This window comes from Dermacentor andersoni, chromosome 10, assembly GCF_023375885.2.
Source record: "Dermacentor andersoni chromosome 10, qqDerAnde1_hic_scaffold, whole genome shotgun sequence".
NCBI lineage: Eukaryota > Metazoa > Arthropoda > Arachnida > Ixodida > Ixodidae > Dermacentor > Dermacentor andersoni.
In genome coordinates this window covers 58,613,467-58,722,665 of record NC_092823.1, presented here as the reverse complement: position 1 = coordinate 58,722,665, position 109,199 = coordinate 58,613,467, and the positions used below count along the sequence as shown (strand labels likewise).

At 46.9% G+C, this 109,199-nt stretch overlaps 2 long non-coding RNA genes across 2 annotated transcripts; one reads left to right on the top strand and one right to left on the bottom strand.

The window, feature by feature from the left end:
• Positions 1-48,931: 48,931 nt before the first annotated feature.
• On the bottom strand, positions 48,932-67,665 carry LOC140213632 (uncharacterized). The gene is made up of 3 exons (XR_011890547.1): positions 66,364-67,665; positions 61,099-61,187; positions 48,932-49,068 (listed from the first exon to the last, which is right to left on the bottom strand). It is a non-coding gene; the product is annotated as an uncharacterized lncRNA (long non-coding RNA).
• A 303-nt stretch (positions 67,666-67,968) lies between these two features.
• LOC126543794 (uncharacterized) lies at positions 67,969-104,785 on the top strand. Its single transcript, XR_011890546.1, has 4 exons — positions 67,969-68,130; positions 75,868-75,967; positions 80,502-80,586; positions 104,641-104,785. It is a non-coding gene; the product is annotated as an uncharacterized lncRNA (long non-coding RNA).
• The last annotated feature ends 4,414 nt before the right edge of the window (positions 104,786-109,199 follow it).

The following is a 109,199-nucleotide window of genomic DNA, read 5'->3' as shown; positions in this document are numbered from 1 at the left end:
AATGTTTCTTTCTTTCAGACTCGGCTTCCCGACACTCCAGGAGGACGTGGAGGACGGTCAGCTTCTCGCCGGATCTACGACAGGTTGGAGGTCCACTTCCAGTAAGCAGAAAATTATGGGTGCCAAATGTGTGTCCTATTCTCAGGCGACAGAATTGGACATCTCTTCGCCGAGACTTTGTTGCTGAGGGCCAAAAACCTAACTGTGGCTTTGTAAGGTGCACTTTATTATTTGTTTGCACGTCCCACATGCACTGCCAGTTGTTTCGCAGTTTCTTTTGTAAGAAAGGCCTAAGATCTGTGACAGGCACATCAGCGGTAGGGTTAACAGCTTCCGATGTGATTGACGGGGCCATCTCGTCCGCCAGAACGTTACCTTCGATTCCCGTGTGGCAAGGTACCAAGCATATTATGATATTCTGGTTAGATGAGTACGTTTTACACAAGACCGAATAGAGTTCATGAAATACGGGATTTTTCTGTTTGCTGAGTGACATTAAGGCCTTCACGACGCTTAGAGAGTCTGTATAGATCACTGCTATTGGAAGTTTTGATTTTCTTATATGCTTCACAGCAGAGAGTAATGCGTAGGTCTCGGCCGTTAAGATACTTGTTTCTGGATGCAGTACATCGGATTCTGAGAACGATGGGCCGGTGGCTGCATAGGATACCCCAGCATTTGACTTCGAAGCGTCTCTGTAGAACTCTGCGCAGGAGTGCTTGTACTGAAGTTCTCGGAAATGCATTTGGATTTCAGCCTCTGGAGCATGCTTTGTAACTTTTATAAAGGATATATCACATTATATCCCCTGCCACTCCCAAGGAGGTAAGAGCTTGGTTAATTGCATTAAGTGATGCTCGAGGAGTGGGACATCCATTTCATCACTAAGCTCCTTCACACCCAGCGAGAAAGGCTGTCTTATAGAGGGGCGATTGCGGAAAAGTGTAGCAAACGCCATATCGGTAACGGTACCAAAACATGGATGTTCAAGATTAGAGCGCACTTTAAGGAAATATGTAAAGCTGGTTTATGATCTCTGCACGTAGGGTGACCACTTATTCGATTCGGCATATAAGCTTTCAATCGGGCTTGTTCTGAAAGCGCCCGTGGCTAAGTGGATACATAGGTGATGAACAGGGTCTAGCATCTTTAGCGCGCTCGGGGCGGCAGAGTTATATACCACGGCACCATTTTTTAATCGTGATCGGATCAGGCTCTTATAGAGATTCATTAGGCACTTCCTGTTCCTACCCCACGTAGTCTGGGATAGAAGTTTCATTAGGTTCATTGTTTTCAGGCATTTTACTTTAAGATGTTTAATGTGTGTGACGAAAGTGAGTCTATTGTCAAGTATAACACCTAGAAATGTGTGCTCTTTGTTTATAGGTATGTGTTGTCCATACGTTTCTAAGCAAGGATCCGGAACCAGGCCTCTCTTTTTTGTAAACAGAACACAGCAACTCTTATGAGGATTGATTTTAAATCCATTTTTCTGTGCCCTCCCTGACAACTTGTTCAAACGATGCTGTACCTGTCTTTCGCACACTGCGAGGTTACAGGATTTCAAACCCATTTGAATGTCGTCCACATAGACGGAATAAAAAATGGCCGGTGGTAAGGAAGCACAAGGTGTTGTCATCTTAACAATGAAGTGTGTGCAACTGAGCACGCCTTCCTGGGGTACACCAGTTTCTTGTCTAAAAGGACGTGACAGCACATTGCCGACTTTTACCCGGAAGGTGCGATTGGACAAGTAGCTTTTTATTACGTTTAGCATATTACCATGAATGCCCCTTTCTGACTAATCTCTCAAGATTCCGTAGCGCCATGCTGTATCGTACGCCTTCTCCATATCGAGGAATATAGATAAGAAAAATTGTTTGTGTACAAACGCGTCCCGAATATGTCCTTCAATACGTACAAGATGGTCGGTTTTGGAGCGCCCTTCTCGGAAGCCAAGGGATCAAGCATTTAGTTCTGTTCAAGGAAATGGATGAGTCGCCGATTCATCATTTTTTCAAATACCTTACAAATGCAACTTGTGATGATGATGATGTGTGGTGTTTTATGGCGCAAGGGCCAGGTTTGACCAAAGAGCGCCATGACAGGTGGTAATGTTGACGATGTATTGTGGATGACATGCACAATGAACTCATCATGGTAGATGTGATATGGCTGTAAAGGGGCCTAAAAAAAACTTACGCTGTAAGTGGAGTGGAATATATAGGTGATAAAATAATGGCGGTGACTAGGATGTGATGTGGGCTATGGCAATGGGCTTTCGTTAAAAGATGATGCAATAAAACATAACACTGACACCAGAGTTTCAAGAGAGCCCTTGAATGCAGGGCTGTTAGTCGTGTGCTTAAAAGTTGCCTGGCGAGATGATTTTCAGTGTGTCCGTTTCGGCTAAAAACACTAAGACTGTTTGCAGATTAAAAAGCGGTTCATCGCTAAGAAAAAATGCAGGGTGAAGGGGTAAATTCTCGCGATATGCAGCAGGGAAATACTTTTTCCTCTCTGTTTCTATTGCAGGGCACTGAATAAGAACATGGAGGACTGTGAGACTATTGCCGCACTTAACACAAGTTGGAGGATCGCCCCCAGTCAAGAGATGAGAGTGGGTACCGTACGTGTGGCCTATCCTTAATCGGCAATGAATTACTTCCTTGTACCTTGCTATTTTTCCATTTATCCAGTTCCCGAGTTTTGGTTTTATTATGTGAAGCTTATTCATTGCTTGTTTATCCCATTGGCCTTGCCAATGATTCCTCAATTTACTGCGTAGAAAAGGCTTTAGGTCTGTGGCAGGGATGGGGATGTTTGAATCTGCATCGCTAAAAGTTACTGACCGAGCGCTTTCGTCAGCAGCTTCATTCCCTTTTATACCTTTGTGGCCAGGTACCCAGCATATGACAATAACTTGATTGCACATATATAAGGAGCACAAAAGAGTGTACAGCTCCATAAAAACTGAGTTTTTATATTTTTTTGGTCTAAGTAGGGCTCTGACTACACTTAATGAATCTGTAAATACAATAGCCCTAGCAAGTTTTGTGAGCCTTATGTTTTGAACTGCCGAAAGTATAGCGTAGGCTTCAGCTGTAAATATACTTGTGTGTGGATTTAGTGCTCCGGATACTGAAAATGAAGGTCCCAGAGCTGCGTAGGAAACTCCTTTAGAGGACTTGGAAGCGTCTGTATAATATTCTGTACAGGAGTACTTCTCCTGAAGTTCACGAAAATGGAATTGTATATGTGCTTCTGGTGCCCTCTTAGATATTTCTACAAAAGAGACGTCGCATTCAATGGTCTGCCATTCCCATGGTGGGAGCAGGCGAATGGGTGCCATTAGAACATTGTCTGGGACTAGCACGCCTGTTTCTTCTGCCAGTGTTGTCAAACGAAGGCTCAAAGGAGGTCTAATAGCTGGGCGGTTATGAAATAATCTGGCTGTAGACACTTCATGAATTGATGAGTGAGATGGATGCTGAACATCTGATGTTACCTTGAGAGCATAGGAAAAATTTAAATATGTCCTTTGGAGATGTAATGACCATTCATTACACTCCACATACAGGCTTTCAACGGGACTTGTCCTAAAGGCGCCTGTAGCCAGGCGTATACCCATGTGGTGAATGGGATCTAGCATCTTTAAAGCACTAGGCGCAGCAGAGCTATATACTATTGCTCCATAGTCGAGGCGGGACCGTATAAGGCTTTTGTAGAGGCTCAAAAGGCATCTCCGGTCACTTCCCCAAGATGTGCGGGACAAGAGCTTTAGTAAATTCATTGTCTATTTAAGGTGAGGGACAAATGTTAGTTTAGAGTCTAAGATGATTCCTAAAAATTTATGTTCGTGGCTGACAGATAGCCGTTGTCCATTAAGATAGATAGCAGGGTCAGGTAATATACCTCTCTTTTTCGAAAATAGAAGGCATGTGCTTTTTTGGGGGTTTAACTTGAATCCATTCTCGTCAGCCCACTTAGATATTTTGTTTAGGCCAAGCTGTATATGTCGCTCACAGATAGAAATGTTGCATGATTTAAATCCTATCTGTACGTCATCCACATACACAGAATAAAACATTGTTCGCGGTATGACGCTATAGAGGGAATTCATTTTTACGATGAAGAGCGTGCAGCTCAGTACACCACCTTGTGGCACACCTGTTTCCTGCGTAAATTGACGAGATAGCACCTTACCAACTCTCACACGGAAAGTACGATTAGAGAGGTAGCTTTGAATCAGATTTAAGAGATTGCCTCGGACACCCATACAAGCCAGATCCCGAAGAATTCCAAAACGCCAGGTTGTGTCGTATGCCTTTTCCATATCTAAAAATACGGCTAATAAAAACTGCTTGCGCACGAAGGCATCTCGGATATTCGCTTCCATGCGGACAAGGTGATCTGTCGTACATCTACCCTCCCTAAAACCACACTGCAAGGGGTCTAGTATTTTGTTGCTTTCAAGATAATGAATTAGGCGTCTGTTTACCATTTTCTCAAAGAGTTTGCATATGCAGCTTGTCAGGGCTATAGGCCTGTAGCTGCAGACCGAAGTTGGATCCTTGCCCTCTTTGAGAATAGGAATAACGTTTGCTTGCTTCCAGGCAGATGGAATGTAACTGGCAGAGAATATGGAATTAAAGAGTGATAGTAGTGTTTTGTGTGTTTCGGCGTGTAGGTGTTCTATCATCTCATAAGCTATTCGATCGCCTCCAGGAGCTGATTTATTGCAAGAGTTCAGTGCAGCCTGAAATTCCACCATGTTAAATGGCCGGTTGTAAGGTTCGTTTTTATTTCCTTTCCGGTTCAGAGGCTGTCGTTCCGCTTGTCGCTGATATCTTAGAAATGTATCTGAGTAATGGGATGAACTCGAGATGTACTGGAAATGTGCCCCTAGCGAATCAGCTTGGTCCTCAATAGTGTCTCCTTGTGTGTTTACTAAAGGTAGAGGGTGAGTATCGCGGCCTTTTATTTTGTTGACCCTATTCCAGGCTTTCTGTTCGTCTGTATATGAGTTGATGCTACGGATGTATTTTTGCCAACTTTCCCGCTTGGCCCGGCGGCGTGTTCTTCTGCCTAGTGACTTTACTTTCTTGAAATTTATCAGATTCTCGGCAGTTGGAGATTCGCGAAGGAGACTCCACACCTTATTTTGATTTTTACGAGCTTCTTTGCACTCCGCATTCCACCAGGGAACACGTCGTTTGAAGGGCGATCTATTTGATTCAGGGATACATAGTGACGCCGCATCAACAATAAATGCTGTCAGATATGCCACTGCGTCATCAATAGAAAGTGTAGAGATGTCTTCCCAAGTCATTCGGGTGAGTTCTTTATAGCGTTTCCAGTCGGCTGACTCGACTTTCCAGTGGGGGACGCATGAAGAGCATTCATCACGTTTTGTTGATTTTATGACAATGGGAAAATGGTCGCTGCCGTATGGATTTTTGAGCACGTTCCACTCAAGATACGGTACGAGTGTACCAGATGCAATACTTAAATCGATCGATGAAAATGTTTTGTTTGCCACGCTATAGAATGTAGGCTCTTTCTTATTTAGTAAGCAGGCACCTGTAGTGAAGAGGAGGCTTTCTACTAAGCGTCCCCTGGCATCACAGCGACAGCCTCCCCAAAGAGTGTTGTGTGCATTGAAATCTCCGACGACAATATAAGGTTCGGGCAGTTCATTAAAAAAGCTTTGGAATTCTGTTTTTGAAAGATGGCAGTTCGGGGGGATGTATAGTGAGGAAATTGTTACTAGTTTATTAAAGAGTATCGCACGGACGGCAACTGCCTCTAGGGGTGTTTTAAGCTGTAATTGCCGGCAAGCAACACCCTTCTCTACAATTATTGCCACGCCGCCAGACGAGGCAACGGCGTCGTTGCGGTCTTTTCGGTATATGGCATACTGCCGGAGAAAGTTCGTGTGTTTCTTGGACACACAGCACCTTTGGATTATACTTATTTAAGAGTTCCTTAATGTCGTCTAGGTTGTGGAGTAAACCCCTGACATTCCATTGTATTATCTGTGTATCCATAATGTATGTGTTTTGTGCTGTGTGTCTAAGAATAACAGATTAGATTATCTCACGAGACCTTTCCAGGCCCCGAGAAACGAGATCTCTCTATCTTGCGGGCGCGCTCGAGGGAGCTGCGCCGCTCCTTGGGCGTCTGAGACGCCAGGTTTGAGCTCGTATCCATCACCTCTTCTGAGGCGGTGGATACTGCCCGCGGAGCGGGCACTTTCGCGGGAGTGGTGGGCCGATCTGCACCGTCAGTGGCCCTGGGTTCAACAGGCCCGGAGGCCTGCTGGCCCTCATTTGCGGGAGACGGAACAGCGCTGGCTGTTCCAGTCAGGGGGGCTGATGGCGTGACCGCCGTCACTCTCCGAGTGACTTGGGCGGCCGCCGAACGATGTGGCGCTGCCCCCCGGCGTGCCACATTGGTGTAAGAAGGACTGGTCTGATTGTTGGAATGGAAACGCTTGCGTGCCTCTGGGAAAGTCAGGTTTAGTTTCACCTTGAGTTCGATTATTTGTTTTTCTTTTTTCCACGAAGGGCAGGATCGCGAGTAAGCAGGGTGCTCTCCTTCACAGTTGGCACAGTGGGTTGCTGAACTGCAAACGTCAGAAGAGTGTTCGATGGAGCTACACTTGGCACAAGTAGCACGCCCTCTGCAGGTTTGGGACCCGTGCCCAAAACGTTGACACTTAAAACATCGACGTGGGTTTGGAATGTATGGCCTGACACGTAGCTTGCAGTAACCGGTCTCGATTGATTCAGGAAGAATGCTGGTTCCAAAAGTTATGATAATGTGCCTAGTTGGTATTTCTTTGTCATCTCGTCTTATTTTAATCCTTTGCACCTTGACAACGTTCTGTTCTTGCCATCCTTCTAGTAATTCACTTTCACTAAGTTCCAGAAGGTCATCTTCCGAGATGACCCCGCGCACTGTATTCATCGTCCTATGTGGGCCTACTGAGACGGGAATGTCCCCAAACGCTACAAGTTTTGAGAGTCTGTCGTACTGTGCCTTGTCGCGGACTTCGAGAAGAAGATCACCGCTTCCCATCTTTGTTACTTTATACCCTGGGCCTATTGCTTCAGTCAGGGATTTCGCTACAAGAAAAGGCGATATCATTCGGACTGTCTTAGTTTCGTGTTGGCTGTGAACGACGTGGTATTTGGGAAAGGACTCTTTTGGTTGCATAAAAAAGCTGAAAGGTTCATCGGTGCGCCCCCTCTTCAGGGAGCGATCAGGCAATAGGGGAAAAGCTTCAGCCATAAAAAATTGGAAAATTCGGCGGCGATGGTGGCCACCAACCACCGAGCCCAACAAGGGGACGCTACAAGGTCGGGAAAACACCTGCAGACGCCAGCCATGCATCGCCGCTATAACCTAATATACGATACCCAAGGTTGGATAACTACACCAGGTTAACCCTCGCCACCTGGAAGTCTGGAAGCAATAAGAAGCGAAGAGAAGACAGGAAAGATTGAAAGTGAGAGAGAAAGACGAAGATTGAAGAGAAGGACAGGAAAAGGTGACTGCCGATTTCCTCCAGGTGGGTCAGCCTGGAGGTGCCGTCTATGTGAAGCCGAGGCCGAAGAGGTGTGTTGCCTCCGCCGGGGGGCCTTAAAGGTCCAAACACCCGGCATCGGCTCAACCTCCAGGATCCCCTTTTCCCCAGACACGGCTAAGCCGCGCACGGCTACACGCGGGAGGGTCCGACCCTCGTGTGCTCGGGTACGTGGTGTCGCAACACACCAAACGCCTGCTGACGCAGACGCCCCTGCGGGGACAACTTGTGAGGACTATCGGGCGGTAACTTGCCTCTGAGGAAGGATCTTTCCGTTGTTTCAAAACAGGAACCACAATGGCTTCTTTCCATGCCGTTGCAAGGTACCCTGTGTCCAGATAGTGTTGAAAAGTGTAACTAGTGTAACTTGCGTGTCATTGTGAAGTTTTTGAGCATTTGATACATGATTCTATCAGATCCCGGTGCAGAGCTCTTGCATGCGCTCAAGGCAGCTCTCAACTCTGCAATACTAAAAGGACGGTTGAACGGTTCATTCTGCTGACATTTTCTTATGAGTGGCTTGCATTTTTCTAATTGTTGATATTTGAGAAAAGGTTGTGAATAATTGGTGGAACTTGACACGCTCTCAAAGTGCTCCCCAAGAATCTGGTTGACAGGTGCGGTTGTTGAAGAGCGGTCTCGCGGCAGCTTGGCTACCGTCGTTCTTTTCTTTCTTTCATCTGGTTGTCTGCGCGGCAGGCGAGGTTTATGACAGCTTGTGACATTTCCTCGCTTGCAGACGAAGCCCGCCGGGCGAGTCAGTCATCTCGTGGGTTGTAACGCCTCAGACGCGCAACGTGTGTCACTTCAGCCTTGGCCGAGCGTCGTCCACTGCTCGTGAGACGCAATGCGGTAGTTTACTTCGCTAAGGTGCTCCAGAATAACGTAAGGGCCGACGTAGTGGGCGAGAAACTTCTGGCACAAGCCACGCTTCCGCAACGGCGTCCAGAGCCACACACGGTCACAAGGATCAAAGTAAACGTGGCCGTGACGCCCGTGATAGTGTATCTTGGACCGGTCCTGCGATGCTAGGGTGCGTAGCCTAGCGAGGCGTCGTGCTTCTTCTGTTCGACATAGGATCTCGTCAATTGATTCGTTGTCATGAGCGAAGTAGGGAAATATGGTGTCGAGAGTGTAGCGCGGCTGACGAGCATACAGAAGGAAAAATGGTGAGTAACCAGTGGTCTCGTGTCTCGCGGTATTGAAGGCATAGGTAATGAAAGGCAAGCTACTGTCCTAATTCTTGTGTGCTGAACCGACGTACATGGACAGCATGTTGGCAAGCGTTCTGTTCGTGCGCTCGACCAGACCATTAGCTTGTGGATGGTAGGGCGTAGAATGGCGGAAGCTACATGAACACAGACGAAGGGTTTCTTCAACCACGTCCGCGATAAACTGTCGCCCACTATCGCTGTTTACTATGCGACGAGGTCCATGTCAGAGTATAACGCTAGCCAGCAAGAAGATAGAAACTTCTGTAGCTGTGGCCGATGGCAATGCGGCGGTCTCACAATAGCAGGTAAGGTGATCTACGCAAACGACAACCCAACGATTACCCTTGGAGGATCACGGGAAAGGGCCCAGAAGATCTATACCAACTTGCTCAAAGGGGATGCTAGAAGGGGGAACTGGTTGAAGCAGGCCATGTGGCGCTTCTGGCGGACGCTTGTAGCGCTGGCATTGAGAGCAGCTGGCGACGTACTGTTCGATATCTTTCCGCATCTTAGGCCAGTAAAAACGTTCTTGAGCCCGGTAGAGCGTACGTGTGGAACCAAGATGACCGGAAGTTGGGTCATCGTGCATGGCGTGTAATACTTGGTGGCGAAGGTTCTTGGGGACAACTAAAAGGTAGCGTGCACGGGTGGTCGAGTAGCTCTTCTTATACAGCACGCCTCCATCACGTAGGCGAAAGCGACTGCCTGCAGGTGACTCCTGTGCTGCCGCGAAGAGCGGTTGTAAGCTCTCGTCCTTGTGCTGCTCGGATATGACGGTACCCATATCCGGAAATACCGGGGACACAAAACCGATGTATTCATCAAAATTGTCCGCATCACATTCAGTTGTTTGAAGTGGCATCCGAGAGAGACAATCAGCGTCAGCATGCCACCGGCCACTTTTGTAGCATATAACGAAATCGTATTCCTGTAGACGGAGGGCCCAGCGTGCTAGTTGTCCTGAGGGATCCTGCAGATTCACAAGCCAGCATAGCGAATGATGATCTGTTATCACAGTGAAGGGGTGCCCATAGAGATACGAACGAAACCGTTGCACGGCGAAGATGACCGCCAGACACTCTTGTTTGGTGACTGTGTAGTTGCGCTCGGAGCGGCTGAAGGACCGGCTAGCGTAAGAGATCACGTGCTCACTGTCGCCAACACGCTGAACTAGCACAGCACCGATGCCTACGCCGCTGGCATCGGTATGAATCTCAGTTGGTGATGAAGGATCAAAGTGCCGAAGAATTGGCTGAGATGTCAATAGGAACTTGAGCTGGCGAAACAATGAGTCGCAATCTGCAGTCCACTCAAAGGGAACGCCTTTTTGAAGAAGGCGTGTAAGGAGATGAGCCATGTCAGCAAACCGGGGAATGAATCGGCGAAAATAGGAGCACAAGCACAAGAAACTTCTTAACTGCTTGACAGAGTTGGGTACTCTAAATGCTTCTACGGCCGCAGTCTTTTGTGTATCTGGTCGGATGCCTTCTTTAGCGACCAGATGGCCAAGCACAAGAGTTTGTCGTTTCCCAAAACGGCATTTTTTTAATTGAGCACAAGACCCGCTTTCTCCAAGCAGTTCAAGACCAAATCCAAGCGTTTGTTGTGCTCACTAAACGTTCGCCCGAAGATCACAACGTCGTCTAAGTAGCACATGCAAACTTCCCATTTTAAGCCGCGTAATATCGTGTCAATTAACCTTTCGAACGTTGCGGGCGCATTACACAACCCGAAAGGCATCACGTTAAATTCGAATAGTCCATCGGGTGTTACAAATGCTGTCTTTTCTCTGTCGTCCTTGTGTATAGGAATTTGCCAGTAACCTGACCGTAAATCGATTGAGGAAAAGTAAGATGCCGCAAAGAGACAGTCGATGGCATCGTCAATTCGTGGGAGGGGATATACATCTTTCTTAGTAACGGCGTTTAGGCGACGGTAATCAACACAGAACCACCACGTACCGTCTTTCTTCTTCACCAATATCACGGGGCTGCCCAAGGACTAGATGATTCTCGAATGACGCCTTTGCATAGCATTTCTTGGACCTGATCGCTGATTATCTTGCGTTCTGACGGGGATACACGATAGGCTTTCTGTCAGATTGGCTGGGCGGCTCGTGTGTTGATGCGGTGACGAGTTCTGCACGCAGGAATTGATGGCGGGCCATCGTGTTGCGCAAAGTCGAATACCGAGGTATGTTTCGTAAGCAGGGCCATCACAACTCGACGCTCGTGATCGCTGAGTGACTTATCAATCATGGAAAGTATCTTCGAGCTCTTGGGGCTCGAGACACTGGTTCCTCCTTCATCGGGGAGGTCTTTAAGTACTGCCACCGAGTCTTCCTGAAACGTCGCAATCTTTAGGCCTTGAGGTAGCACTGCTGCTTCAGTGGAACAGTTTAGCGCCCACAGCCCCGCGCATCCATTGGTCCCTGAGACCACGCAGTGCGGAACTAACACGTTTTTCTTGAGGAAGTTCCGATGTATAGGTTCCACTGCAGCATCGAGGAAGATAGGAGTCGGAGATGAACAGGCGACGGCAACACGCATCGCGGATAAGGTGGGCACAACTGTATCCTCAGACACGCACAACACACTCTCCGGGCAAGTTTCACATTCAAAGAGCACAGGTTAAACACTGGTGTCGACACTGAGTTCTCCCGTCCGGCAGTCAACATTCGCACCACACAATTGCAAAAAGTCAATCCCCAGAATCACGTCATGCGAGGAGCGAGGAAGAACAGTAAACTCCGCATTAAAAGCTTTCCCACCCACAGACACATCCACGTTACACACACCAATCGGGTATAATGCTTCACCACTGACTCCACGGAAACTTGTGCACTGGTCCCAACGAAACATAACCTTGCGTCCCAGAAGGCCTTTAAACCCCACACTCATGACCGAGACAGTTGCTCCCGTGTCGACTAAAGCCATTGTAGAGACCCCATCAATCAGTACATGAACCTTATTCTTTAGCATGAAAATAGTTGGAGGCAGTTGAGTCGGCAGCACACATTTTCCAGCGACCTCACCTCCATCGGCCGCACTGGCTAGTTTCCCGGCGGGGGCAACACGAAACGGCGCCGAGGCGTTGGTGACGTGAATCGCGGCGGAGGGGATGGTGATCGGGAGGCTCGGAAGGCTGGTGGTGGCGTCAGAGTGCGGTCGGAGGCAGGGGAGCGGTTGCGCTTCCGGGTTCTTTCTTCTCCAAAGTAGGTCTCCTAGGCGCTGCATCGGTACTCTCGAAAGTGGCTTCCTGAAGTGGAGTCTCCTGGCCACTGAGTGCGCAGTGTACGACCGCTAGACCGCATAGTCGGCGCTGACGATCCGTAGTTTGATGTTCGGCGTCGGCTACAGTACCTAGCTATATGGCCAGGCATGCCGCAGCAGTAACACACTGGCGAAGGGCGAACTTCAGAATGCGGATTGAAGTATTCTGCCGAAGACATCGGTTGAGGGCAACGAGGCTCTTCCCCTTGAAAGTCGTAGGTAGCGGTGAGTCTTCGTGGAAGAAAGTTCCGTGGGCGTGGATCAAAACGTTGAGGGGGCGAATCATTGCGTGGTGGCTCGGTCGTAATGTAATGCGGTTCGTCTCTCGAGCCGTTAAGATCCACGGCGTTCACCGAGTGGTTCCAAGTAGCCGAAGGGTGTTCCCAAAGAGTTAATTAGTTAGTTTGGGTTTAGTGGCACAAAGGCAACTAAGGCCATGCTGCGCCAGTCACAAGACAAAATAAAACGGAACGTTAGGGCAGGTAAACCTGCATTACATTATAGTTGGTGTATATAACCAGTTTGTTCTAAAAAGTCGAAGAGGTTAGGAAATGGCACTAGGGGGTCATCTGCCAGTAATAGGGTAGGGTGTAATGGAATGTCGAATTTATACAGGCTGTGTAAAAACCTCCGTCTCAGTGTATTGATGTGTGAACATATAATTAAGATGTGCATGACTGTAAGAGCTTCATTACATTTTTCGCAAGTTCGCGGGTTTTCTTTTCGGAGAAGGAAATTGTGCGTCAGATGTGTGTGTCCAATTCGAAGTCGACACAAGATCACCTCGTAGAATCGTTGCTGGTGACTGCATGATTTCCACTCGCCAATTACAGGTTTAATTAGATGAAGCTTGTTGCTTAAACAAGTGTCCCAATCGCGTTGCCATTTTGACGTCAAGGCCTTCCGAATCACATTGACACTGTCTTTATATGGAAGTGCGGTATTTTGAATGTTTTTGTACGCTGCCATTGATGCGCATCTATCCGCCGCTTCGTTACCCAATATTCCAACATGGCTTGGTACCCAGCAAAACTTAATTGATCTGCCATATTTGTTTGACGTTAATGCATTCAAAATATCGCCTAACAAGGGTTCACTTTGGGATTTCATGTGTAGAGCCTCCAGTACGCTTAATGAATCTCTGTATATGACAGTGTTTTCAAGTTTGTCAGCAATGATCTTCTGAATTACCGTCCATATCGCGTACACTTCGGCTGTGTAGACAGAGGCATGCTGAGGTAATGGAATGCTTGTTTCCCAATTTTCTGTTACGGCGCCTACACCCACGTGTTTTTCCGTTTTAGAGGCATCAGTATAAAATTCTATGTAGTTTATATATTTGTCTTGAAGAGAGCGGAATTCTTGTATAATGTGTTGATGTGGTGTGTCTCTTTTCTTTAGATGTGTTAGTGTCTAATCACATAACGCTATGAAATCACACGACGGGGGTAAACGTTCTGGCTTTCTGGCAACCTGGAGGACTTGCCGAGGGATGTCATAATCCCGACAGTATTCCTCGTATCGCAAGATAAGCGGCCTAATCATGTTTGGTTTATTTGTGTAATGTAAGCGTGAGCTGCACTTTGTGATGATGTTGTAGCATATGTGTTGTGGTGAGGATCGGATTCTGAGTATGTAGGAAAAAGTTAGTAGCGCTCTGCGATAATGTAAAGGAGGTTCATTACATTCAACATGTAAGCTCTGTATAGGTGATGTTCTGTAAGCACCGCATGCCAGACGTAGTCCTAGGTTATGGACTGGATCAAGTCGTCGGACGCAAGATAGTCTGGCTGAACCATATGTAATGCTACCATAGTCTAATATGCTACGCACCAAAGTGCGGTAGATGTGTACGAGGCATTTACGGTCAGAGCCCCACCGTTTCCGGGAGAGGATTTTTAGAATGTTAAGTGCATTGTTCGCTTTGATTTTAATACTATTGATGTGCGCGAGAAAGTTCAATTTTTATCAAACAGAACACCCAGAAACTTGTGTTCTTGTTTCTCGGGTGGTGCGGCATCCTGTAGTTTAAGGATGGGATCTGGTTGTAGGCCTCTTTGTTGTGTAAAGACAACACTAATCGTTTTTCCACTTGAGAAGCGAAAGCCGTTTTCAGATGCCCACTGCGTTAGTTTGTTTAGTGTAACTTGAATTTGTCGTTCGCAGGTTGCCGTGTTCGATGCACGACATGCAATTTGAAGATCATCCACATATAGTGAATGCATTATAGAAGATGGAATTACATTATTGAGCGAGTTCATTTTCACCACAAACAAGGTTGCGCTCAATACGCATCCCTGAGGTACTCCGTTTACCTGAATAAATACGCTGGACAGCACCGTTCCTAAACGCACCTGGAATATTCGATCGGACATGAAATCAGCTAGACATTTAAGCATTCTGCCGCGGATCCCTAAATACACTAAATCCCTTAAAATACCGAACCTCCATGTTGTGCCGTAAGCCTTTTCAAGATCAAAGAAAACTGTGAGACAATATTGCTTGTGTAGAAAGGCCGCACGTATCCCGTGTTCTAAGCGAACTAGATGATCTGTTGTAGAGCAGCCTTTCTTTTACCCACACTGATGATTATCGAGATGGTATTACTGATATTATCACTGATGATAACCTTTGACACTTGAAACACCGTCTTGGGTTCGGGATATATGGTCTGACGTTTACTTTTACATAGCCTGCATCCAGAGAGGTAGGCATTTCGCTTGTTCCAAATGTGTGTATGACTTGTTTTGTTGGGATCTCTTGGTCATTTCTGCGGATGACTATTCTTTGTACTTTTGTCACGTTTTGCTCCTGGAAACCCTCAAGGAGTTCCTCATCGCTCAGGCCAATGAAGTCTTCCTCTGATATCACACCCCGGCTTGTGTTCAGTGTTCTATGCGGTGAAATTGTCACTGTGGCATCGCCAATTGTGGTAAGTTCCGATAGCTTTTGCGCTTGGTCTTTATCACTTAGTTCTAGGAGTAGGTTTCCACTAGACATTTTGGAAGCTTTATATGTAGTTCATATTTTGTCCTTAAGACACTTGGCCACCAGAAAGGGAGATAGCTTTCTTACTGGTATGTTATTTTCACTGTCAATGACATAGTATTTCGGAAATGACGGGGCGTTGCTCCGAAAGGAGAACAGGAGCGGTGCTTCGGTGCGGCATCTTTTGAGACGCCGATCATAGACAGAAGTTTGCGCTGCCATAAGAAAATTTGTTTGTTCGGCAACAGCGCCGACCGCCCACCATGGAGCCCAACGAGGGGACGTGGCAGGGCTTGTATACAAGCCTGCCACAGCTCGGCACAGCTTCGAAATTTCTTCGATATAGATAGTGCAAGTCTCGCCGGGTACCTGAGCTCTCTGGGCTAATGTGAGTTCCGCACGTTTCCTCTTTGCGTCCGAGTCACCGAAACACTTTTTGATCTCCTCAACGAAGCATGCCCATGTAGTTAGCATGTCTGCGTGGTTGTCATACAATACCAACGCTGTACCGGCCAGGAAGAAAACAACGTTCCTAAGCTGACTGGCAGCGTTCTTGTTATTGCATTGGCTTACCCTTTCGTAATGGGTTAGCCACTCATCCACATCTTCCTCTGCCTTCGCCGAGAACGTGCGTAGCTCTCGGTAGTGCTGGATAGGGACTAGGCTCGCCGAGGCACTGCTGGTGAGGGTATTTTGCTCTGTGGCCACCATTGAGCGTGACGGCGAACGTCCGGCGATGCGACGGCTTCGGCGTAGCTCTTGTGCTGGTGGCTCCGTTGTAGGTCGTGCGAGTTACCCCGCACAGCTCCACCAAATGTTACACACGAGGTGTTTAATGCAGAACCAGATGAATCTGGGGTTAACAGGCGCGGTTGTGGAAGAGCGGTCTCGTGGAAGGCGTGGTTCATGACAGCTTGTGACAATATATAGATATATATATATATATATATATATATATATATATATATATACGCTGAAGGGCAAGAATAAGGTAACATGGACTAGAGGAAGACTAAGACTGGCCGTTGCCTGACCACCTTTAACACCAGTTGTATATAAACTTTATTTTACACTCGTGGGCCTGCATTCTTCCTGCAACAGGTTGGTGGAAGGTGCAGCGCACAATCACGGAACTTCGCAGCGGACGTCATTTACTTCCCGCCACAATGGCAAATCAAACCACACAAGCGACAATGCCTGGCAGCCCGTGCCAACGGTCATCCTCACTCATCCGCGGGACCAGGGTACATATTGTGGCATGGACAACGCCGACGTCGAGGACTGAATTACGATGTACCAGCGAGTGGCCGACAATAACAGGTGGGATCCAACAATGATGCTAGCAAACCTGATATTTTATCTGAGAGGAACTGCGAAGCAATGGTACGATACACACGAAGCTGACCTAACGAGCGGAGATGTCTGCAAAGAAAAAATGCAATGCCTGTTTGACAGACCTGTCGTTCGTCAACTGGTAGCAAAAAAAGAACTTGCGTGCCGCGCTCATACGTCCACAGAATCCTATGTCGTGAACATACAGGATGGGCTGGCTCTCTTTCGCAAGGCTGATAGGAACATGACCGAGGCAGACAAGATTGCTCACTTACAAAAAGGTATTGCAAACGATGCCTTCAATCTCCTTATGTGTAAGGATTGTGCCACTGCTGATACAATTAAAAAGGAGTGCCGGCGCTTCGTACAAGCGAAAGGCCGCCGCATCGCTCAAACTTTCGACAGATTGCCACATACCTCCGCGACATCTTTTTGCGAAGACCCGCCGTGGTTCGTTCAGCCGACAGGACCGGAAGATATCACGCGCATCGTTGGCCGTGAGCTTGATGTCATGGCTCCGGCTCCATTTCGTTTGGACTGTCGGGAAAGCGTGCGCACTATCTCCCTTATACAAGTGGTCGTTCGGGAGGAAATAGCAAGTTTGGGCATTCCATCTGACTGCTCGGTCCGCCATACAAACACCTATCAGATTTCCCCCGCTGGCTGGCGCACAGCGGATTATAAACCCATCTGTTTTAATTGTTCCGGTATCGGCAACATCGCCCGTCATTGTCGCAACCACTGGTCGTCGCCTCCTCGGTGGTCGTGTCCGAGTCACTACCACGAAGTGCATTACAATTGTATTTCTCGCCCTATACCGACCAGGAACATCAACACCGACTGTGCTGCACCAAGGTCCAGCCGCTCCCCGTCTCTGCATGGTCGTGGGTCCCGTTCGCTTGTCGTGCAGCGCTCTTCGTCCCCTTCTGCAACCGGTCGCTTCACTTCGGGAAATTAGGTGGTGCAGCTCCCGGAGTTGAAGCTGCAACTCCAACCCGGCCCAAAATGCTCTGTTGACCCTGCCTACAAGTGGAAACCTGCTGCACATTGAAGTTTACGGCATTTTTGTTACATTTCTCGTTGACAAAGGAGCGCAGCTTTCATTTATGAGCGCTGCTCTCCCCCAAAGGCTCAAAAAGGTTCTGACGCCCGCCATACCGTGCACTGCGCGAGTCGCCAATGGGAGTTTTTCACGTGTTCATGGAATGTGCACAGCACGGGTGACCCATTGGGGGCCAATATACCGTAGTTTCGTTTATCGTCCTTGAGTGCTACCCGCACGAATTAATTCTCGGCCTCGACTTCCTTTCGAAACACTCTGCCCAAATTGACTGCTTCGCAGGTGTTATACAGTTGGATATGCCGCTTCCTGCCGACGCAACATCTTTTGCTTCACACCGCATATGTTCTATTGAGTTTGCAAGGCTGTCTCAACAGGCGGCTACAAATGTCCTCCTGACGCCTTGTCCTCCCATACATGATGGCGAGTACGTCGTGTCGCCGCTTACTGACGTGGTTTTGTCGAGCAATATTGACCTGCCGAGCACCCCAATCCGGACCTGCGAAAACTGCGCTCGCCTGCCTATCCTCAATTTTGGATTTTCGTCGCATATGCTGCCACACGGTATCGCCATAGCGCAGATCACTCATTCGGAAGAAGTTGACATTTCTTCTTTGAATTCTAAATCCTTCCTCAGTACCAACGGACCTTTGTCACCCGCTCCCTCGAACTCGATGCCTGCGGACCATGTTTGTAAGATGATTGCCCCTAACGTTCCTTCCGAGCAAACAACAGCTCTTCGGCACCTCCTTTCATCTTATCGGGATATCTTTGATTTGGACGACCATCCACTGGGCCAGATATCTGTTGTCACGCATCGCATCTACGCCGGTGACGCCAGCCCCGTTCATAGGCGGCAATATCGTGTCTCCGCAACAGAAAGGGCCATAATAGAGAAAGAGGTAGACAGCATGATGGACAAGGACATCATTGAACCTTCGAGTAGCCCATGGGTATCACCGATTGTCTTAGTAACGAAAAAAGACAACTCGTGGCGCTTCTGCATTGACTACGGTCACCTCAACAGGATAAGAAAGAAGGATGTTTATCCCCTGCCTCGCATTGATGAGGCTCTTGACTGCCTTTACAGATGCCAATAATTTTCATCAATTGACCTCCGCTCCGGCTATTGGCAGATTAGCGTCGATGAGATAGACCGCGAAAAACCGCCTTCGTCACACCGGATGGTCTGTATGAATTTAAAGTCATGCCCTTTGGATTATGCAATGCGTGAGCTACATTCAAGCGCATGATGGACTCTCTCTTGCGCTGCTTGAAGTGGTCTACATGCCTCTGTTACCTCGACAATGTGGTTGTATTTTCGCCGAACTTTGAGAGCCACCTGCGGTGCCTCACAACCATACTCTCCGTGTTTCGCAGGGCTGGCCTTCAGCTAAACACCTCCAAGTGTCATTTCGGTCGCCGTGCAATTAACATGCTCGGCCATCTCATAAACGCCGCCGGAAGCCAACCTCATCCACAGAAAGTTCACGCCGTGTGAAATTTTCCTGTACCTTCTTCAACAAACGATGTCCGTAGTTTACTGGGCTTATGCTCCTATTTCCGGCAATTTGTGCAAAATTTTGCCAACATCGCTCACGCTTTCAGTAACCTTTTTAAGGAAGTTGTCACTTTCTCTTGGGGACTACTGCAGGAGAAAGCCTTCTCTACCCTGACTGAGCGGCTTACAACTTCCCCGATTCTGTCCCACTTTGACCCTTCTGCGCTCACTGAAATACAAACTGATGCGAGTGGTCATGTCATCGGCACTGTTCCCGCTCAGCGTCAACAAGGCATCGCTTACGCCAGCCGCGTTTCCACGCCCGAGCGAAAGTACTCTATTACTGAGAGCGAATGTCTCGTGCTCGTATGAGCGGTTGCGAAATTTCGACCGCACCTTTTCGGTCGGAGCTTCTGCGTCGTAACACATCATCACGCCCTCTGCTGGCTCTCCTCTTTGACGGACCCAAGTGGACGACTTGCACGCTGGGTATGGCGTCTGCAGGAATATACATATTCTATTATGTGTAAGTCAGGGCGCCTGCATAAAGACGCTGAATACCTCTCCCCCAATCCCGTAGATCAACCGGACAATACTGATGCACACTCGGACATCACTATTCTATCCCTCTTCCACTTGCCCCATACTGGCGACGAGCAACCCCTAGATCTTGTTCTTCGAACACTTAAGGATCGCCTAAGTTCCTCGCCCAATGACCCGTCCCTCCGGATGTTCACCTTGCGCGATGGAACTTTATACCGTCGTAGCGTTCGTCCTGATGGCCCGGAGCTCTTCCTAATCGTTACCAAGCACCTTCGACTGGCCCTGCTCCAGCAACTTCACGACGCGCCTACCGCAGGACATCTGAGCATCACTGGTACTTACGACCGCCTGTGACGCCGCTTCTTCTAGCCCGGCATTTATCGCGCTGTGTGCCGTTATGTACCTTTTCGCGACCTGTGTCAACGCCGGAAGCCACCTGTTATGCCTCCTGCTGGTTTGCTTCAATCAATTTATATCCCTACAGAGCCCTTCTTCCGTGTGGGCGCCGACCTCCTTGGCCCCTTTCCAATTTCAATTAAAGAAAACAAATGGATTGCTGTGGAAACAGATTATGCCACGATATGCGCCATCGCACGAGCGATGCCAACCAGCTGCGCTACAGATGTCGCCGACTTCTTACTATACGACGTCAGCCTGCACCACGGCACCCCTCGCCACTTACTCACGGATCGTGGCCGCTACTTTCTATCGAACGTCGTCGATGATCTGCTCCGCTCCTGTTCTAAAAAAACACCAGCTAGTTAACGCGTATCACCTTCAAACGAACGGCCTCACCGAGTGACTCAATCGCACACTAACTGAAATGTTGGCCATGTACGTTTGCGACGAGGCGTCACCTTACCATAGATCACTTTCGCATACGACTCGTCCCGCCAGGACACTGCCGGATTTTGACCATTTTACCTTTAGTATGGCAGTGACTTCACCTTGCCCTTCGACACGTTGCTACCTTCCGCAGTGCAATTACCCAGCACTGTTTACGCTCGCGATGCAACTGCCTTAGCCACCCAGGTCCAACTGGTCGCCCGTCATTGCCTCACAGTCTCGCAAGCTTCTCAAAAGCGACGCCATGACCTTCGGCACCGAGACCGCCATTTTTCACTTGGTTCCCTTGTCCTTCTCTGGGCGCCCTCACGTCGTGTAGGCTTGTCGAAAAAACTATTTTCCTGTTATTCTGGTCCGTACCAGATCTAACGTCAACAGTCCGACGTAACCTATAAAGTCGTTCCAGTCGGTCAGCCTTCAGTGTCTCCCAACGTCAGCAGCGATGTTGTTCACGTCGCCAGGTTCAAGCCCTATATCCCCCATTAGGTCAGACTCTATAACTTGCACCGGGTAGGCGTTAAGACCCGCGCGAGGGTGATGTTACGGCGAAGGGAAAGAAGAAGGTGACACGGATTAGAGGAAGACGAAGACTGGCCGTTGCTTTAACGCCTTTCACACCAGTTGTAAATATACGTTATCTTACACTCGTGGGCCTGCTTTTTTCCTGCAGCAATGTACATATACATATTGTTACGGGGATGTTAGGAGTATAGGCTGGATATATTTACAGTATGTATAAAAGCAAAGTCAATCTGGTCAAGATGGCTGACTGGCAAACACGCAGCAGCCGGCGTCTCGCGATCTTCTTCTTCCTCTCTCTCTTCTGTCATCCTTCCTTAACAGGACCCCCCGGTGGTGGAGCGCGGTCTCGGCGCACGGTAGCCGAGAACTACAAGCGAAGTGTGGCTTCAACCGCGAAACGTGCACGACGTCTGCAGGCGACGGACTTGAGGATGAATCAAATTGTAGCGGCGAAATCTCGTAATTGACGTCGCTAACTTGACGTAGGACTTCATAAAGTCCTGTGTAGCGAGAGACGAGCTTCTGGGAGAGGCCGACCCGAAGACATGGTGACCAAAGCAGCACTCAACCACCTGGGGCGAACTGAACATCGCGATGGTAACGGTGGTAACGCTCTTTTTGCAGATGCTGCGAGGCTAATAAGCGAGGTCGCGCGTCTTGAGTGAGCGCGATTGATGATTTTATGAGCGTACTCAACGGCAACGCGGGGCACAGAAGGTAGGATGGTGTCAAAGGGCACGGTGGGGTCGCGGCCATACAAAAGATAAAAGGGTGAATATGCTGACGTGTCATGTCGGGACGAGGTACACGCGAATGTTACGTAGGCGAGCGTGGCGTCCCACTCGCTGTGATCGTTGGAAACGTACATCAACAGCATCTCTGTGAGTGTTCAAGTTGAGACGTTCCGTAAGACCGTTCGTATGTGGGTGGTAGGTCGTGGACGGCTAGTGCTCAGCGGCGCAAGAGCGGAGGAGGTCGTGCACTACTCGAGAGAAGAACGAGCGGCCATGGTTTGTAAGTAACTGCGGAGGTGCATTGTGTTGGAGAATGACGTCGTGGAGTAGAAAATCGGCGACGTCTGTTGCACAACTAGTCGGCAACGCCTTTGCTATCGCGTAGCGTGTTGCGTAATCAGTAGCGACGGCGATCCTTTTATTCCCTCTAGTCGTCGTCGCAAAATGACCAAGCATCAAGGCCAACGCGAAATAATGGTTCAGAGGGAACTTTAATTGGATGGAGTCGGCCGACAGGCGGCAGGGGACGTTTCTTCCGGCGCTGACACAATTCGTAAGCTGCGACATAACGACGCACAGAGCGGTAGAGACCCGGACAGAAGAACCGGCGTCGTACGCGGTCGTATGTACGCAAAACTCCAAGGTGCCCCGCTGTCGGTACATCGTAAAGTTCGAGAACGACGGATGGCAGATGACGAGGAAGGACAAGAAGCAACTCAGGGCCGTCAGGGCTGATATTGCGGCGGTAGAGGATGCCGCCATGTAGCACGAACATGTGGCATGTGCCATCGGTGCTGCCAGATTGCATTCAAGCGATGATGAACTGTAAGGATGCGTTGAGTTGCTGTTCAGCGCGAATGTCGGCCGCGTCAGTCCCAGCCATCACGGAGGTCACCGGATCATGCCCAACAGGATCGGGAGGATCCACGGGGTGACGCGAGAGGCAGTCTGCGTCCTTGTGCAGGCGTCCAGACTTATAGTTTACAACAAATGACAATTCCTGGAGCCGCAACACCCAGCCACCAAGCCATCCTGTGGGGTCCTGAAGGGGAGAGAGCCAGCAGAGGGCGTGGTGGTCTGTAACGGCCGTACAAATATGGCCGGAAGTTGTCGACAGCCCAAACTAAAGCCAAGCACTCCCGCTCGGTGATGGAGTAATTTCTCTCACCAGGTGACAGCAGGCGGCTGGCGTAATCTATCACGCACCTGGTACCATTCTGCTGTTGGGCGACAACAGCGCCGATGCCGTCGCCCCTTGCGTCAGTGTGGACTTCGGTTGGTGCAGATGGATCAAAGTGGGCAAGTATGGGAGGGGTGGTCAGAAACCCGATGAAAGCAGCGAACGCGTGAGCTTGCTCAGGGCCCCATGAGAACGGTGTGTTTTTTTAGAAGATCTGTCAAAGTCCGAACAACGTCGGCAAAGTTTTTCACGAAACGACAAAAGTAAGAACCCAGGCCCACGAATCAGCGGACGTCAGAAGCAGAAGGTGGCACAGGGAAACTGCCTACGGCGGGAACTTTTTGCGGATCAGGTTGAGCACGGGATGCGGCAAAGAGGTGTCCCAACACGGTAATCTGACGGCGCCCGAACTGACACTTCGTGGAGGTCACTTGGAGGCCGGCTTTTCCGAAGACCGCAAGAATGGCAAGTCGGGTAAGGTTGCTGCCGAATGTGGGAGAAAAAACGAAAACGTCGTTATGGTAACAGGGACAGATGGCCAATTTGCACCGTCTGAGAAGAGAGTCAATCATACGTTCAAATGTCTAGGGAGCATTCCATAGGCAAAGAGCATGACTTTAAACTGATATAAGCCATCCGGCGTGATGAAGGCCGCCTTCTAGCGTTCCATTTCATCAACTGAAATCTGCCAGTAGCCGGATCGAAGATCCATCGACGGTAGTATTTAGCTCCGTGCAAGCAATCCAAGGCGTCATCGATGCGTGGTAGATGGTAGACGTCTTTTCGGGCGATCTTGTTTAAATGGCAATAATCGACGCAAGAACGCGTGGTACCATCTTTTTTTTTAACAAGGACGGCAGATGAAGCCCAAGGCCTGGCTGATGGTTCGATGACGCCTTTGCGGAGCCTTTTGTTCGCTTCTGATTGGATGACTCGATGTTCAGCATGCGATACACGGTATGACGCCGACGAATAGGATTCGTGTCTCCAGCGTTGACACGGTGGTGAACAACAGATGTTTGTCCTATAGGCTTGTCGCCGAAATCAATTTTGTCAAGGTACAATTTGAGAAGAAGACATATGTCTGTGGCCTGTGCAGAGGTTAGGTCAGGTGCAATCGTCTGCGCCAAGTCATCCGTTAGGGAACCAAAGCTGCGAGCTGCAATTGGTGCTAAGAAACCACTCTCGGCACTAAGACTTTCAATGTCAAATTCGAAAGCATTAGAAACGCTGGTAAGCAACAAGCCGGCAGGAAGCACTTGAGGGCACAGGCTGAAATTCAGAAACGGAAGACCGACGTTGTGATTAGTAATCGTCACCAGCGTATGCGGAACAGCAACGTTCCGGTTCAAAAGCACGTTGATCATAAGGCGAAGGACATATTCACCGTCGGGAAACTGTGGCTGTGCGGTGAAAGCGACGTAAGTGACTGCCTCAGATGACAGACGTGCATGTTGAAGCGAACACAAGTGCGGTGGAGCGGTGTCCGGAGTATCGGCGACTTGAGGTAGTTACAACTGAAGAACGCCGGTTGCGCAGTCGATGAGAGCAGAATGAGTGGATAAAAAGTCCAATCCAAGTATAACGGCGTGAGGGCAGTTGTCGATCACAGCAAACAGAACAGACGTATGGTGACCGGCTATACTTATGCGCGCAGTACACATTCCAAGTACAACCAGCATGCCGCCGTCAGCCACACGAAGCACTTGGACAGCTGCTGGAGTGAGGACTTTAATTAAAATCTACGTGCGCTAGCATTATTCACATATACGTGGGCTCCAGTGTCGGCGAGTGCTTGGACAGGTACGCCGTCTATTTTAACGTCAACTAAGCTTCTCCTTGTGGGCACAGACAGAGGATTTGCTGCAGTAGTCAGCAATGAACCACCACCTCGGTCGGCTGCATTGCCTAGTTTTCCGCAGGTGTGCGCCAAAAGCAACAGGGGGCGAAATGCGACGTGGCTGCGGCGAACGGGAAAATGGGCAACGTGTTTGCGGTGAACGAGACTGGTGTCCACGCGGCGATGGTGAGCGACTGTACCACGTGTTGCTAGCAGAGTTGTCGGCGCTGTTAGACTCGGCGGAGCGCGATACATTGTGGGCATTTCCATTAAAAGGGCTCAGGTTGGTCGGCGTGCGAGGTGTTGAGGGCCACGAGTTGCGACAGTATCTAGCAACATGAACAATGCGGCGACAGGTGAAACATATCGGCTGGTCGTTTGCGGTTCTCCACTCAGTCGGGTTGCGGTAACGCGGTGATAAGCGCTGGGGTGTAGCGAAAATAGTAGAATGGCGTTCGTTGGCTCTGGAATTGGTGACATACGCACAGAATGTAGGCCAAAGTTTTCAGGTTCCTGTCGAACAATGGCTTGCACGAGAGGAACTGATATTGGGGTAACATCAGGGCTACGGGAACAGAAAGCTGTGGGCGCCATCGCGTCCACTTTACGTCGGACGATGCGTACCACGTCCTCTGATGGCGATGCATACTGCTGTGCGGGCTGATCTGCACACGTCGACGTTGCGGCAGTATTGGAAAGTCTGGTGAATGAGTGCAGGACGCGTCGGCTTTTGGCCTGCTCGTATTGTCGCAACTCTTTGATGATATCATCAAGTGTAGAGCAGCTTTTGCACATGAGCAGATTAAAGGCGTCGTCAGCAATTCCCTTGAGCACATGCCCTACCTTCTAAGCTTCTGTCATGTCGTGCTCGGCTTTGCGACAAAGCGCCAGCACGTCCTGGATTTACGAAACATAGGACTCTGTGTGAGATTGGGCACGAGAGGCCAGTCCTTGCTTTGCGGCAATGTTAAAGCCGGCTTGTTTTCCAAACAACTCTGTCAATTTCTCTTTGCATTGGTCCCAGTTGGTCAGCTCCTCTTCATGATTTTCGTACCATACATTTGCCGTGCCTCTTATGTAGAACAACAGGTTAGCTAGCCTAAGCGTAGGGTCCCATCTGTTCGCGCATAGCCACCCACTCTTCAACGTCGGCGCCATCAGTCCCGCCGAAATTCCGGGATCCTTGGGTTGCACAGCCACATCCGAAGGCGACCGCGTCGTAGCGGGTGATGGTGGCGTTGGAGGCGGCGACGACGTTGATCTCAAGTGCTCACCGTCATTCATGGTGAGGACGGTGATGCGACGTCCACTGCGGAGCTCCGTTTCCAGTCGAGGTAGCCTGCACCTCCCAGCAATATGTTACGGGGATCTTGGGAGCAGAGAGTGGATATATTTACAGTATATATACAAGCAAAGTCAATATGGTCAAGGTGGCTGACCAGGAACGACACGCAGCAGCCAGTGTCCCGTGATCTTCTTCCTCTCTCCTGTCATCCTTCCGTAACAACACACACATATATATATATATATATATCAGCAACGCCAACGAACAATTTCTCGTCTTCAATTATTACCTACGGACAATTTCCTCTATGCTCACCTTGGTGTCATTGTTGTCTTCTAATGATAATACTACCGAAAAAATCTGGCTTCTCGGTTTCATTAGTCTCGTATATATATATATATATATATATATACAGTCTAGCCTGGTTATAACAAAGTCGGCGGGAATCGGAAATCACTTCCCTCTATCCGCTATCTCGTCATATGTGGACTATGAAAAAATGCAAACATGGGCATACCGATTTATTGCCGCTGAAAGAAGTGGTCCAGCGTCCCCTGAACACGTTTCGTGAGTGCGGACTTCAGGATTGCGGCTTCCATGCCATCCAACTGCGAACCAAAGATCTGGTCGAACTCCGGACTCCCGAGGTACATCCGTAGCGTGTCAACAGCTGCGATGGCCGCTGCGGAGGTGACCGGCTTAGGGGCACACTAGCATCGTCGCATTCGCTGTCGGAGGCGCTGTCCGCCAAGGTCTCTTCCATGACACTCCCCGCAACTTCTTCAGTCGTGAAGTCCTCGGTGTCAATAAGGTCTTCGTCGGAGAAAACGAACTCCATGTGGCTTAGACTTGCAGGCACAAGGTTCCAGTCGCTAGCGGAATCCCAAAGCTGCTCCAAGCAGGCCGTCGCGGCGGCAGCATCAGCGGTTGCAGCGACGTCAATCGCGGTAGCATCGTCCCCAGCAGGCGCCGCCTCCGCGCTGCTGCTTCGGGAGAAGCCGGCTTTCTCGAAGCAGTGGGCGATGGTCAGGTGCTTCACATCCCTCCAGGCTCCGCTTGCGAAGAAAATCGCCTTTACCAAAGGCGCCGTCATGCCGGCCACGTTGTCGGCAGTGTGAACATCAATCAGGAGGCGCTCCATCACTCGGCGCCGATAGTGGACCTTAAAGTTGGCAATAACCCCCTGGTCCATGGGCTGCAGCTTGGCGGTTTTCCCCTGCGAGGCGTGCTCTACCGCTCTACGCCGTGACGCAATTCAAGGACGGCGCAACACGAGACCGGCGTGCTATGCCATGCAGTGAAGCAACCTTTCACTCCGCGGGAGAGCAGGCGACGCCACGAAAGGACGCCGTCAGCCGAAGTTTGCTCTTATTTTCGCGGAAAAAATCGCCTCAAGGACGCAAAAATGTGTTGGTTGACAGATTATTTTTCGGTTGGTATTAAATCTCTTCGTTATATCCGCTGACGCGCTCTTATTTACTTCGTTAAAACCGGACCCAAAATGTAATGAAAATGCAAAAATGGGAATGGGAAATTCAAATCGCTCCGTTATAACCGCTATTTCGCTATAAGTGGCTTCGTTATAACCGGGCTTGACTGTATATATATATATATATATATATATATATATATATATATAAATACATATATGTATATAGAAAAGAAGGACGACGTGCAGTACGAGACCCATTTGTCCTATGGCTCCCTCAAGTAAACGCTTGCGACACACCCCGTAACAGTGGTGGAGGTGCGGGATATCTGATCATCCAATGACGGAATCGCTACCACGTGAAAGTCGTCGCAGTGCTAGACTGTAGGGACTTCCACGATCCTCAACAGCAGGCATGTCTCGAGAAACTGAAGTTCCGAGGCTGACGGGCTCTTCGCAACGTGTACAAGGAGCACCAAGCATTGCCAGCCCTGGCGATGAATGATGACGGGGATGAGTGGTTGAAGCAGTACCGACGGTTGAGCAAACATAACGGCGGCGACTCCGCCGCTCAGCTGCCGAATGTTGTGTTCTCGCTCACTAATACGGCTCTCATGGGGTACCACAATGACGAGAACACACCTACGACCTGGGATACGTTTGTCCAAGAACTGAAAAAAGTGTTTAGGGTCTCCGCAACGAGGAAAAGCGAACTGAACAGACCCTGTCCCAAAGGGCCCAACTGTGTGGCGAGGCTCTTACTATGTACATAGAAGGGGTTCTGAAGCTATGTAGACACGCGGATTTTAGTATGTCCGATGAAGATAAAGTAGGCATATACTTAAGGCCATAGCTGAAGATGTATACCAGTTCTTGATAGTCAAAGAAATCTGACAACTGTGGCCGACGTAATCCAACGTTTCCGTACGTTTGAAGAATAGAAGAAGCGTCGCTTGGCAACGCAATTTCGCCGCTTGGCTAATGTGGTGACAATGGCCTGTCTTTACATGAGCGCATCATCAGATCTGTCGTCGGTGATAGGACAGAAAGCCGCGGAAGTAAGAGCAATGGCCCACGAAACTTCGGGCATCTTTTGCGGACCGTGGGACAGGTAACTCTTTCACTGCGCGAATTTTCTTTGGGTCCGGTCGGATGCCAGTCGCATTGACGACATGTCCGAAAACACTAATCTCACGGTGGCCGAAGTTACATTTCTTGGAGTTGCGCTGTAGACCGGCCTTGGGAAAAACTGCAAGTACAGTTAAAAGGCGCTCAATGTGTGTGCTGAAAGAGGGCGAGAACACAATAACATCATCTAGGTAGCAGACACAAGTCGACCGCTTGAATCCTTGGAGTAATGAGTCCATCACACGCTCAAAGGTAGCCGGAGCGTCACATAGCCCAAAAGGCATAACTTTGAATTGGTAAACACCATCAGGCGTTATAAAGGCGGTCTGTTCACGATCTAGATAATCGACAGCGATTTGCCAATATTCGGACCGCAGGTCGATGGACGAAAGATACTGTGCCCCGTATAGGAAATCGAGGGTGTCATCGATACGAGGTAGCGGGTAGACGTCCTTCTTCGTTATGCGGTTGAGGTGGCGGTAATCGACGCAGAATCTCCATGAACCGTCCTTCTGTTGGACCAGCACGACAGGGGATGCCCAGGGACTTGACGAAGGCTCAATGATGCCTTTCGCTAGCATCTTGTCAACTTCCGTTTTGATGCCGTGACGCCACGAAGCTGACACTCGGTAGGGTCGCCGATGGATGGGTGGATTATCGCCTGTGTGTATACGATGTTTGACAAGTGACGTCTGGCCTAAGGGTCAGTTGTTCAGGTCGAATATATCCTTGTAGGAAAGCAAAAGCCTGCAGAGCTGCTCCGCTGGGACGGTCCTGGGTAGGTCGGTAGATCTCTGCAGGAGTGAGATCCGGAGCGATCATTTTCCTAATGTCCGTGTCAGTACATTTAGCTGACCGGAAAGGCTCACAGGCCGCGTCGACGGCGAAGGTCTCAACGCAACTAACTACGAAAGGAGTGATTATAGCCAAGGTGATATCTTTAGGCAGAATTTGCTTAGCGAGCCCGAAATTCACCACAGGGAGATACGTGCGATTATCTGTGACCCTCACTATTGTATGCGGAACGGTAATGTTGTGGGTGAGAACGATGGCAGTTATGGGAGCGGAGATGTAATCACCATCGGGTACTGGCGTAGAAGGCGACATTTCGATGTTTGTGAAGACCTGTGGTGGAACGTGAACAAAACCAGTAGGTCTTAGGCGAATTTCGTGTGGTGTCGGAGGAACGTTCAGCAGAGGCAGGTCAAGACGCACAGTACTTGAGCAACAATCAATGAGCGCTGAATGGGCGGAGAGGAAGTCTAGGCCTAGTATGAGGTTCTGGGGGCTTCTGCCAAGCACGGTGAAAAGGACGACACTATTGCGGCCGGAAATGCTCACACGTGCAGTACACATTCCGACCATAGTGACCGCGCTACCGTCGGCGATTCGTACGAACCGAGTATTGGAGAGCGTAACAATTTTCTTTAAATGGCGGCGTAGGAGGCTGGTCATAATCGATATGTGTGCTTCGGTATCCATGAGCGCTGTCTCATACACTGTGCTGTCTTCTTGACGTCCATAAACTTGGACGTCAAGAAGGTTATTTTTCATGAACAGCGTCAAAGTAGGATTTTGCGGCGAATGCGACATTGCAATACCACCTCGAGGTGCCGCATTGCCTAGTTTTCCTGCTGGGACGGTCCTGGGTAAGTCGGCGATGGCGAGCGGTGAAGCTGGTGCGGCCGTGGCTGACGACGTTGAGGCGAGGGCGAGCGAGCATAGCGGTGAGTCGACGTAGTGGCGTCGGAAGCGTCATAGAAGCGACGAGGTGAGGAACTTCGGGGCGAACTTGCATTCCGGAAGGTGGTTCGAGGAGGGGACGGCCAACGGCCTGGAAGTGATGAGAAACATGACCGATTCGGCCGCAGCGGAAACAGATCGGTCTGTCGTCAGGTGCACGCCAGTCCGATGGATTCCTGGTAGTATAGGGATAACGGACGCTATGAGGTGGACTGCGATAGGACCGAGGCATACGAGTAGGGCGGGTGTCAGGGCGACCCAAAGAGCAGGCGCTGAGAAGACCCATATTAGCGATTTCCTGGCGAACCACAGACTGGATCAGCGATATCGTCTCAGCAGTGTTGTTGCAAGATCCCTCTTGCAAGTCGTGGCACACCGCAGGGATCAGTCTTATCCCCCTTCCTCTTTAATTTAGCGATGATCCGATTACCGCAACAACTTAATCAGATTCCATATCTACACCATAGTCTGTATGCCGACTACATCACGCTGTGGGTGGTTAAAGGTAGCGATGGAGACATGGAAACCACGCTGCAACAAGCTGTAGACACGGTTTAAAAGTACGTTACCGACAAAGGCCTCACCTGGTCCCCGCAAAAATCAGAACTCTTCCTACTCAGAGCCCCTACAAACCGCAAATCCGACACTGCGCCACCCCCTGAAATCACTGTGCGAGCCGGAGGAGGCGCGATACCGGTGGTGACCACCATCCGTGTACTAGGCCTCTTCATGCAAGCTAACGGGCGAAACGGCAACAGAATTCATAAACTTGAAGCATGCGTTGAGCAGACGATGCGACTCATTTCAAGAATTGCCAACCGACACTCTGGCATGAAAGAAGCCAACCTCATAAGGTTGGTACAAGCCTTCGTTCTCAGCCGCATCACCTACATCACCCCGTACGTCTGCCTCAAAGCGGCTGAGAGAGAGAAAATAGTGGGAATTATCTGGAGGGCCTATAAACAGGCTCTTGGGCTACCTATAAGAACGGCCAACGTAAAATTGCTAGCTCTAGGCGTGCACAACACCCTAGATAAACTTATAGAAGCGCACCTTATATCTCAATACGAAAGGCTAGCTCAGAGTGCCGCCGGGCGAAACATCCTCCAGAATCTCGGCATCAACTACGAGTCGATGCAAAGCATTAAAGTAGACATTCCTCACAATCAGAGGCGCCATCTCAAAATTAATCCACTCCCTAAAACATGCACCCCGAATTCCACAAGGAAAGGAGGGCCGAGCGGTCCAAAACCCTACATCAGAAATTCCACGCCTTCAAAGACGCAGTCTATGTCGACGCAGCAGAATACATAGAACGCAACTGTATGTCCCTTGCAGTGGTGGACTCCTCACGTCAAATACGCGCTGGTGGTTCAATTCGCACCAGAAGCTCCGAAACAGCGGAAGAGGCGGCTATCGCTCTGGCAATAGCCTCCACACATTGTCATTACATTATTAGCGATTCCAGAGCAGCAGCACGCAATTTTGCCAAAGGTCGGTTCTCGGCTCCCGTAAAACACATAGTAGACCCCAACCAACACCCACGACCAATCCAGATCATTTGGGCACCAGCACACTCCTCCCTACCCGGCAACGATGCCGCCCACGCCGCCGCTCGAGGACTCGCCAACCGAGCACCTGGACGGCTCACGCTAGGATCCGAGAGGGACCGCATGGTCAGTTACCAGGAAATAACCCAGCACTACAGGTTAGCCAGGGCAGTGTACCCGCCAGCACGCAAATCGCTTAACAAGCGACAAGAAGTAGCTTGGAGACGACTTCAGACGAACACCTACCCAATCCCGTAGCCTATCACTACAACTACCCGGACCAATGCCCTAATACATGTAAGCATTGCAAGCAAAAAGCAGATCTATTCCATATTATGTGGTCGTGCTCAGCCGAAAATCACACAAATCATGAAATAAGTAATACTGAGCAGTGGGAGGCCGAGTTGCTCAGCTCCGACCCTGACCTGCAGGCCAAGGTCATCGCGAGAGCTGAAGATGCCGCCCGGGCCCAGGGGCTCGTGGCTGCCTAACAACAAGGTCATCCGTCAATACCTTGTTTTTCAATAAAGTCTTTACTCACCCACTCCAGCACATCCGAAGTAAGGTATATTACTATATATATATATATATATATATATATACATATATATATATATATATATATATATATATATATATATATATATATATATATATATAGATATATATGTACATATATATATATATATTGTTACGGGGAAAGAGGACAAAGTCGTCGACGGTAAAGACGACGAAGTGGCAACAGCCTCTCGGGGTTCTGTGCTGCTGTATATGTGCGCATCGTGTAAATACATCGTGTAAATAGTTTATACCCGTCACATTTTGGTGGAGGTGCGGGGTATGCGTCTTTGTCGCGGAGCTTCGCAGCGGGCGTCTCACCCAGCCTGGGACCATGCTTGCAGTGAAAGGCACCGCGTCTGCAGCTACAATGCCGACTACGCACATCCAGTACGTTGCTCTACCTCCGCCACAAGACCCCGGCAAGTTCACCGGCCTCGAAGGTGTTGACGTAGAAGAATGGTTGAAGATATATGAGCGCGTCAGCAAGGGGAACAGGTTGGATCCGCCCTTAATGCTGGCCAGTGCCGTGTTCTCCTCGACGGAACACCGCGTACGTGGTTTTACACACACGAAGAAGAGCTAACCAGCTTGGACTTGTTCAAAGAGAAGTTGTCGGACGTTTTTGGCAATCCGACCGGTTGACAACTAAACGCCAAGCGACAACTCGTCACGCGTGCCCGAACTGCTACCGAGTCCTATGTCTCCTACATTCAGGATGTCCTAGCCCTCTGTCTTACAATCGACACGTCTATGCCAGAGGTGGACAAGGTTGGAGACATTATTAAGGGCATCGCGGACGACGTATTCAACCTTTTGGTTTTTAGAAACTTATATCGACTGTCGACGCCATCGTGAAGGAATATCGCCATTTGGAGCAGGCTAAGAGTCGCCGTATATACAATAAGTTTACACGGCTTCCAAATACTGCAGCGGCCTCTTCCTGTACCGACCCCACCGACCAGTCTAACTCGCCACCAACAAGCGAAAACGTGACCCGCATCGTACGCCGCGAACTCGAAGCATCGTTTTCTGCCTTGCCTCAACAGACGTCTTGCAACAACACTGCTGAGACGATATCGCTGATCCAGTCTGTGGTCCGCCAGGAAATCGCTAATATGGGTCTTCTCAGCGCCTGCTCTTTGGGTCGCCCTGACACCCGCCCTACTCGTATGCCTCGGTCCTATCGCAGTCCACCTCATAGCGTCCGTTATCCCTATACTACCAGGAATCCATCGGACTGGCGTGCACCTGACGACAGACCGATCTGTTTCCGCTGCGGCCGAATCGGTCATGTTTCTCATCACTTCCAGGCCGTTGGCCGTCCCCTCCTCGAACCACCTTCCGGAATGCAAGTTCGCCCCGAAGTTCCTCACCTCGTCGCTTCTATGACGCTTCCGACGCCACTACGTCGACTCACCGCTATGCTCGCTCGCCCTCGCCTCAACGTCGTCAGCCACGGCCGCACCAGCTTCACCGCTCGCCATCGCCGACTTACCCAGGACCGTCCCAGCAGGAAAACTAGGCAATGCGGCACCTCGAGGTGGTATTGCAATGTCGCATTCGCCGCAAAATCCTACTTTGACGCTGTTCATGAAAAATAACCTTCTTGACGTCCAAGTTTATGGACGTCAAGAAGACAGCACAGTGTATGAGACAGCGCTCATGGATACCGAAGCACACATATCGATTATGACCAGCCTCCTACGCCGCCATTTAAAGAAAATTGTTACGCTCTCCAATACTCGGTTCGTACGAATCGCCGACGGTAGCGCGGTCACTATGGTCGGAATGTGTACTGCACGTGTGAGCATTTCCGGCCGCAATAGTGTCGTCCTTTTCACCGTGCTTGGCAGAAGCCCCCAGAACCTCATACTAGGCCTAGACTTCCTCTCCGCCCATTCAGCGCTCATTGATTGTTGCTCAAGTACTGTGCGTCTTGACCTGCCTCTGCTGAACGTTCCTCCGACACCACACGAAATTCGCCTAAGACCTACTGGTTTTGTTCACGTTCCACCACAGGTCTTCACAAACATCGAAATGTCGCCTTCTACGCCAGTACCCGATGGTGATTACATCTCCGCTCCCATAACTGCCATCGTTCTCACCCACAACATTACCGTTCCGCATACAATAGTGAGGGTCACAGATAATCGCACGTATCTCCCTGTGGTGAATTTCGGGCTCGCTAAGCAAATTCTGCCTAAAGATATCACCTTGGCTATAATCACTCCTTTCGTAGTTAGTTGCGTTGAGACCTTCGCCGTCGACGCGGCCTGTGAGCCTTTCCGGTCAGCTAAATGTACTGACACGGACATTAGGAAAATGATCGCTCCGGATCTCACTCCTGCAGAGATCTACCGACCTACCCAGGACCGTCCCAGCGGAGCAGCTCTGCAGGCTTTTGCTTTCCTACAAGGATATATTCGACCTGAACAACCGACCCTTAGGCCAGACGTCACTTGTCAAACATCGTATACACACAGGCGATAATCCATTAAATAATAAGCCATTAAAGGTTCCGAGTAATCGCTGGTGCCCCCGTGTATTCCAGGAAGATCTACACAATTTGCGTTGCGCATGCAATCAGATTACACAAGCTTCGGTGACAAAAGGCAGCAGAAAGAATCATTTGTAGCATTCGAGAAATTTCTGGTATATACGAGCGCGTCCCACGCTGAGCCATAGAGAAAGAAATTCCACAAAAGAGGACACTTGGCGAAAACTAGTAACAGGAAACACCTGATGCCTAGTGTCAACCTCATTCGTTAGTTGACGAGAGCAATAGAAAAAAAGAATGTGAAATAAACTTACAGACAATGTTTTATTTTTTATTATTTCCCTCTAAAACTAAAAAGGTTTTGCGTACAAATGAACTTGTACTGCGTGACTTATTCTTACTGTATCACCTAGCAACAAGCTAGCAGCACGGCAGACTCGCCATATGCATGCGTCAGTCGCCAGACACGCCACTGAAGAGGGCGAGGCCGGATGCGCATGTGAAGCTCGCCTGCTCAGCGACCGACCTTTTTTGGATGTAGGCCGTTTTTTGGGGCTCCCGGTGTTTTCTTGCGTTCCATCTGTATTTCGACGCGGCACCGCTGCAGTACCGGACTACAGCAAGGTGAGGAATTTTGTTTGACAGTCTGCGATGCACTTCAAGCACATTTAGGCTTACTGCACAGAACCGAACCTATATAGTGACGCAGTTATCGAAAAACAGCTCCGCCATCCAGGCCTAGTTAATATCAGTTAATTACTCGCACTGGGAGGTGTTTGCGACGCTATACATGAGACCCAGCATTAGTATGACTTATTTCGGTAGTTTTTAGGCCCTCTCGGCGCACCGGGCTTTTTGACAAAAAGCACCGCGGCCGTGTGACGCAGTTTCTAGTGTACGGAATCTCACCCGGACAAGTTTTGGCGATTTTTCTGACCCTGGAAATAATTGTAACTCATTTCGTTACTTTTTGTGATACTTTTCAAGTACAGTGGCCGCGCTCGGCGTAGTGGCGCAGTTAGTGAAAAGCAGCTCGGCTGTGTACCGCAGTTAGTTTCACGTGTGTTGAATCTTACTGGGACAAGCTTGTGACGCATTATCTGACCCCCAAAATTATTGTAATTAGTTTCGTTACTTCTTGGAATACTTTTGAGGCATGCTCGCCGCGCTTGGGGTTGTGCTGCTGTTAGCAAAAAAGAAGCCGGCCGTGGTGACAGTTAGTTTCGCGTGCACTAAATTTTAATGGGACAAGGTTGTGATGCTTTTTATGGCCCTGCAAGAACATATACCTTCTTTCGGTACTCACACTCGTCGAAAACACGACGAGCAATTGCCAAGACTGATAACATGGAAGCGTGTTGCTTGCGCGGCAGGACGTGTAATAGTTAACGCCGAGGAGCACAAGACCTTGACAATTCTGTCTTATGAGTGACTGAAAAAAGGCTTTGGACCCACGAATTTGTCTTGAGTGCGACTAGAAGGCATTCTGCGAGCGCGTAACATGGTCTGGCTGAGAGCCTGTGCTGTGGCCTCCTTTGTGTACTTGGCGTACCATCGCGTCGACTGAGGCCAAGTTGTTTTGGAAATGTGCCGTCACCCGTGTATTTGTGCTCTTAAAGTGCAGCAGATAATGCCCAGCAAGGGAGGGATGGTTGAAAATCAGATGTTTTCTTCATATTTTATGGCATTGTTTGGTAGGAGTCTACTCGCTACAAAATATATATAAAAGTGAATTTATCTGTACTGTCGCTCATTCACCACTTACGTACGTTTCGCTAATACACGCAACATTCCTGTTAGGTCAATATACCAAAATGATATATGCTTGTAATTTACTTTTTTCAGCTGATGGCATCCAATGGAGCTTCGTGCGGCAACGACTGCTGCTTACGTGCCACAAGATTGCATGAATGCAGAAGAAGTCCGGAACGAACATTTCTATAGAGCGAAATAAACATTTCCCTATTTCACAAGACGTCTTGCGTTTATTACAAAATTGCACGTGACACAGATTCGGTGGAGGCTTGTAAAGATTGTTCACAATCATTTTTACTAAATAATAAGACGGTTCCACGTCAAGGCTGCTCCTGGTTAAGCAGTACAAGCGAAAAAATAAATAAATAAATACCGCGCCCATCAGCGGAACCGGCGTGGCGTGTACCAGCTGACGTTCAAAACGTGCGCGCCCAAAACCGAAACCGGAAGGGGTTAATCCCTTCCGCTTGGGGGCTACAGTCAATTCAGCCGCTGGGCTTTATGGGAGTATCCGGTCTTGTTGAATCTCTTTCTCTATAGCTGAGGTATGACATTTGTTAGACGGTGAAAAGCGGCCACCCGAAATGGATAAACAAGTACACGTGTCAATAACGTAGTCGCTGCACTACCGTCAGAGAGCCTGCTATTATACATTTGATGTCATTTTGTAGTTGTCACACTTTCGTCATCGTACGTCATCACTCATTCCAGCTTCTCATCCGTGTGTTGTAAACCGTCATCGTCACTAAATCGTCATGATATCCTCATTTTAATGAAAAATGTCCTGTTGTAAGAGTCACTCCTTGTCGTCCTCATACCATCGTCACCATTTAGGACGCTCATTGCCATGCCGCCATACTCATGGGCGACGTTGGTAAGGAGTGCCATAGGAACACGGGGAAGAAACTGGATTATGCCACATATAGCCGAAGCAAGACAAGTCTCAGAATTCAAACTACCAGTGTTGAATAAACTCGACTTCAGAAATAGCATTATCATGGACCATCATCATGAGATGAGTTCTGGGTAGTCTGTTATAAGGATATTTGCGAGATCTATTAGAAATGAAGGCTACCACCGGCCTCTCTGTAGCCTAATCTCAGGTTCTTCTTACGTGGCGCCAAATTCACCTCTCGTTGATTGCATGCACTGCAAATTATAGGGCAGTCTACTGTGTGTTGAAACGCGATTGCTAGGATGATAGGCTTATACACTGCTGTTTGGATCGCACCAGCAGTGTCACTGTAGCGAGTGCCGGCGAAAAATGTGTGTTCCCTGTTGGCCACCATGCAAGAGTGAGAATGTACACTAACCAAGAGAACCTTTGTACGCAGTGAAAAAAAGTTAGCCGGCTCTTGTATGTGTAGGTGTCACAACGGCTATAAAATACCGCCTGGAAGCTGGCCGAAGGGGGAAAGGTATCGACTCCCTTAGAAGTCGTACAAGCCTGAATGCAGCTGTCGAGGGCGCGCAAAGTAAACAAACGCGTATTTTCTTTGTATACGTATATCTGTTCACTCCCTAACATGTTGATATAGGCCATTCCAGCATTCTGAAGAAAGCACTCAGCAAGACGACGAAGAGGACGATCGGAAGAGCTAGTTTATGGTTTTGCTTATTCTACCATCTTAACTGTGACTTCTCTGTACATATATATTGAGTATATAAATCTGCCTACTCTTTATCTACGTGACAATATTAACGAAAACGCGTGCTCCTTGCTTTCCTTCATTATTGTTAGTCAACAGGTAACACGTAGAAATTGTATTCTGGGGATGAAAAATTTACAGAAACTTCAAAGCAACATTTAAGCAAGGGTTTCTATCGGGTTCTTTAAACAATTTTTGAAAAAAGTTTCATATCCATTTGCAGAAATGGCGAAGTCTACGCGCATCAATGGTTGTCTGACCGACGGCGTGGCACTTGAGGCGTGTGAGTAAACACTCTTGTTCGAATTGAGGACTCTGGTCTGCCTTTCTCAATGGCTGCATCTCACAATCCTAGGGAGATGGGTTCTGCCGATTTGGTTTTACTTAAAGAAGTAACTAGGTAAATCGGTAACGTTGCGAATGTTCTACTTCTACAGGCCGTCGGACGTGAAGTTAGGGACAGCTACTTCATATATTTACAGTTCTTGGCGATTGAAATGCGTTACTTGGAGAGACGACGAACCTGCTGCTAGCCTGGCTGAGTAGCTCTGCCTACATTTATCGTTATTTTCGTTATTTTCTGGTAATATTACTGGTCAGAACGGTTCAAGACGTCTGTCGACTCGAAAAGGTACCTTCCGTATCAGAGACCGATGGGTGCTGCGCCACTCGCCGCCTCACAAGGTGCTAGAAAGAACCAAGCTGGCACTGATGAGCACCCCACCATGACCTCCCAAGGGCTGACACCGGGTCAGAAACGCCAGCTGGTTTGTACAAGCCAGCCTGACTGCAAGCGACAAGACACTGGGAAATCTGAAGACGAGTCAACTATCATCGAGGACGACAACGTGGCGAACCCTTCAGACCTGGATATGGACGAGGGTGGTTTCCGAATTGTGCGCCATCGTAAAGACAGGGCGGAGGGCATTCCAGTGTTAATCACTGCAGCATCCGAAAGACATGATTTAAGGCAAGTAAACCCTATTGTCCTGTATTCTGAGCTTGAAAGGATTCTCGGTGGAGCACCAGATAAGAGCCACTTCACAGCACAGGGAGCATTGCTCTTAGATGTAGAGACAGAAGGACAAGCCAACGTCCTTCTAGAGACCAAGAATATCGGCGGCATAGTCATATCTGCCCGTGTCCCACACAGTTATATGAAAAACACGTGCATTGTTGGAGGAGTCCCTAAATGGTACTCGGATGAAGAGCTGCTCACCTACCTGATACCTCAGGGAGTATTCCATGCAAGAAGAATCATCCGTCGGGTCCAAACCTCGTCATCTGAATGGGAGTCAAGGCGCACTAACTCGGTGGTTCTCACATTTGCTCCAAATTCTGAACGCCCGGAGAAGATCAACCTTGGTTTCACCAGACACGAGCTTGTAGACTACGTGAAGACACCACCACGCTGTTTTAAGTGTCAGCGCTTCGGACATATCGCTAAGTACTGTCGTGGGGAACAGAGGTGCAAGCGCTGTAGGGGACCTCATGACTTTAAAACGTGCGCAAGTAAACACAACTTTGTGTGTGCAAATTGCGGCGGTGACCATCCTGCTAGCTACGGTCGATGCCCTGCGCGGACAGCTGCTCAGCGAAGAAATAAGTTGTTTGTTCTGGGTCCAAAGAGTGCAAGCGCACCATCGAACACGAAGAAGACGTCCAGAGCGCCACAACTAACTGGTTTGGAAACAGAGTACGCATCTCATTTCCCGCGTCTCACACCGGTAAACGAAGTTATTGAGCCAACGCAAACGGTGTGCTGTGCAAGTGTGCCTAGGAAAACGAAAACTCAGTGTGGTGTCGGTGTATATAAGTCCGCGCAGGAAGGTCTCCATGGGGGCATATATAAAGGACCTTTGCATTCGTTGCCCCTCTCCTAGAATAATCTGTGAAGACTTTAACGCACATCATTCGCTTTGGGGAGATAAGATTGCAGATTCCCTAGGCAAGGAACTTATCGCAGCCGCGGATGCTGCTGACTTATGTATCGCGAACGATGGCAAACCGACTTTCCTCAGACCACCAGATTCATGGAGTGCCATAGACCTCGTGATCCATTCTACAGACCTTGTCGTATCGTCAACAACGGCCCCAGACAGGATGGGCAGTGACCACTTTCCGATCTTCACCAACATCACCGGATTTCACACTGCTGGGCGACAATTCTGTGCTGTGACACGCTGCGACACATACAGAGAAGCGTTGGATGAATCCCCTGGTGAGCTGATCGCAGATATGCTGCGGAGCCAAAGAGTGGCTGCCTGAATGTCGAAACTGCCAGATCATTTCCCTACTCCTGATTTGAAACTAAAGAACCTCTGCGCAGCGCGTAGGAGAGCGGAGCGAAAACTAATGAGAGAAACGGGAAATCCATCTGCGAAAACTGAATACAACAGGATAAACGCTGTCATCCGTCGTCAGACAAAAAGATTAAGACGAGTTAAATGGGCTGCTTTCTGTGAGAGCTTATCGGCGTTTACTCCCATAACAAGGATATGGGGAGTAATGAACAGCCTATCCGGAATGATTCGCCAACATAGGCCATTCGAAGCACTTGCTTTAAAGCAAGGAAAAGATTTGCAAACCCTTGTAGAAGATCTTGCAGACGTATACACATCTGGCAGATCAGCAGGAGTATAGAACCCTCTGTTGTCTGAAGCATTCCATACCATGGATACGCCGTTCACCTTTCGTGAGTTGGATTTGGCGCTTAGCAAATTAAGAAGACGCTGTGCTGTGGGTCCCGATTCGATCAGCAATCAAATGCTGACACATCTGCCATATGAACGAAAACGAGCCCTTCCGGACATATTTGATCACGTCTGGAGCACAGGGGAGATCCCAGAAGCGTGGAAGACAGCGTGGGTGGTGCCAGTGCTCAAATACGCAAAGGATCCTGCAAACCTCACCTCATATCGGCCAGTATCGCTAACATCATGGGTATCAAAGTTGATGGAAAGACTAATATGTACGACGTTAACATGGTATCTTGAGCAAAGAAATAGACTGCCATCATGTATGACCGGATTTCGTCCACGGTTGAGTGCCCAGGACAGTGTCTTGGATCTACTAAGCCATATCGAGCACCATCGCGCAGACGGCCTTTCCACACTCGCCATTTTTATGGACGTTACCAAGGCATACGACTGTGTGCTTCATACAGGCATCATCAACGGGCTCCGAGCCATGGGCGTCTCGGGAAATGCTCTTCGATTGTGGGCGTCTCGGGAAATGCTCTTCGAAATGCCATGAATTTCTCAGTGATCGATGTATCCAAGTTAAGCTCGGAAGTATAATGAGTGACAAGCGACGAATTTCCCTCGGCGCCCCACAAGGAAGCGTCCTATCTCCCTTGCTTTTTAACGTTGCCATGGCGAGCCGTCCAGATGCCCTGAAAACAGGTCGGACGGCAGTTAAAATGTCCATCTGCGCAGATGACATCTGCATTTGGATCTCGGGGTACCAACACAAACGTTTGGCCCGGATAGCCCAGGCCGCAATCTCCACTGTCGATCGCCACTTATCGACGCTTGGCCTATCTTTATCAGCAGAAAAATCTGCCTTCATGCTTTTCCCGGGAGTGAGACGCAATTCAACACGTCTGACGCTGAATATCAGAGAGCATTCAATTCTTCGTGCAACTCGTGTTCCATTCCTGGGCGTCACCATCGACAACAAGCTACTATGGCGTGATGCGGTCGAAAGTGTTGTAGCTGCATCAGTGCAACTATTCAATGCACTTCGTCGATTGGCAGGTGTACGTTGGAGAAACAATCCTATATCCGTGCTTAAACTGAACGCTGCACTGATAACAAGCCGCATTCTCTATCAGCTCCCTCTGATATCACCGTCATCGAGTCAATTCGAGCGCTTGGAGGCAGTGCACAGAAATTGACTTCGCTTGGTGATGGGAGTTCCAAAGGCGGCTTCAAACAAGAAAGTCACTAATGAGGCAGAGTCTCTTCCACTCCGCCTCTTGGCATCTCAGGCCTTGCTGACGCAGCTATTAAGACTGGGCGAGTCATGCGCAGGCACGGCGCTTCTCCGGCGGCTAAGAGCAAGAACTCGCTCACATTTCCATGCGGCGCTGAACACCGTCCGATTTTTAGGACTGAAATGGCCTAAAAGAAGTCGCCTTGACCCGCCATGGTTTTTTTCGGACGTTACCTGCAGCCTCAATGTACCCCACCTACCTACGAAACGCACCATTTCAACTGCGGAAGCAAAGTTTATTGTGCTGGACCACTTGAGCACTGTCTTTCAAAGCCATCTACAAGTGTACACAGACGGTTTGGTGTGCGCACAAACAGACAGCTGTGCAGCGGCATTCTCCATAGCATCCCTTCATGTGTCATGGTCTGGCCGACTGGATCGCGTAGTTTCCTCTACAACAGTAGAAAGTGCCGCAATCACCGCCGCTTTGCGGAAACTACGGGCCTTTTCTGCACGCGATGTCGTGGTGCTGACGGATTCGAAGTCAGCATTACATAGAATACATCGGGGCCTACCTATAGAGAATTTTACAAGGCAGTCTCTGGCACTGATTACCGATCTAACCAGCAAAAGATTTAACATAAGGTTTCAATGGATTCCATCACACGTAGGAATTGATGGAAACGAGTTTCCCAAAGACGTGTCTTCACAGACGTCTTCTGCACTCTACCATTCGTGGCGTGGAAGATAGGCTGATTTCATTGTACATGTCAGGTGTAATTTCGAGGAGAAAATTTATTTTGTCTTGATTTAGATCTTGATGTCCTAAAACCGTGTTTTGATTAAGATAAGGCTAATTACGAAGTAAAACATTTTTTCAAGCTGGCGGAGTCGCAGATGCAAGTTGGTGTTTAGGTGCAAAAGCCAAGCGTTTGTATGTGAAAACCTACTAATCTACACTATGATTGTACTACTATTGAGCATTGCCTTGGAGAATTTTATGCGTAATACAAAAGCTCATTCTTCAGTGGTGGTGGGAGGGCACTTCGAATAAATTAAGCACTTTTGAGAAAGACCCGATAAAAAAATAGACGGTGCCACTTTTTCATTGTGCTTCACTTTCTTCCAAGTCACGCAATCATGATCCAGGATGACTGGAATGATGGGCAAGCGAGGAAATCATTACATTGTTTATTTGCGCTGGTTTACTTTACTATAAATAAAGAAATAAATTTTATGTTTTTATCGTACAGTTGTGACACATATACAGCACTTTGCAGAGCGGAGGAAGGGTATAAAGCATTTTTCTTCATTGCGAGGTCGCTAGAAGCTGTAAAGAAATTTTGCTTCGTCAGTTTACATTTTAGTACCTATCCTGCTTACTGGAACCGCGAATGATAAAATTTTTGGTTTCGTGTTCATATAACTATTTTGAGTTGTTAAAATAATTTTGCAGATTTCGAGTAAGACATAACAAAACTTCTATTCCCAGTGAATGTCCAGCATTTAGGGTAGTGCGGTAGAGTATACGCTTTCGAGCGTGGTGTTCTTAGTGAAAACTAGCGCAAAGTCATGACTTTGTTTTGTTTCCTGTAAGCCGAGTTTCGTTTTACAAGAAGCCGTGATGCTGATGAGGGCATCGATGAGGCGAATTGACCTCAGTGATGGGTTGCAGCAGGTATATCAATCCTGCAGGTTGAAGGTAAGCGCCAGAGGGAAAAGCTTTCCCGTAGTGGTGCACTTTGATGCGTTTGTACCTCTTTCGAGGGGACTGTCCTCCTAGCCCGTCGGATACCTTTGCCTTTCCTGCGAGCCGTGGGAAAGGGTACACGCGTCAGGAAAGCGAAGGAGATCGGGAGGGTGCGTAGTGACAAGTGGCATGATACGATGCTAATGATGACTATTATTCTTATTATTATTATTATTATTATTATTATTTATTGGCCTTCGCATTGAAGCGGGATGATGACAAACAGTCACCTAGCCGTCTAATTTATTCAGTCAAGCTATGCACGACTTAAAGCGCAGCTCTGAATGGTAAGCGTCGGTGGTGTTGGCGGCGGCGTAAGCGAGCCAGCGAGCACAAGTGCGAAAGATGAAATATTGAACGCGGAGCGGCGGGTGAACGACGCGAACAGCGAACGACGGACACAAATGAGTGTGGTCCCTTGAGGGACGCGCACGCGGAAACCTCGTTTCATGCAGACCCGCCTAATCGCTCGCCTCGAACCATCGTCTGCTCGGGTTTGGTTTGTTTCGTTTGGTCTCGTTCGCACTTGTTGCGAATGTCCTGGTTTGCGATTGTTGTGTAATCTGATAGTATGAGCAAACCAAATCGTGTAGTACTTTCTGGTAGTCAAGTGGCGCCAGCAAATACACCGAAACGAGTCACGTATGAAAGCCTACGCGTTTGGCGCGAAGATCATACTTTCAACGACTGCGGGCTCTGCCACATGTATCTTTCAAATTCTTTGTCTCAATATACAAATTTCGCTATACGGAGTATCGTAATCGTCGGTGAGTTTTTTTTCTAGTATTTTTGTACGCATCTTTTCTTCGCGAAACCTATATCTACTTTTTACCTCTACTCATGACATTTCTACATGGCATGCCACCTGGAGTGATAATATGCAACTGCGATACAAAGTGTGCAAGTGTCGATGCTACGCGGCACATATCGCATATTGCTAGACAAGTGGCACGATGCGATGCTAATAAAGAAGGATTTTATTATTATTATTATTATTATTATTATTATTATTATTATTATCGTTAGGGTTTATTGACATCCCGTTTGAAACGGGGTGGTGAAAAGTGGTCACGTAGCCAGATTGATTTAATCAGGTATACCATACATGTTTTACATGGAAAGTGTGAACCAAATGTTTGTCGGCATTTTTTTATGTTCCCGTCCGGGGTCATAAATTAGGGCCGATCCCTGAGGTAGTGCAACACCGGGCCGAATCAAGCCGGAGGTTTAGCAGGCATCAACGACTCAGCAAAGTCAAGCGAAAAGTGCATATATTCTTTTGAGTCACGCTTACAACATAAAGAGCAGCATTAGTTTCAATAAAGAACAAACATTCGAACCACGTGTTCCAAGATTTGTGCACGATAAATCCATACGGCGTTCTATGCTGTTCCTCCATGCATTCGTCCGTGGAGAAATGGTTTCGATATCCGGCCTGTGTACTAGAGCTCCTGTGTTCGAATCCGGCCGTCGGAAATATTTATTATTCTTTCTTTATTTTTTACACAATGCTTTGTTGAAAATGAGAAGCTCACGAAAGTCACGAAGCCACTTTGAAGCCTTAAGGGATATATTTAGTGGAAATCCATGTACTACCCATAAATCCCATGCCCGCTAAGGTTCCTCGGTTACAGCTCCCGTAGACAGTCTCGTTGCAGCAATGTTATGGGTAGGCCACACACCCACCAGTCGTTATCATGGATGGATGTAGTGTTCAAGTTGCGAAACCGTACACTACAGACTGGTTCCTGTCGTTTTTCAGGGACAACTTTAGACCCGCACAATACAATTGCTCCAATCAACCAAGAACACGGCTCATATCCTGTTTGGATTTTTGGATTTGGTCTTTGCCATGAATGTAGCAAAAATTGTCGCAAAACCCATAACATTCTACCACAGTCAACACAAAGGGATTATCCCTACCATTACTCTAAACTGTTAAAAGATTTGATGCCCCCATCAGCAGGTGCAGTGGTTTTGTAAACAGCTCCGTTAACATCCACTTTCACAGGGCCGGAATGACAAGTCAACTTTTTTATTTGGTATAGCAATTTTAATACGTTTGCAGAATCTTCTTTTTTCTTTCTCACGACTTGTCCATCTACCTCGTACCGCTACCTATGATGATGATGATATGGCATCCCCCTTTTTATCGGATGTGCGCAACTTTTTCACCCTAACCTGTATATCAAAAAAGAAATGTACGCAAAGAAAACTGCAGGGCGAAGAAATTGGGGTGAAGAGAAATGACATGCGGCATGCTCTCGACGCGAATCACTGAGTGCCCTGTGAGTCAATGACACTGGGGACTGCACTCTCATCTCTTGCGCTTCCGCGGCTGGGTCAGCGACCACCACTGGCGCAGTCTCTGTTTGGTTAGGGCCGCTACCATGGACTTCACGATGTTGTCGTGGTTCACGAAGCCCAACGCTTCTGAAAGAGTGGTGCCGTGAATTTGTCTTGGCGACGCCCCAACGCAATGGCCTATGATATGTATCGCGCATTCTTGAGTCTCCCTACATGCTCTGGAGATGACACTTAGAACCGTTGGAGATGCGTCGAAGCGCTGCCGCTACAGGGGAGCTCGGAGTGTTCCCGCGCGCGCTTCAAAAACTAGGGCACTCTGTGTCGTTGTCGCAGACGTTCTCCGTACCTGTGGCGGCCTTATGGGAGCGGTAGAGTTCGAGGGTCGATTCGCGAACATAGCAGGGCATCATTGCTCAGTATCGACTTCACCTACGCGTTCTCGCGCCTCAGCTTCCGAGTTCTTAACGCCCGTAGCCGCACAGCAAGGGAGCCGAACCTGCTGCTCTGCGTGCGCACCCAAAAGGTACACAGTGTCTGGGTGCCCCTGAAGTATATGTGACAGCCCGCCCATCTCTGGTCTTCCATTCGGCGAAGCCGGCCGTCAAAGGCCACCATGGTGGTCGCTTACGGCGCCTGGAATTACGACCATCCCAGGTCGCCTTGTATTGCCTCAGCGACCACGCTTCTGTGGCAGCCGAGAGCCACGCGTCCCACTTCGCTCTGCCCGCGCTCCAGCCACGCTCGGGTAGCGGCACAAATGCACACCACCACGTTGGCAAAGGTTAGCACTGGGATGTGGACAGCCTTTTATAGTTCACGAACGAGTATTCAGGGCGTTTTTTCTGCACCAAATTCTTAAAATGAGAAAAAAATATCAATCACGGTCACGTTATCTTTACCATTCGAGTATACCGATTAGCAGCCTCTAGGTATAGAGCAATTTCTGCCATTACGTGCGTTTTATCGAAGTTCCGGTTATACACTTTCTAATTATCAACAATAGGTGGCTACAGCAAATGAGTGCTTTGGGGCGCGTGCTCGACACTACCTACCCAACGATCAAATTTGAATAGCGGAGTTTATGTGGGAGCTATGCGGGCAATTAATTCCCCTTGGCACGCTTCTTAAAACCCAAACTGGCTCGCAAAACAACATCTGCGTCGCCGATGCCGCCGCCAACCCACCTTTCATCTCGTCTCCGAGGTCACCGCCTGTCGGCCCCGCTAGCAGCTAGTGTTATCTGCTTGCTGTCTGCGGCGTCGGCCTAGCGCTTCATGCCGGCGAGCCACCAAATTTACTTTGTCATTGCGCTTGGCACTACGTTGGCTCTGTAGCGCCAAGCACTGCAGGCACGGCATCATATCAGTCTGTAGCGTGGACCATATGGCATTCTTTTTCTTTCTTCACTCGGTGACTTATGTTCCTATCTGTTTTAGTTTACACGTTTTTATTCACACAGCTCGCACGCGCCAGTTTGAGACAGCTTTTCTGGAGAAAGCGAATTTTGACTAAACCTTGTTGTCTTAAACATAATTTCGTCGGTGGAAGGGAACACGTGACGCCCAACGTAATGACGAAGCAAATTGAGCAGCCCGCCGGCATGAAGCGGCCACGTAGACAGCAAGGAGGTAACGCAAGCTGCTAGCGGAGCGGCGATGACCTCGGAGACGTGACGAAACGCGCGCGGGCGGCGACATCGACGAGGCAGACGCTCTTTTGCAGGCCACTTGCGGTTTCAAGGGGCCCTCCAAGGGGAACTAATTGTTCGGGTAGCTTCCGCATGAACTCCCCAATTCAAGATTTGATCGTTGGGATAGGTAGTGTCGAGGACGGGCCCCAACGTACTCATTCGCTGTAGCCACCTATTGTAGATAATTAGAAAGTTCATTAGCGTAACTTCGCTAATCACGCACGTAATTGCGAAAATTGCTCTATATCTAGAGGCTGCTAATTCGTACACTCCTATAGCAAACATAACGTTACCGTCATTTATATTTCCGTAATTTAAAGAAATTTGGTACAGCTAAAAGAAAGCACCCTGTATATCGGCTACAACCCCTACCCCCCCCCCCCCCCCCCCCTTTTCATCGCCGGCGCAGCACGGCACAGGCTCTCCTGTATGCTTCCCAAGTTTTCGGCGTGTGCCCCAAGCAGATCCCCTGATGGACGACAACGCCGAGGTAACGGTACTCAGTGGCCCATAGAATTGTGTCATTATCCAGTAAGAGCACCACGTTCACTTCTAGTCTGGCAGAGAACATTAAAACAGCGGATTTCGTTGGGTTTAAGGAGGTTGTCTTTGATGAAAGCCCTAGCTACACAGTTGCTGAAAATTACGACGGCACAAGCATATTGTTATTTGCGAATATCGAGTTTTTCACTAAATAACCGGGGTTAGCTATAGCACTAAAGTTTTTACAATGTAATGAAAATATATCACAGATATGAGCAGTTATGTAGAGTTTAGCAAGGGCAAACATGTCACAGCGAAGCTGTTTATGGCTAGGCATGCGGACATTCTTGTTCGACGTCAACAAAAACCATTCTTATCCGTAGTCGCTCATACTACATAAGCAAGCTAATCATGCAATGGCTCATCCCTATCGGAGAAGAAAGGCTCCATATATACACATATATATATATATATATATATATATATATATATATATATATATATATATATATATATATATACACAAACGAGCGTACATACCTGAGGTCTCGCCGACCAGCCACCCAGACAATAAATGTGTTCGGGCCTTTTTCACAAATTCCTCTTTGTGGGCGTCATCCACCTTCCAAAAGGGCAATCGCTGTTGCTTTTGTACTTTCTGTATTGCCACGTCTTTATTTTACTGTGAAATAAGGTTTCATGCTTCGTTATGATTTTGTTACGAGATAACTTGATATTTTATTTTTGAAGCGTATTTGGCACATTGTTGCTAATTATGTAGCCAGAAGAAAAAACAGACATTCTTTTGTAACTTTATTTTCAATTCTTAGAGGCTGATGCAATTTTGTGCTAGCGACCGGTGTTTTGTACAAATAATTTCCGCCACTAAGGCGCACAACAGCAAGGTTTTGTCACATGCCGGTGCCATAGCAATTCTGAAAATATTTAGGAAGAACACAGTACAATGTGCAATCGTTGGTGCTACACCTATATGCAGTTGCTGTATAAATTCTGTGGTTTCTAAGAAACTAAGTACGACCCACTGATCAAAATAAATCCATTGCAAAACCAAAAAAAAAAGGTTCCGCAACTTCATTGCGCAGTCTAAATTTGCAGTCAGAAATATAGGAGCTGTCTTCTTAACTAAAGTTTCCGTGAGCGTTTAGAGTTTTCTACTACAAAAAATATACCCGGCTTTTCAGACAGAACATTTGACCGCTAAATTTCGAAGTGAAAGAGCGAGCACATCGATGATATACTGTGCAGCTTAAGGTTTCATTAAAATAGCCCCCTGGTCCTACTGCCTCTTCCAGAATAACTATAAATGCAAATTTATTCTTTCGATTCAGTTGCCCTTATAACGTACGCATTACTGACAATTGAATGTTTTGAATTTATGGCGCAACATTAGTATTGTATTTTTACAATACATAGCTGTCAGTGTGCAAAGAAAAGCATGGTGCCTATGTTTCTAATATCGGCCTAAAACCACGTGTAAAATGAGGAGCAAAGGTTTAGAATATAGTTCCTCTATATTGGACTATTCGCCTAGCAGCTTTCGCAACCATCTGTCTTCCTGTTGAATCTCTGTATTACATGAACAAGGAAATTGACCATATTTGACACAAGCCTCAGTTTAGATGCTGCTGAAAGTTTTCACGTTAACGGAAAAAAGGCTAGGAAAAGTTCTACTACGTGAGCATAGATCCGCCAGTACCATCCACACATTTTCTGAGTTCTGAGCTTGTTCTGTGTAAACTAGGTCATATGTAAAAGTAAAGCTTTGGACAGTGCATCTAGTATCAGTTGTGAAGGTTTTTATTTTAAACTGCAAACAATAAAAGCCACTATGCTGTTTTGAAAAACGGAAAACGCTGTTTTCTTCGTACGTAATGACACGTACGGCCGTAACAAGTGCAGTGTAATCTTCATTCCGAACCAAGCAAACAAACACCACCTACAATGTGTCCTGTGCCTTCTGTCTCGCATTCGCTGCCAAAAACTCTTAGCATGTGATGCTGTGGTCAGCAGACACTGACTTCTGGAGCAATATAAAGTAATAAATACTATTTTGTCAGTGCTTTCCCTGTTGTTTAAGAATGACCGGGTTGTGTATTAAGAAAATTCGAAGTACAAAACACGTTATTCATTTCGCGACCGCTTTACGGTATTTAGTATTCTGAATTACCTATGATTTCATAGTTAGATAAGATAGCTTTCATTTCACTGCGAAAATGGCATCATAACTAACTGTTTCTTTGGTGCAATATTTATTTATATTTGTTTAAGTCCGAATGTGTGTGTATCGCCAGTGTTATCGCCTGACATGTTTCAGATTGATTGTTTCTCCAATTTAAACAAATTCAACTTCTCAAATAAGCTTGTAGATGATACCAAGAAATTGCTCAGCATGAGTATGTCTTAAACATTTGCAAGATTCGATGCTCTTGAATACATATCTAAGAATGCCTGGGGTGCATGCTGTCCTCTGATTTCATCAGCGAGTTTCCGGAAACCACCTACAAGGTTTCGTCTGATGAATGTACACTTGCTTGTATGGGAGAAACGGGGAATTTAAGCAGGTGAATTACATATCATAAGAATAACGCAAGCAAGGAGCAGGCATCAAAAATCTCTGTTGCTCGACCTGCTCATAGACCGTTAAGCACAACTGTTATAGGAATGACTGAAAATTCAGTCAGCGGAATAAGATCTCTCTTCTGAACTATACCAAAACTTCTTTATTAATTTAATGTAATACCACTACATTTGTCAGAAAAGTTCATAATTATTACCCTATCTTCGCAAAGTATACACAGACAATGGCCCATATTGAATCCTTCATAAGCTGTTTTTTCACTGCCTGTAGGAAAGAGGAGTCCGTACGAAGGCCCTACCACCTACTCATCGTCTGTTTCTTGGTAAATGGTAACTGAAGAGTTTCGCATTAAAACTGCATTGAGCTTGAAGCTGTTGATTTACTAACCTTTTATAATATTTCACCCACCTGGTTGGCTAAGTAGCTACAAAAACTGCAGGAGAGCGGTGGTGGCACCGAGTGGCCCCTGTGCCCCAAGGAACCTTTTCAAGTTTACTGCAGGAAGAGCTTCTTGTGGCATGGAGTGGATGAAGCTGTGCTGAGTTTAGAATACCCGGCTGGTTAAGGCTGGCCTATAATTTGCGGAAAAGGAATGAACCTCCAAAGTCAGTGGTATCCGCTTCTTTCTTGAGGGCCATGGTCATGCCTATGAAAGCTTATTTGTCTCCACAGACTCCATAAAAAACGATAATTTCCTACGCTAGGACGTTTTCATAAAAGAACCTATTTACTTTGTATTCGCCGATTTGGAACTTTTCCGGATGATTCCAACATCATTGTAGTCATTACTGAGCTGTGGCTATTCAGAATACGGCTTGCAACAAATAGCAGTCGCTAATATAGAAGCAAAGTGCCAGCTATATAGCTAAGAGTTTGTTGTAGCGTCTGTATCTGGCACTATTCCAAAGAGACACTTGTAGCGCTCTTCGAAGACCAGTAAGCTTATTTCCAGCAATCTTAGTTTTCGTGTGGAAATTGATGTGCGCTTCTCTGGAAAAGAACTAGCACAAGCATTTCTGCTTCGTTTATTCTTACATTACAATACTGCAGTTGTTCATAATAATGTCATATTAGTGTTATTGGTGCGACTTTTCTTATTTAGCTAAAAGCAGTTTCCAAATTTATTTGTGTTGCAGCCAGTGGGCGAATAAGAAAATCAAGGAAGAAGGCCAAGTTGTGTTCATTATTCAAATGCTAAGATTGATTAGGTTCGGTCACATACAACACCTAATAAACAACGCAAATTTGAAAATCTCAGCTAAGGTAAGCACTTTTTTGAAAATGCAGTAATAAGTCACGAGCTCATGTAGGTTACACCCTTCTTATGTCCAGTGCTCAGCAATTAAAATGCAATGCTTGGACAACAAGGCGGCCGGTGTTGCCTTGCGCCACCAGTGGGCGCTGGTGACACTGAGATGGTCCAGTGATATGTCACATGAAAGCGAGACACTTTTTGATGCATCGCAACCGCATTCGGCCTCCCCATCCATCATCTAGCCATCACCGGTGGCACAAAAAGCGCCGACCACAATGGTACCTGAGTATAATCGCTCAACACTGCATATGAAGCGAAGAATGTTGTTACCACAATGCTTGAACACCATGTGAACGCGACAATCAACAACTTTGAGCAGAATCTTAACACCACTAGGTGGTCAAAAGCGTGGCAGTTTGGGCGAGTTGGTATGTCATGACTGTTTTAGGCTTGTAGCGCTGCTCAGAAAAAACAAAACTTTTTTTGATCCCTTTTATTACCCCTACCTCCTTCCTTTCTTGCTGTTTCTTCTTTCTGAGCTGCACTGCAAGCCTAAAACAGTCACCACTAGGCGGATCATGCTTTAGGCATTCCCGATCTAAACTTCTCAAGAATTGTTGAGCTGTTTAATGCCTTGAGATCATTTTTAGTCTCAAATTCCTGCTCCCAGCATGCGAGCTAGCATCTACGATTTCTCTGAAGGCATAATCATTCTGAATAATGCATGAAAAACATCAATAGCACTCCTATGTGTTAAGCACTAGGCTCACTCTTGTAGCCATGAAATTAAAAGATGCAGATTTATTACATATTGAAACTGTTTTCCTGAGGTGCTGCATGCTTTCCGGGCTTTCTCCCCTTTTGCGACATCCGTCTACACAAAACAAATAGGTGTTGAGGTATAAAGTTTCAACATGCTTACAATGTGTGGATCATTCTCTAGCAACCAGCAAGTTTTTTGATCGCCTAGCTTCTTCATGCACATCTAAAAATGCTACAGTGCTTGCTTTGCCGCAGCAGAAGCCACTTCGCAATACAATGTGCTCAGAGCCCTTGCCCTTAGTTTTTATGCTTTGGAAACAGTTACGTTTTGTTCAGCTGGCGTCCGGAAAGAGGACACAAAATACTGTGTGCTGCACTCATCTCTACTCTATTTTACTGAATGCCACTTCATCGCTCGCCGAGCCAGGCGCACGAGAAGCCAGCAGAAATGTTGTGTCGTCCAGCGGGTTGTCCCGGAAGTGGGCCGTATGCTGTACTTACTAGTGCCAGCGGTCACACATTGCACATTGCAGCAAATTGTTAAAAGGTGTAGTTGGTATATTTTTACTACTGTTTACACAGGCTAGTTGCTGGAAATTTGGAACATTTCCCAACCATACTGGAAAGCTGGACTACAATTGCAATTTACTTCGCACACGGCTACAGCAGGCAAGTACGCTCAGTTACGCTCTAGCAGTATGCCAAGCAAAAGGTAATTGTCAAGTGTTTATGGTACATTTTTGCTTATTCTTAGCCATCAGAGTGCACAGTCAACCTTCTAAGTTTACACATCGTTGGCTTTTCAATACCCATGTGATTCGTTTCCTACTTGCACAGGGAGCAATCCCTGTAAAACAAAAGATGAGCTGCAAAAAGAAATGCCGTGATAATCTTCCACAATGGCAAACAACAAGAGCAATGGCAATAGCACACAGTTGAAGCTAGATAAACATTCAGTTTTCTCACAGCTTAAGTGTTCCGCCAGTAATAAAGAAGTATGCTGTGCGCTTCAGCATGACCAATGCAACCTATCAACTTTGGACTTGGCTATGGGGCTGCTTGGTAGAGTTCGGCAGTTCCACATTGGTTTTTTAGAATACGGAAATCTTTAGGGACGTGTAGCTTACTTTGCGAAAGCAATGCAACTTGGAGCACTGGTCATCTCTGCCATATTTACACGTAAATAATGTAACCAAAATTATAGGACGAGGGGTGGGCGGAATATGGGTCACTGAGAAAAAGAACAAAAACACGTATTCCGATTATAATGTGACGTGATGCCACAAAGAAGCAAAAAACGCACAGAAGTGGATGGCGCTTCCATAACAACAAGTTTATTGGACCGGCAGCACTTCAGTAGAGCCCGTGCTACAATAGAACAATGCAAAGCTGTGCTTGTTCTAGTGTTTGAACATAACTCCACAGACGGTAGCGATCATAGCATTGTTCCCCGGTGGTTAAGCTTTCCGCAGTTTAATATACCGGAAGAATATAAAGAAAAACATGATAGTCTTGTCGTGAACAGGAATACAAGGTGAAGTCTATTTCGAGGTGAGAAACTTTCGAAAAAATGTTTGCATTTTATTGGTGCAAATCGCTGGATACTCGAATTATGGTCCTAAGAATCTCTGGACCCCGGCAGACCGCCAATGAAAACGCATCTTGGCAACCTTTAACACCCAGACTGTGTCGATTGAGGCTGTCTTAGAAGGACTCTTTGAGGAACCATCAGGCATTGTTTGGGATATGATTGGCCGTAGTAAGATTAGAAGATATGTTGAGGCTTATACAGTGCTGCCTAAGGGCCATATCCTCTGCTGTTGAGGTATGCCGGATGAGAAGCAATACAGGGTAGGATTCGTAATGCATAAGCACATAGCGGGCAACATTCAAGAATTTTACAGCATTACCAAGAGGGTAGCTGAAGTCGTAATCTGATAAGAGGTAGAGATTAAAGTAGTACAAAGCTACGCTCCAAAATTCAGTCATGATGATGATGACGTAGATCAGCTTTTTTTGAAGATATCGAGTTAGCTATTAGAACAGTATGAACCCAGCATGTTGAAGTATTGGGCGACTTAAAACAAAAGCGACGAAACAGCAGGCTGGTGAAGAAGCAATTGGCCAACCTGGCGTCGATTCCAGGAACGCTAGAGGAGAATTTCTGGTAGTATTTGCGAAAATGTATAAGCTTCGAGTAATGAACACCTTTTTCAGGAAGCGTAGCAACAGAGAGTGGACCTGGCAAAGCCCTAATGCTGAAACAAGAAATGAACATCATTTCAACATTTCTGCCCATCCCAGGATAGTGCATGATGTAGAACTGTTAGTTCATTAAAAATTCCTTCTGGCATGCTTGATTTAAAAATTGTAACAGTGCTAACACATGCAACCACAAAGGAACAAGGACGAGACAGAAGCGCTTGTGTCTAGTCCTTGTTCCTTTGTGGTTGCATGTGTTAGTGCCGTTATATTTTCAAATCAAGAACTGTTAGGGAGGGCAAAGTGCAGTGATCAGAGCTTAGTCAGGGCTGGGATTCACCTCAATTTGAAGAGAGAAAAATTATGCGGGTGCCAAGCACTGTGGGAATCGATGTAAGCGAATCTTTCTGTGCTGGATTCCTTGATTGACGATAATTAGCGGTCATTTTGACGGCTAAAGCTTAATTTCTTCAACGTTTAGGCTAACACGAGAGCGGTGAGTTGATTTTAAAATTACTGTGCGTATATCAAAACTGTTTGTCTGCATAGTACACAGAACCCACAGGAAGAGGCGTTTGTTTGAGGCATTGTTCCGCGCCATATTTTGTAGCCTCGGACAAGGTTGAGCGTTGTCATTTCCTCACATGGTACATCTCATTGTGACGGAAGCATTAAACTTGAATGGGATTATGGGGCTGTACGTGCCAAAACAACACCAAGATTATGAGGCACGCTGCAGTGGCGGACTCCGGATTAATTTTGACACCGTGATGTTCTCCAACGTGTCCGACAAGCTAAGTGCACGTGCGTTTTCTATTTAGCACCCGTCGAAATGCGGCTGCCATATTTGGGATCAAATCCAAGGCCTCTAGCAATGACATAGCCGCATAGCTAACGCGACGGACACAGAAGTGTCGGTTCGACGGTCGACCGCTTCCGTAGTGTCTCTTGGACCCTGCAGTACGCGTTGCTTAATACGGCTTTGTTGCTGCACGCACTGCGTAAGTTACCCGCTTGATATATATGCATGGTGCTGATTTTTCAGAAATATCAGCAACGTACTGTGCCATACGTTGAACTTAAACTGACCCTGTTTCCCCCCAACCACTCTCTTATAGTACTGGAGTTTCCTTGCTTTCTCACGTCACCTCCCCTCTCCCTTATATGGGAACTGCCTCTTCTCCTCTCTCTCGTTCTTCTCATTTTCTTCTCCTCTAAACAGTTCTATCTGCGACCCCTGTGGCCTCGCACGTTAGTAGAAAGGGAAGGGCTGCAGTTTCTGCAGTGCTTCTGAGGGGAGTCACAGATAATTACAGCTGTCAAACGGCTAATGTGGCAACGGCCAGGGAGCTCGAAAAGGCATTGTGCACATTCGACGCAGTGGAGCGAAAATGATTTTCTCCCTTCGACTTTCCTCTGTTACTCGCTCGTGTCATTATATATTACTCGCTCCTGTATTAATAAAGGAAAAATGAGACATCCATTCAAATGTAGCTATGTGCTGTTAGGGTGGATGTCTTATTTTCTATTAATTAATAACTTCTCTCCACCTTGCGGGTTCCACAGAACTATCATGTCAAACTCTCAGCTGTATACATGCTCTGAACCCCCCCCCCCCCCCCCCCCCCCCCGACGCGGTGTGCGCGACAGCAGCCCACAGCAGCAGCAGCAGCAGTGGGGAAGTACAAGGAAGAGGCAAAGAAAGCTTCGCCTTAAAAGCAAATTTGGTCTAGAAGAAATCGGCAAACCTAGATGCAGTAACGGCAAAAGCAGAAAAAATGCGACTGGCTACTTGTAAGCCAATATGTAGCCTTAGAACAGAGGGATGAAGACAACATAGATGTAATGAACGAAACTACAAGTAGGCTGGCTTCAGAGGCAGCAATAGAAGTGGGAGGCAGGGCACCAAGGCAACCAGTAGGCAAGCTCTCTTATAAGGCAAGCGTAATAAAAAAACGACAAAGAATGACAGTGCCCAACTCAAGAGATAAGATAGAATTCGCAGAACTCTCAAAACTAATCAGCAAGGAGAAACTAAGGCATATTCGAAATTCCAACGTGATAAAAAATAAGGAAACCCCAAAAAACGAACACAGCATGAAATCAGTGAGAAGAAAACATGGCGTAGGACAAACGAAGATGTATGCACTGAAAGATAAGCAGGGTAATCTCATAAGGAATCTCGAAGATATACTAAAAGCAGCGGAAGATTTCTATACTGACCATTACACTTCCCAGAGGAGCCGTGATACTTCCATTCGAAGCACTAATGAGTATGTTGCAGATACTCCTTCTATAATTAGCGATGAGCTTAGAATGGCCTTGAAAGACATGAAATGGGGGAAAGCGGCAGGAGAAGATGCAATAAAAGTCGGTTCAAACAAAGATGGACGAGGCATAATTTTTGAAAAATTGGCGCCTCTTTTTACGAAATGTCTTTTACTTCAGGGGCCCCAGAGAACAGGAAGAGCGGAAACATTATATTAATCCACAAAAGGGGAAACGCTATAGATTCAAGAAAATAAAGGCCCATTAGCTTACTACCAGTATTAAATAAAATGTTCACCAATATATTTTCCAATGCAATAAGGGTAACGCTGGACTTTAGTCAACCAAGGGAACAGGCTGCCTTTAGGAAAGGATACTGTAGAATGGAGCGTATCCATGTCATTAATCAGTTAATTGAGAAATCAGCAGAGTGCAATCAGCCTCTCTATTAGGCTTTCATAGATTATGAAAAAGCATTTGATTCATTTGCGATACGAGCAATCACAGAGGCATTCTGTAATCAGGAGTAGAGGCCGCTTGCGTGAATATCTTAGAAAATATCTCCAGAGATTCCATGGCTACTTTAATTCTCCTAATGAAAAGTAGGAAGACACCTATAAAGAAAGGGGTCAGACAAGGAGACACAATTTCTCCACAGCTATTCAATGCGTCCTTGGAAGAAGTATTTAAGGTATTAAACTGGGAAGGATTAGGAGTAAGGATCAGCGGCAAATATCTCAGCAACTTTCTGTTTGCAGATGACAGTGTCCTGTTCAGCAACGCTGTAGACGAATTACAAGAAATGATTGAGGACCTGAACTGAAAGATAGTGAGTGGGGTTGAATATTATTATGCAAAATACAAAGATAATGATGAATAGCCGTGCAAGAAAAGAAGAGTTCAGGATCGCGAGTCTACCACTATAGTGTCTGAAGGAGCACGTTTACCTTGGTGTATCACTCACAGGAAACCCTGATCATGACAAGACAATTCATCGAAGAATAAAAACGAGTTAGAGCACATACGGCGCACATTGTCAGCTTCTGACTGGAAGCTTACCATTATCGTTGAGAAGGAAGGTGCACAATCTCTGCATTTTAAAGGCGCTGACGTATGAGGCAGAAATTTGGAGACTGGCACAGAAGCTTGAGAACAAGTTAGCGACCGCGGAAAGTGTGATTGAAGGAAGAATGCTTGGAATAGCATTAAGAGACAGAAAGAGAGTGGTTTAGATCAGAAAGGAAACTGGTATAGCCGATGTTCTAAGGGACGTTGAGAGATAGGTATGGATCTGGGCAGGCCATGTAATGCGCAGGTTAGATATTCGTTCGACCATTAGGGTTACAGAATGGGTACCAACAACAGGGAAGCGCAGTCCAAGATGGCAGAAGAATAGGTGGAGCGATGAAATGAAGAAATTCGTGTGCGCTTGCTGGAATTGTTTGGTGCAGGATAAGGGTGATTAGAGGTCTCAAGGAGACGAAAAGGAAGGTGTACAATTATTCCATTCAGTGAAGCAGCAGCCTATTTGATGTCCACCGCTGGCCTTCTTCCTGCAGTGGACATAAAATAGGTTGCTGCTGCACCTCATGATGATGAATCTCTAAGCTGCATGGAATGTTTCACATAAAACTTTTCATGTTGGCGTAGTGTTCAAGGTTTCTTACGCAAAGTGAAATGCATTAACCACAATTATTGTCATATTATGATAGTATGCAATAAGTGCAATATCTAATAACATGAAATGTTTACCCGTAAAGGGGTTGAGACACTAAATTTTGAGGCCACAAGAAGCCTGTTGCAGGCTGCTTCTGTATGCGAGGACTCCCACAACGAGGTATTGGATGCTGCAAACATTTGAAAATAATTTTAATTCAGCTCCAAAAAGTAATTAAATGCTCCTTCTTGTGATCGAAACCCATCGCTAGCGCGGCTGTTACGACGTGAGAATGGAGGAACGAAAATATTCATGTTATAGCACGCTAGCACAAAAACGTGACGTATCATGAGCAGCGCTTACATGCCGATTACGGAGCCTGCTGTACGGAGCGACCAAGCATAGCCTCCATTATGACTGAGCTGCAGACATATACAAATCGTTTCTCTGTGCTACAGGCCTCCAGAACGCTGTAACCGAGCCAACCGTGGACCCTGGCTAACCGAGGCACGCACAGCGCTGTAGCGGAGAGCAACTGACGTACCATCTGCGAGTTGCATAGTTCGGCCGCTTGAAGCGGTCTTTCGTTCGCTTGGCGTTTCTAAACGTGTGAAGGCCAGTCCACGTTACCGGCGCGGCAACTCGCCGCATGCCGTTTGCTGTTCGTGGCCGCCGTGTGACGGTGGTTTTGCTCGCGAACGGTGAGATTTCCTTGCCCTAGAGAAGATGGGACCGGGACCCATTTGTGCTGCAGCCATATGGGGAAGTGGCCAATCAGCGACCCAGGAGTGGTCTCTCTGGCGCCAACGGCAGCCTAACCTCCGCTGATCGTTCGGCGGCGCCAATATCGCCGCTAGGCCTCCTCTGGTTCACTTCAAAGCTAGAGCTGACGGCTCTTCGGAATAAATCACCTATGCTCACAAGCCGCAATGCTTTCTTAGCGTTGCTGTCGCTCTTCGCAATGATTATAATAATTGCGACATGCACGTCGAGTCACAAGTTGTTTACCTCCGCTGTATGCGCGAGCAGATGACGCAGCATTGTTTTATGCCACTATTTTTTGTCACCCACGTGGCCAAGCCGTGTTGTGTTTTCTCTGCTACTACTTCATAGCATCACCCGGAGCCGAGACACCGAAACCGAAATCACTTCGTATAATAAGTCTATTATTAAATTATTTATCGGGTATACATGAATCTCGTGGCGTGTATTCTGCTTCTTGAAGCAGTAAGCAACGCTTGAATCAAAGAACGCATGGACGGAAATTATGATGCCTCCAACTCTTTCATTTTACAACAGAAATTGAGATTCTCTACAGTGAGTGGTGTAAAAAAAGTGAGGGCACCACTTGATTGCAATGTTTGCGATGCAATGCTTATGTATACAAGCATGACCCATGCACTTGTGCCACACCGCCCAAATAAAATTGATTTGCCCAACCAACTCTGCCTCGATAAGACTGGCGCTTAACCTTAAGTTTATGCATTCACTCTCACAGAAACGCTTCATCTTTACATTTGAACTCCACTTTGAGTAGATGTCTGTTGTTGCCGCCCTCCTACGACGGTAAACCTTGCTTTAAAGAGAAATTATGGCAGTAGCACTTAACTCAAAAGCAATTCAGAACTTCGGTGTTGCAGAACATACCTAAACAAGCCCCATTTGATGTGTAACAGTTTGGATGGTTTTTTGCTCAACCTACCAAGAGCAAATTAAAATTATTTTTTCCTGTTTATCATTTTTGCCGTATAGACCACAATCTAACGACATCAGTATATTTACATGGATAATTTTATTTGGCTGGCATAATTAGACCTTCACATATCGACACAACTGACCTCCGTCAGATGTAATATAGAAAACGTGCTTGTCCAGAAGCACTCCCACGTCATTAATAGTGATCAGCTACTCAGCAAAGTAGATGGCCCTAATTCATGCAGTGAAAATCTTATAGAAAAAATCCACTCACATTGAGGGCAAGAATACTGCGACAGCTTCAGAGACGTGGGAGCATGGGAGGTAGTAGACCTCAGGTCCAGCAGGGCAACATCCTCTAGTCTTTCAGTAAAAGAAAATAATGAACTAGTAATGATATGTTACTTGGTTCCTTCTATGTATAACACACTCACTTGATTTTCATGCATGCCTGCTCTCCGCTTTTGCGATACAACCTAAATATTCATAACATGCCGTCTATGATAATTGCATTCATTTTTCAGGTGCTTACATTATTTGGCAATCGATGTAACATTCAGAGCTAGTTTACTGACACGAATGCATGGACAGCCAAGATATCAATCGAAATAAAGCATCTTGCTGCACCGCAAGCAGTTGCACCATGGAAAGACACAGCAGAGCTAACAAATTTTTGGTCACCAGAATAAAAACTGCATGCAAGTAAGATATTAAATATCGCACATGGTTACGTTGTTATCTATAACATTTAAATGATCAAATAGTGTATGCTCTCAAGCTAGTACAAGCGTCAATATTAGTTATGTGAGCAATCGAATTCACTTTTATTCTACGTTTTTCAACGCAGGTGAGCAAGAGGTTATAAGCGTCACATGGAAAATTTTGATCGTCATCTGAAATGATAGGTGAACCTTTTTTCCTATTGGCGAGCCATTTTTTGCCCTGAGACGGTTTACTGGCTTTTAAACAATATTTCTGTTCGTGATACCAGCTTACTACACATTTGAACAGCTATGCTATGCAAACCAAACAAATAAAATTACAAAGGGCTTAGGTCATGAGCAAGTTATGAGCGCTAGTCGACTTGAGGATAGGCTATCCCTTGAGTGTAGGCTATAGCGTATCCAAGCACAATCGTGCACCCGAATGCAGGGCAACTTCTTCATTGTCACAGCTTGCAGAGTTTTGTACGCGAAGTGAAACACAGTCAGCGCAAATATACCTGCGCTATGACGACACATGACGAGCACACAAGTGCACCCCACACAGCCGCAAATTTGAACATGCAGACGTTGATGCCTAGACTAAAGCAGCGTAAGCCTTCACGCTCTGTTGTTCGCTCAGAATGCATCAATCTCATTTCATCGGGGCTTTGCTCTACTGTTGAGTACAAATCAAGACCTGTCTACGGCAAACTAATAAATTTTGCGATAGAAAGCGATAAAATCCGGCTGACTGCACGTATACAGCTTTCACAATCACTCGTTATGTACTTGAAGATTGGAAGTGCAGCACGCGGTGCCAGCTTTACCACACTATATGAGAACCGAGAATAAAGCAAAATCACTTTCGTTTTCAAACTTTTGTCATAGTTGTAGGAATAGCAATATACTTGCTTCACAAATAAATTAACTATGAAAGAGGGCAAAGCTTTCTCTACCACAAGGACGTAAACTTCGCAGAAAAACCAAGGAGAAGAAAAGCAGGGAGGTCAACCAAGTGAGCGTCCGGTATGCTACGGGGGATAGCAAACCTCAGTGCTTGAATGCAGCGCATTGTAGTGAGTTAATAAGCTCTATTATTGTGCTAATTTCTGCTTGTTTGTGCATGCATTGAATGCGTACATAATCAGTTGTGTCACAACTTTTCCTCATGGGTAGATTTATTGCGTGAGCGTATCTAATGGAATAAATGGTGTTGAATGTTGGGTGATAAAGAAAGAAAGGTATGAAATCATTACGCCAACTGGGAACTGGGAGTTTTTGTCTTAACCTAATTGAAAATGAGCATTGCCCATCATGAATGTTATGCTGAGCATGATGTAAAATTGGCAAGGTATGGTGGAAAATATGGTGGGTTTGATGGATTTCATCGTGGGCATATTGAGTGGATGTTTTGCAGTGGTAGATAGCGGGATGTATTAGTAGGATTCATACTGAGTGAATTGTCTCATTGGTGGGTGCCCTGTGTAAATGGTGGGTGAATGCTGGGCGTCCTGGGAGGATGGTGGGTACATACTGGGTGACCTGTTGGAATGGTGGGTGTACGCACTGGGTGACATATAATTGGGGGTGAATGATGTGCGTGGTAGGTGGATGGTGGGCGTACTCGGTGGATCATGGGACACATAGTGGAAGCAAAATGAGCGAATATATGTGATAGTGAGAACATAACAGGTGTGTCAATGATAGTAACACGTGCAGTGATGATAGCAGGTACCTAAGGTGTACACGGTTGTTTGATTTGCTAAATGGTACCACTGCATCTAGTGCCATTTTTTACAGCATACACATGGCCTGTGCTATTATAAAGTTTATTCTAATATTTCAGCATATTATTTCATGATGCATGCGTAATTATTACCTTTGTACCCTGATAAATTTATGTGTAGTTTTTATCATGCTGTTTTCATTATTGTAATGATTTGAGTTTAAAGTGATATTGCGTTTAATTCAACTTTAACAATGATGGTCATAGTAAACAATGATAGATATGTATGTGCTAATATACTGTACTGGCTATGGTAAATTGCGTATACCCGTCAGCATAGTGGAAATCACTTTTTCTCAGTGAGTGTAAGGAGACCAAGAGCAAGTATGGAATGGTGATGACAAATTGAAATTTCGTTCCTATATAATTTATATGTAATGGGCACAAATGACAATCATACGTATGTGGCACATAAAACATGCGATATTGAAGTTTAGAGAGTGGTAACATATGATTCCCAACCAAAATTCTAAAATTGCTGAACGGAAATCGTCTTTAATACAGCCACTTTTGTAAAAAGTGTGTTGTCAAATCTTTCTGCAGGCTGTAGATCAGCAAGATTGCATACATTAGGTTGTTTACAATGTGTTTTCTTTCATCTCGCTTGTCTGGGCCTCTACATGTGTATCTTCAAGGTGCCAAAAGAACAAAGTGCTAGCAAGAATGTTTATCTTCGGGCATATAATGTCGAGTACTGAAGCTCTTAAGCGCTTTATTTTGTACAGTAATGAGCGTTTCCTTTGAAGCAGGAATGATACTGTGAATCAACAAGCTATACAGCATACAATATAGCAGAAAGAATTATGCTCCAATTCTTATGAATTAAGGCATTGTTTTGAGAGATCAGCCGTATGTTATTCAACTAAGCACTACGTTGCGATGTAGTTGTATTGGAATGCTCTAGTTAGGAACGAAAAACAGAGCCTACCAGAAACAATATACGAAGGTACACAATAAAGCAAATCGAGCACTTTGTTTTGTACAATATGGTAAATAAGAAACAAGACTTTTTGAAAGAACGCGTCATGTTAAATAGGCCTTGTAGAGTGAGTAGCGCATATCCTATGGCATTTTGTCAAATGCATGCCAATAATTTTAAGTGAAGATGAGTAGAAATATCTTTAAAATAAAATGCATAGTTTTCGTAAAGCCTAATTGGCAATAACAAATAGCTCTATGTTCAGTACAGAATATTAATAATTCCTAAAGTGCGGCACATTTAAGGAATATAGAATTTATTTTTAGATTTTTTCCCGGCTATAGAATACTGTATTTCATTTCTTTATTGTTTTCTGTTATTAAAAGTGCTAGACATATCATAATGTATTTTCCAACGAAGCACCAATTAGTCTACGCACTTTTGTTATTTTTCTATACGTCTTGATTAGGCAGAGTCCACCATGGTGCATAGAGGCCTCTGCAATGTGTAAATAATTTCATGCATAAAACAAACCTACCCAATGACCACTAATTTTCTTATATCACAATTTTATACCACCATTCTCTGATATGCTGTCACCTTTGACTGCATTTTCATCTTTTTGAAAACTAAATTCTGTTATTGCAATATACCACAAATAGTCTGTCTTAGATATTGTATGACAAGCCCATTTCCTATACTGCAATAGGTCGCCAGTTGTCGTACACGTTGAATGATGTGCCCCGCGGTCAAGCTAATTCTTCAGGGCTGCACCATTGCAAAATTGCCCTTTTGAAAGGCAAACCTTGGTACTTGATGGCCAAGACTCTAGCACTGTACACTCCTAGCGAGCAACATTCTAATGTGAATTTTGTAGTCATTGAATGGGGGCGAGGATATAAAGAATTACACTTGGTGCATTTGTTGAAAGGCTAGTTTTCAATGGCAACTGCCACCTAAACACTGAGTGATTGCAGAGCTGTGCATATGATGTGTGACACTTTCTGTAGCAGAAATTGTAGTATTCATTTTGTGGTATTACACATATTATTGCAATTGGATGAGATGTTCCGTAAAGGATATATCCTATCAGAATAAAGCAGCCCAGTTGAAAACAGTAATAAAAGAAAATGAAACATCTTTTCTGCTACAATGAAGTTATGGAAAGTGATTACATTCTACAACTCAAAACAGGGCATGTATAAGTTACTGGTAACAAGGCAGCAACACAAAATGAACGGCAAGGGACAACACAAATGTGGGCACCACAGCTTTTCTTACGTTGCCCAAACTAAAACACGTGCTAAAGTGGACCAACTGAATACAAAACACAATATATTGCTCAAAACAACCAGAAATCAGTTGCAAAGTGGTGGAAATGACCAAAAGTACCTTAGAGAAAATATTGAAGCAAGTGACAGAGAACGAACATGAGGCAGTAAAGTATTCCAAAGTTCTACAGCATGGAAAAAAGTAATATTTAGTAGCCTCGGCGCAGTGATGAGAAGCAGACACATTAAGACAGGATGATGTTACGTTCATGTTGGTCTAGGAGGTGTGCTGAAGGTGGTGAGTGAAGGAAATTGTGGAGAGGTACACAGCATGGAAAAACTTCAAATCCAATGTGGCGACAGTAAGAGAGAGTGGAAAGCTGAATATTTCAAAGGAAAGAGATATTCCAAAGGAAAAAATGCGTAAGAACTGTGCCTGCAACTTATCACAGACAAAATGAATAAGTTTTTCGCTCGCAGCAGAGAGTACTGCTCACGTGCAATATCGGGTCAAGCGTGCTTTCTCCGGATTTTTCAAATAATGTTTTCCTGATGTGGTTTTCATGCAAAGCTCTGACTTCCCATTGAATCCGTTACTTTTAGCCAGCTCGCGTACGCTACATGCGCCGCTGGCGTCCATAATTTCTCGATATGCAGATCCTGGCAGTCGCAGTTTCAATGGCTAGTCGTTTTTCGAATGCCTTAGAACTAATATCTCGAGTCTCAATGTAAGTGGCTCTCCTGCCCTCTCATGGGTAATGCTATCTCCTGAGATGAAGAGCTGTTGCTGCCGCTTCGGGTGTTTCTCTCTCCCTTAGGCAATACGCAGAGCAAGGTATGCGCCAAAAAAGTTGCTCACTTTAAAGCATTTTTACAATCTTATTTTTGAATGGCAACCCTTTTCGTTGCTTCATTTGCAGCTACGAGCAGGAACGTGCCCTGCACACAGTACATGAAAAGTACAATGGAGGACCACTAAGTGACGTCTCTTGCGTTGAGAAAGAAGCTACCGTAAACAAGTTAAAGTTGTCGCGAAATCACAGCGTAGTCAGAGCGTAAGCGTTAGAGTATTCAAAAGTCGGGTCACCTTCTATTGTGATACGCAACAATAGGGAAAACGGACTGCCAAAACATATCAGAGCCAAGGGTTAAAGTTCTTACATTACTTCAATGGCTTTGCGCAGCACTTGCATAGAACAAAAATGAACAGCTGTTTCACAAAGCCCCAGTACGAATAGTCAGCAGATGTAAATTTTAAAGGTGTTGAAACCTTGCAAAACACTTCGCTTCGCGGCTGGAAGTCAGTAGCAACAGCCGCCTCATGACAAAATAACTGTTTGCGCATCTGTATTCACCTTGTCATAGCTCATAGAGAATACCTGAAGGCTAGCATTGTCAATTTTCGTGAAGTCTCATGTTAGCCGTCAACAAACAAACTTCTAGGGAAGTTGAGATGACGTTACAGTTAGTGTAGTGGTTTCTATTTCTATGAGTGCTTCTGCAAAGAGCGTGACGGTGACTTAGTATGTAATGTTAACAATTATTACAATTCCCTGGCTTATGAATAATCAATTGGACATCTGTGGAAACAATGAAGCTAGGGTTCTGAAGGGCTTGAACAAAAGGTGCCACCTCGCTATGTAATAGAAATAAAGATTTCAACTTTAACTTATAACGGAAATGCAAATCGCGTCATGCACAACTGCACCAAAAGCGGTTACCTATATCAGATAACATGCAAGCAAATAGGTGACAAAAAATGAAAAAAAATAAAAGCCATAAACAATATCATGTTTAAATACTGGAATAATCAGAACGATATCGACCTTACGCAGGTTTAAAATGTTTAGTAGAACGACATAATACTTGTTTACAGGCGCACAACAGTATAGACGTAGAGATGTAAATTTAGATGATAATAGCACTAACAAGTATGCAGTCGGGATTTCTGTAATCATTTGTACCAATCATAACAATAAATTTTGCGTTGGCTAAATTCGTATGATATGATGCGTGTTAACGAGACCAGCTTAAGGGTTAAGCCGGAATGGTTCAAAACAGATGACTTTGCTTTTCAAAATACCTATGTTCCCAATCCGCATGTACTTCTCGCAGACATATCAAGGAAGTTTTTGTCGCTTGGCAACCGAGACAATGCCATGATCAGTCTAGGCGCGGGAGGGTATTTCTAAGGGGTGGGAAGTGCACATGACAATACAAGAAAGTATTTAACACCAATAAAATTTCTATTTGCGTTGCATTTACATCGTTTTCTTTCGCAATACTGCGGAGCTTTGACACCTATTGAACAGACTATTGCGGTAGCTAAAACACGAAAGTTTGTCTTCTTAGCTAAGATACCTAAAGCATATTGTTTTGTTAGGTGCGCTAATATATCAAACTGCCGCAAATGCTTAACTGTAATTTTTGCTCTTGAAACCGCAATGCTTGCTCATACCTGAACAGCCTTTTAAGCGACCTATATATTGCGGTGCCATGGCGGTTTTTGCAAAGGAGATTAACTTGTAATATCAAGTCGTCGGGAAAGAAATTTCCCCCGAAGTGGGGTCTGCTAGGTGCTTCACCGGCTTTTCCTACACTGCAGTATACTTACTATTCATAAAACGTAAGTCTCCATTTGATTGCATGAGCTCCGCATTCGGCCAATTTTCCTATTAGACTGTCAATGAATAGGGTAAACTTTAATTACGCTGTCTCCAAGGTAAATAAACCTTTTTTTGTTAGCGTTAGTAGAAGCGGCCCACTTTACACTGTATCAAACCAACCCAAGGGCACAATACGCCAGGACACAGGTAGGGAACAAAAGCTTCGCTTTTGAATAGTAGCTTAAGTGGACTTGTTTTGCACCCCTGGTACTGTTCCTAACGCTGTAAAAGCGACACTTTCGTTGTACAACATAACGTCCTTATTCGATTGGACAGCAGTAGCCGTGGTGAGCAAACTGAAACACAGAAGGCAATAGAAATTAACAACCAATGGTTGGATTGACCCTCAACTAGTCAGAGTTGCAGTCCGGTGTCCGATTCTGCCGCAGGGGGCCCCAATGCCCTCTTTGAGGGGATTGCCGTGTACGTGATATCGCATATCAGGTCTGAGAAAATGTGTGCAACGCCAGTTTATGCAAAATAGGCAAGCATGAAACGAGGGTATAATTGTTTATCTAAATACTGCATTTTCTGTCATGCTTCTCTCTGCGTGTACTTCTTCTCAATGGTACTTACTCGGTAAAGAAGTAGCATCACATTTGTGCTCCTAAGGTTGCGGAATCAACGTACTAGTGTTTGCACTCCAACAATCTGCTATTTTTAATTCGGCATAGATTAGGAACATTGTTGTACATACACTTAAGCAATGGATAATTTCAAACATCTGCAATTCATAGATAGCATGGGAATAAATATGGGTTGGATGACAGTAGGGACAATCGTAGGCTTCGTATTTAGTTTTCTAGTATTTCTAGTACGACAAATACTGTGGAGTAAGAGAATCTTAAGTGCCTAATCTTTAGCATATATTCAACCAACTTATCAAATTCCGCCTTCTTGTTATTTTCTGCGTCTCTGGAGCCCCCAAGCTCGGTTTACCAGCAAAGCTTCGAACGAAACGACAATACGAGGTTACCCTGCCAAATTGATCCGGAGTTTTAAAAAAAATACACCGCTGTACTGGGAGGAGCGTAGTTACGATCATGTTGGCAATATTTACGAATCAATTGAGAAATTCTACGAATATATGCCTGACTTCATAATATTGCAAGCAAATAATTAAGCTTGGAAGTTTTAAACCCATTATAAAGTTTGCAGAAATACTGCGCACAGCTCTCTAGAAAACGTTTCCCCTCTTTGTTTCTGCAGGATCGTTGATGGCATGCTTTAGAAAGCGAAAGTGCATCGTAAATTTAAAAGTCCGCTGCTTAACCGATCTCTTCATACTACACAAAGAAATCTTAATACGTAATAAATACGTAAAGAAATCTCCCTGTGAAGACCAAGTCATCAAACATTTATCATTCCTCGGATTCAATGGCATACTAGGTTTCTGAACAGGCATTCTACTATTAGTGTAATTACGAAAAGATAACGAACTGAAAGGCTGCCCACAAACCATAAATATATACTTTTCCAAATGTGTAATCCAGAATGTTCGTGCAACCATTATGAACCTTAAAATACTAGTTTTCCTGTTGTGGGCAACATATGTGAAACTTAGTCATCTTAATATTGTAGTTTTAGAACATTTGTTTTTCGATGTTTAGCAGGGTTTGGGCTTAAAAGCAACTGACACTATCCAGCGTGAAACTGAAGCAGTCGGTGAAGATTGCCTTAAGAAAGGTTATTGAAAGTGGTGTTTCAATCACTCGAGATGGAGCATTTGTGTACCATTTAAAAATTTTATAACATCTAAATTGGATTTCGGGGTGGTACTCAGTTATAGGTGGCGGGGAAAATGCCGTAATTTTTCATTAAATTGTTTAAAATTCAATTTATGTTTTCGTTATGGTTCAGGACGAGAAGTCAAAAATTAATTTACCTAAATTCCTCTACACGTACAACAAGTTCATTGTTCTTTACATAGACGAAAGTCTCTGGTGTGTATGTCCATTTGAAGCGAGCATAACACCACTTTTATGAAGCCTTCTTAGTGCCTGCGAGACTGCTCTTCACCAAGCGATGGTTGTAGCACATGGAGCTTGGTACTTATATTGTTTTGCCATTTTATCTGCCAGTGTTCCTTCAGTGCTAGTAGAAAATTTCATGCGCAGTCCTTTGTTGGCATCTAAGTTTTTTCACCAGAATTATTTATGCCATAGCTGCATATTTAGTTCCCCTTTCAATTCATCGCATTCTGATCTGGCTTGGAACCCAACAAAAAATTGTAGCCCTCTTATTCTTTGTTGCTTCTGCTTGTGCAATAAAAATCAGTAGCTCTCCCAACATTTGTGCAGGGTACATTCTGGATACTAAAGACTGAAGTGCGTTATCCTAACTGCATTATGCATGTAACCTCCTCTTGTTTTATTATCAGTTACGGCTAGTACAGAGTTCAGTAGGGCAGATTTATGAGTCATTTGGTAAAAGCACACCTTTTCCCCGGCTTCTATAAATGTCAGCAGCTTATGTGTTCCTCTGTTTTAATGCATCTTGGAATAAATCTGTGAAATGCCGGTTATTTCATTGCACAGTGTAAATCTATTAGATGAAGTGTTAGCGTGGGGTTTAGATATTTAATTTTGTACAGCTGAAATCAGAGATAGCGTGCAGAAGATATCATGGAGGTATGAGAACCTTGGATCAAACGGAGATGGTCTAACAGACCTCGTCCTTCCAGTTGCTCCTTTGTATTGGTAGTAAAGTGGTCTTTAGTAAAGGGTGGCTACTCCTGGTCCACATTAGCTTAACATGGATGGCCAGTTCGAGCATTCTTAAGAGTTGAGATCCGAACTGCCATCCTTGGTTGCTTGTACCGCAATCAAGTGTGCCGAAACGGTATATCCAGCCAGTGAAGAATGTGGATGCGACGTCTTCAGCGGTGATCCTTTCTAGGGGCCGCAGTTCAGGTCATGAAGTGAAACGATTGATGAGGTGAATGAGCAGGTGAGTGAGAGTGTAACGACGAGTTCAGGCTGTAGAAAAGATCCAAATATGTCTACCTCGACCTGTTGGAAGCGCCGTGAAGGCTGAGGAAATGATACGAACGGCAAAATAATGTGGCGAGCGATTTTCGTTTATTAACAAACATAGGGGCAGATACGGCTGTGTACTGAGATACGGCCGTCACCCTGTATGAAGGCCAAAACGTAGCGGCAACCCACGGGGTACGCTGAAGCGCGGATGCCGGAATTCCTGAGGTTTAGCAGCGGGTTGAACAGCGCACGGCGATGTGATGAAGGCCCGAAAGGTTTCGCTTCTCAAGTTGATACCTCAAAGTAGACAGTGAAGTGAAGACAGGCCTCTTCACTCGACCTACATCTAGTAGGTCGAGTGAAGAGCTGCCCAGGAGCAGCGGCTCCAGATTGGCGTCAGTTGTTCGCAACTTGGGTAGGACTTCCTTAGTCACGGATGACGAACTTATGTGGGTGTCGGTATGCGGGAGAGTATCTGATTGGTAAAGAAGGCAATAAATGACATGTTCTTCTTCCACATTGGCGAAAGTTAATCGCGCTTTAGAAGAAGGCGTAGGAGAGAGGTTTTCGGTCTTATTAGATAGTGGAGTACTGAGGTTCGAGTTTCTAATGCATCGTTATTACCAGAGCTGTGCAACAAGGTAGTAACGCTGAAGTGCCTCGTAAATGGGGAGAGTTCTCTGTAGTAGGCCTGTCAATGTGCCTGCTCAGACGTCACACTTGTGTTAGCAGAACTAGTTTCTTGGGCAAGAATACCAGGGGGCTGTAGAATTATTTCATGCATTGTCTGAGGGCTGCTCCCACAGCAGTGCGGAATACATTGGTGAAAAGTTCCAAGGGAACGTCGTTGTGCTCGACGAGACAGGACTGTGGCACCAAAGAAGGGGCTTTGCAGTATTTGAAGGCTTGCTTGAAAGTTGGGGTCAAGGTGACCGATTCCTTACCTCGCAGATTTAGGAAAAACAAAAAAAGGACGCAAGTACATTTCATGAATACCCAATATCCTTGGCGAAGTTAGGCGGCGGATAATCTTCTAGGGCAACTTTTGATCACGCAGAGGGCGAGTCCCTTTTGTGGAGATTTGGTAGACCAGAATGTGACACCGGGCGCACGAGCCATGGTCTTATGTACCTGGATGAGTAAGCCGTGGTGAGCGATGCATCTGAGAAGTGGACAAAACGCTTGTTAGGGTCCTCAGCATTCCGAGACAAGACCAGTATGTCTTGTATAGATGAACTGTAGTACGACAGCTAGCTGGGCGAGTCGGTACATCTGCAACCTCATTACTTACAGCCCCACTAATAACAAGGACGAAGAAGAAAGACGAGACACGAGCGACTTACTCACGACTGAAAGTTCTTCTTCATCCTTGTTATTAGTGCGCGCTGTAAGTAATAATACTGTTTATAAACGAAGCAATAGTTGAGCCTGCGGATTATTTCATTAACAAGGAACTAGAAAATTTGTATCGTGTTTTGAAAACCCAAACTTATCAATGGAAACCCGAAAATGAGTTTCAATTGACCTGACCATCGCTGTCTTTAACATTTCATCGACAGATAGCAAGAACTTTGATTACAGGCACCTACATGTAGGCCTTGGCATGAACAAGCACGAAGGAGGCGTGGCGCCCATAGGTGCGGTGGGCACTATCCTGCGCGTGTCCCTTCGGTAATGGTGTGGACATTGAGGACAAGATAATTTCCGCATAGCCTGCAGCTGACCGTCTTCGTTTGTAGAAGGTGAAGCGGCGATACCCACGCTTCCTCCGAGCAAAGGACGATTTCCACGTACAACCTACATTCAAACTCAGCTTGGATGACAAGCTAGTATTTGGGAGCTACGTGATAGATGTGGCAGGAGGCGTCATGGCCGACAGTTGTCTTAATGGAGCGGACAGTGCTGTTGCGCACTTCACGGTGATGCCCTCTGGCACATGGGAGGTGGGTAAATCTGTGCAAATGGACGCACTAGGGCAAACCATATTCCATGGCGACTGCCTTTTTCTAGGATGATCGGTGTTCGTACGCTGCCCTGGCGAAGAGCGACCTCCTGTGTCGTCAATCACGCAGTAGTTGTGACTGTCTGGTAGGATATCGTAGTACACCTGAAAGCCAGAACTCGCTCGGAGACGCACGCGATGACGACGAAATTCCGACAAAGCCAACAGCACAAGTTTCTCAGTTGGATGTGCATATGGAGCGAGCCGTAGGTTGCTCAATATGCACTGAGATTGAAGGAGGTGTCAGGTGTCCACTCGAATTTGTCCAGTGACCCGTTGACGGGCCGAAGGGAGAGATATGATAATGAACAACATATTCACGATGTGCTCAGCGATCTCGGCAAGCTGGTCGAGATGTAGCGCATACTAAACTTATAGAGTAGTATGGACGTGCGGTTATAGTTCTGGAAGCCACAGTGTTAGGAGGAAGTGGTCCTATGGGCGTGTTAACGGCGTGACTGAGCTTGTGACTGAGGAACTGCGATGGTTTGCGGTCACCATGTTCCTTCAGGCGGAGGGAGCAGCTGACGCATCTTCAGGTCTTCCGAAAGTGATAGACGATGAATAAATTCAGTCTTGAGGAGCCGGTGAAGGTCAGCCGCTGATGAGATGCAGCAGATTGGCCGGAAATCGTTGGCGTAGATGATGTCCTAGTAGGCGATGAGGTAGCCGTATCACGTCCGATGTGATATGTTCAATGAAGAACTGCACCTCAACCAACGCCAACCACATTTCAGGTGAGTGTGCCCGACATGGCGCTTGATGGCGACACGGCCGAGAGCTAGGTCTAATGCACACGGAGCAGCACCCGGAAGGCTGCTCTCGTCTGGTACGAGTAGATGCTGTTGGCTCTGGATTTGATGCTGCTGGGCCTGCAACTGCTTCTGGAATTGTCGCACTTGCTGTTCAAGAGCAGCGAGGGCTTCCTGGTCTGTCATGGCGGTGCGATTAATCTATTCTCCGGGTAGCCAGATTATAAGTTGTGAAGTGATGTATCCCAAATCGGAGAACCAACATCGAGAACCATATTTCGGTTGATCCCTTCTGTTAGCAACTTGAAAGACATATAAACAGCTTTATAAGGCCGTGGCAGCCGCAGAAGCCACAGTAACGGCTCGGTGATGCGCGCTGAAATAATGATGCTAGTTACTTGCCGTGACACGCTTATATTCGCCTTGATGCCTGGAAAGACATCTCAAACCATTCCTACAACGGGCTTCTCAGCTGCTGATGTTGATGCCGAACAGGAGTGGCGCGCCGCTGTGGAAGCACCGCCTCACTTGGCGAAGCGGCGTCTTGGTTGACACTGCTTGACAATAGTTTATTACCACTTGCAGTTTTTTTTAAATAATTATTAGTTTCCGCCTTCCACACGTTTTCTTTTCTCTTTTATGTGCAACTGCAATTAGTGCTTGTTATTACTTTAGGTTTACGCAGCCTGAGAACAAGAGGTCGCGTGGCCGTTTTTATACTGTGGGGAACTACTTTCTTAAAATATATTTATTATCAAAGAATAAAGATCACTGAATAATTAATGAAGTAGGAATTTTTAAGCAATTTTTTTTTCCTTTGAGAGTTTCAAACTGGGAAGCACGAGGTGGAATGTGGACGCTTTCGTGGTGCCATTACAGTGCTTTCAATGAGTTACTTGTATATGACAACGCTGCAACCGAGGATATCATAGGGTGCTGATGGGTTGGGCACTTATCGCGATAACTAATGGTTGCGGGGGTAAATTTCTATGACATTATTGTCATAGAAATTGTCCCTCCACTATTGTCAACTTCGACACTGTATATGCCTACTTTGTCACTATTGTATTCGTGAGATAAATCGTATGAAATAAAATGCACAATTCTAAGGCGTTGTTATCCAAACAATTCAATACAACCAGAAGAGGTTTTAAAGGTTGACTATTGCGCTGTGTAAGCATTTCTGGTATACCGAACGTTCTGGCCAAGCATGCGGAAAATTCTGATATAAAGAGCACTCAAGATAAAAACTCGATTTATTAGGAACCACATTATCGACGTCCAAATGAAAACATGTTTTGTATTGCGTGGCATAGACTGGGAGACATGACCACACTTCAACTGCTGACGCTTCGTGTGGGCGTGTTTTTGTGCCCTCCTGACTTGCCCAGTTTAGGTTTTGCAAAGAAGAGCGGGGAAATTTTCTCGAGCTGCAGCTCGTAGATGGAGAGCATTACCTGCGTTCTGAAAACTAACGCGATATCACGTTTTTAATACCCACAACCTCTACGTTGTCACTAAGAAGGCAAGTGCGCTAAATAAACAACGTAAATGTTTTGTTGAGCGAATTAGCGGAAGCATTCGAAAGGACATCCTATTTGCTTAGTCCATCATTTATAAAATTTTATTTTAAAAAAATTGCATTGTCCTCTTGAGCGCTCGGTTTTTACAAATTGTCTTAGTCTTCCAATATTACAGGGCAGTTCTCAATGTTTTTCATTGATTCGCTAGACTGTTTGCCTGCACTTGCCTCTTTAGAATTTATCCTTCTTCGTATTGCTTTAACGATATGATTTTCTAAGAGAACCCAAACTATGCTTTCTTCCATTACCTCATATGATGCATTTATTACCTCTTTGATAGTGCAGATTTGCTTGTACTTCACGGCCTTGTACTTTACACTGCGCAGTTCCGCAGTTTTTGAGACGAATACAAAGCTACATAATTTTTACTTCAATAATTCAGTTTCAGAAGCGCTTCATTCACCAGCGAGCACATACCGAGACATTACTGATATGAACTGCTTGCCAGCATATGTGCTTATAGTAGCCCTCTGCGCTATGAGGTAAGAAGCAGCATGCATTAATAGGCGGCTATTGCATTTCAGATCTACGAGAAATGGGTAGCGAAATCTGTTCATTATCTCAAGAATGCAATTTTTCAAAAAAATTTGCAAGTTTCCCAGAGATTAGTTTCATCAACACAATACTGCCGCTGCAATTATCTGGCCGAGATATTGGGTCTAGAAGCACTGCAATCTAGTGCACATTTGCCCAACGAGGATAAGCTGGTTACGCAGAAGACAGCGAAGACCATGCAGACATGACGAAAACAACGGCCAAACCGCGACGATAACATTGCAACCTAAATTGTTGACTAAGGCGACTACAAATTTACCACATTTAGCAGTAGCAAGTAAAGGAACACTACTTTTTATTCTGGCTAAGAAAGCTGCGCTCGAAGCATTACTGCAAAAGACGGCTCTATTGCACACATCCGATAACGCTAGACTATTGTTTGCTACCTCCACTGAGGCATGAGTTTCGCTCTCTGTGTAGGGGACGGGCAATGTTTTGCTCTTTGTATAGCGAAAAAGTTGCATGCTTTTAGGCTAAACCGCGAATGCAAGGCTGACGCGCCGCGCTGGAACCTGTTTCGGTTAAGCCTTCACGGCCGCGACGTTCAGCGTAACGGCCGGTACATTAGTTACAAATTTTCCAATAACTGGGAAAGACGAGGCAGTGCTAAAACTAGGGCAGGTCATAAACGGAGCTCACAACGCACACTCTGTACACGGTTATACGCTCCTGTACACAGTTATAAAGGGTGAACAGTTCTATGTGCTACGAAATCGTTCTAAGTTGCCTGTGGCAGATAGCAAAATTCTTGTCCCTGACATGGGTTAGAGGCGGCCATTACTAGCATGAGAAATTGAAGTACATATTTAGTAAATAAAATTTACGAATTGCAGCGGTTGAGATCGCAAGAGCTACCCACTTGAAATAATCGTCCAGGATGACGCGTTTGAAGATTATATTTCCCAAGGAGTGGAACAAAATACACTAGATTTCCAGTTAAGTTCGTGCTTAAATGCGTAAAAGAGCCTTTTTTTAAAGAAGTAAGTGGAACAACAGTGCATTTCTATAGCAAGTTTGATGGCGCATTTCTCCAAACTGGCCACATTCTGGCAATTTATGTCAAATAAGTACACTTTGCAGAGCCACAAGGTACAATTTGCCAATTGCAGTATGTGCCGTATAGTAATTAAATCAAAAGGTGATTAGCTGATTTTATAATCAGTTAAATATATGTCTCAATCTCTCGAGAGAGTAACATCGGCTTTCCAAAAATTCCATAAAACATAAGAATAATCATCATCTATATCAATAAGGACTAAAAAAGCTTTTGATTCCATCATACGTCTTTGAAAATGCTCTAATGTACACTGTGTTAGAAGGCTCCGAAACGCACAAACTACTGTCTAGTAGTTTATGCGTAAACAACTACCTCACAATATTGTACTAGTGATAGACCAAATTGTGTTCTGCAACGACAAAAACAGGTTTCATATGCACAGTGGAAAATAAAACAAGATGAATGTGCCATTAATTCTTTCGAACGTGATGCTGAGACAGTTTCAGTTTTTTTTCGATTGTGTACTGTAACGTAGGTCTTCCTGCGCACCAGAGTGAGTCTGCTTCCTTTCATCAAGGCCCCTAGTTAAAAACCTCACGAAAAAATTCAAGCACTCCTTATGAGTTTTGAATGCGAAAGCACTGATGTCCAATTGAACGCTGCTGAGCGCTCCTTCCAGTTAGGAACTCCTCGCGAGCAAGCGATTTGCTTGAGACGCTTGGCGCGCTATGAGTTGGCCTTACCGAGGCGCAGTTAGAATGCAGGCGCAGAGAATGCAAGAGAGAATTTGTGCGCGCGAGAAACTAGCTGATAACACACGCTTTCAAGATGGAGGGTGACGTGGCATCGCGGGGAAGCCCTCTCCCCTCATGCAACACCGGGGGCGCGCCAGCTACAGCAGGTGTTTACTTTTGACCTGTGTGGACCATGTCGAGGCGCGAGCTTGACATGGCGTCTTAGCCAATGGGAATCTACCTGCCGTTTTGCTGCTGCATGTGAAAGCGACCGGCTTTTTTGCTCAATGGGCCATTTGGCACTTTGACATCATAAATACGTGCTTCAAGTGGCGCCTATATACGGAAATATATCTTCGCAGTTTTTCGCAGTCTACAGGCAAAGAAATATTAATGCTTAAGTCACAGTGAAGTTCTAAAAATTAAAAATAGTAAGTGTAAAGGTGAAGGCTGAAAACAAACCAAAACAAGAAGTTCCTGAGACAGCGTAGTCTGGTTACTGATATCTGTAGAATGATCGAGTAGAAGCTACACATTATTTTCTTAAAAAATAATCAAAGGAGGTCCACAATGCCATCCGCACTTTTTTGTCAGAGGGACAAGTAAGCGTGTGCACTACATATTATAGATCACTATGGCACAGCCTGTGCGCAACAAAGAATTTTGGTGCACAAGAAGACTAAGTGCTGCATTGTGCATTAACATCAATGCGACGGGGAACCTCGACACCGCAGCATCAAACTCAGCACCATCTTAGATTAACAGCTGTAGTGTGAACGTGCTAAGGCCGAGTGCTCGCCCAAAGGATTTGCTCTTCTATGTACCTGGATCAGGAAACGTAACCATTTTTTCGGTGACAATATCCCGCGATTGCGAAGGCCATTGATGTCAGCGGCGCATTACATAAATTTGCTTGCACCCTGTGTGCACAGTGATATATCGACTGGCTTCTACGAGTTTGTATACAAACAGGTCTCTGAAATATGTTCTTCTAAAGGTGCTACTGCTTTCTGTCACGTGTAGGAAAGTCGCTACGACTGCGTAGTACAGAAATCGGCATAAGGACCCACTATTCGATAAGATTCCGCTTGCTACGGCAGTCAAATCAGGGCTATGTAACGGCTAGTAACCAAACGTTTTCCTTGCGCATTGTGATGTGGTGGTAACAAACTATAATGAGAGTTATTTTGAAACTGACTGAATAGATTACTTTTAAACCGTCTGCTTTAACAGAGATACTAGCAATCACTCAAACACTGCGTATTTAACGAGCCCAGAAAGCACCATCCAATATTGCATAAAATGTGTACAGAGAGAGATTTCACCCTTGACAGAGAGAGAGAAAACATTTATTTGGACCATCGAGGTCGTTGCTCTTCAGGTGGAGTGGGTGGTGTCCTCATTCCAGGACAGAAAATTCTAACTGAACAACGCCGATAAGAAAGTTGTCTGGTGAGGAGACACAGTCATTTCAATCATAATCACTACATATTTAAATGATGTAAATAAGTTGTAATATTATGAATTAGGTGCAAGCATCAACAGAGAAATCTCGGAGTGGTACGGGTTTAAATGACATTTGGTTTACTAACGTTAAATATGCCTTCAACAACCTATGCAGTAAATAAAATGAAAATGTGAAATATTAGGTTGCAGAAATATTGCCTTAATCACCAAGTTAACGTTCAGTTGACTAGCAAGAGAAATAGAGTTCCTGATTCGCGGTCCGCCCCTTTATGCTGTCCACTAGTAAACCTATTTGGGACCAGGACACTCACATCAAAATAAAATTTCCCGACATATAGTAATGTGTTGGGGCGAGTATTTGGGTATTTGAATGTATTGACCACCAAGATGTCAACTATGTTATGCTATTAGGACGAGCACATGCTAGGACAATATCGAGGTTTCCCAGAAAACTTGAGAAGGTAATCATCATGCAATGAGGGGCGGAACGAGAATTGTTAGGTGCGGCCTTAAGAGACATCGAGAAAGATATAGCAACAAAAACTCAAATCAAGAGCAGGGGGGCGTGGCTGTTGTATTTGGATTCAATACCACGAAATTAAAAACGGCAAGGCAGATAAGATAACCAACCTCCCGTTATTGTGTCATGATTACTTCCATGTAAAACCATATGCTGTCCGAGGAGGGCTCAAGATATAGTCCTTAATTAAAATTTAGAAATTTGAAGGCATAGAAGGTATCCGTCTGACGCGTCCCAGTGGCGGTTGGATACCGCTGGGAAAGTTCACCGCTGTAGAATGGACCTAAAATAATTTGAGTTTGTGATGATAATCAGCGGGCAAATGCGAGTTCTTCAATTTTAGCACGAAACACGAGTGAATTCATACATAGGTATATTATAAAATATATATGGTAAAACAAGAATGATGAAGAAGCACGAGACAACGCTAGAAATGAGGGGCAAAGCAGGCACGATAAAAATTTTGCAGAAAACATTGAAGATGATTATCAGTGTAAGCGAATAGCATGAGCGACCGAACGAGAAAACAAGTGAGAAAGTGAAGCAGTTAGTGAGCGAACGAACGCACGAGCGAGAGAGTAAACGAGCTACAATTCCCCCTCCTTTCCAGCCGTCACCGCAGCGCCGTTACACTCTAGCACACAAGTTACAGATAATAAGGAGCAACAGACAACTTCTATGAAATACTAAATACAACTGTGAAACACGTCTATGACTCATGTCATATATTTCTGTGTTTTAAGCTCTGATTCGTGGACTGCGGATAAAGTTGTAAAAGCAACAGTAGAAGAACGAGTCTTGTATTCTACGAGAAGTTGCTATCGAGAGGTGAGTACAAACTCTAATTTCGTAAAGCCATGAATCGTGACTACCGAAGCATGATGTGGTCTTGATACGGCAAACTGAACTACTCTTTCGTGAGGAAGATTTGTAATACAACAAAGCATGCAGTGTAACCAAACTAAGAATTCCTGTTCATTGTCAAAACGTCGCGCATATTCATCATTAATTCTAGATGAAAAAAAAAAATAAACAATGTCAAGAAAACAGGCTACATGCGCGAGTATGTAGATGCAAGCAAATGATATGTCGAAAATATCTATAAACTTCTCTCAGGCTTCTGTTTTCCCTCTATAACAAAATGGTCAATATTATAACCCCAATAGTTTGTCATATATCAGAGGCAAAAAGGGCCACTGATGCTGTCGGCTGGCTCCGTCGATCCACCAGTGCCCCTTGCGAACAATATTAATCGTGGCTTGATCTCCCGAGCCAATTTTTTCTTCATTTCGAAACCGAGGTACAAGATTGCCGCCATCGCGACTGACATGCGACACGATAGATAATAGACCCACCTGTCGAAATGAACGATGTTGCCGGCTTTCTAACTTAACTTCTAGCGTCGCTTGTATTCTCCGCGGCGACGCCCGGTTCTTACTTTATGATGTTCAAGACAGCCCCCATTCCCGTTGTGCCTGAAATAAACTCACGACCAGTCATCGTTCACCATCCGATTCATTTACCGAGTGCCTAAATTGAAATCTCATCGAGATATTCTGAATGCACCTTTCTGCAAGCTCACCATGAAAAATGAAAAAATTAGTTAGAAATACCTTACTTATAGCTACAAATTGTTCCGGCCTGACAACGCTGAGAATTTGTCGTTTTTGCTTCAGTTTTCCCTAGTCCACACACCGTTATGAAGGTTCGTTGGCTGAGGAGCACAGCACACACTAAGGGACGCATGCGGGATAGACATGGGCTTTATCTCTAGCACGTTCTGGTCCCATGTGCCACATAGACACATAAGAAGGAGGGTCACAGTACACTTAGGCACATAAAAGAGAAGGCTGCAGTACACTATCCTCGCCTTCCATACATGATATCCTTCAATATCCTACATGTCTGACTTCACCTGACATCGACTAGATCCTCGCCCAGTCACGCGGCGCTACACTCATGGTTGCGATGCGTTGCGCCAGCATGAAGAGCTGTTCCTTGCACTGGCCCTAGGTAGGCGTTACGGCTGGTAGCTCGAAATGCGTAACAGGCCCGTTGGCGAAAGAAGCTGCGGGCTCTGCCAGCGTACTCGTGCCGACAGTACTACTGTCTGCCACGCGAACAACGTGGACCTAGCCGTTCTCAGGAGAAATAGCAGCCACTGGCGCTCGGGTTGCCCGTGAGTCGCCCGAAGTAGTTCCCTGGTCGCGACGAGTTCAGCGGCCCCTTCAGAATAAAATGGCCAACCCCACGCTCACCTCGTGTTGCACGCTGCCGTGCACCACTACCAAAATTTCTACTTTTTTGAACTCTGTCTTTTCGCGCCCACTCGTGCTCACTGGTGCAGTACATTTGCCCTTAGGGTCGTCACTCTAACTTATCCGCTCCGCATGTTCGCGATACGGAAGCTCGAGCCGACCCCGCCCACCAGAGTATTCGAGAGGGCTCACATTTACGCAGGCGTGCCCAGAGCTCCGCGTTGTTTCCTGCACAAGATGGTCTGTTACCAACCATGTTTAATCGCGCTTGTTTCGAATTCCCATTATGGGTTCCCTAATTACATCGTACACCATTACGATGTGGGACACCCCAAAAATGGGTGCCCTTGGTCGCCTGATGTCATCGTTAGTAAAAATGCAGGAGGCATGTCGGAACATTGCAAATTTCGGGATTGCTGTAACTACTACCATGTAAATATCTGCATATATATGACACTGTCGCAACAACAATGAAGAAGTCGATAATCGATTTCAGTATTATCGAGTTGTAGTGGCTAGTATCAAAACTATATATTTACAAAAAAAAAAGCAATTGGTGCTCGAAGCACATCCATAGCGGCGAGCACAGTCGGAGATCGTCGAAAATTTGATGAGCGCATGAAGCGCGTCAACGGTTATACATGATTCATCGAAGGTTGCAGCGTATTTGCTAGTGCCCGCCTGGCTCCAGTATGTACTACACAATTTGCGTCACGCATACAATCGCATCACAAAAAGTCCGCTGACAACAGACAACGGCTAGAACTATCGATAGCATCCGAGAAACTTCTGATACATGCAGGCGCGCTCTGCGGCGAGCGATAACATTTAACGCTTATTACGATGAAAAGCTATCCCTGGAGAAATATAAGGTATGCATCTCAATAGGCTCAGATTGCAAGCTACAACAGGGATCTGAAATTGCCCCCGACAACGACTGAGCCTAGCGGACACTAACAGAATGAAGCTACCGTGGATCGGTCTATGCATTTTATGCTGATTTATAGTGGCGACATATGGCTGTCGGTAATGCTCATATTATGGAGGCTGTTCGTTACGTGGTGTATTTTCACCAAACACACCTTTCTTTCGTGATTTTACACGACGACTATTTCTGAGTGCCGAGCACATTATGCGTGATTGCAAGCTGCAGTAAAGCGGTATCGTCTAAGTGTGTTCAGATATACCCTTGCTATTGCTTCCATTGCCACCATAGATTTTAATTTTCCTCTCATTTGGCTCATGAAGTACATGGCAGCTCTTGTTTCCCCCGTAAATTGGGGCTGTGTTACCTAAGGTCATCGGTCAGACAAAAGTTTATTAAATGTATTCGTGCGATGCAATTATATTGACACTCCGGTCCCAATTATACTCTCGGCGTCGCCGCGATGTCCCCTAAAAGTTGCAAGTGAGATAACAACGTTGCCGCGCACCGTCAGTTTTGTGTGTGTGAGAATGAACGAGTGGGAGGGTGAGCGGAGCATGATGGCTCCATCACACGCATGCAAAGGAGGAAAGTCGGGATGACGCGCGCCCTGTTCAATCCTGTTCAACGCACCGGCGCTCTTACTACTCCAGCGGCGGCTTTGTGTTGCGCGGCTGAGCGCGCCCTCCTGGTTCTTGAAACGAATATATGCTGGGGACGGAGTTTATAGTCTATCTCAGTAGTTCTTTGCAGCACTGTGGAAGTTGCAGGACTATTTATTAAGTAAGAAGCCCTAATGGCGCTCAAGATGTGTTTATCAGAGGCGGGTAGTCGGCTCAGTATAGCTCACCGTTGTGTCCATACATGCTCCACAGATTGTGCATGGACTTAAAAGATGTTTGGGTGCCATAAACATGAGCAGCGTTGATATGAAAGCCACAGCTGGGCTTCGCTTCATCTGCGCGCTTTCATAGCAGTTTCTTGCTGCCTCCTTAGCCATTAGTAAAAGGGAATGCACCTATTATGGTTCACTCATGCCGAACCGTCTATACGATATCTATTTGGTGTTCGTTCGGCACCGCCATCATGTGAAATGCTACCGCTACAGTGTACTAGAATATTGTACTAAAACGTAGTAGTAAATTATTGATTCAGTACATCCTTATAGCGTTCCGCATCGTCAACGCATCACAACAGCTAATAGTGTGCTGGAACCTGCTTACTAGGAATGAAACCACTTTCACGGCTCGGCACCACCTCTGCAGTCTCTCAATAAATCTCAATAAATAGAAAACATACTTTGTGGTTTGCCCTCAGCGTAAGATGAGACTAAGCGATTACGGATTTTACCAATAAGGTTTTGCTGTAATGTTGGAGAGCCAGCAACAAGCGCGACTTCGGATCGAAGCGGGCCGTCTAGAATGCATGGGTGTGGCTATGTTTCTGCCTAATCACAGTTAAGGTGGCTATTACGGGTGCCAGTGGTAACTGCCACAGTAGTTCATGGTATTCGACGTGCATGTGCAAAAGGGCTAAGATGTAACGAATTCCTGTAACGCATCATCTACTTAGCGAAAATACAACTTTCTCATCCCGCCAATATTAAAACATTTGCGCCTGGAAAGATATTCAGCTGCGCAACTGCATTCTCGTACACCTCGTGCATATTGCAGTGCTGCAAATTATTTGTGAGATAGATTATAGGTGCGCCAAGGACTTATAGCTTTAATTATGCTGTGTCTCGCCGCTTAGTTCGCGTTTAAGCGTGAGGCAGCACGAAAGTCAAGTCTCTCGCTTCTGCTGTCGCGCTTCCGAATGCAGCGTTTTGACAGCGAATATCCGTGATTATTGAGTGAGATGTTTTTATGTTTCCCTGTGCCCACGTGACACTATCCTTGGTAATTTAGTTTCTCAGGCGATGTTCACAAGTTTATACAGCTGATAAAGCTACTATCCCTTGTTACTGTAGGTGTCTAGCAATATGCTATCGCAATTGATGCTTCGCCTTTCGGTCTTTCGGTCGAAACTCCAATGTTTTATTCTGCCATACCCTTCATTCAACAAAAAATGTATGTAGGAGAGTGACCACGGCATTAACATCGAGTACATATATAATAGCATACCCATGTGGATTCGTCTAAATTGCTCGCAATGATGCGATAGTTTCGTAGAGGTGTTCTCCAGCACTTCACGACGGGACGAAGTTACACGGTCGCAGTAGGCGTCATGATCTTATTGTTCCTGAACCGTCGTCATTGTCTCGTGCTTCTGTAGCCATAGGCGTGGTCCTACCTGACCTGCACTCGTAAATACCCCACTCTGCCCGCAGCGGTGGTACTTTTAACGAATCATTTACTTTTACGAGTCATTTACCGACAACAATTATGATGCACCGCCTATAGCGGCGTCATTGATGGTCATCTAGCGGGTCCTTTCGACAACATTCTCGAGAGCCATACGAGACGACAATACTTCGCCGCAAGGACGGATAAAGTTCACGGTTGCGATTGATTTCTACTTTCGTCGGGTGCCAAACTGCTTCTTCTGCAGGACAGCAGCAGAACGAATGACAGCAGGACGAAAGGCGTGGGTCCGTATGACAGCAGATGTGTGCAAGATGTGACCGGAGTTTTCGTGAAACCCACTCTGAATGTCATGTGCGTCCCGCAGACAAGCGTAGCAAAGCCCAGCTTTAATGTGGAGCTTATGTTTAAGTAGCCATTTCATTTCATTTATTGATGCGATGTCTCGATGTTCCACGCTCACCGCTTTCCTGTTGCTGCACCTCAATGAAAACTTATGGTTCATTAGCACAGGTATATATCTCAAACAGCTGTGCACGATGCGTAGCACACACACATTGCAGCCACCTCGCTGCCGCTGAGTACACGTCGCAACGGTGAATAACCACTGCGCAAATCATGTCATGAAGAGCAGTTGTGAACTTATTAAACAAAATACCCACGATCAGCAATGAAATTGCCAAAATAACGGGTGAATACAAGCCCTAGTTGAGTTGAGTTGAGTTGAGTGGTTGTAGGCTACTGGTGGGCTTAGCCTTGCAGCTGCTGCCGGCAAGTGCTCCACCATAGCGACAATTAAAATAAATAAATCACATAAATCAGACACAGACCTCCAAATTACAAATAGTCACTCCTAAGGTCACCAGGTGGAGGCATAATCCGTGTCCTGCAGGTAATTCAAAAGAAGGAGAGAAATCTCCTTCCTACACAACTGGTTCCCGCGCGGGAAAACAAAGTTCTGAAGTGAGGAACTCCTGTTTTCTTCAGGGACCCGAATAACAAATTCCATTCCGCGTTATACAGAGTACAGCACATAAGGTAATGTGCTATGTCACTGCACACACCACACGTTGAACGTAGTGGAGACAACGCCAGGCCTGTCTTATACATCCACGCAGGGGTACGAGCAGAGCCCGTGCGAGTCCAGAGCCGTACAGTGGCTTGGTTTCTTTTGAGACCCTTGGTCACACATGGCTTGTGAGGTGAGCTCCACAAAGAAATGAAGTGGCACAACACCGCTTCTCTGAAGAGCACCTTGTCCTCTTGAGGCACTTTCTCAATGGATTCCCAGACAGCGCTCTCTGGGCGAGGCTGTCCGCCATCTCGTTGCCTATAATACCTATGTGCGAGGGCACCCGTTGGAAACATGAGGAGAAGCCTTTGATATGGAGATTGTGCACCGAGCGCAGGGATCTAAGACATAATGCATCAGTAGGTAACCCATGCTCTAACCCCTGAAGGGCAGATTTTGCATCTGTAAGAACGACAACAGGTTGAGGCGTATAAAACCGTAGCTTTTTTAGAGCTGGCTCAATGGCAACCCTTTCGGCCGTTGTGGAGGACACGACTGCAGTGAAGCGAACAGACCAATCATACTTCAAAGAGGGAATGTGAAATGCAGCTGCATTAGGTCGTTTGACCTTGTCCACAGAGCCCGCAGTAAAAATTTCAAGATGGCGTGTGTATTCATTCTCAAGATGTTTCTGTACGAGCCAACGCGTTGCCGCCAAAGGGGAAGTTTGCTTAGCGCGAACGTGAGGAAATGTCATCGAACAATCGAGGCTCACGAATGACCAAAGTGGTTTCAACCTCTTAGTTCGAACTATAGCGTCAAGACCCAGGTACCCAAGAGTATTAATGGCCAAGTACGCTCGGGACTCAGATCTCTTTCGAAGACGCTGTAGAAGGGTTCGCCCGGTTGCCGTCTGCTTCAGGCGGCCAATTTGCAATAATAACCTTTGTGAAGCGACTAGGCTAAAAGGTCCAGATAGATACTCATAAAGTACTTCATTGTTAGGAGCAGTCTGCGGAATGCCAAGAAACCTCCTTAGGCCCTTTCCCTGCAAAACCTCAACTCGTTCCAGCTGTGATAGGGGGGGGGGAAGTTAAAGTGAGTTGGTACATTATTCCACTCGTCACCAGTGCATCGTGCAGCCTGATCATTGAAGAAGGGTGATTTCCCTATTGCTCACTCGCAAAGCTACGGATCACGTTTAAACGCGAAGATAGTGATCTCACAATGGAGTCCACAGTTTGTCCACCCCTGTAGACGGTAGTCAATAATGATGCCCAAAAAGTGCTTGTGCTTGAATTTACGAAGGCATGATTGATCAAGCCGTGCATACAGTCTTCCTGTACGTGGAAATATGATCAAGCCAGATTTTTCCACCGATAGAGTCAACCCAACACCTCGAAGGTAATAAAATCAGAGCAAAACGCTTGTGTTGATATCCAGTAAACCAACGACAAAAGTTGTGCGGATATATCGACATATGGGTATGCGTGCCTTGTTCCTGCACTTCAGAGCGAAGACCAGCCATTACAACATTAAAGAGCGTTGGGGAAAGAACACTTCCCTCAGGTACACCTCGCGATACCGCCTTTTCCACGCCTGTGATATTCCTAACCGTACTTCAATTTTACGATCACTTATGAATGAGTGAATGAATCGCAGAAGATAGCCCTGTACGCGTGTAGCCTGCTAACGATTTAGTACTGAGCTCTGAAAGACGCTATCGTAAGCCTTTACAGGTCTAGGAAAGTAGATAGTGTTGAAAGGCCGAAAGCTCTATGATGTTAAATGTGGCTTATCAAGTCTAAGACGCCATCTTGCACCTAAACCTCTGTGGAATCTAGTCGTGCATGTTGGCAGAGCCCTTCTATTTTCGAGCTACCAAGATAAACGCTTACTTGCCAGCTTCTCCATGAGCTTAGCCATACAAGAGGTCAGTGATACAGGACGATACGAGGCCAAGTCTCTCATTTCCTTGCCGGGCTTCAGCGCTGGGACAACACAAGCCACTTTCCATGAAGGAGAAACGTCGCCAGTGTCCCACAGTCGATTGAGATAGCTTAGGAGCATCTTCCGGTGTTCGAGAGGTAGGTTCTGCATCATCTGGTTGGTGATGCCGTCAGGTTCTGGTTCACATCGACGCCGCAGGCTGCTGAGTGCTGTCTGTAGCTCTCGAAGTGCGAACGGGGCGTCCATAACGGATGCAGATGTTTCAGGCAGAGCGCAGGAACGAATTCCTGAACTTGCACGTACAAATGCATCTGCAAATTCCTCTGCCAAACACGCGAGAGGTTTCTGCTTGCGCAGTGCAAGTGCTTCGAAAGGCTTAGTAGGACGAGAATCAGCAGCAAGACTGCCAATGATTCGCCGAATTCTCGTAACCGGTGAGAAAACATTCCAGCTAGCGCAGAAGGATGCCCACTGCGACGTACAGTGCTTGTTCGTATGCCATAGAATGGCATAGAAAGCCTATTGAAGGTCGTCTTCAAGAATCTGTCGTGTTTCTTCTGCATCAGTTGTAGCTCCGCCCTTCTGCTTGCTGCGCAAAGGTCCCTGAGTTTTAAATCCGGAGTCGGAAAATGATTAGGCAACTTGACCGCCGTGGTAGCAGCCATCTTACCAGAAATCATTTTGTCTATAACATCATCAGAAACAGATGCAAATTGCTCCCTGTATTTGTCCCAATTAACAATGTGGCTAATTTTAGAGCCGCCCATATAAAAGTCGGCAGTACACACTGAAATTGGATAATGATCACTTCCCATGTGGTCGGGTGCAGTTCACCACGTCACACGGACGTCAGGTGAATGCAAGGTTAGGTCTATAGATGTGGCTGAAGGTGGAGGTTGGAAGAAAGCGGGACTTCCGTCACTGGCCACACACAGGTCTAAGCTGTCCATAACTTCTACAAGTTTGCGTGTGCGGGAAACCATGTTCCTGTAACCTAGACAGAGTGATGGGCGTTGAAGTCACCGCAGATAATTCGGGGCGCTGGGAAACGCTCACAAAGCTGCTGGAGAAACAAATCCATTGCTACCTTCTTCCGCGGAGGCACGTATATGGATGCAACAGAAAGAGTTCGGAAGCCGAGCCCTATCCTCACAGCCGCTACCTCAATACTATCGGCGCAAATATTGGTGACGTTCAAAGCCACATGAGGGATCTCTTTTCGTATGTAAAGGGCGGCACGTCTTGCGGGAAATGACTTTATGCTGCAATTCTTGTGGGCGAAACATCCAGCCAAAGATCTCCCGCGTGGTAGGCCAGCCTCCGATAGGGCCAATACTGGAACACAAGTTTCTTTCAAAAATAATTTCAGTTCTGCTAATCGACTTATAATCCCAGCGCAGTTCCATTGCTTAATAAACAGCACTTTTCGGTGATTTTTAGTTGCACGATGTTGAAGAAAACTAGCCTTATTATAAGGTACAGTTTGCTGCGAAGGCGGTATCATGGACCCAAAGGAAACAACAAGCTGTAGAAAGTTCCTTACGGTGCCAGTCTGTATCGCTTGAACATATGAACGCACGACTTCAAACAAAACTCGCAGAAGGTCGGACAGATCCCGATTTTTTAGCTCCTTATTTTGCTGTACGCCCTGCCTCACAACTAAAACAAAAGATGCGGACTGGGACCCACTCTTGGCCACTGCAGCTGGTTTCTTCATCTCTTTTGAGGCAAGGGAATATCCTCCATATAGTCGCATCTGGCTATTATCTGGTCGCTGAGGAACTTGGAAACTTTTTGCCTAATCAAATCGAACAACCGGCTCACCCACAGAAGACTTTGGAGTGTTGGCAGGGTCAGATCACTCACTGACGTTGCGTGTTACCACACCATGAAATTCCGACTCCAACGCAGGGAACTCAACTTCCGACTCTAACGCAGGGAACTCGTCACTGTCACGTATCAGCTTCTCAGTAGGTTGTGGTTTCGGAAAACTAGTGAAGGACACTCGATGGTGTATGCCGCTTGCACAGAAGGGGTGGCCACAGAAACTAGCTGGTCGCCTCCACAATTAGCGCAAGCAAAAGCTGCTTTGCAGGCTTCGTAATCGTGGGCACCAGCACATCGTTTGCAACGTTGATCTTTGATGCAAACGATGGCTACATGCCCGAAGCGTTGGCACCAAATGCATCAGGGAGCACTTTCAACGAATTCTTTGATCTCATGTTTGTTAAAACCAAGGTCTTTTTCTTGGGGGGGAGGGGGGGGGGGGCGCTCGGTGTTTGAAGCAAACGTTAGCACAACAGAGTTGTTAGGTTTCGCTGCCCATTCTTTTTCTTGAGTCTCCACCCGGCGCAACCGACGTCTCTCGTGCAGAACGCCTTGCGGTTTCAAGTAGTCAAGGAGGTCGATATCGGAATACCACACTGGTATTCCCCTAATAACACATGAAGGAGTGGGGCAAGCGGGTTTTGGCTCTTATGTCACCAATCTGAGAGCACCGGAGAAGACTGTCAACTTGCTCTTCCGTTGCAATATCTAGATAAAGGGGATCTTGCGTTGTGAAGCGACTGCGAATCGGAGCAGTTCCCAGCAATACTTTAATGGCTTCAGAAAGCCTGATAAGGTTCCGCTGTCTCAAATCAACATCTTTTTCTGTTGGCAAAACTACCACTGGGATTCCGACCGTTCTTCGCTTCCGATGACTCACCACATTGAAGCCGTCGCTGTCCACATCTGCCATATCAGTCACACGTCAGAGTTGATGATAGTTGAGTCGTCCCCACTGAGCGATCATGGAGCACTGGAGTGCTGATTTTTCCTGATGTCTGGCAGCCCCACGCCTTGTGAGGCCATGGCAGCCTCCACCACGCTGGCTTCCTACAGATGACGCTGTCCCTTCAAAATGCCGGCGCCGGAGCAGCCGTACCCTTCACACAGAGACAGTACCGCCTTAAAGGTGCGGCCGCCGCCCAAGGACATAAATAACTTACTTATTGAACAGCAAAACCTAGGCAAACATCACAGAGCTTAGGTGACAACAAATCGAACAGCGTCGTCTTCCTCCAAGCTCGAATTAGCGCTCTACCACATGTGCCATTCCGCTGCGTACGTCAACGGGCTTCCCTTTCCGATAGTGTTTTCCCACTTTCAAGTTCTCTTATATTTTGACCGGCCTGGTAACGTACAAAGCTAAATCTGATGAACTTCTGAGTACCGTTATTTTTTCGAAAGGTGCTGAAGAGGGAAGCCTCACTGTACAGTCTGTCCCACGTGATTTCAGCCAAATTTAAAAAATATGCGAATGCCACGTAGCGAGACCGAACCAATGGAATGTTGTTTGCCGTCACTTGGAGGTGCTTAGATGATTTTTTGGTATTCCACCTAATTAGATAATGATCCTGTAATAATTAGGTTCTGAAATGTCATAATGAGGTGAAAGCTGTCAACTAGAAAATTGTAATTGGCGCACTTGATTTGACAATCTCGGCAGGCGGAACCACTGTAATTAGTGTCGATTATGCATGTTCACAGGTCATAGTGCCCTCGACCCTTAGAAAATACAGAGTTCTTTGAACTTTAGGCCAATAAAGGCCGATAAAACGTAGTAATAACGCCACAAGAACTGAAGTTACAAACACAAAGATCAGACTAACATATATAATAAGCACCATTTCCATGGTAACCGAACGACTGTAGTGTCAGCGTTCTCTCTAGTGACATGTCTAAATGTTGCATTTTCCTTACCACTCTCTTTTGCATGTGGCGGCTAGTTTCTCAACGATTTGCATAATAATAGCGACAGCATGACAGATACTTTTGTTCTTCTAGACGGACAGCGAGCGTGTGCTGTGCTACAACGCCTTCCTAAGTGTCCCACTTTGTAAATGAACCAGCTTAAAAGTTTACTTACTGGAGTGGAAAAATCATGTCATTAGAATTGGTATCATACTATTGTCAGCATCAACGTCGCCATCTTGCGGCTTTCGTTTCTTCCACACTCACGGCATCCACAAAACACTTGCTCAGCTTAAACAAACACCTTTGTTTATACGGTAACGCTTTCAGAACCGAAGAAAAGCTAGATAGCCTCCTAACTGCATAATACTTTGCATAAGGTCAATTATCCGAGTAAGTGCCTTCAACTTATTTTGTTTGTCTCTTTTCTGGCTCGTAGCGTTCTGCGTGGTGTGTGTTCTCAGTTCTCAGCTTGCGTTGAAGCAATAAACAGCACCAAAATCACTTTGCTCGCTGATGCTGCCGCACTTGCTCGCGCCTGCATTCTGCTGTCATCCAATGCGATGTGTTCATGTTTGCTGTGCGCGTTGACACCATGCTTGTTAATTTAGTTAGCAAGTAAATGTTTACAAGTTGATAGGGCGGACAAGAACGCAATCCTTATTTTGTATTTCTGCCTGATAATTTGCTATCGTAATCACTGCTTCGCCTTTCACGCGAAACTGCGCCTTTTTTATTCTTAAGCCCCACGCTTGCACTTTCTTTGTTAAGGTCTTCGATCATGAGTAAGAGTTAATGTCAAGGTAGAAACGAAAGATGGCATCTCCAAACAAGAGGCTGCGGAGCAATTCGCCAATAATGATAACTCCTATGGCTTACTAGCCTAACACCGTCAATTGTTATAAGCATGGAGCGAATAGCACTGAAGAGGTCGTGTCTTGTGGAAAACCATGGTAGCTGTAGAAACTTTGTAGATATTTACCAAGCTATTCACGGGTGTTTCTAATCGTAAGCAGCAAAACAAGAACGATAGCTTGCACAGCACCTCAGCATTAATGTGGCCCCTGCACTGTCATCCTGCCAGCGATCACAACGTTAAACCATAGCAATTATGGTGACTTCTCCACCATCGCGCTTTTGAGCACCGTCGCACTTTGTAGACAACATCGGCGGTTCCGGTCGTGTGCACTCCTAGTTCTGTTCCTTAATAAACTGCATCGTGAGCTTAATACCGTAGTATTGCAACTTAACTGCTCTTTGTGTGTGTTCATGCTGTGCTTAGTTTCATCATACATTTTTTTTTTCATGTGAGCTTTGCTTCGATGTCTGATTTCCTTGTTGAAGTTGCGTTTTTGTGCACACTTTATTTGAATACATGTCTATGCGGTTGGTCATTATGGCTGGTATGCGGCTGCCTCTAGAACGACTAATCTTGCCTTATGCATGAATAAGCTATCATATTGTACGTGTTGGGGGCAGCAGCAAAAATACCAAGGCTAGGATTGCATGTGAGATCGAGAAATAATAGCCGACGCTGTATGGTTTCTATGTACTCACAAGCCCATCATTCTGACGCATATAGGACGGCTGCTTTGGTCCAGGGAAAAAAAATATTACTTGCTATTTATGCAGAAAGCGCTGCCGCTTCCCGCCTGGCTTATCTGTCGTAACATACCATGGCACCCGGTCATACATTCCGTTGATCAATAGCGCTAACATCATCCTCTTCAAGAGTGTGTATATGCCAAAAAAGAAAGTATATAAAGTATGAGGACAAAGGGGTTTTTAGGAAGTTCTGGCATGTCAAGCTCATTGTCTACAATCTGGACCTTGGCGCCTAGAACGAAGAATAATAGACTGCAACGAAATTCCCTACGTTCCAATAGGTGGCTGTCAATATTCGGGTTCTGCTGAGCGTTTGCTGGCAAGGCCGGCACGAAATACCCGACTTCTCCGCAAACTTGCCTGGAATTGTTTCTGAAGATACGTGCGTTGTGTATAGATATCCGAACAGCCGGCTGTATTATGATGCCTAGGCTGTTATGGCAGTACGCCTTGTGTGTTCGTCTTTAAGAGTGTGTTTGATCGATGGGTCGGGGTAGCACGGTCACTAGCGCGCTTCTTGTAGGACGAGAACGACTTCAAGTTAACGTAAAGGACTAGGGCACCGATGGAAAAATAAGAAACTCGGTAAACGTACGCGGCTGCGAGTAAAATCATTGTGGCGTTTCTTGTATTTAGTGCTTTCCAAAAGTTGGTACCCTGAACCGCGAAGCACAGTTATCGCTTGCAATTGGCATTTAAGGTGAAACTTCCTAGGCTTCTGTATATATGTTAGCTCAAAGGAACAACTAGTGTATAAAAACACGTTATTACAATAATTCATGATGTTGAATAGGTTCGTTGATTTTCCCTAGTTTTACTTATTTAGACTACAAAATCATGGGCAATTGACTGCATTCCCTTTTTTAGCAATCTTGTCAAATGGGAATGTGCCACTTAGCGAGAAACGTTGCATTGTGCTTAAATATGCTGAGTTATTTATCCTACTTTTCTTTTCATACACATCTCTATACAATTTTTCCATCAGACAGCAGCATATATCGCCCTCACTTTCATGAAATGGTTGTGTTAGTGGTGCCGCACATGAACTTAAGCATTTAAGGAGGTTACACGTTGCACAGCATAAAAATATACTCAATTGTACTTATCGCATTTAATGTTTTACTTTTATGTAAACAGTTCACTGAAGATTCACTGTACACAAATTACAATGTGTGCGCTGGATATCGTTTTTTCTCTCAAATTATAGGCAGGCATATTGCGGTGTACCAAGTAATTGATAGAAGTTTCTTTTGGCCTTAATGGATACCTGCAGTACTTCACAAGCGTGTATGTGGGCTTCTTCGCATGGCGACTAGAATTTTCCAAACATATTGTAAACTCAGAGGCTTGTCTTTTATTGCGATAGCGAGTATATTCACACTCCAGGTGCATTTCCGCCGTAGTCGTTGCCGTCGACGAAGGCGTGATGTTATGTAAAAGTCGAAGTAGGATAACATTGTGGCCGCTCGTCGTATGCCGCGTGTATGTGCACGCAAGGCCCAGGTGGTGAGGTGGAAGGGGGGAGGGCACTCTACTCTGGCGTCAGCTACGTATGGTCCAGCTGAGCGCAGTGGTGCGGGCCCTATCTTTAAAGCGATCTGCGATAGGGACAAAGTCTACGCGCGTCGATGGCTCATAGCTTGCTGTGGTAGTGGTGGTGAAAAACATTTGTTGATGAGACGGCCACAAGTACAAACAAATTAAAAAGCAGCGTTCTGGCCGGCCTTCAGGCTGCCGGTGGTCGGTGATCACCCAGAGCCCGTGGTCACCAAGAGGGTGATGTCATCGGCGTCGAAAGCATGAGACAGAGCTGGGAGAGCGCGTAGAGCACGTGTCAGCGGGAAGGGGGTGATGTGGAACAGAAGAGAGGAAAGACAGAGCCTTGGGGGGTACCCTTGTTGCCAAGGGAGAAGGAAAAAGTTGGCCGTATGAGATTTCGGCCGTGCAATGGGCGAGAAACGCGGTGACATAAGCATGGACATGGGTTCCGGCATGGAGAGAGAAGAGAGCGTCCAGGATGGCGGTATGGTCTACATTGTCGAAGGCCTTTGTAACGTCAAGTGCCAGGATAGTTCGAGTGCGTTTGTGGTGGGAGGGATGTAGGACATCCTCGGAAATTTGGAGCATGACATTCTGGGTGGACAGCTGGGGACGAAAACCAAATATAGAGTCCGAATATAAGTCATGATCAATCAGATAGGTTTGGAGGCGGGCCAGCACGACATGCTCCAACATTTTGCCGAGACAGGAAGTGAGAAAGATAGGGCGGAGGTTCTCGAGGGCAATAGGTTTGCCGGGTTTCGGGATGAATGAGACACGTGCATGGGTCCAGGAGGATGGAAGATCGCCAGCCTGCCAAATTGTATTGAGGAGGTCAGTAAGGGCTTCGAGAGAGGGGGTACCTAGGTTTCGGAGTGCCATGTTGTGATGCGGTCCACCCCCGGGGCCGAGCTGGTACGGAGTGAGTAGCGCCACACGAACCTCGTCCACGGAGACGTCCGGCTCAAGATCAGGGCATGGGAAGCCGGAGTAGGTGGGAAGCGGAGTAAGGAGGTCGGTGCAGAGGTAGTGGTCCCGGAGGGCCGCCAGGAAGTCAGTATCGGTGAGTGGGAAGGAATGAAGGAGATGGGAAATATCCATGTGCTGGAAAGCTTTGGTGTGTGTAGGGTCTAGCAGCACCCTGAGAAGCGACCACGTGTCGTGGAGCACCAGGTTGCCTGCCATGCGGTCGCATGTCTCGCCCCACTGTGTGCCTAAGGAGAGAGGCGCAGTGCTCCTCCATGTCCAACGCTAGTCGGGCCAAATGGAGGCGCAGGCGGAGATTGTATTTCTGAGCCTGCCACCGGCAGTGGACAGCGTGATGGGCCTCCCAATGGTGCAGCAGACGGCTGTCTGCAGTAGTGGAGTGTGGTGCTGTAGGGAGTTTGGATGTGGCAGTGCGTCCGCCAGAAGGGTCTCGGACCAGGCAGACAGATCGGTGATGGGAGCAGAGGAAGAAGTAGAGAAACGAGTGGAGCGGAAGCGGTCCCAGTCGAGTATCTGGGTAAGACGAGTAGAGACGCGAGCAAGGGAGGAGAGGGGGAAAGTTGTGCGGAGGACGTAGTGATCACTACCAACGAAGTCGAGTATCTGGGTAAGACGAGTAGAGACGCGAGCAAGGAAGGGGAGGGGGAAGTTGTGCGGAGGACGTAGTGATCACTACCAACGAAGACCCCTGTATTAGTGCAGGTCGAATTGGCAAGATTTTTGGCGAGGGTAAGATCCGGATTGGTGTCTCATTGAACACTGGATCCGATCCTGGTGGGGCAAGCAAAGTCATCAGGGACTGAAAGCCACTGGTTGTGGATGAAAGTCCAGAGTGAGTGCCCTTTGCGAGTGTTCTGGGGGTAGCCCCAGCTGTAATGTGGGGCATTGAAGTCGCACAGAACAACCAGGGAGTTGGGGCCAGCGTAGGAGAGCGCTCTGCGGAGGACAAAGAGGAGAAGACCTGAAGGGGCGTTGGGAGGACTATACACATTGAGAACAAAGAGGCTTGTCTCTGTGCGACGGCGAGGAAGGATTTCGAGGAAGAGATGGGCCGTGTCCGAAACGTCCAACTGGCGCAGCACGGCAGCAAGGTTGCGCTGCACCAGTGTGGCAACATTTGGATGGACCCCAGAAGAGGATGGAAGGAGGTGTAGTCCCACAGTTTCACGGGAGTTGGGGGTTCCTGGAGTGCTTTGACGGAGGAGAGAGTGTCGGGAGGGATGTTCTGGAGGGGGAGCTGCAGGGTGTTCTGCTTGCTGTGGAACCCCAGACAGTTCCATTGCCAGAGATAATGGCTCGTGGGGCGTCTGCCACGACGGAAGGCGCGTGGATGCCGGATTCCCTTGACAGAGTTGGGGCAGTTGCCGGGGTGAGCGTGGCAGAGAGCAACAGGTGTGTGACGGTGGCCTCAGTTGCGCTTTGGTGGGTCTCTCAGGCCGCGACCCTGGTGTCTATGGCGGTAAGCAGGGATTCGATGGTGGCCACATGGGTGTCGATACTGGTGACGCGCTCCTCAAGTCGCGCAAAGCGGACCATGACGGGCTGCTGAAACGCCTCCAAGAAGGAGGTTGTTTGGCGAATGACGTCGCGCTCGGGCGCGACGGGGTCGGAGGAAGGTGATCGGCGTTTGAGTGGAGGGCTGCAGTTGGGAGAGGAGACGCAGGATGATGCAGCAGAGGATGCCGTATTCATCGGTTCCACAGCTAGCACCGGCGGCTGTGAAGGTGCGGGAGCTGAGGAAGGAGGACGACGAGCGGGGGACGACAGACGCACTAGCGCTGCCTGCAGCTGGCGTGACAGCTCCTGAATTTGAAGCTGTTGGGCAGCGATAGTGGCCTCTAGGGCCGCGGTTTGGGAGTCCGACGTGTCAGGCTGCGGTTTCCAGCTCACCAGTTATGTGGTGGTGGTGGCGGGGGCGGTGGACGCCTCGAATCTAGGCAGAGGCGGGAAGGAGACGGAGTGGTGGCGGCTGGCAGACTGGGCACCACGGGAGACAGAGTGGCGGCGGGGGCGGGAAGGCCGGGAGGTTTTGAGGATAGGCCCGGTTGGTGGCGCTGGTCGGGGATGCTGCTGTTTGGAGGTGGCCGGGGCCGATGATGGGCCCCTGTTCCGGTCGAACCGGAGCCCGCACGGGCGCGAGCCCGTGACGTGGGGTCCTTTGCACAGGATTCAGCAGGGGACGCAGGTTGGGGGCTCGAATGGCTTGTGGGCCTGGCCGCAGCGGTGACCGATTGCGAACTTGGGCTTGGTGCAGATATCCGTGAGGTGGCCAGGGTCCAGCAGTTCCACCAGGCCTCGGCTCTCGGGCGGAACGGGTGGCAGCAGTAGACCCCGCATTTGAAGACGATGGTATAGGGGAAGGTAGAAGCGCCGACGAAGTGGATGATGATGGACTTGGAGTGCCCCCATCTGGCGTGCGTCAGCGATGGCGTAGGGGGTGTTCACGTTCATTGAATGGAGATCTTGGACGATCTCGTCTGGGTTTTGGAGTCAACTGCGTTGTATATGATGCCGCGGAGGGCGTTGTCAGGTGTGGCCATGTAGGCACACAGGGGGTAAGGGATGGCACCTAGGCGGAGTTCCGAGACCCGGAGGTAGAGGCGAGCGCGCGACTCAGGTGAGGTGCTGACAGTAATGGAGTCGTACATATTTATCAGTACATGGTCGGCGGTGCGTGCGGTGGCGTAGTCGATGGTGGCATGAGTGCAAAGGATTTAGAGCAGGGCTCCGTTAGTGGTAGCGCGGAGGTCAAGCCCTCCTCCTGGTCTGCAGATGATCTTGAAGTCATCAGCTGGGAAGCGAGGTAGGGGAGCGTGACGACGGAGTGTGTTAGTGCAAGGGCTCTTGGATGGTGGCGAGGCAGGCGGTGATGAGACAATGGGCTGGTTGGCCACGGCTGCACGGTGTGCTTTCCCAGCACGGATCTAGCAAGAGTCAGATGAAGCTCGGCAGGGCTGATGGAGACGTCTGCGACTTGAAATTTCATGTCGGCAACTTGAGGGATGTGAACGGTATCGACCTAGGCGGCGAAACCGGGCGGCGTCGGCAGCAGGCGTTGCGCGGAACGTAGCTCCCGCGCAGGCACTGTACAAATCAAAAAGGCGGTCGGTGGGAAATGGCGAGAAGGCCGCTTCCAATATGACTCCCGAAGATAGCGGCCCGGGCAAGGGTGGTCGGTAGGTCGCGTCGTCTCGGTGGTAGTGGAGCGCGTTGACGACACGTGCGTTTACTTCGGCTGACTCAGCTTGCTGTGCACTGTAGTTCTGGTCACTTGGTTTGCGTTGAAGCGATAGGCAGCAGGAAAGTCACTGCGCTCGCAGCTGTAGCTGCGCTTCCTCATACCAGCGTTTCGTCAGCGTGTCCGTGGTGATTGAGTGAGACGTGTACACGTTTGCCTGTGCGCGCGTGACACAATGATTCTTAATTTAGTTACTCAGCGAATGTTTACAAGTTTATACGGCCGATAAAGCTACTGTTCTTACTTCTTATAGCTGTCCCATAATTTGGTATTGCAATTCTGTCGCCAGCCGCTGCCGCCAGCACGCCCCTATGTCCCTGAGCGCCACTGCACAAAGAAAGAGGTATGGCGCACCTCTGACCCCCGCCCACTGCGTAGAAACCGGACATGTCTACCTATGGTGCCAATACTGGGAGATGGAACAGCGAGGGTTCGCTGTCAACGCGCCGTGTCTACAGTTTGGTCAGCGGCCACATGACATCGCCGACTAGATCACTGCAACGGAGTGGAGGCCCCGACAACATTCGCGTTCTTCGCCGCCAGGACATTACCTAGCAAAACTCTAGCACAACCGACCAAACACTAGCACAAGCCGAAGAACTATAACCCGGAAGCACCCCACCCGGAAAACTATAACCAACAACAGATGGATTGCGTTTGCTTTACGTCTAGATGATGAAGATCCTCAGCCGTCGTCGACGACGCTTAAACATGTATTTCTACAATGCAGCAATGGCACGCCACCGTCGCAACGAACACTGGAAGCCAAGAATGCGCTGACGAAAGACCACCTGACGACGCGATCTACCAGCGACAAGTCAACGTGATGCAGTCATGATCCGGTGTGAAGACCTATCTGCAACGGAAGGCAGATAACTAGAGACCTCGAGGTGCTTCTCGACGGCTAGAAAGTCACCGCGCTTCTCAACACTGGCGGCAACTACTCCGTCATCAGTGGATTATTTGGCTCCAAGTTGAAGGAAGTCAAGATGCATGGGATTGCCCTCAAATTCAGACGGCTCGAGGTCACCACATAACGCCTACTAGAACCTGCACAGCAAAAATTACATCTGATGACCGGGCTGCCCTTCGACGTTTGTTGTCCTCGTAACAGTGCATGCGGGACGTAATTCTTGGCATGGACTTCCTGAACCAACACAGCGCAATCATCCATCTGAGGTCGAAGTCTGTAACGCTGTCCGCAGGCCAAGCAATACTGACGGAAAGGCCATCGAGCAAACCCGTCTCGCGCATCCGGTCGATGAAGGTGATGGTTGTCGACGCCATATTGGCATTGCCTCGAGACGCGATGAACAGGTGAACCGTTGAAAGCGTGAAGTTCCTTGTGAACTCGCTCTTCGCTTCGTGCGATTTCCTCCGCCTTCTTGAGCCTCAGAGAAGCTCCTTCGTAGAGAGACCCTTCTCATTATTTCTGATGCGAAATATTGCAAGATTAGGTCACGAATGATCTTATCGTGCCAAGCGCCAAACGCACGAGCCGGCGCTAGCCAATTTAATACGGTGACAAATTCTTGGAAAGTTTCCCTCGGTAGTTGTTTTCTGTTCCTGAAGATAATACAATGGAGCAGGAGATCTGTGCTTTAATCACAATGTCGATAGAAGATGCGAATAATAATCTATTCGAATGTTGCAGCTGTCAGGTCCGTTTGCACCGCCAGGTCGTGGTAAAGACGCTGCTCCTCTAACACTAAATAACTGAGTAAAATGGCCTTCTTACTCCCCTGTTGTAGTGCCTCGCATCCGGTAGCCCGGAAAAACATGCAAAAAGAACGTTTGCAATTCAACCACGGTAGAGCAGGGGCACCGCGTAATTCAAGGAAAGGCGCCATGGGGGGATGCGAACGCGATACTGGGCACCGAGAACAAAGACAGGGAAATTGAGGTTGGCGGAACAGAAGTAGAAGTAGTTGTAGCGTCTTTCATACCGGAAACCATATATGTGCAATAGTAAAATCGCAGACGCAAGCAGCAACCAGAATAAAAGGTTTACTTCGTCGCCATTTTATATGATTGTTGTATTTATAGTAGCAGTATGTTGCGGCCGGATGCGGGACTACGGCGTGAGGCCAAACGGCCGGGGCACGAAGCGCCGCAAATGAAGAGCGGGACAAAAGAAAAGCCGGCCGCCGGAAGGAATAGCCGGAGTTTTTTCCAGTGAGGGGACAGGGAATATGCAGGATACACGTACAGCACTGGGCGCGGAGTCGCACAGTCGCGCATAACCCTGTGAAATCGTAACTACATAGCAAAAACAGGATATCAGAGTCATCATCCAACCATTGAAATGCCCCCGCGGGCATCTCCTGTAGTCTTGGTAAATAAAAAGTTCGGAACCCTGCGTAAATGAGTCGCGTAAGATAGACTGCACTAGAACACGAAGTACGTATGCCACCTCGAACGAATAGATGACACATCTGAACAGCTCTGCAACGATAGATACTTCTCGTGGATGAAGCTCAAGACTGACTACTGCCAAATAGAAGTCAACTAGAGAGATCGCAAAAAGGCCGCCTTTATCGCACCAGACGGCCTCTACGAGTTCAATGTGATGCCATTGGGACTATGCTCGGCCCGTGCAACGTTCCAGTGCGTGAGGACACGGTGTTAGAAGCATTGAAATGGCAGATCTGTCTTTTTTGGAGGGATGACATCCTCGTCTTTGTCATAAATTTCGACAATCACCTCAAGCGGCTTGCGACGATACTAGAGGCCATCAATATGTCATGGCTCACTCTGAAGTCAAAAAAGTGTCGCTTCGCTTGCAATGAGCTTCTGTTCCTGAACAATGTCTTCAGCAAATCTGCAGTTCACCCTAACCAGTAGATGAGAGCTGCCATCGCGAAGTTCCGGCAGCACATCGATAAGAAGGCAATGCGAAAATGCCTAGGCATGCGTGCCTAGTACACGCGTTGTGTCAAGGATTTTTGAAGCATGGATGTGCAGCTGACCCATCTAACTAAACGTGATGTGGCGTTGAAGTAGAAAACGCCGCAGGCTGAAGTATTTCAAGAAATCTAACGATGTATGCAGTCGCCACTGGTACTTGTGCGATTCGATGCGGACGCCGATAGCGAAATTCACACTGACGCCAGTAGTGTAGGCTTTGGTACCGCCCTATTACCGAGGGAAGATGGACTTCAACGGGGGATAGTTTACGCTAGCCGGTCGCTGCCAAAAGCGGAAGGCAAATATGCTACGACCAAAAAGGTATACGCGCACACGTTTGGGCTACAACAAAATTGCACCATTACTTATATGACAACCGTTCAAAGTCGTCAACGACCACTACGCGTTGTGTTGGCTAGCAAACTTAGATGACCCTGCAGGACGCCTGGCGCGGTGGAGCCTCAAGCTGCAAGAATACATCACTGATGTACAAGTCCGGATGAAAACACTCTGATGCCAACTGCCTGTCTCGCGCTCTCGTGGAGACGCCGCCGCAAGATGACCATGACGAAGACGCCTCATTAGGCACAATACGTGCAGATGACTTTGCTTGGCAGCAATGAGCGGACCCGGAGCTCAGAAGCCTTGCTGAGTACTTCCAAGGCAAGGCCGACGTTGTCCCGAGGGTACTTAGGGGCGGATTGTCTTCGTTTTTCTTACAAAACAGCGTCCTGGTGAAGAAACGTTCGCCACCCCGCACAAACTACCTTCTGGTTGTGCCGGCAGGACTCCAGTCAGACATGCGGCTTGCCCTGCACGATGACAAGACACCTGGCCAGTTCGGGTTTACCGTACGCTCGCAAGAATACAAGAGACGCACTAATGGCCGTGCTTGACCGCGAACGTTGCCCGCTACGTCAAGAAATCGGGTGACTGCCAGTGACACACGACATCACCGAGATGGCCAAAGGGTTTACTGCAGCTGATCAAGCCTTGTTGGCGACCGTTTCTGCACATCGGGGTGGATATGTTGGGACCCTTTTGACTTCGACGTCCGAAACAAGTGGATAGTAGTGACCAGCGACTAATTTACCGGTTACACCCAAACGAAAGTCCTGCCTAAAGGTAGCGCAGCGGAAGTAGCCAAATTTTTCGTCGAGAACATCTATGCCACGACTTGGTGCGCCAGAAGTCATTATTGCTGACAGAGGTACGGCTTTCACAGCTGAGCTTACGCAAGCCACACTGCAGTATAGGCATACAAGTAACCGGAGCGCCACTGCCCACCAAATGCAGACGAATTCCCCAACGGAACGACTGAACGAGTCGGTTACCGACATGTTAGCGATGTACGTCGACGTTGAACACAAGGCGTGGAATGCCGTCCTTCTGTATGTCACCTTTGCTAACAACAGGGGAGTGCAAGAAACAACACAGATAACTTCGTTCAATGTAGTTTACGGAAGGAACCCGATGAAGACTCTCGACGCCACGCTGCTGCAGGTCTCCGACGAAGAAAATGTCGGCGCCGTTGCCAATCTTGAGCACGCCGAAAAATCTCGACAGCTCACCCGCCTGCGCATCAAGAACCAGCAGAGGATCAACAGCCGGCAGTACAATCTTTAAAGGTGGTACGTAGAATACCAGCCAGGCGACCATCTTTGGGTGCGGACTGCGATACGCCGACGTGGATTCGGTGAGAAACTATTGCGACGCTATTTCGGACCCTACAAAAACACCCGATGTATGGGCGGACTCGGTTATGAGGTCGAGCCAGATGGCATTCCGCAATCATAGCGCCACCGCTCGCTACCTGAAATAGACCCTGTTGTGCGCCTTAAGCCGATCTACCAGCGCTAACGAACTTTGGGAGTTTCGATCTCCGTGTTGCAGCATGGCTACAATGGTTTTTAAGAGGGCGAGGTACTGACGCTGTACTTGCTTATCTTTATCGCGTGAATGCCTTTAACGGTCTAGCAAATGTTATCGCTCTGCGTAGGGGATGCCTGCAGGTATCGGAGGTTTCAAATTTTACAGATGGGTCTTTCCGCTGCTGCTTGTCACCGAACTTTGTGTATCCTTATCGCATATATGCGAGAGGCGAATTCTGTAGTACTTTCTGGAAGACACGCATGCACCAGCGATTACTCTGCAGCCTTCGATTACCCATGTATAAAAGCCGACGCACTTGACCCACTGATCAGATTTTGACGATGGCAGATCATGTTCGCCTCTATTTTGTGCGCACAAGTTTGCCGAATGAAAAATTAGTTTCGTCATATACAGTTTTACCGCTGTATTATCCACCGTCACTACTACTTGAAAATATGTAGAATTGGTCATTTCGGAAAATCATCTGTTCTGCCGTAAGCAAGATAATTCCAATCATTTTTGTTTAGACCAAATGTGTTTATTGCTTGCAGATGTGCAATCGAGGAAGTTGCCCCACTAGTGGGTGCAGATGCCCAGGATTTTTTTCACAGCTCCTTGGAAGAAGGAACTGTTACTGAGATGGATAGCTGCATTTCCCCTACTTTATAAGAAATTTAATAAATTTATTTTCTGGCACTTTGTGGTACTGTTTTCTTTATTGTGTGGGATAAGCATCCTCTGCCCTAATCCAGGCCTATAGGCAAACTACATCAGTTCAGTGAGCCTGAATTCGGCACTATACAGATTTATGTAAAGGGGGAAGGTTGCTTCAATGTGACATAGCGCAATTGAGGTAGCTCAATTGGTAGAGCAACGCACGCGTAATGCGAAGACGTGGGATCGTTCCCAACCTGCTACAAGTTGTTTTTTTATCCTGTTACATTACCAATAATTTATCATTTCTATAATTCAATTAATAAATACAAGTAATTTCCCGTTTGTTGTCCTTGGCGTCATTGTTTGTTGGTCTCTTATGGTAGACAGAAAAGTGTATCACCTGGCGGCCTGTAGCGTAAACCTATTTCAAACTTCTTTTAGGCTACTCTTGAAAGGTCCTCCGACAACATCTGATTATCTACTGAAAAACTAACAGTTAACAGACGCAGAAAATGGCGAAAATTTTTGTCGAAGTAGATTTCTCTACCGTGTTTTTTTACTTAGTATTTCTCAGAATTAGTTTATTCCCAAGGTTTATCTCTGAATCACCAAGCTGAAAGAAACCAGTGCACGTACTGATAAATCCATACTTGCGGATACGCTAACCTAGATATAGGACGGCGGAAATAGATTTCAACAGCGACAGGCCAATTTAGATTTTAATGATGTGTTGACCAAGCAGGGGCGTCTGCGTGAGCAGGCGTTTGGTGTGTTGCGGGCCCACGTACCCGAGCACACGAGGGTTGGACCCTCCCGCGTGTAGCCGTGCGCGGCTCAGCCGTGTCTGGGGAAAGGGGGATCCTGGGTGTTGAGCCGATGCCGAGTGTTAGGACCTTTAAGGCCCCCCGGCAGAGGCAACACACCTCTTTGGCCTCTTCTTCACATAGACGGCACCTCCAGACTGACCCACCTGGAGGAAATCGGCAGTCGCCTTTTCCTGTCCTCCTCTCCATTCTTCGTCTTTCTCTCCCACTTTTACATCTTTCCTGTCTTCTCTTCACTTCTTATTACTTCTGTATTTCCTGGCGACAAGGATTAACCTTGTGCATTATGCCCAACCTCGGGTATAGGTATTTGGTTATAGTGGGGATGTACCGCTGGCGTGCGCAGAACTGAATACTTCCCGTCCTGTGTCGTTCCCTGGTTGGGCTCCATGGTGGGTGGCGGCCATCCCTGCCGAATATATTATTATTACTAATGGAATCAAATTTCCCTCCACTCCCTGATCGCTCCTTCAAGAGGGTGCGCACCAAAGATTCCTTCAACTTCTTCATGAGTCAGAAAGAAACATTCCCAAAATAACATGTTATTCAACATGACCACAGTCAACAATACCACAGTCAACAAGAAAGCAAGACAGTCCGAACAATATCTCCTTTTGTTGTGGCAAAATCATTGGCAAGCTCCATCGGCCCAGGTTACAAAGTAACTAAAATGGGAAGCGGCGATCTTCTTCTTGAACTTCGTGACAAGGCACAGTACAGTAAATTGTCAAACCTGATTGCTTTTGGGGACATTCCAGTTTCAGTAGGCCCATACAGATATTTGAACACTGTCCGCGGTGTCGTCTCTGAAGATGACCTCCTCGATCTTAGTGAAAGTGAGCTACTTGAGGGATGGCAAGATCAAAATGTAGTAAAGGTCCAGAGAATAACGATTAGGCGGAACGGCAAGGAAATCCCCACAAAACACATAATCTTAACTTTTGGAACTAGCAATTTACCAGACTCAATAGAAACAGGATACGGCAAACTCCGTGCAAGACCATACATTCCTAACCCACGCCGATGCTTCAAGTGTCAGCGGTTCGGGCACGGTTCACAAAGCTGCCGAGGGCGCGCTACTTGTGCAAACTGTGCATCAAACGAGCACTCATCTGACACTTGCACGTCCACTACCCATTGTGCTAACTGTGATGGGGATCACCCAGCGTACTCCCGTTCTTGCCCATCCTGATAAAAAGAAAAACAAATCATCGAAATCAAAATCCAACTGAACCTTTCCTTCCAAGAGGCGCGCAAGCGCTTCTCGATGAACCAATCTAGTCCGTCTTACACCGATGTGGCGCGCCGGGGGGCAGCGCTACATCATTCGGCGGCCACCCAAGTCACACGGAGTGTGACGGCGGTCACGCCACCAGCCCCCCCGGCCGGAACAGCCAGCGCTGTTCGGGCCCCCTCAAAGGAGGAACAGCAGACCCTGGGGCCTGTTGAACCCAGGGCCACTGCGCGTGCAGATAGGCCCACCACCTATAGTGCCTGCTGCGCAGGCACTATCCACCGCCTCAGACGAGGTGATGGATATGAACACAAATCCGGCGTCTCAGACGCCCAAGGAACGGTGCCGCTCCCTCGAGCGCGTGCGGAAGATAGAGAGATCTCGTTTCACGGGGCCTGGAAAGGTCCCGTGAGATAATCTAATGAATATTTCTTAGACGCACAGCACAAAACACATACATTATGGATACACAGATAATACAATGGAATGTGAGGTGTTTACTCCGCAACCTAGACGACATTAAGGAACTTTTACATAGGTACACCCCAAAGGTGCTGTGTGTTCAAGACACACATCTTAAACCTTTACAAACTTTCTCCGGCAGTATGCCATTTTCCGGAAAGACCGCAACGAGGCGCTTGCCTCGTCGGGCGGTGTGGCAATAATAGTAGATAAGTGTGTTGCTTGCCGGCAGTTACCCCTTAAAACGCCCCTAGAGGCAGTTGCAGTCAGAGCAGTGCTCTTTAGTAAGCTGCTGACAATCGCATCTTTATACATTCCTCCCAACTGTCAACTCTACAAAACTGAATTTGATAGCTTTATTGCGCAGCTCCCGGAACCCTACATTGTCGCTGGAGACTTAAATGCTCATCATACCTTATGGGGTGACTCTCCGTGTGATGCCAGAGGATGTCTGATTGAAAACTTCCTCTTCAATACAGGGGCATGTTTGCTAAATAAGAAGGAGCCAACATTTTACAGCGTTGCTAACAAGTCATTTTCATCTATAGATTCCTCCATTGTTTCAGGTGCAGTCGTGCTGTACTTCGAGTGGAAAGTACCTAATAATCCATACGGGAGTGTTCATTTCCCGATTGTATTAAAATTAAGGAAACGAGACGAATGTTATCCACATGTACCCCAGTGGAAAGCTGACTCAGCGAACTGGCCGCGATACGGAGAGTTCACATATATGACCTGGGATGATATTCGTGCGCTTAGTATCGACGATGCAGTGTCGTATTTAACCGTATTTATTGTCGACGTAGCGACGATATGTATCCCGCAAACAAATGCATCGCCTAATAAACGACGCGTTCTCTGGTGGAATGTGAATGTAAGGAAGCACGAGCGAAACACAATAAGGCTTGGAATCAGCTCCGTGACTCCCCGACTACCGAAAACCTTATCAGCTTTAAGAAAATGAAATCAGAAGGCAGAAGAACGCGCCGCCGTGCCAGAAGGGATAGCTGGCAAAAATACATTTCCGGAATTAACTCTTATACAGACGAAAGAAAAGCCTGCAACAGGGTAAACAAATCAAAAGGTCGCGAAACTCATCCTCTACCATTAGTAAACACACAAGCAGACACTCTTGAGGACCAAGCTGATTGTCTAGGAGCACATTTCGAGCACATTTCCCGTACATCTCATTACACAGAATCATTGCTAAAATATCAGCGACTAGGAGAACAGCTGTATTTGGGCCTCACTGAACTGTTGCAACAAGTCCGCTCCAGGAAGTAACAGAATAATGTATGAGATGATCAGACACTTACACCCTGAAACCCAAAAAACACTATTGTCACTCTTCAATTCCATGTTCTCTGCCGGCGACAGTCCTTCTGCCTGGAAAGAAGCAATCATAACCCCTATTCTCAAAGATGGCAAGGACCCTTCCTCACCCAACAGTTATAGGCCTATAGCTCTGACAAGTTGTCTATGCAAATTATTTGAGAAAATGATTAACCGTCGCCTCACCCATTTTCTTGAAAGCAACAAGATATTCGATGCCCTTCAATGCGGTTTTAGGGAGGGTAGATCCACAACAGATCACCTTGTCCGCATCGAGACAAATATTCGAGATGCCTTTGTCCACAAACAATTTTTTCTATCACTATTTTTAGATATGGAAATAGCATACGACACAACCTGGCGCTATGGAATCCTGCGTGACCTATCTGTAATGGGAATTCGAGGCAACTTGCTGAACGTGATTCAGAGTTACCTCTAAAATTACACGTTCCGTGTTAGAGTTGGTAACATTCTGTGTCGTCCGTTTACGCAAGAGGCTGGTGTTCTGCAAAGAGGTGTGCTAAGCTGCACTCTTTTTATGGTCAAAATGAACTCGATCCAGACTGCCATACCACATACTATGTTTTATTCCGTATATGTG